We start from the raw sequence: 121,896 nt of genomic DNA, 5'->3' as shown, positions 1-121,896 counted from the left end.
GATTCATATATATTACTTTTTTCTTTTTTTTTTGAGATGGAGTCTCGCTCTGTTGTCCAGACTGGAGTGCAGTGGTGTGACCTTGGCTCACTGCAACCTCAGCCTCCAGGTTCAAGCAATTCTACTGCTTCAGCTTCCTGAGTAGCTGGGATTACAGGTGCCCGCCAGCTAATTTTGGTATTTTTAGCAGAGATGGGGTTTCACCATGTTGGTCAGGCAGGTCATGAACGCCTGACCTCAAGTCATCTGCCCATCTTGGCCTCCCAAAGTGCTGGGATTACAGGCGTGACCCACCGTGCCTGGCCTGATTCATATATATTACTAACTGAAATGCAGTATCCCTGCACTTCCCCAATTAGTAAATTCAATACATCCTGTATGTAAAAAAACCCACCAATCCCCACAAAAAACCAATCAAAACCCCCCAAAAATCACCAAACCATACTGTCAAGTGAAATAGTTTTAATTAGTAGGCTGATCATAAATAAATCCACATAAAAGATTTAACAGAATTACAAAGAGTTTTGTGTTCCTTTGTGGACTCAATTCATAATATGCATTAGTCAACCTCATTCTCTAACTGTGACAAAGAGTTGTCATCCAACAATGCAGCACAGTTTAAGCAATTCATATTCTATAGTTACATTTTTACATTTTCTTTACAAATGTAACATTTATGTACATTATATATAGATTTTTTTCTATAGTTCATGTACTGAAACTCTATTGTTTTTACAGAGAAAATGTTGAATTCATTTGATGAATAAGAAACATTCCTTGTTAAAAAGTAATTCATATAAACAAATAACACGGTACCACTGCCTTTTGGCATCTCTTGCCAGAGTTCAAGTCCAGAAATGTTATATTAATTATAAGAAAAAAGAATTTATCTAATTTTACAATATGACATATCATTCCACATAGCTACATAAATTTGCCAGCTTGCAATTAACAGAGCACTGTACTGCCATACTACTGGAAATGTGTAGAAACCAATTCAAAATATACTTGGTGAAACAGCATCGTCGTTACCATTAATTTGAGTTGAAAAAGATCTGTCAAGTTCTTTCTTCCCCTTTACTTTTTACCAAAGCCTCAGACAGAGTGCTGTGCGTTGCATCTTGTATTAACAAATGTCTTCATTTCAAGTTTCTCACGCGCTTCTCTGACAGGTTATGCTTTACCTAGGTTATAGATCTTTTTCTTATTCAATTTTATTTTAATTCACTTACAAATCTGCTGCTGAACATGAAGCAAAAATTCATAGTAAGAAAATGCAGCCTCTGTCCGGTCTTCAATCAAATGCTGAAAAAATTCTGCTTTGGCAGGACTCTCATCTCTGGAAGAAAGAAAAGGGCATTTGTGCTAAATGTATTTAAAAGCCCTGATTCACCACTTTGCAATCTAGCTCATAAAATTACACTTGTATCCTGTAAATTTATACAAATAAAATAAAAGTGCATATTTCTAAAAAAAGTATATATTTTAAAAATTACTGGGCTGCCGTCTGGGAAGTGAGGAGCGCCTCTGCCCAGCCGCCCTGTCTGGGAAGTGAGGAGCGCCTCTGCCCGGCCGCCCCGTCTGGGAAGCGAGGAGCACCTCTGCCCGGCCACCCATCGTCTGGGATGTGAGGAGCGCCTCTGCCCGGCCGCCCCGTCTGGGAAGTGAGGAGCGCCTCTGCCTGGCCGCCCCTTCTGGGATGTGAGGGGCGCCTCTGCCCGGCCGCCCCGTCTGGGAAGTGAGGAGCGCCTCTGCCCAGCCGCCACTCCGTCTAGGAAGTGAGGAGCGTCTCTGCCCGGCCGCCCCGTCTGGGAAGTGAGGAGCACCTCTGCCTGGCTGCCCTGTCTGGGATGTGGGGAGCGCCTCTGCCCGGCCGCCCCATCTGGGAGGTCTACCACAGAGGCCAGAAGCAATGTGGGGGCTGGACGTGGTGGCTCACGCCTGTAGTCCCAGTACTCTGGGAGGCTGAGGCGGGTTGATCACTTGAGGCTAGGAGCTTGAGACCAGCCTGGCCAACATGGCGAAACATATGAAAAATACAATTGTCAAACCAACCAACGAACCAAGCAACAACAAAACAGGTCTACCCTGGAGTCATACTCTAATTTTTTCTATTTTCCTCCCTTTCTGATCCTTTATCCCACTTTCTTTTTCTTCCTCTTCCTTCTCCTTCTTCTTTGTCAAATAGAGGATTGAGTTATTATCATGGATCCATACAAAGTCCCTCTCTCATTTATTTTCTTTAATTCCCACCCCCCATTTCTATTCCCCGTCTCCCCATGTGCAACCTTCCTAATATGTTTGATACGCATCTTTTTGTTCGTATGTACTTTTAGAAAATGTTTATTGTTTTGTGTGCAAAAAAAAAATAAAATTAAAAAAAAGCAAAAAAAAAAACAACATTACTGGGCTGGGTGGGGTAGCTCACACCTGTAATCTCAACACTTTAAGAGGCTAAGGTGGAAGGACTGCTTGAGCCCAGGAGTTCAAGACCAGCCTGGGCAAAATAGAAAGATCCCCATTGCTTAAAAAGAAAAAAAAAAAATTTAAAAATTGGCCAGGTGTGGTGGCTCATGCCTGTAATCCCAGCACTTTGAGAAGCCGAGGTGGGTGGATCACCTGAGGTGAGGAGTTCGAGACCACCCTGGCCAACATGGTGAAACACTGTCTCTACTAAAAATACAAAAATTAGCTGGGCGTGGTGGTGGGTGCCTGTAATCCCAGCTACTTGGGAGGCTGAGGCAGGCAAATCGCTTGAATCCAGGACGCAGAGGTTGCAGTGGGCTGAGATGACACCATTGCATTCCAACCCGGGTGACAAGAGCGAAACTTTGTCTCAAATAAATAAATAAATAAATAAAAATTAGCCAGGTGTGGAGGGAAGTGTCTGCAGTCCCAGCTACTCAGGACTCTGAGTTGGGAGGATTACTTGAGCATGGGAGGTCCAGGCTGCAGTGAACTGTGATGGTAGCACCCCTGCACTCCAGCCTGAGTGACAGAGTGAGACTCTATCTCAAATTAAATAAATAAATAAATAAATAAAATTAAAAATTACTAATATATGGAGATGTCAGAAAATGGAATATAGAGGATATAAATCAAGTAACCACATTTTACCATCAGAATATATTTTGATACTATTTAAAGTCTGTTTTGAAGACAAGCAATTCCACAGACTACATAGGAAAGACAACTTCATAATTAAGTTACAAAAGTACTTACTTTACTATGTGAAGGATTGGACTTAATGGTCTGCTGTCTCTAAGCCAAGTTATGAAGGATCTGGTTCTTTCTGATGAAAGTGTATCTAGCTCTGGAAGATGTGTCTGGTAAAACAAATACAATTAGGAAACTATTTCCTTTCTCACAGACTTCAGCAGTATTAGAACAAAACCATGATTCTTACTATCACCCCCAACTGCCAGCACTCTATTTCTTAGCCTCAACAGCAGCAACTACACAAATAAAATTTAAACTGTTGAAAAATCTGTTTATATTTTTCTGGATAAGTCAATAAAATATGTGCAATGACAAGTATGTGACTGACATTTTAACTGACTATATTTTTCTTGGTAAGTCAATAAAACATAAACAACGATTAGCATGTCACCAGTATTGTGAGGTGCCTTTATGTTTCTTCTAGAGGAAATGTTCAAATGAAGGGGGACACCATTAAATTCCAAATTCCCTTAGCAATTATATATGATTATATCCTATTCTAAAAATAGCCATTCTGGGAGAATTTCATGTTTCCTTTAATTTAAAGGCAAAGAATTTTAAAGTACAGTGTGGATATGTAAATATATTTTAAAACTATATGCAAGACTATTTTAAAAGGACCTAAAAGTCTATTATTTTTTTATATACACATATACATAAAAAGGTAAGATTTACTTTCCTTTTTCAAAGCCAACTGTAAATTAAATAGTAAATTAGCAGTAAATTAAATAATTCAAAAATGTAGTATATAACAAAATTTAAATAGACAAGTTTGGAATAATTATCTTTGTAATTCCTGTCAATATTAAAAACCATTTCCATTTTGATGTGAATTTTTTCAGATGTTTTCTAAATTATTACTAAGTATACAAACACATTTTTGAAAATACAAATGGGGATCATATCATGCATAATTCACTTCAGGCTGTATTCTTCTTTTTTTTCTTTTTAAGAGATGGGGTCTTGCTAGGTTGCCCAGACTGGAGTACACAAGTGCAGTCATAGTACACTACAGCTTTGAACTCCTGGGCTCAAGCTATCCTCCTGCCTCAGCCTCCTAGCCTCCCAAGTAGCTGGGACCACAGGTGCATGGCACAGTGCCCCAGACTGTATTCTTTTTAATAAATACACAGCTATTATTTAATACTATAAGCATGTGTGTACATATGCCTACTTCTATGAATACATCTACAGGATATATTCTTTGCAGAATAATTTACCGTGTCATAAAGAACATGATTTTAACAGACATTGTCAAATGGCCCTCTAAAAAGGTTATATAAGTACTATATATTCCAGTCAATAATGCTCAACAGTGTCCATTGCCCTATACTGTCTACATGATTGCCTATTATCAAATTTTAAAATTTCTGACAATCTGGTAAATGAAAGAAATGCTATATTACTATTTTCTTCCTAATTATGAGTGAGGTTAAATATTGTTTCATATGACCTCTACTTTATTCTTCCTTCATGAATTGCCTATAAAATCCTTTACCCAGTTTTCTTTGGAGGAGGCAGAAAGTAAGGAAGGTCTTCTTAAAGATTTATAAGAGAACTTTTTATAGAGAAGTTAGCCCTTTTTCAGTCTTATGAGTTACAGATAATCTTAAGATTTTATTGTTTGTATTTTGGCTATATTTATTTATTATTACCAAATATAAATGTTTTATATTTGTGCTTTGAGATTTTTTTTTTTTTTTTGAGATGGAGTCTTGCTCTGTTGCCCAGGCTGGAGTGCAGTGGCGCAATCTCAGCTCACTGCAAGCTCCGCCTCCCGGGTTCACGCCATTCTCCTGCCTCAGCCTCTCCGAGTAGCTGGGACTACAGGTGGCCGCCACCACGCCTGGCTAATTTTTTTTTTTTTTTTGTATTTTTTTAGTAGAGCCGGGGTTTCACCGTGGTCTCGATCTCCTGACCTCGTGATCCACCCGCCTCAGACTCCCAAAGTGCTGGTATTACAAGCGTGAGCCACCGCGCCCGGCCTGTGCTTTCAGATTTATTGATCTTTTGAATCACCGACTTACAGAGGCCTTACCCATTCTAATATTATAAAAAAAAAAATCCGGCTGGGCACAGTGGCTCACACCTGTAATCCCAGCACTTTGGGAGGCCGAGGCGGGGGAATCACAAAGTCAGGGAGATCAAGACCATCCTGGCTAGCACAGTGAAACCCCGTCTCTACTAAAAATACAAACAATTAGCCGGGCGTAGTGGCAGGCGCCTGTAGTCCCAGCTACTCGGGAGGCTGAGGCAGGAGAATGGCGTGAACCCGGGAGGTGGAGCTTGCAGTGAGCCAAGATTGTGCCACTGCACTCCAGCCTGGGTGACAGAGTGAGACTCCGTCTCCAAAACAACAACAACAAAAAAACAAAAATATTCACAAATATTTCTTCTAGTGATCTGCATGGTTTCCTTTTTTACGTTTAAATGTTTGATCCATTTGAAAGTTATTTTGATATAAGGAGTAAGGTTACTACTGATTCCTACTCAGGAGGCTAAAGTGGGAGGACCACTTAAGTCTGGGAGGTCGAGCCTATAGTGAGCCATTACTGAGCCACCGCACTACAATCTGGGCGACAGAGTAAGACTCTGTCTAGAAAAAAAAAAAAAAAAAAAAAAAAAAAACTACTAATATAAGCTACAACATGAATGAATCTTAAAAACATTACGGAAAATGAAAGAAGCCAAATACAAAGGGCCACATGTTACCATTTATATAACATATCCAGACAGACAAATCCATAGATAGAAAGCAGATTAGTAGTTGCCTGGGGACAGGGATAGGGAAGAATTGGGAGATATGGGGTTCTTTTAGGGTGATAGAAATGTTCTGAAACTAAATAGTGGTAATGGTTGTAAAACACTGTGTAATACGAAAAACTACTGAATTGTACATTTTTAAATGGTGAATATTACATGAATTTTACATCAATAAAAAAAAGAGCAAACAAAAAGTTAAAGGTGTATAAAATCTACTGACCATTTTCTGTGGTATTGATGCAAAATCAGGATATCCAAGCACATCCTCTATGAAGTTATTGTCACAGCCTTTCCCAACCCAAATGTAAAAAACCTAAAAACAAAAAGAAAGAAAATATTAAAACTCCCGAATAGTTAATTCATTTTATCTAATGTTCTCAAAATTATCACCTCGAATAAGGTAGGAACAAACAGAAGAGTAAAAAGGAAATCTATAATTGTTACACTGTGAATCTATATGTAAGAATCCAGAGTGGTTCACATCTTTGATTAAATGTTAAGGCTTCCCATAAAATATATTTTACCTTTTGCACTTATTTTCCCAATAGAAATATAATCCTTTAATCAGTATAATTGACTCACTGTATTTCCCATCCACTATTTCATTACTGTCTGTGTATTTTCACTCATGCATTTCTCCCTCTTCTGTGGCTATCCAAATCCTTTTTCTGCTCATAAGGCATCGTTTTGAAGCCATCTTAACCATTCTAACACCCTTCAACAACTACCCCTGCCCAGTGATTTCTCTTGAACTCCTCATCATTAATGAGATTTCAAACGTAAGTTGAACTAGATAAACTCTCGAAATACTTTTAAATTCTAGACTCTAGATGGTAAAGTCCCTAAAGACAGGAATTTACCTCATTAGTTCTCTTCATCAAGTATATATAATTCATGACAGTAAATAATCCATATTAAAATGTATTACTCTATCAGTATTAACAATACAAATATCAATAACATCAATATAAAATGAAGTCCAAATAGAAAAGTTGAAAGTAAACTGACCTCCAGTGCCAGTTACCAATTTCAGCTCCTAATCCTAATTCACCTTTCACTGCCTGCTCTATGATAACAGCTGGACCCTATAAGTGTTTCTTTATTTTTGGTCAGCTCAAACAGTGTTAAGCTTTGCCAGTAAAGGGTGCTTACAGAGCCACAGTCCATAAGGAAAGCACCTTCTCTTGTCAGCTTCTCTGCAGACAATTTTTGAAGAGGTGGCTGTGGTACAACCCTGTCATTAACATGTACTGCACCCTGAAAAGAAAAAGAGAGAATGTGAATGAGATTACATTACTATCATCACAGTTTGGGAGCTAATGGTCACTAACCCTTTATGAAGCATTGGAAAATAATGCTTGGGAGTTTTGCATGATATAAAAAATACTGATTATATGCTACCACCTTGGCTGTAGAATCAACACACTCAAATGTATTCAAATTTAAAAAGTAAAAACATGAATACAAAAAATGATCTGTCACATTCGCTTCCCTTTTAGGGTGGGGTCAGAATATACTACAAGTGTGACTATTGGCTCTGTTGCATAGCCAGCTACTTTTTTACATTTCTTTGGCAACATTATGTTTGGAATTAATACTAATTCCAAAGAATATAGTTTTCACACAGGGAAGATAAAAGACACTACATATTTGCACATTATTATTGGATACCAGATTTGGTTTACTATGTAATCAAAATTGCAACTGATCTTAACAAAAGCAGTCAATATTGGCCAGGCGTGGTGGCTCATGCCTGTAAACCCAGCACTTTGGGAAGCCGAGATGGGCAGATCACTTGAGGTCAGGAGTTTGAGACCAGCCTGGCCAATATGGTGAAACCCTGTCTCCACTAAAAGTACAAAAATTAGCCAGGCTTGGTGGCATGTGCCTGTAATCTCAGCAACTCGGGACGCTGAAGCAGAATTGCTTGAACCTGGGAGGCAGAAGCTGCAGTGAGCCGAGATCGCACCACTGCACTCCAGCCTGGGCGACAGAGCAAGATTCTGTCTTTAAAACAAAATTTTAAAAAAAGAAAAAAAAGAGAAGCAGTCAATATATACAAAATATAAATGGAAATGTCCACGCTACAACTTAGCTTGGTAATGCATATTATAACTAAACCTACAAGACAAATTACTTCTGATATGAAACTATTTTTTAAAACTACTTAACCACTGATGGTATCTGAGAGTCCCGCCATCCAATCAGATCCACAGCCCGTGTCCTTATTTAATGTATTACTACCACAAGGGGGAGAAGGGTTAAAAAGAAAAACCAGTTGATAGTATATTATCGTCTTAGCTATAGAACAAGACACTCAAATATATTCAAATTTAAAAATTTCAAATGCACTAAAATGCATACCTCATCTGTCAATCTGTCTATCCTGTATAAGTTGGGATGAATCATTTTCATTAGATGAACAAGCGGCTGAGACTTTATCTGACACATGGCGTATACACGATCATCCAGCCGTGTGCTTGTACCCGTTCTAAATGCTTTCTACAAGGAAAAAGATAAACGTTTTCAAGTAAAATACAAATATGGTGGACAAATATTAAAACAAATACACACTATCGGCCGGGCGCAGTGGCTCAAGCCTGTAATCCTAGCACTTTGGGGGGCTGAGGTGGGCGGATTACGAGGTCAGGAGTTCGAGACCATCCTGGCCAACATAGTGAAACCCTGTCTCTACTAAAAATACAAAAAAATTAGCAGGGCGTGGTGGCGGGCGCCTGTAGTCCCAGCTACTCGGGAGGCTGAGGCAGGAGAATGGCGTGAACCTGGGAGGCGGAGCTTGCAGTGAGCCGAGATGGTGCCACTGCACTCCAGCCTGGGGGACAGAGCCAGACTCTGTCTCAAAAAAACAACAACAACAAAAAAAAACAAATACACACTATCAATCATGGAAAAAGCATGGCCTTTAAATCAGAAAGACCTCAATTCAATTCTCAGCTCTGACATTTAATAGGTATGTGATGCTGGAGCAAGTTACCTAGCTCCTCTGAGCTATATTGTCATCATGAGAAAAACAGGGAAAATAATACCTCTTTAGGTTGTTGAAAGGATTAAATAAAATGATGCACTGACACCTTTTATGGTGCCAGAGACATGGGAAGATGCTTAGTATTAGTTCCTGTCCTTAAAGAGTCTCTTTCCAGAAGGACATATTAAGAGTGAGCTATGACTGCACCATTATGCAAACTGCTCACACACGTTAAAGAAGAGAGAATATGGTTTCACTAAAGTCATCATGTATCGTATACCTTCATTTTCCACTGATCTTTTCTTTTCTTTCTTTTTTCTTTCTTTTTTTTTTTTTGAGAAGGAGTCTCGCTCTGTCGCCCAGGCTGGGGTGCAGTGGCACGATCTTGGCTCACTGCAACCTCCGCCTCCCAGGTTCAAGCAATTCTCCTGCCTCAGCCTCCAGAGTAGCTGGGATTACAGGCGTGCACCACCAGCTAATTTTTGTATTTTTGGTAGAGACAGGGTTTCACTATGTTGGCCAGGTTGGCTGCAAACTCCTGATGTCAGCTGATCCGCACACCTCGGCCTCCCAAAGTGCTGGGATTACAGGCGTGAGCCACCATGCACGGCCCCATTGATCCTTTTCTATTCTTCAAAACTCTTTCAGTGCTAAAGTGAATAATCCTCTAGTTAAGTATTAGAAAACAACAACCTAGATTTTCTTTCTTCATATACGTATCTGAGAATTTTAAAAACCAATATTAAATATAGCAATGTATAAAAAGCTACCTGTTTGAGAAGGGCCAAAACATAGAGAGGAAACAACTTGAGGGAGCTGGGCGCCATCAACGCAGAGTGCTGTAAATTTGAGACAGTTGAGCCATATGCAGACAATGAGTCCACTACAGCATTCACTAAGGCATCTCTTGCATCTGATAGACTTGATGAAACAGACCGATCCACAGCTAAAAAGCAACCAAAGTGAAAGGTATTTTAACCATTAGAATCCAATGGGCACTATAAGAGAGAAAATTTATATGCATTATTTAAGAAACAAAATTCAGCTAAGTTTTTAGGATGGAAAAATGCATTTCATCAGCTCCCTCATTTCAAGTGTCTTCTTATACATTTTTTTCTGAAATAAATCTGACAATCAGAACAAGTCTAGATTCTTTTGGACATTTTTGTTTTAATCTCTTAAGTCTAAAAACATTTAGCCAGGCTGGGGATGGTGGCTCATGCCTGTAATCCCAGCACTTTGGAAGGCCAAGGTGGGAGGATCACTTGATCCCAGGAGTTCAAGACCAGATTAGGCAACACAGTGAGACCTTGTCTCTACAAAAAATAAAAAAATTAGCTGGGCATGGTGGCATGTGCCTGTAGTCCCAGCTATTTGGGAGGCTGAAGTAGGAGGATTGCTTGAGCCTGGGAGGTTGAAGCTGCAGTAACCTGTGATTGTGCACTCCAGCATGGGTGACAGAGCAAGACCCTGTCTAAAAACAAACCCCAAAACATGTAGCCCCTATTGATATTAGTGAAATGCATATTTTTCCATTTACTTCTGAAAAAGCCTTAGGAAGGTTTCCATTACTCAAACGCCAAGTCACATGTATCATTTTTATCTGCTCAACCAGTGTAATTTCTGCAATCTGAATTATACCTTGTGATCCTCTACAATTTTTGTAAAGCATTCCAAGCCAAAAAATTTTTTGAAAGGGAAAAATAAACACAAGTTTTCATGCAGCCATTGAAGAGACAGGTAACATGAAACTTATTTTTCTACAATAATATATTCTATTAAAATAGGGATAACTTATAATATATATGCCCAAGCACTAAAAATAAAATTATATTAAAAAACAATTGGTTATGGCATAATTAATTCAAAATCTATATATAAAATTATACTTAAAAAATCTGGATCCTGAGGTTTGGGGTACAATTGATCCCATCATAACAAACCTGCATATGTACTCCCTGAATCAAAAACAAAAGTTAAAATTAAGAAATAAATCTGATATACAAGCTTTTGATTTTAGTTAAATATTTAAGAGAATCTGATTAAATCCTTCTTCTTTATTCCCCCCACCCCCGAGACAGAGTCTCCCTGTTTCCCAGGCTGGAGTGCAGTGGTGCGATCTCGGCTCATTGCAACCTCTGCCTCCTGGGTTCAACAGATTCTCCTGCCTCAGCCTCCTGAGTAGCTGGGACCACATCTGTGTACCACCACACCCAGCTAATTTTTGTATTTTTAGTAGAGACAGGGTCTCACTCCATTGACCAGTCTGGTCTTGAACTCCTGAAGTCAAGTGATCCACTTGCTTCAGCCTCCCAAAGTACTGGGATTACAGGCATGGGCCACCACACCAGGCCTGATTAAATGCTTCTGTTATTTAAAAAAATTTGGATCCTTTAGTAAATGCTATTATAATTTTTCCCAAATTAGTATTAATGACTCTCTCTAGGACTACATGGGAAATAGCAAGGCTTGTTTCATGTCTAAGTTCATCTACAAGGCAGATTCATTGAAAACATTTTAAGTGCTATGTTAATTCTCAAAAGGATTTTTTTAGACTTACATATAATTAAGTACAGTTCTATAGTGGTTATGTGTCAAATGCATAGCCATATAATCTCTACCACAATCAGGATACACAATAGTTCCATCACTCCAAAATTATCCCCCTATACTTGCCCCTTTGCAGTAAAACCCTCCCTCGGCCTCAACTCCAATTATTCGCCATTTGATAATTTTCCCTTGTCCTGAATGTCATATGTATGGAATCATTTGTATGCAGCTTTTTTTTTTTTGAGATGCAGTCTCACTCTGTCACTCAGGCAGGAGTACAGTGGCGTGACCTTGGCTCGGCTCACTGCAACCTCTGCCTCCTGGGTTCTAGGAGATTTTCCTGCCTCAGCCTCCCAAGTAGTTGGGATTACAGGGGTGCAGCACCACGCCCAGCTAATTTTTTTCTTGTATTTTTAGTAGAGACAGGGTTTCACCATGTTGGCCAGGTTGGTCTTGAACTCCTACCCTCAAGTGATCCGCCCACTTCAGCTTCCCAAAGTGTTGGGATTACAGGCATGAGCCACCACACCTGGCCTATGCAGCTTTTTGAGTCTAGCTTCTTTCATTCAGCACAATGTCTTTGAGAGGCATCCATGTTTGTTTAAGTATTGAGAGTTCATTCCTTTTTATTGCTGAATTATATTCTATTGTATGAGTGTACCATGGTTTGTGCATACATTATTTGAAGGACGTTCAGTTTTTACCACATTTTTAGAGATTATGAATTCCCTCAAAGATTCTGAAAGTAAGATTAAGGAAGAAATGTGAGGACAGTCTGATTCACAATGCAGTAAATAAAAATGTAAAACATACGCTTTTTAAATAAGAGAAAACCCTAGCTTCAGTTTCTTTTTTTTTTGTTTTGTTTTTGTTTTTGTTTTCGAGACACAGTCTCGCTCTGTTGCCCAGGCTGGAGTGGAGTGATGGGGTCTCAGCTCACTGCAACCTCCGCCTCCCAGGTTCAAGCGATTCTCCTGTCTCAGTCTCCTGAGAAGCTGCGATTACAAGCGCTTGCCACACGCTCGGCTATTTTTCCATATAGTAGAGACGGGGTTTCACCATGTTGGCCAGCCTGGTCTCAAACTCCTGACCTCATGATCTGCCTGCCTTGGCCTCCCAAAATACTGGGATTACAGGCGTGACCCACCGCCACCAGCCAAGCTTCAGTTTTTAAGATAGAAACATACATTTCACAAGTTCCTTCAATTTTTACTCACCCATGTTTGCCAGAAGGCAGATGGCAGCTTGTACATCCACTCCCGCATATACATCTGCTAGTGAACTTACCACTGGCAAACAAAGTGTATGTACTCTAATTCTCCGCTCACCTAAAAAAAAAGTCATTGAAAATACATTAGATCAAAAAGGAAATAAAGCAAAGCAAACAAGTTGAATACTTTTTTTTTCTTTTTTTTTTTTGAGATGGAGTCTTGCTCTGTCTCTTAGGCTGGAGTGCAATGGTGCGATCACAGCTCACTGCAACCTCTGTCTCCAAGGTTCAAGTGATTCTCCTGCCTCAGCCTCCCAAGTAGCTGGGATTACAGGTGCCTGCCACCATGCCCAGCTAATTTTTGTATTTTTAGTAGAGATGGGGTTTCACCAGGTTGGCCAGGCTGGTCTTGAACTCCTGACCTCAGGCGATCCACCCACTTCGGCCTCCCAAAGTGCTGGGATTACAGGCGTGAGCCACTGCCACGGCCAGCCACAAGTCAAATTTTTATTCAAGTTATGGTTTTGGCTAGATTACATCACCAACAGGATTTTGAGATGTAAAAACCAAGTTTTACAATGAACATTTTTAAAAGAAAATTAAACACTCTCCAAATCTGCAGAGTATGAACATACGCTATATCACTCATTCTAAATTATATCCCATAGAGTAAAATACCAGAAAACTTAACTGTCAAGTAACAAATGAAGGCCTTAACTGCTAAGCAGTTTTTTACTTTTTGGGGCAAGAAATAATACAAAGAATGGCATAGCTGGGTTTAGCATGAATTGTTTTGAAACAAGATTCTAAGAATACAAGTCTTCCACAAATTAAAAAAGTGTACTATTTAAAGATTCAAAAGTGAGAGTTAAAAAAAGAAAGAAAATAACAGCATATATTTGATTAACTAATAAAAATTCCATTACTTCCCACTGTGTATTCATTCTTCTTCCCCACTCCACTAAAGGCCATGTGAAAGGAGGGGAGAATTACTGCTGCAGACTATATTTCATTTCTGTTAACATTACCTTTGCTTGATGTATATAATAGGGCTGTTTGAAAACATACTAAGGAAGTATCTGTTAAACTTTCTTCAATTGACAACTGCACCGCAAATCCAGCATCAGGATTGATGTTGGCAAGGGATAACAAATCAGTAGAACGAACAAAGAAGTTACCATGAAAAGTGTGCATTGAAAGACCTAAAAAGGAGAAAATCATATAAAAAATGAAGTTAACAATAGTATCTTCACCTCAAGCTAAAGTTACTTTTTAAAGTCAAAGATGTTTATGATTTTGAATCAAAAGGATAACTGGGGAGTAAGGTTCAAGCATAGGCAGAGTTTCTAAAATACTAATTCAAAAAAACCAGTGGACGTTACATAAAAGGGAGACTATACATTTCACTTGTACTGACACCTAACCTTATTTACATTTTCTCACATGTGACTTGAAGTCAGACGTAATCTGAGTAAACATTTGTTTAATTTGCAAAATTAAACAAATGAGGGTTATTATATAACTCATCCTAAATTTAAAATAAAGGTAAAATAAAGGATTAAAACAAATATTCACATAAAACCAAGGAAGTGTACATTAAATGATTATGAAGGCAAAGACCCTTAATTTGACGATTCTTATTTAAGATCTTCCCTATTCCTCTAATTCTCCTTCTAAAATCATTTCTAATATAGGCTTTCTCTTAGATTCTTCTGAGTAAACCAAACATTACTTTTGTCTACTTATTCAAGTTATTTCTAAAAATTGGGGCAAAGATTATTCAATAACTATTATCTATTTAAAACATTGTATGGCCGACCAGATCAAACAGTCTTTCATAATGAACAGTCAGAGGTAGTCAATACATGGAATGCTCACTGACTTTGATACAAGTATTTGATATAAAACATAACTTTTACAACTTCATACCTTTAGTACACCTTATTCTCATAACAGCTTCAAACCCAATTTTTCTTGTGAGATACCGTTTTAGGTCTTTTTGTAACTTTTCTGCTTGTGAAGGATTGTGAGTATAGTGGAATGATGGATAATAATAGATGCACCCTGCAGAATACTTGGACATGCAAGCTTTAGAGAGAAATACAAAAAGTATTAGCTACAGAAATAATAATATTCTACTTGTCCAACAGTAGTACAGATTCTACATTATGAAGGAATCTAAGTCATGAGAAAACCTAAGCCATCAAAATAAGAACATACAAATCTGAGAAAACAGTAATATCTATAAAATATATGATAAAGTTTACTGTTGAGCAGAATGGTAAGGGAATCATGCTATATAAACAAAATACTAGTGACATTTTATATTTGTATAGTGCTTTAAACTTTACTGGTAGTTTTCATAGATATTGTCTACCTAATGCACATGCCTTTCTCCCTAAAATATTGAGAATGCTTACTGAAGAGTTTAGATTTTTTTATTTTATTTTATTTTTTTTTGAGACGGAGTCTCGCTGCTGTCGCCCAGGCTGGAGTGCAGTGGCGTGATCTCGGCTCACTGCAAGCTCCACCTCCCGGGTTCACGCCATTCTCCTGCCTCAGCCTCCCGAGTAGCTGGGACTACAGGCGCTCGCCACCGCGCCCAGCTAATTTTTTGTATTTTTAGTAGAGACGGGGTTTCACCATGGTCTCGATCTCCTGACCTCATGATCCACCCGCCTCGGCCTCCCAAAGTGCTGGGATTACAGGCGTGAGCCACCGCGCCTGGCCTAGATTTAACTATGCATTAAAAATGTTTAATTAAACAAATGTACACATGATGTCTTTCCTTACCTAGAGAGGCAAGATCAGAATACTGTGAACTTAAAAGGAACAAATCCACTGCAGTTTGCTGTCCCGAGCAATCTAATGCAAGTTTCTTATAAAAATCAGTTGCAGGGCCAAGATGTTGTACCACCTAAGTCAACAAATCATAAAGTAAGAGCTGGAAATCTTTATGCTCATGTTTTCATGTCGTTTTTATAACAAAAAGGATGTCCTTTGTCTCCCTGCCAAACTAAGGAGTTTTTTAAATGTCTAGGCATTTGGTGCAGATTTCCTATGATAATAATAATAATAGATAATCTTTATAAAAAAACACTTATGTGCCAGCACTGTTTCACACAATTAATTTAATTTTCATAACACATCTCATATGGTTTTTATCAACTACATTTTCAGACGAAGAAACTGAGGCAATAACTGATTAAGTAACTTGACCAAGATTACATAGATATTGAGAGGTGTATTGGAATATAAACCCAAGAAATCTGGCTGCAGAATGAGTGCTGTTAACCATTATTAAATATTGTTACATAACTTAAGAGAGTAAAAGATTAAGGAAGGTGTTTCTTTTGGTATGAGAAGACTTGAGCTGAGAAGGTGACACTGGAGAGTCTCCAAGTTCTTAATCACCATACAATATTTCCTAAAAAAATGTTTCTAGGGTGGGGGGGAGGGGGGAGGGACAGCATTAGGAGATATACCTAGTGCTAAATGACGAGTTAATGGGTGCAGCAAAACAACATGGCACATGGATACATATGTAACAAACCTGCACATTGTGCACATGTACCCTAAAACCTAAAGTATGTAAAAAAAAGATTAAAAAAAAAGGCTTAATAAAAAAAAAAGTTTCAATCCTCTTAATTACACTGCATGATGATTATATTAGAGCTTACTCTAATATAAGGAATTAAGGATATGAAGGAATAGGTAAACCACAACAGATACTGAAACTTTAGAGTCCCAGGCAGACAGAGAATATTTTTGAAAGTTAAATGAGAAAACAAAACAAAACTCTATCAAAGGATTCAGTAAATATGTAACAGCTTCCTGTGTTCAAAACACCACAGTAATTCATAATGGATTGTAATGGGTCAACGAACTAAATGCCAGCTACACTTGTTGATGAGTTTAAAATACATACTTATTTTAAAATTAGCTTCCTTCTCAAATGCAATTTTAAAATACAATTTCTATAAAGAGTGAAATATGGTGTCTTTTTTTCTCTAGCATATTGGTGAAGAATAAAAAAAGCAACACTACTTAATGGTGGTTACAGGATGAGAGTCCTTAAGAAGAGAAGTTGATTAAAAAACCCAAATAAATAAAACATTCTTTATTTAAAAACTTAAAGATTATGCCCTTTAACCCAATAATTTCACTTCTAGGAATCTATCCTAAGGCAAAACTGGATATGTGGCTAAAGATTTATGACACTATTAAAACTGTTTAATTCATACTCATAACTACTTATAATGACATTTTCTCAAATATATGTTGAGGCCAGACAGAACATGTGCAAAAGAAAAATGAATATTTTAGTTCATTTATTATTTGAAATAAGGGCTTAAAAATGCCCTGACCAAATCTTCACATAAAACCCAAGTAATGTTCAGCTTCGTATATTCCTTTCATTATTATTATTATTGTTTTATTTTTTTTGAGCCCAGGTCTTGCTCTGTTGCCCAGGCTGGAGTGCAGTGGCAGTGATCACAGCTCGCTGCAAACTCTGCCTCCCTGGTTCAAGTGATTCTCCTGCCTCAGCCATCTGAGTAGCTGGGATTACAGGCTTGCACCACCGCACTCAGCTAATTTTTGTATTTTTAGGAGAGATGGGGTTTTGCAATGTTGACCAGACTGGTCTCAAACTCCTGGACTCAAGTGATCCACCCTCCTTTGCCTCCCAAAATGCTGGGATTATAGGTGTGAGCCACTGCACCCGGCCATTATTGTTATTTTTTAAGATGGGGTCTCATTACATTGCCCAAGCTGGTTTAGAACTCCTAAGATCAAATGATCCTCTAACCTCAGCCTCTTGAGTAGCTAAGGTTACAGGCAGGTGCTACCACACCCAGCCCTTTTTTAAAAAAATAGTGCAAATACAGGTCTGGCTCACATCTGCAATCCCAGCACTTTGGGGGGCTGAGGCAGGGGTATTGCTTGATTTCGGCAGTTTGAGGCCAGCCTGGGCAACACAGCAAGATGTTGTCTCTACTTTTAAAAAACAAAACAAAAAAAATACTGAAGACAACTATTTAATAGCTGAAAAGCAATCAACTGATTACTTTCACATTTACTTTCTCTGTGACTTCAGAGAATGCTCACAATATATTCTCCAATGAAAAAGGTCAGTTACACACACACACACACATACATATACACACACACACGTATGATGCCCAATTATGCTTATTTCTATGTTTGTATAACTAAATGCTAGTATCATTAGATTATTGGTGATTTATGGTTTTCTCCACTTTCCAAGTGTTATACAATGATCTGTGTTATCTTCACAATTAAAAAGTTTATTAGTATGAGCACGTTGAATTACAATAGATACATTTAGTAAGTTTTACCACTTACGTAATAGAAAAGAACACTGGAGTCATAAGTCGCACTTTTACCATTAAATAGTTATTTAACCTTTACCTAGATACTCTACTTCCTCATCTATAAAATGAAAGGGTTAGACCAAATGATTTCTAAATTTCTATGACTTACAAAGTAATAAAAAGAACACACTGTGACACAAAACCAAAAAGATAATTTGAGTTAAAAACTCTCGCCGGGCACGGTGGCTCAAGCCTGTAATCCCAGCACTTTGGGAGGCTGAAGTGGACAGATCACGAGGTCAGGAGATTGAGACCATCCTGGTTAACACTGTGAAACCCTGTCTCTACTAAGAACACAAAAAAAATTAGCCGAGCATGGTGGCAGGCGCCTGTAGTCCCAGCTACTAGGGAGGCTGAGGCAGAATGGTGTGAACCCAGGAGGCAGAGCTTGCAGTGAGCCGAGATTGCGCCACTGCACTCCAGCCTGGGCGACAGAGCAAGACTCCGTCTCAAAAAAACAAGAACAAAACAAAAAACTCCCTGGAAGCCGGGCGCAGTGGCTCACGCCTGTAATCCCAGCACTTTGGGAAGCTGAGGCAGGCGGATCACCAGGCCAGGAGTTTGAGACCAGCCTGACCAACATGGTGAAACCCCCATCTCTACTAAAAATACAAAAATTAGCTGGGTGTGGTGGCACATGCCTGTAATCCCAGCTACTCAGGAGGCTGAAGCAGGAGAATCGCTTGAACCCGGGAAGCAGAGGTTGCAGTGAGACAAGATCGCGCCACTGCACTCCAGCCTGGGTGACAGTGTGAGACCACGTCTCAAAAAAGAAACAAAAAACAAACAAAAAAACCCAACTCTCTTGCCAGTATTTTATTATTAATGAAGTAGAATAAACAAATAATTACACAATCTTGAATATGACAAAAAAAAATATAAAATACCTTTGTACTTGATCTCTGATTAGGATCTTCTCTGGATTGCAGAAGTCCTGCACCCAAGGAAGGTAACTGTGTCTGAAATACAGACACACGGCCACCTGTTGGAGACATTAATTTAAAGGCAGCCTGAAGTGCAGGACCAAGGGCACTGTGTGTTTCTCTTGTATTGGTGAACATATTTGGTAATGCATTCAGTAAGTCTTTTATAAGCTGAGAAAACAAAGATCAAAAATTGAATTACTGAGAAGGCAAAGGAATAATCTTCTTTTAAAACATTCCATAGTATATCATGTGTCACCGTATTTCTGGGGACTGGAAACTGAGGAGTCAACAGATAGGCCATTTACACTGTCTATTATTTGTAATATTAATATATCAAGTAAACAAATGTTAAACATTTTAGTTACCAGTCACAATATAAATATTTTTATGCTTTAAGAAAATAAATCAACCTTACCTCTTTACTTTCATACAGATTCACAAGTAAACTATCCGGTGTAGGCAGAAAGACATCTATAGGGAAAACACATATTTTAATCAACAAATCAAACAAAAGAATACATTAGAAAATCTTAGTTTTTATCAGGTCATACATGTAATGTGTACTATAATTTTGCTTTATTTATTTTTTTGAGATGGAGTTTCGCTCTTGTTGCCCAGGCTGGAGTGCAATGGCGTGATCTCGGCTCACTGCAACCTCCACCTCCCGGGTTCAAGTGATTCTCCTGCCTCAGCCTCCTGAGTAGCTGGGATTACAGACATGCACCACAACGCCTAGCTAATTTTGCATTTTTAGCAGAGATGGGGTTTCTCCATGTTAGTCAGGCTGGTCTTGAACTTGAACTCCTGACCTCAGGTGATCCACCCACCTCGGCCTCCCAAAGTGCTGGCATTACAGGCGTGAGCCACTGTGCCCAGCTAATATTGCTTTATTAAATATACACACTCTGTATATATTATACATACATGTGTGTAATACATACATAGGCATAAATAACTTAGAATCAAGTATTTCCAGAAAAACAATTATTCTGAACAAATACTAAAGTGCATGACATTATCCTCACAGCATATAGCAAGATGTATATTAAAATAAAGTAGCCTCCATTTCAAAGTCCGTAGATAGAAAGGCTTTTATTTTACTGACTGCTTACCATCTATATCCGACACAATCAACATTTGAGGCTGTGATAATCCTTCTTGTAAATTGTAGAAATGAATAGTGCTATCAAAGGTCATGAATCCTATTCTTGTTCGTGAATCTCCAGGAAGCCTAAAGATAAAAATGACAATTTTAAATTCAGAGTGCTCAGTAACATACTTCATTTCAGAATATAATGAAATAGTAATTTAAGTCCAAGGATAATTACACATATGCTTTTCTACAGGGGACAGAAAAATTATCCCTATCTAAACAAATATATATCAGAGAAGACGACCAAGGTGAAAACTTACTTCCAGTTCCAATATTAGAACAATAGTATATCTTGCTTAAGCATTTTAAGGGCAGAACGACAAATGAGTACTTTCCAAGAAAAGATTGAATATACTCCAAATCAGATTTTAATGTGTAAAATTTTACACAAAAACCACATTTATGAACAGTGAAACATTTTATCTATCATTAATCTTTTAAAATGCTGTTAGAGCTGTTTTCAAAAGTCGATGCCACAGTATAAAAGAATAAATTACCATTTCACTGCCTGTCAAGCTTTATTAATAAGATAGACGCCTCATCTTACAGAAGCATATTACTAAGTACTACCAACCATCTTAACTTCAGTTATGTCATTTATTGTTTTAGCAATGCCTTTAAAATATCTTTGGATACTACAGGATGCCAAAATAGAATATGCATTGAAGCAAGAAGCATTATCACTGCTATGGATGACTGATCAGGGTATTCAGATACAGTCTGCAAGGTGGGTCAAGAGCATTTCAGAGAACAGAATGCTACAAGTTATGTGGACGTTCAGCTTACCAGTATGGTGAATATTTATGATGTTTCCACAGACTAATCTTCACTCCTGTGAGACTTCTAAGATCACTGAGGAGTGGGGTCATTTGTTACTGGTTAGAGGAGACTACTGACCTACTCCAAGCTAAAAGTACACAAAGTTGAGCTGAAACTGCTCCAGCATCAAACTCTTCTTTCTCAAAGAAGTTTCCAGAGCCCTTTCCAACAACATATTATACATTTGTTGCTATTCTATCACTTTTTTCTTTTACTTTCCCAATGCTTGTTTTCTGCTGTAATCAAATAGAAATATTTTTAAAACATTTTCCATTCCCAGTTTTACACTTTTTGTTTTGCACAGTCTATTTAATTTACAAGTTGTCAATCATCTCTCTCAGTGTGGCTCTTATATAATACTTTTCCATACAAGGCTAATAGAGTAAATGGATTTCTGGAGCACAGTGACGGAATAGGAGCTTGCTCCATCCACTCCATGCATCAACCTGGTATTTTAGTACCTCCAAGAATGGTGTACCCTCTTGGGGGATTAAAACTTGGTATTTAAAGACAAAAACAAGCCAGGTGCAGTGGCTGTAATCCCAGCACTTTGGGAGGCCGAGGTGGGTGGATTGCTTGAGCTCAGGAGTTCAAGATCAGCCTGGGCAACATGGCAAAACCCTGTCTCTACTAAATATACACAAATTAGCCAAGTGTGATGGTGTACGCTTGTAGTCCCAGCTACTAAGGAGGCTGAAGTGAGAGGATCACTTGAGCCTGGGAGGTCAAGGCTGCAGTGAGCAGAGATCACACCACTGTACTCCAGCTTGAACAGAGCAAGCCTCTGTCTCAAAAAAAAAAAAAAAAAAGACAGAAACATCAACAACAAACCAACGACAAGCCAAACCAATCATCTCTGTAGAGTAGTCTTCCGTTGCCACTCACTGTTAAAGCACTTGTGACTAAAGTAGGGGCAAATACTTCAAGGATTAAAACATGAAAACTCTTAGTAACAAACACTAAAAGCAAATCTCTCAATATCTCTCAATTTTTTAAATCCTGAACATCTTAATGTTATCAGTTTCCTTTCAGGCCAAGATCAGTGATATGAAGACTATGGTGACTAGAAGTAGCATTCAACAGGGCAAGGACTCTTCAAGCTCAAATGAAAGATAGAGGAGAACCTTTTGGAATCACCAAAGTACTTGGGACAAAGTATTCATATATAACAAGCCCCACACCTCAAAAGATGTTGAGAACCACTGCAGTAGTGAACCACTCTCACTAACAACCTGAAGTCACATCTCTTGTGGGTGTTGGAGTGAAACAGAAATGTGCAAGCAACTGTATTTTCCAGAGATTTGGACGGTTCATTTTTAAAGCCAGATGAGGGGCTCCTTCATGACTAATCTTGGTAGACACAGAGGAGGGAGTTAGAGCCAGGTATAAGCCACATAAACTATACTTGCTATTTCCATTTCCACAGTCCAGCTCATTACTAATGTGCCAAAATGCTTAGTTTCTTAGCCTAGTGTGGTGGTGGGTGCCTGTAATCCCAGCTACTCGGGAGGCTGAGGCAGAAGAATTGCTTGAACCCAGAAGGCGGAGGTTGCAGTGAGCCGAGATCATGCCACTGCACTCCAGCCTGGGCAACAGAGCGAGACTCTGTCTCAAAAAATAAAAAATAAAAATAAATAAATAAATAAACAAAATGCTCAGTTTCTGGCTTCCTAACATATTTAGCACAAAATTAGTTCCCTCCTTCCCTTTAAACCAGCTCATTCTGTCATCAGTGCAATTAAAACAAGTTTATGAAAAAAATTCCTTGCTCAGGCATAAATTACAGCCAGATTTCTCTCATCCAGATTCTTTTTTAAAAAATCCTTTTATCTTTTTAAATTTTATTTAAACTGACAGATAAAACTGTATGTATCTGTCATGTAAAACATGTTGTTTTGAAATATATATATCTACACTGTGAAATGGCTAAATCTAGCTAATGAATACATGCATTGCCTCACAAAGTTATAATTTTTGTAGTGAGAACACAATTCTAATCTCAGCATTTTTCCAAGAATACAATACATTGCTATTAACTATAGTCATCATGTTGTACAACAGACCTCTTGAACTTATTCCTCCTATTTGTTACACTTTGGGTAGCATCTCTTGAAACCTCCCACCCCACCCCTGGTAACAACCACTGTACTCTCTACTTTTATGAGATTTACCTTTTTAGTTCCCACAAATGACTGAGAACACGCAATATCTGTTCTGATTTCGCTTAATGTGATGACCTCCAGGTTTATCCATGGTATCACAAATGAGAAAAATTTTATTTTTAAAGGCTGGATAGTATTCCATTTGCACATATGCCAGTTTCTTTATCCATCCATCTGTTGATGGGTACTTAGTCTGATTATGTATCCTGACTCTTGTGAATAAACTACAAATGCTACAATAAACATGGGAGTGCAGATATATCTTCCACACACTGATTTTATGTTCTTTGGATATATTCCAAGTAGTGGGATTGCTGGATCATATGACAATTGTATTAAATTTTCTGAGGGACCTTTATATTGTTTACTATAATGGCTGTACTAATTTACATTCCCCAAAGTGTGCAATTTCCCTTTTCTCCACATCCTCACCAACATGTTATCTTTTGTCTTTTTGATAGTCTCATCCAGATTCCCGATATACTGGCTAACTCAACATTTCTGGCCCCTGTGTTCAGATTGGCTGAGTCAGACAGTTAGATGAGATCTAAATTCCTGACTAAATACTAGATTTTTATGATTTTATAATTCAGATACCAAGTCATAAATCATAACTCGAGTATCTGGATCCTTATTCTATGGTACATAAGTAGTACTCTTTTTAGTTGATAAATATAACCAAACCCAATCCCACAAACTGTGAACACTTCATATTTATATACATTTATATCTATAACATACACATATGTATAGTATGAATTAAAAATATTCTTACTTGTCTAGATTTTCTAAGAGTGACTGGCACAAAATTGTCAAATATCCAGCTTCCACTGCATTATGAGACACATCTAAAACAAACAAGTAAACTGCAGGTTGAGGAGGACGCAGCTGAAAGGAATAAAAATAAAGTAACTTATTTGGTAGGTACAATTTATTCTTTTTATATATTACTATTGCTACTGGATATTTACTGAATATATTAACACAAAAAATACACAAATAGGATTGCTATTTTGTAATATGTGCTCATGAAAATGATATGCTTTTCTTTAATTTTTTTTCTTTTTAGTTGGTTGTGGACTAAGCATGACAAGGCAGTTGATACACAGCCACAGTTAAATAGATGGGTTAAATGTTTTTCTGATAAGGAGTGTTGGCTAAAAGTTCGTTTTTAAAAAATTAGGCTTATGATTTAATACTAAGCTCTCTAGATGTACATCCCTTCCCCTTTCCTAAAAACAAATTTTAAACCTAACAATTTGCCATTAGTACCAGCTACTGGGTTATCTGGAGATGACTGAATCCTAATGTTTAAGTGCTATGTGTAAAGAAAGTCCTTGTGATGGTATTGTAAATACTTTTTTTTTTTTTTTTTGGAGACAGTGTCTCACTCTGTCATCCAGGCTGGAGTGCAGCAGCGCAATCTTGGCTCACTGCAATCTCTGCCTCCCAGGTTCAAGCGATTCTCCGGCCTCAGCCTCCTGAGTAGCTGTGACTACAGGCACATGCCTCCACGCACAGCTAATTTTTGTATTTGGTAGAGACGGGGGGCGGGGGGTTCACTATGTTGGCCAGGCTGGTTACAAACTCCTGATGTCAGTTGATCCGCCCGCCTCAGCCTCCCAAAGTGCTAGGATTACTGGTGTAAGCCACCGTGCCTGGCCTTTAAATACATTCTTTGAAAAGTCCTTATGGTTGAGAATTGTTGAAGCTTGGTGATGGGCAAAGGATGGTTCGTTATACTGTTTTCTTTGGAGTATGCGTGAAACTGCTGTTATATAAAGTTGAAATTGGCCAGGTGCAGTGGCTCATGCCTGTAATCCCAGCACTTTTGGGAAGCCAAGGTAGGTAGATTGCTTGGGCCCAGGAGTTTGAGACCAGCCTGGGCAACATGGTAAAACCCTGTCTCTAGCTTGGGTGACAGAGTGAAACTCTGTCTCAAGTAAAAATTATGTAAATATATAAGTTAAAAGAATACATGAAATCTTTTCTTAAAAATACGCTAACCGGGCCAGGAGCGGTAGCTCACGCCTGTAATCTCAGCACTTTGGGAGGCTGAGGCGGGTGGATTATGAGGTCAGGAGATCGAGACCAACCTGGCTAATATGGTGAAACCCCGTCTCTGCTTAAAATACAAAAAATTAGCTGGGGGTGGTGGCAGGAGCCTGTAGTCCTAGTTACTCGGGAGGCTGAGGCAGGAGAATGTCGTGAACCCAGGAGGCAGAGCTTGCAGTGGGCCGGGATGGCGCCACTGCACTCCAGCCTGGATGACAGAGCGTGACTCTGTCTCAAAAATAAATGAATAAAATAAAAAATAAAAATGTTCTAACCAAGGGCCATATGAATCATATGGCAAAACTTAAAAGATTATTTCTTGCTTTACCACTTCAATTAGATTAAGATTCCTAATGACCCAATATGGAGTGGGAAAATAATAAATCATAAAGAAGGTAGAGAGCTTGAGAGTAAAAGTGATCAAGATAAAGTTTATTACAGTTAATACAGAAACAAACATGAAAATGGTAGTTAGGTGGGCATATGCCAAATTAGACACAAAAGAACACAAAAATTACAAAAATAAAGATAAGCCAGGTGCCAAAAATTTAATGCACATCGCTTACTCCTTTTCACTAGCAGCAGTTTAAGTTTTGCAGACAACAAGGATTAGAGATGTAGCTACAGAAGACATAATTTTTTGGGTTTTTTGTTTGTTTGTTTCTGAGACGGAGTCTTGCCCTGTTGCCCAGGCTGGTGTGCCGTGGCACGATCTTGGCTCACTGCAACCTCCCCCTCCCACGTTCAAGCAATTCTCTGGCCTCAGCCTCCCTAGAAGCTGGGATTACAGGCGTGCACCACCACGCCCAGCTAATTTTTGTATTTTAAGTAGAGACAGGGTTTCACCATGTTGGCCAGGCTGGTCTTAAATTCTTGACCTCAGGTGATCCACTCACCTCAGCCTCCGAAAGTGTTGGGATTACAGGCATGAGCCACCATGCCCAGCCAATACAGTTTTTATAAATATGTTAAAAAGAGGAGATACGATAACGAAGATGAGCAAAACTTGGGGCCAATAATTCATTTTTGAAGTGAAAAGAAGAATGAGATCTTAGAGTTCGTATAATTAAAGAAGAGATAGAATTTTCTAATTGGAACAGAAGAAAAAATTAGAGAGAAGTCCATAACCACTTATCTTGATCTCTTGGTGAAAAAACTTGAGTTTTGGGCAAAAATGTGCATTTCTCTGTTTTGAGAGTCTTAAATGTTAAATGGTAAAAGGGTATCTATATCCATTCCATGCAAGGAAATCAAAATGGCAACAAATCATAGATGCTAGTGCCCATCATAAGACAGAACTAACATTTCTTATTCATAGAAAGCCTTCTAGGAAATCAAATAACCTTTAGAAAGATTTTCTCTTTGTTAAATATAAACTTTCAGCATTAATTTGTTTTTAAAAATTATTGAGTATAAACAACTTCAAAATCTCAATAAGAATTCACTTAACAGAAAATTACAAATGACCAACATAATTGTGTTCCATAACAAATCTTAACACTGAATAGTTACCATGTAATCTGAAGAAGCAATGAACTCCACAGTTGAATTCTGAACTTCTGGTCGTTTATGAGGCTCTCCATAAGATCGGGTAAGGGGGTTATACATAAATTCTTCAGGAACTAGATAAGAGGTCCCAGTACAAATTTAGAGACACAATTTTTAACTAAACACATATATACACACCTAAAAATAAATATCTATTATCAATATTTACATGAGGTTTAGCAACAGTTCTGCGAACATTTAATGGTAAAAATCAATCCCTTAAGCCCTCCTTAAAAAATAGAGCAGGACGGTGGCTCACGCCTGTAATGCCAGCACTTTGGGAGGCCACGCCAGGTGGATCACGAGGTCAGGAGTTTGAGACCAGCCTGACCAACGTGGTGAAACCCTGTCTCTGCTAAAAAAACAAAAATTAGCCAGGCGTAGTGGTGTGCGCCTGTTAATCCCAGCTACTCAGGAGGCTGAGGCAGGAGAATTGCTTGAACCTGGGAGGCGGAGGTTGCAGTGAGCTGAGACTGCACCAATGCACTCCAGCCTAGACGAGACTCTGTCTCCAAAAAAAAAAAAAATAATAATAATCAGGGGACCGGGCACAGTGGCTCACACCTGTACACCTGTAATCCCAGCATTTTGGGAGGCCGAGGCGGGGAAGATCACGAGGTCAGGAGTTCGAGACCAGCTTGGCCAATAGGGTAAAACCACATCTCTACTAAAAAATACAAAAATTAGCCAGACATGGTGGCAGACACCTGTAGTCCCAGCTACTCGGGAGGCTGAAGCAGAAGAATTGCTTGAACCCAGGAGGTGGAGGTTGCAGTCAGCCAAGATCACACCACTGTGCTCCAACCTGGGTGACAGAGTGAGACTTCATCTCCAAAAAAAAAAAAAAAAAAAGATCAGGGCTGGGCGCAGTGGCTCATGTCTATAATCCCATCTCTTGGGTTGGGAGGCTGAGGTGGATGGATCACTTGAGCCCAGGAGTTTAGGACTAGCCTGGCCAACATAGCGAGACCCCATTTCTACTAAAAATACAAAAATTAGCCAGGTGTGGTGGTGCAAGCCTGTAGTCTCAGCTACTTGGGAGGCTGAGGCATGAGAAGAACTTATAGCTTGCACCTGGAAAGCAGAGACTGCAGTGAGCCATATTGTGCAACTACACTCCAGCCTGGGTGACAGAGAGAGACCCTGCCTCAAAAAAGAATTAAAAAAAAAAAAAAAAATAGATCAGAAGCATAAAAAAAACGTATGTTCTGAAATCAGGTGAGAAAACCAGGATGCAAGTAACCTTCCTTCTTAGACTTGTATCCTATTTATTATATCAAATGATATGGAAAAAAAATCAGAGAAACATAAATTTGAAAGCAACTCTAGTAGGGGAACCCGAAGAAATGAATAAAGGGAATAAGAGACAGACACGTATACATGAATGCATCCAGATACACTGGCAAAGTTCTAATGAACCAAATATACAAATGTAAGACAATCTTACTGTCAGGGACAAGCATAACTAGCCTGTATAAGCTCACCTGCAAGAGTGTCACTGTTTCTATTTTTCTTACTTTGTCCTCACTGTTACTCTCCTCATTGTCAATTACCCCCTTGGTCAGCCAAAATGAAGAATCCTTAGTCCTAGCCTTAGCCTATATTCCCTCTACTAAAAATGGCATGAAAATTCTTTTGAAAGCAATGAAGAGAGAAATCAGGAGATGACAAAAATCTCAAAAAAAAATATTGAAAATAGGATTAAAACACAATTAAGAATCTAAAACTCACCATCATTAACTCTATAGCACAAATTGCATTTCCATCTACGTTGATCAATGAAGGATACAAAGGGGTTAATATATGTTCGACAAGATCGGCACCTCACAATGGTATTTGATGTTATCACTGGTAATTGCTAGGAAATAAAATAAAGAAGCTGTAGCAGAAAAAGGCACCCCAAGGAAAAACAGAACGTATACTGCTCTGCTCCAAATACAGAACATAAACCTTAACTGTTTTTATGTGGTTTTACATGGAAGCATATTAATAAAATCCAGGGACATGCTGAGCAACACACGTAGCCATCAAGTTTTCTCCCTCTTGTCACAAATCATAACACTAAAATAAAGTCATACCAAACATTGGCCAAGAAAATAATGTAAGTGAGATCTTATCAGCTGAACTTTAGAAATAACAGTGAGAGAGAAACATACCATATACAAATACCTTTGTCTTTGTTGACTGCACGTGGTACTAGACTATTAGGCACTGCTCATTAGACTGCCACAGCAACTTCTGACAGGAGCTGAGGCCAGAAGCAGTCAAACACGATGTGCCTTTTTAAAAAATTACATCTCTATGCTTAGTTTGGGAAAGGAATTTTATATTCAAGTAGAAACTTTAGAAAATATGAAAAAAGATTAAGAGATCACATATTATTCTATGTCTCTGAATTAACCTGCTATCATTTTAGTATATCATTCTGTTTTTATCTGCATATGAACATTTTGATCTTTGTATTTAATTTTTTCACATGTATGATTATTATTATGCAAGTAACCACATATCTATTGTAAAAAAAAAAAAATCAGGAAATACAGTTAACTGAGAATGAGAAAATAAAAAATTACAGAACTCTACATCACAGAGGATGTCACTGTAAACAATTTAGTATATATGCTTCCAGAAGGTATCATGTATGATATCTGTATTTAGAGAAAAACTCCCACATATATATATTATATACAATTTCATATATATATATATATGAAATTAACTGTCTTGGTTTATAGATAAGGTTTTAAGAGTATTATAGGTGATTAAAAATATTTACTCAATGAATACATTCATGGTACTTATTACATATTACAATTTTTTATTTTCTATTCATTTTGATCTTTTCTATACTTCCTGGTAGTAAAGTAAGCTTCACAAGGAAGCTTTTAATTTAACCTTTGTATCTCCAGCTTCCAACGTGACAGGTAGTCAATCAATACTTTTTGGATCAATGAGAGCAAAAGAAAACTCAGAACCAGTAAGAAGGGCAGTAAACAACAGTAGTAAAAAAAAGTTTGAGAGAGAAATGCAACTTACGAAGTACAAATAAAACAGCTCTGAATAAAATTATTTTTGAAGTTTTCAAAATTTAAAACTTTTAAAATATTAAAAGTTTAAAAATCCCTACTGTTACAAAGGTTATTTGTTGAATTAACAAATTTGTTTAATTTGTTAAGGAACAGACAGTTTTCCTCTCTAAGTGGACATCATTGTTGGTGTTTCCTTTGTGTTTAACAAAGAACTCCGAAAGTGTATCTACCTTCCATGGCCATTCCACCTTCCAAAACTACTAATCTTTCAAAATCCAGGACAGACTTCATCACTTATAGAAAACTTTTGCTATTGTATACACAGGGAATCACTTCTCATACTGTACTCACTACCTAAGTATGTCATAGAATTTGATTAATTACATGTATTAATTATCCTGCACTGTAATTATTTTTACATCTTTGTCCCCTGTTAGATAAGAACTTTTTGGAGGCAATTTCAGTGACTTGATCATCTCTGTACTACCAGTGCTTAGTTTAGAGCTTGTCACAAAGCAGGTGTTCAAAAAATGTTTGCCAAGTTGTTATGGAAATGATTATTTCTAACTTCAAATAAAAGAAGATATAGAAAATTCTAAGAAAATAAAAAATTTAGGTACCTTGTACATAAGCATACATGTCAGTACGCGTAAATATTATAAAATGTTACTTTACCGTTAGGTCTCTGAAGGGATGTAACAACAATCCTAAAGGAAGCTTAGCTTTATTCAGTAAAGCCTGTGTCTGTGGAATATTTGTCAAAGTACACCGAAATGAACTGCAAAGAACATAAACAACATGGAGGATATTAGCTATCAGAGAAAAATACACTGAAGTAGATAATTAAGAACATTTAAGGACATAAGTGAAAATCATATGGGCATGTTACTGTAACTATAAGCAAGAAGGTCCTGATTAATTAGGCATGTATGCAATATATGTCAAAATATCTAAATTAAAGAGTCAACACTTTCATGGTGGAAAAGTAGTACACATTCAGGGAAGACCAACTACTCCATTGTGACTAGCCTGGAGGAGATGAATAGGAGCACACAGAAAACATGAGTGAAAAGGCCTACTTCTTTTTTTTTTTTTTTCTGAGATGGAGTCTTGCTCTGTCGCCCAGGCTGGAGTGCAGTAGCCCAATCTCGGCTCACTGCAAGCTCCGCCTCCTGGGTTCACGCCATTCTCCTGCCTCAGCCTCCTGAGTAGCTGGGACTACAGGTGCCCACCACCACGCCCAGCTAATTTTTTGTATTTTTAGTAGAGACGGGGTTTCACCGTGTTAGCCAGGATGGTCTCGACCTCCTCACCTTGTGATCCACCTGCCTCGGCCTTCCAAAGTGCTAGGATTACAGGCGTGAGCCACTGTGCCCGGCCAAATAACTTACGAAGTTTTAAGGTCAATAAACAAAGACTGAATAAAGGAGATGCCAAATAAGTAAAAAGCAGAAGTACTGAAAGCCAGGCAATAAATTTTATGAAGAGTCATTAATATCATGTAGAGATATCTATTTATTCCAGCCTTAGTGTTGTTCCTTGAACACAAAAAGCTTGTTCCTGCTTCAGGACCTCCATATTTGCTATTCATGCAGCTTGGAACCCTTTTATTCCCAGAGAAGTCACGTGGCTTACTCTCTTACTTCACCCAGATCTCTACTCAAATGTTAAAAGTCTTTGGGTAAACCTGTCCAGACTCTTCTATTTACAAGAGTCACCCTCCACCCGCACTCCTTATTCTGATTTATTTTTCTTCATTGTAATACCCTGAACATTACGTTATATATTTACTAGTTTGACTGTTCATAGGAGAATATAAGTTCTGTGATTCCATAGAGATCAGGAACTGTGTTTTGTTCACAACTTTATCCCCAGCACATGGAAAACAGTGCTTTGCATTTAACTTCCAAGGCATTTGATAAATATTTATCGAATGATTTATCTTAGTATGTTGATACTATTATTATTATTCCTGTTTTACAGTTGACAAAATTGAGACTTTGAGAGGTTAAGTAAATTGCACAGTTTCATAGCTACTTAGGTCTGCTCAACTCTAAAGCCTGTACTCCTATTTGTTATTTTGATAAAAGAGACATTTTCACAAAACACATACAACTGGGTAGAAAAATGTATGCCTTCCCCTTACCTATGGGTTCTCTTATACATATGCAACATATATTTTTTTTTAATAATTTTTTTTTTTTAAGACAGGGTCTCGCTCTGTCACCCAGGCTGGAGTACAATGGTGTGATCTTGCATCGCCACAGCTTCCACCTCCTGGGCTCAAGGGAACCTCCCACCTCAGCCTACAGAGTAGCTGGGACCACAGGCGCATGGCACTATGCTCAGCTAATTTTTTTGTTTTTTTGGAGAAGGGGTTTCGCCATGTTGTCCAGGCTGGTCACAAACTCCTGGGCTCAAACGATCCACCCTTCTTGGCTTCCCAAAGTGCTGGGATTACAGGCGTGAGCTACTATGCATGGCCCATATACTACATTTACCTACGTAGGGGGTGCCTAACCTTTTATACTACAAGGTCATAATTTACAAATTTATCAACCTGATAGCAACTTATATTTGGAAGGATGGGCAGCTGTTTTCAACCTATAATCCATGATGCCTTATATTTTTATGGAAACAATCTTGGCAGTACCTGAGGCACTGATGGTGTGTGGATAGTACAGTGGAAGAAGAGGGGAAATTCTCAAAGCAGCTCCACTTCCTATTTTCTATATTGGAATTCTATATAATATTTTGCTTGAAAGAGTGGTTTGCAGCTTTTTTTTTAAAGCTGGAAAACTACTGCTTTAAGAAAAGGGAAATAGGCTGGGCACAGTGGCTCACGCCTGTAATCCCAGTGTCGGGAGTTGGAGACCAGCCTGACTAACATGGAGAAACCCTGTCTCTACTAAAAATATGAAATTAGCTGGGTGTGGTGGCACATGCCTGTAATCCCAGGTACTCGGGAGGCTAAAGCAGGAGAATTGCTTGAACCTGGGAGGTGGAGGTTGCGGTGAGCCGAGATGGCGTTATTGCACTCCAGCCTGGGCAACAACAGCAAAACTCCATCTCAAAAATAAAAAAAGAAAGAAAAAAAGAAAAGAAAAGGGAAATATTGGCTCTAAAGAATACTAATTCTCCTAATGCAAGGAAGAAGACAATGTTGGCCAAGTGTGGTGGATCACACCTATAATCCCAGCACTTTGGGAGGCCAAGGTGGGCAGGTTACCTGAAGTCAGGAGTTCGAGAACAGTCTGCCCAACATGGCGAAACCCCATCTCTAATAAAAACACAAAAATTAGGCAGGCATCATGGTGCACATCCGTAATCTCAGCTACTTGGTGGCTGAGGCACGAGAATCACTTGAACCTGGGAGGCGGAGGTTGCAGTCAGCCAAGATCGGGCCACTGCACTCCAGCCAGCCTGGGTGACAGAATGAGACCCCATCAAAAAAAAAAAAAAAAAAAAATAAGAATCAGTGTTTACTTTATGAGGAGGAGAAATTCCAGGAGCAGGAGGATGTCTTCTAAAAAAAAAAAAAAAGAAAGTAGGACCAGGGGGATATCCTATTCATAGGATACAGAAGAACTAAAAGCATGCAAGAACAAAGACATGAGGCACTGTGAAGTGAGTAACAGAGCTCATTCACATAGAAGTACACCAGGGCTTGGTGGTTGCCAGTGCAGTCTGCCAGCTAAACTTCTCTATCAAAGGAAATCCAGTCTAGATTCAGACTGGATTAATAACTCTGGGAGTCAATGGTCTTCATACTCTATATTAAGTGGGTAAAGAAAATTCTGAGATAAACCATTTATCTAAACCTGTTCTTGAGATTACATAAGTGAGGTCTATGTTCTTTTCAAGCAAAGCCTGAAATTTTAAATATCTGTCCTTATTTAAAAGATATCAGAAGTTATTATTATTGAAAAGTGAGGAAAAAGATTTAAGAAATATAAAATATAGTTAGATTTGGGTTCCTGAAACCCTTCATTCAAATAATTTCCCTAACATTAGGTGATAGGGGGAAGGGACTGGATTGAGACAGAGATGGGAACAAAAAAAGATGACCTAAGTCAAATTTTACATCTATACAAACTAGAATAGAAAAGTCAACATTGCCGGGCGTGGTGGCTCATGCCTGTAATCCCAGCACTTTGGGAGGCTGAGGCGGGCGGATCACGAGGTCAGGAGATCGAGACCATCCTGGCTAACATGGTGAAACCCCGTCTCTACTAAAAATACAAAAAATTAGCTGGGCATGGTGGTGGGCGCCTGTAGTCCCAGCCACTCGGGAGGCTGAGGCAGGAGAATGGCGTGAACCCAGGAGGCAGAGCTTGCAGTAAGCCAAGATCGTGCCACTGCACTCCGGCCTGGGCGACAGAGTGAGACTCCGTCTCAAAAAAAAAAAAAAAAAAAAAAAAAAGAAAAGTCAACATTAACGAAACTTCCAACCGAAGAAATAACATACTACTTTTACTATTTTTGAAAATCATACAATGTTTTCATCACTTAAGAAAGATTATAAAATAAATAAATACCTACTCTGGGCTACAGTTTAATTTTTTGAGGTCTGCATTCAAGTTAGGTACAGGGGCCCAAACAGGAGTCATGGGTAAAATATTCCTCTCCTGAGTGAGGTTTACAGGTCTCAGGCTTTCTGGTTGTGGAGAACTCTGAAGACTCAATCCTCCTATACTGGAGCATAGTTGGTTGACACCAGGATACTGCTGAAAGAGCAATTCAAAACAAAATAAAACAAAAGAACAATAAAACATAAATAAATTTTCTTATACTATATATACTACATATCTCAACATACAGAAAAAGCAAAAAGGTAAGAAAATTTAAATCTGGCTTGGTAATAGAATGACTTAGTATGCAGTCAATCTAAAGCACACTTGAAAAAAACTCAAAGCAAAAGTACTGAATAAATTTGAACCTTATTAGCAAGGTTAACCCTCGCAATGAAATTTCAGCAACAATGCTTTTCAGCATTAGCAATCTGGTTTCCCTGAATACAGTTTATACTTGAAAAACAGGATAAATGCCCCACTGTTCTCAAGGTTCCCCTCCCCCAATTATCAACTTTCACAATAATGAGTTGGTACCATAGAAATGTACAATGGTGTTCAATAGGTTTTGCCGTATTTTTTTGTTCCCTGTATTTTAATATTATCATGAATTAACGGCTTGCTATCTCAAATTGATGTAATGAATTAGTCATTATTCTTATGATGTTCAAACTACCCAATCTTTAGCCAGTGAAAGCCCTTTCAAGATGGCCCCAGTGTCCTTTTATATGAACCTAACTAGCCTTTGACAGTTTCCTTGCTTTCTTACACACTATTTTATACTCTTTTACTTCAAATCTAGAATTGTTTGTCTAAAAAGGAATCTTGGCTCCTTTTACGCAGAGATGATATCTAAAAACCATAATCTGGATGATAAAGGTGCTTATTGCTAGTACACTGTTATTACTTCCAGGTACTTGCAATAGGTAAAGATGGAAAATACACGTTAAAAGCAGAAGCAAATAATGAGTCCACGTTGACAGTTCCAATTCAAATTTAAGATGACGGGGTTTTTACTTAAGTTCTTTGATTTTATACCGGTATCTCTGTTCTCTTTTGCTACAAATCTTGATTTCTAATGGTAACAGCATTATCTTATCCTATAATATACATTTATAACACCACCAATATTATGTCAGATTATTAAATTTTTCATAGTTCTTTTTGTCCTTACATTATATCCCATTGAGACGTATAAAATACTAGGTTTTAAGATCAGCTTGAACAGTACTTTTCTTGGTATTAGAATGTATCCAACTTGATAAACAGGTTTTTTATTTTATATTATTTTTCATATTTAAGGATCATTTTTAATCTTTTTTTTTTTTTTTTTCCTTGAGATGGAGTCTTGCTCTGTCGCCCAGGCTGGAGTGCAGTGGCGCAATCTCGGCTCACTGCAAGCTCCGCCTCCCGGGTTCCCGCCATTCTCCTGCCTTAGCCTCCCGAGTAGCTGGGACAACAGGCGCCCGCCACCTCGCCCGGCTAATTTTTTGTATTTTTAGTAGAGACGGGGTTTCACTGTGTTAGCCAGGATGGTCTCGATCTCCTGACCTCGTGATCCGCCCACCTCGGCCTCCCAAAGTGCTGGGGTTACAGGCGTGAGCCACCGCGACCGGCCCCATTTTTAATCTTTTTGGTTTTTGAGTAAACATAACATTTATATAATTCTAATGTCAAAAAACATTACAATAAGGTACTAATAAGGTATTCAGAGATATCTTATTTCACTCTTGACACCTCCGTCTATAGTTAACTATTTTTATTAGCTTATGGTTTAATCCTTCCATTGTTTCTATTTATATAAGCTAAACATATATACTGTTGTAAATATAGCCCCTTTTTCAACCAAAAAAAATGTCCTGGCAATAACTCTATGTCTATACCTTCTGCATTTCTTTTTACAGCTACGGAGCACTCCATTATGTTAATGTGCTATAGAATTCCAGCTAATATATGGATAATGATAAATTCAGAAAAATCACTATTTAACAATCCATACTGAAATAAATGATTCAGGTAGTGGTCACTTGTAATGGAAGACCAATAGATATCAACAGATGATAAATCCACTAGGTGAAAGCTTAATGAGGAACGTCACAATTAAAGGATCAGGATGTCACTGTATGAGGCACTAATCAAGCCTAGCACTGGTATAAGTGAAATAAACAGCTATTATTTTGAAGTGTACATCACCAAAATATATGTTATGGCCTAACTAAATAAATAATTGAAATAATACACCTAAATATAATCAACCATTAGATCTAACTCCCAATCCATAGAAAATGAAACAGAAATAAGTTAAATGATACCACAAAGAAGCAAATAGCTAAATTCAGAATGTGGGACATTCTACAGAACAAAAGACTCAGTTATTTTACCAAATCAAAGGCATTAAAAAAAGGGGTGGGGCTTGTTTTAACTTAAAACAAGAATTAAGAGACATAAGCAAATACAATTAGTAAACTATTATTTGGGTTTTAATGTGAACAAAGTATACAAAGGCATTTTTGAAATAGCTTGGAAAATCTGAATATAGACTGAATTTTAAATGACATTTAGAAAATATCAATTTTGTTGGCTATGATAGTAGTATTGTGGTTATGTAAGAAATGCTGTCCACCTCCCTAATTTTAAAATCCTCAGCAAGAAAAGTGGTGGTGGGATGGAAGGCAGTGTGGGCCCATATGAAACAAATATAGCAAAATGTTGACAGTAACTGAAGGTGGTGATGTTAAGGAAAAAAACAACTGGATGATAAAAAGGATTCTCTTGTTTTCTGTAGAGCTGTAAAGAATCAGAAAAAATGATCACATGGATTAATAGTAGCATATAACAGAAAACCCTCCAAAAGACTCAAGTTTCTAAGAATTTAGGATATAAAATAAAGGTGGGATATTTAATCGGAGATAAAAGACACATTATCTAATAAATGATAGTGAACTAAGGGTAAACCATTCTGCAGGTGAAGGGGAGAGTATGAGACTTCTTATTTACATTATGTACCAAAATAAAACCTTAGATGGATTAATGATGCAAAACCAAAATCATCAAAGAACTAAAAAAAAAATATATAATATTTTCCTAATCTTAACACTGAAAAGACCTTTTAAAGGATACAAACAAAGGTAAAAACAATAAAAGAAATTATAAAATGAGGCCAGGCGCAGTGGCTCACGCCTGCAATCCCAGCACTTTGGGAGGCCGAGGTGGGCATGTCACTTGACTTCAGGAGTTCGAGGCCAGTTTGGCCAACATGTTGAAACCCTATCTCTACTAAAAATACAAAAATTAGGCGGGGCATGGTGGCTCATGCCTGTAACCCCAGCACTTTGGAAAGCCGAGGTGGGTGGATCACGAGGTCAGGAGTTCAAGACCAGCCTGGCCAACATGGTGAAACCTGGTCTCTACCAAAAATTGAAAAATGAGCTGGGCGCCTCATTGGTGTGGTGTGGCGGGCGCCTGTAATCCCAGCTACTCGGGAGCCTGAGGCAGGAGAATCGCTTGAACCTGGGAGGCAGAGGTTGCAGTGAGTCAAGATCGCACCACTGCAGTTCAGCCTGGGCTAAAGAGCAAGACTCCGTCTCAAAAAACAAAAGAAAGAAAGAAATTACAAAATAACTACATAAAATTTAAGTATTTCTCCAAGGTAAAAAATAAAAACACACTAAAATTAAAAACCGATGGCAACATGGCAGAAAATTACAATATACAAACACAAAAGGTTTACACTTATCGTAGACATACAGAACAATGGTGAAAAAATATAAACAGGGATTTCAGTAAAGAAATACATATGACCAATAATTATAAAAGATTTTTTGCTTATACAAAATAATTATTGGGGTACTTCACAATATAGAGAAAGGGGCAATTAAATACATTCTTGCTTGAAGTATAAATTGGTACATTATTTCTCCATATTTGACCAACAACCACTGATCAAATACTGTTTGACATCTCTATTAGGTATTTTAATTTAACATGGCCAACTCAATTCCCATTCCTAGACCTTTGTCTTCATTATCTCAGTAAATACGCTAACCTCTACTCAGGTGTTATGCCAAAAACCTAGGAGTTACTCTTGACACCTTCCTTTCTCTCACCCACCACATCCAATCCACTGGCATATAAAAAGTTATCTCTTATCTATTCACTTTTTACAGCCTCCATTATACTACCTTAGTACAAAGAACAACCATCAATTTCCTGAATTAGGGTAGAACTTCAATTTGTCTCCCTGCTTCCATTTTGTCTTTTCAAATACTCCTATCTCTAATCCATTCCTCACACAGCAGCCAAATGATTTTCTAAATATGTAAATTAGATGTCATCCCATTACATAAAATCTCTGATACCTCTCTTATGCACCTCAGGTAAAATCTCAGCTTCTGAATGTGGTCCTTTAGCTCTTTGATCTCATCCCTATTACTCTTCCCATGGCTGAATTCCCACAACACTGGGACTTTATTCCTCAAACATGTCAAACTTGTTGCTGCCTTAAGTCTTTGCATATCAGTTTACTCAGCCTGAAATGCTTTAACGACAGATCCTTCCATGCTTTTTCTTGTCTTCCATGTTAACTCAAACCTAACTTCTACAATGAAGGCTGCTTATCTGACCACCTACTCCACATTTTCACCCCAGAAACTACTTCAATTTGTCTTACTTCATAGCACTTGTAACTACTCGAAATTAATTCTTTATTTGTTTACTTATTTATTGTCTTATTAATCCTGACCTCCCATCAACCTTCTTAAGAGCAGGAACTGTTTTGTTCACTGAGCCTCCTCTCGTATTCTCAGTGCCTAGAATAGTACTACCATAGAGAAGGAATAAACTTCTATTGAGTAGACAGAAATTCTAAAGTCTTAAAGAATTAAATGCTGGCCGGATGCGGTGGCTTGAGCCTGTAATCCCAGCACTTCGGGAGGCCGAAGCGGGTAGATCATCTGAGGTGAGGAATTTGAGACCAGCCTGGCCAACATGGTAAAGCCCCATCTCTATTAAAAACACAAAAATTAAGCTGGACATGGTGGCACACGCCTATAATCCCAGTTACTTGGGAGGCTGAGGCAAGAGAATTGCTTGAACCTGGAAGGCAGAGGTTGCAGTGAGCCACGATCGTGCCACTGCATTCCAGCTTGGGACACAGAGTGAGACTTTATCTTACAAAAAAAGAAAAAACCAATTAAATGTTTTGATTCTGTAATTCCACTTAAGGAAATAGTTAAGATAAATGCACAAATGTGTGCGTGTAGTCACGTCGCTTAATGATGAGGACATGCTCTGACAAATGTGTCGTTAGGTGACTTTGTCCTTGTGCAAACATCACAAAGTGTACTCACAAACCTAGATGGTATAGCCTATTACACACCTGGGCGATACGATATAGCCTATTGCTCCTAGGCTACAAACCTGTACAGCACTGTTACTGTGTTGAATATTGTAGGCAACTGCACACAATGATATTTGTATATCTAAACACAGAAAAACTACAAGAACAATATAGTATAAAAGATACAAAATGGTATGCTTGCATACGACACCTAGTATGAATGGAGCTTACAGGACTGGAAGTTGCTCTGGGTGAGTCAGTGAGTGAGTGGTGAGTGAAGGTGAAAGCCCAGGACACTACTGTACCACAGACTTTATAAACACTGCACATTTAGGCTTTATCAAACCTATAAAAATATAGTTTTTGGCCAGGCATGGTGGCTCACATCTGTAATCCCAGCACTTTGGGAGACCTAGGCGGGTGGATCACTTGAGGTCCAGAGTTTGAGACCAGCCTGAACAACATGGTGAAACCCCATCTCACTAAAAATACAGAAATTAGCCGGGCGTGGTACTGGCAGGCGCCTGTAATCCTCCAGCTACTTGGGAGGCTGAGGCACGAAAATCGCTTGAGCCCAGGAGGTGGAGGTTGCAGTGAGAGCCAAGATTGTGCCACTGCACTCTAGCCTGGGTGACAGAAGGAGACTCTGAAGGAAAAAAAGTTTTTCTTTCTTCTGTGATACATTAGTTTACTGTAACTTCTTTACCTTATAAACTATTTATTTTAAGAGGTTGGTGCAAATGTAACTGTGGGTTTTGTCATTTTTTTTTTTTTTTTTTAAGATGGAGTCTTGCTCTTGTTGCCCAGGCTGGTGTGCACTGGTGTAATTTTGGCTCACTGCAACCTCTGCCTCCTGGGTTCAAGCGATTCTCCTGCTTCAGCCTCCCTAGTAGCTGGGATTACAGGCACCCGCCACTATGCCCAGCTAATTTTTGTATTTTTAGTAGAGACAGGGTTTCACCATGTTGGCCAGGCTGGTCTCAAACTCCTGACCTCAGGTGATCCACCCACCTCAGCCTCCCAAAGTGCTGGGATTACAGGTGTGAGCCAATGCGCCTGGCCTGTCATTACTTTCAATGGCAAGAACTGCAACGACTTTTGCACCAATCTAAATAACTTTTTGACCTTTGCAAAAACCATGTAAAACACCCATTGTACAGCTGTATAAAAAATGTTCTTCCTTTTACAGCCTTATTCTATAAGCTTTTTTCTATTTTAAATTTTTTTCTTTTTAAACTTTTTTGTTGAAAATGAATACACAAACACACACATTTGCTTAGTCCTACACAGGATTAGGATCAATATCACTGTCTTCCACCTCCACATCTTGTCTCACTGGAAGGTCTTAAGGTGTAATAACATGTAAGGAGCTGTCATCTCCTGTGATAACAATGCCTTCTTCTGGATACTTCCTGGAGGACCTGTGTGAGGCTGCTTTACAGTTAACTTTTGTTTTTTATAAATAGAAGGAGTACACTCTAAAATAAAGATAAAAAGTTTAGTATGAGTAAATATATAAACCAGTAGTCATTTATTTTCATTATCAAGTATTAGGTACTGTGCATAACATAACTGTATGTGTTATACTTTTATATGACTAGAAGTGCAGGTTTGTTTGATGCACAGCATCACCACAAACACGAGTAATGCACTGTGCTATGACATTAGCACAGCTACAAAGTCAATAGGTGACAGGAATTTTTCAGCTCCATTATAATCTTATGGGACCACCATCATACATGTGGTCCATCATTGACTAAAATGTCATTATGCAGCACATGACTGTATGCATGTGCGTTTATGTATGATAAAGTACGTGTGTGTATGTGTGTGTATATACACACACAAGGATTTTTTTTTCTTTTGTAACAGATTCTTGCTATATTGCCCAGGTTGGTCTCAAACTCTTCAACTCAAGTGATTCTCCTGTCTTAACTGGGATCACAGAAGCACATCAAGCTTAAAATAATGTTGATTTTGAAACTGCGTTATGCCCCACAAATGGGAGACTCATTATAAAACATACAAGTACCAAAATGATGAAAGATATAATAAGAAAGGTTTCTTCTTACACTGTTAAATAAATTTAAACATTTTCCAAAGTGATATTTGTATTTTTCAACTTCTTTTGTTTGTTTAAACAAGTCATCTAGACAATCAGCTTCTTTCCTGGCTTCCCTAGCAAGGTGTAGTGAAAGAAACCTGGAAGGACAGACTCCAAGCATTGCTGTTTACAACCTGGTAGAAATACTGGTTAATATTTATTAATATTTTTCCTTTTGTTTATCTGCATTTTCTCTAATTGATCTCACTAAATTTGTAATTTTAAAAAGCTATATAGTATCTATATCTGGTTTTTCATATATTCACCGAAAATGCTTTTCTAATTTTTATTTTTGTTTTTAAATAGCCTTTTTCCTGTTTTTCAACTCTAAAAAACAAATTTTAAGGTGTTTTTTTTTCCTTCAAAAACCAACTGTTAGGGTTTCCCACTACTTAATAAGTCATCTCAAATTAATCAATACAAAGAAAAGCCCTTACACAGAGCTCTTTCATTGCACTACATTAGGTACGACATTTAAAGGCATTTCAACTTTATTATGACTGTTAAGACTGTTTAAAGCTAAGCTAAGATATTATTACCCTACCTGGAACTTCAAAAATAAATGGGCCAGGCGTGGTGGCTCACACCTGTGATTCCAGCACTTTGGGAGGCCAAGGCGGGCAGATAACAAGGTCAGGAGATCCAGACCATCCTGGCTAACACAGTGAAACCCCATTTCCACTAAAAATACAAAAAATTATCTGGGCATGGTGGCACATGCCTGTACTTCCAGCTACTTGGGAGGCTGAGGCAGGAGAATCGCTTGAACCTGGAAGGTGGAGGAGGCAGTGAGCCGTGAGCGGACATTGCGCCAATGCACTCCATCCAGCCTGAGTGACAGAGCAAGACTCCGTCTCAAAATAAAAAAAGGCCTCTTTTAAAAAAGGTTGATAATTTTAATCTTCGATGAAAATTTATAATCTTTTTTTAGTAGATAGGTAAGAATTTAAATGTAGGTCCTAGCTGTATACCTAAATCATTAGTGTTCACTGCCCCTAAAACAGTAATGTTCAAAAAATGATTTTAAATTCAGATCAGACAAAAATAGCTGCTTATAATCTTCCTTGGAAAGATCCATCTATCAAGTCTGAGTATGATTTTTTACTGTACAAATCCTTACCAGTTAAAGAGAAAAAAAGTGCTTAATTCTGAACTGCAAGGTCTTTTGCATTCTTAGAACCAAGCCTGGTACTGGACAGGTGATTTCACTTATTTGAGTTTCTATTTCCTTACAAAATGAAAGGAAGGTGACTATTTAAAATTTAAAAAGTCAAAATTCCAAGTGTTGACAAGAATGTGAAGCAACTGAACTCTCACACACTGCTAATGAGGCATAAATCAGAATATCACTTTGGCAAACTGTCTAGCTTTAACTGCTAAAGTTGAAAAATGAATATTCAATGGCCCAGCAATTCCATTCCTAGATATATACACTCACTAAAAGACAGGGATAGAAATGCTCACAATAGCATCATTCATAATGGCCCCACACGGGAAAGTTACCCCAATGCCCATCAACAATAGAACAAATAAACAAACTGGTCTATTCACATGATTGAGTACCACATAACAATGCAAATGAATGAATTACAATCACACAATAAGCATAATGTTGAGCAAAAGAATCTAGACACGAGTACATATGGTATGCTTCCAATTATGTAAAAAAAAAAAAAAAGAAAGGTGGGAATGGTTGCTTTCTAACAGTCTACTTCTAAATATTTTGGCTTTATGATGCTCACTTAAGTGTGATTAATAACCCAGGTTACTTTTTAGTATATCTTTGTCCCCTTTATCCGAACTTTCCTAACACTGGTACTAGACCCAGAATATAAAAAGGATTGTGATTACAGAATAAAATGATGTTGTATTTTTAAATTCTGGTAGAATATTTATTTTTACTCTTATCCCAAAGGTAATTTTTTGATTTTCTAAAATAACCTCCCAAATAAAATACGAAATGAAAAATACTTCCTACACTCCTTTGTCATGGGTCAGCAAACTTTTTCTGTGGATAGTCAGAAGGTTATTATTTTAAAGCTTTGAGAGCCACATGATCTCTTTTGCAACTACTCAACTGTACTACTGTAGTGCAAAAGCAGCCATAGACAATAACATAAAAGAATGCGCAAGGCTGTATTCCAATAAAACTTTATTTACAAACAGGCAGTGGGCCCGATTTGGCCAGAGGGCCATGGTTTGCAGACTATTGTCCTAAGTCATTATGTAAGACCATTTACTATTTCAAAATAATTTTTTTTTCTCCTTGCTCAACACTTCCAAGAATCAATCCTTTCTTTGAACCTGGTTTTCCTGTCATAAAAATTCTAAGTAAATAATATGTTACAACCCCAAATAGGAATTTGCCTAAAAGTACAAGAGTCAAACAGGACAGACTTAAAAATTGTTTCACATGAAACAACAGAGCCATAAAGAAAATATAGCAAAATGGGAGGCAGAGAAATCTGTACTAACCAGCCATATTCCTCTAATGTCTCTCAGTTTTCTTTCTCCCTTTTTCCTCTGTACTTTCATTCTAAGGTTAAATTCCAGAAACAAATAATTTTCCTTTTTCTTTTGCCCTACCCCTGCTCAAGATGGGCTCTTGGTATGTCACCCAGGCTAGATTCAAACTCCTGAGCTCAAGCAATCCTTCTACTTTAGTCTTGAGTAGCTAGAACTACATGAGTAAGCCACTGCTCCTCACTGATGATCCTATTTCTCATTTTCATTCTTACTTCACCATAAAATTTCTGTAAGGTTAGTCAACTGAGAACAGTTTTCTGTAAGTAGCAATACTCTTGTCATTAAAACTGTTTCCTGGCCAGGCGCAGTGGCTCACACCTGTAATCCCAGCACATTTTGGGAGGCCGTGGCAGGCAGATCACTTGAGGTCAGGAGTTCAAGACCAGCCTGGCCAAAATGGTGAAACCCCATCTCTACTAAAAACACAAAAATTAGCCGGGCATGGTGGTGGGCACCTGTAATCACAGCTATTTGGAAGGCTGAGGCAGGAGAATTGCCTGAACCCGGGAGGCAGAGGTTGCAGTGAGCCGAGGCAGCACCACTGCACTCCAGCCTAGGCGGTAGAGTGAGACGCCATCTCAAAAAAAAAAAAAAAAAAAAAAAAAAAAAAATTTTGTTTCCCTATATTTTATTTTCTTCTCAAGAAATATAGATGTGAATGAAATACTGTCAAGTATTTAATTGTATAAATATCATATCAGTTGTTAAACTGCTAGGTTTATGCGGTGGCTCCAGAAAAGGTCATGTCAGAATGGGTCCTAGCAGCAGTGATATAGGAGTTAAAAAGAAATCACTTAGGCAGATACTGAGGGTATGGGAATCCTCACTAAGGCTTTCCTTTTTGTTTTTTGTTTTTTTTTTTTGAGACGGAGTCTCGCTCTGTCGCCCAGGCTGGAGTGCAGTGGCGCAATCTCGGCTCAGTGCAAGCTCCGCCTCCCGGGTTCACGCCATTCTCCTGCCTCAGCCTCTCCAAGTAGCTGGGACTACAGGCGCCCACCACAACGCCCGGCTAATTTTTTTGTATTTTTAGTAGAGACGGGGTTTCACCGTGGTGTCTATCTCCTGACCTCGTGATCCGCCCGCCTCGGCCTCCCAAAGTGCTGGGATTACAAGCGTGAGCTACCGTGCCCGGCCCAAGGCTTTTCTTTTTAATGAAAAGCAGCCCCAAACCATTCTCTAACGAAGAGCAGCCTGTAAAATCGAGCTGCAGACACAGACAAGCAAGCTGGGAGCCTGCAAGAGTGAATGCTGGCAGGAACTAGGGGTAGACTTGTTCAAGATGGCGGCTCCATCATCCCTTCTCTGCCAGTCACGTGTACAGTAAAGAGCAGACAAGATGGTGCTGGCCAAGGATAATTCATTTGCATAGTAAGATTAGGGTAGGGCAACCAGCCTTTCCCCCAACACCTTATGTAAACGTCACAACTAATCGAACCGATCTGTGAGCCCTAGGTAAATAAGACATTGCCTCCTCAAGATGGACTATAAAATTTGGTGCATCCACCTCCAGCCAGTGTTTTCCACTCAGAGGACCCTCTCTATGGAGAAAGCTGTTTCTCTTTCTCCTCCCTTCTGCCTATTAAACTTCCACCCATAAACTCCTCGTGTGTGTCCGCATCCTAAATTTTCCTGGCTGCAAGATGACGAACCACGGGTTTAGACCCCAGACAATGTAGCCACTTCAGCGGTAAATGAGCATGTGAGCCTATGAGCATATTTATGTGTGTGGAGGCTCTCATCAAGGTGAGTTATGTGTCATAAAGTTCTTTAAATGCAGTGTAGGGACCAAATCACATTTTACCTGTCATTTTCTAAGGAGAATGCCAGCTTGATAATATAAAATTTTTTTAAAAACTTAACATTTACTTAAATTTTCTGATTATAAAATTAATACTTGCAATTGTAGACTCTGAAAAATAAAGATACAATGAAGAAAAATAAAATCATAGCTAATATCTTGATCTAGATTTAACCTCTTTAAAAATGTGATATTTATATTTCATTTAATCTTTTTCTACATATATACACACAAAAAAGCTGAGATCAAATTCTATGTATGTTTGATATAGGCTGACATGTATTTGTACCTATGATCCAAGTGGTACAAATCATAGGTACAAATCCCACCAGGAATTTGTCAGAATTAAGTTTTATAACTGTTACAATGTGTGTATATGACTGAATACATACTTGAGGATACTGCTGGAATCCAGAATATACTGGGTTACTGGGCTGTACTCCAGAAGTAAGTGGTGCTGTAGCATTCTGATAACCAGGCTGAAGTGTTGGATAGCCATAGCCAAAAGGCTTAGCCATTTTTGAAGGCTGAGGGATGACAGGAGCTGGAGCTGAAGCTGGAGCTGGAGCAGAAGCAGGATCAGGTTCAGGGGCGGGATCAGGAGCAGGACTGCTTGCTGATGAAGAAAGCATATCTAAAAAATGGAAACACATGGTGTTAACAACTGAAAATCAAGACTCCACAAAGACTAGACTCCTGATCCAGTCCATAACCCTTGACATTTCCTTTTTTCTTTTTAAAGCTTTTTATTCTAAGAAATTTTGGACACACACAAAGTAGGGAGAATGATGAACCCCATATACTTATCACTAAGCTTCAATAATTATCAATATTTTGCTAATCTTGTTTTACATGTTGTCATACTACATCTTTTTTTTATTCGTTTTTACAGAAACTCCACCCTATATTTTACATCATTTCACCAACAGACACATTAGTTGGTATTTCTTTTTTTTTAAATAGAGATGGAGTCTCCCATGTTGCCTAGGCTGGCCTTGAACACCTGTGCTCAAGAGATTTTTCTACCTCGGCCTCCCAAAGTGCTGAGCATACAGGCGTGAGCCCCTTGAGTTGGTAATTCTAACAGATAAGAACAATATATTTATATAATACACACACACACACAAAGTTAATAAAGTTTTAAAAAATTCTCTCAGCAGAGACTAAGCACCACAAAACAAAGCAAGCAATTAAAAGGGTGCCAACTACTCTTTTCTCTAATTTGCTTTATCTAACCCTACCATCTATATAAAAACTAACTCTATGGAAGGAGTAGCATGTTTCCATAATCCCCTAAAAATATGCATTATTTGCAGTAGCAAAACTGTCAGTCAAGTATGAAAGATAGTGTCTAGAGGCTGGGCGTGGTGGCTCACTCCTGTAATCTCAGCACTTTAGGAGACTGAGGTAGGTGGATCATGAGGTCAGGAGTTTGAGACCAGCCTGGCCAACATGGTAAAACCCCGTCTCTACTAAAAATACAAAAATTAGGTGAGCGTGGTGGCAGGCACCTGTAGTTCCAGCTACTCAGGAGGCTGAGGTTGCAGTGAGCTGAGATTGCGCCATTGCACTGCAGCCTGGGCCACAGGGCAAGACTCTGTCTCAAAAAAAAAAAAAAAAAAGATAGTATCTAGAATAGTGTCCTGCTCCTAGAACAATGTTTAGTATGTAATAAATGTCAAATACAATGTATTTAATGAATGAATGCCCTTATTTAAATTTAAAACAGAAAGTGGAAAACAAAAAAACTGCAGAAAACTTAAATATCATATACAAAAACAATAACAACAAAAAGAAACTCTAAAAGTTACTCTACACATAACCATTATTAACAATTTGGCATATTGACTGTTTAGTCCTATTTTGAAGTCAACTCTACAATGTGCATTCATTTCAGTTCATAAGATATCCTTCACCAGCATTTGAGATTCTGCAAAAATATATTCTTAGAAACATTTAACTGAATCAATCTTTTTTTTTTTTTTCTTGAAGAATCACATCTCCTTATTGGGTCTAATTCTGAATATACATTCCTAGACATTCTGCTATCATCTTGTGCTGATTAGGCAAGGATCAGCTTACTGGCTTTCTGGTAACCTCCCAGACTTCTTAAAAGGATAAGACCTTCAACACGGTGTCATAATCCTTAGATCTCTTGCTTGTCCCTCTTCATGGTAATGGAAACATAGGCAGAAAGTTCTCTTAACATGACAAGTTATCAGCATAAGAAATAAAAAAAAAAAATGGGGCTGGGTGCAACGGCTCATGCCTATTATCCCAACACTTTGGAAGGCCGAGGTGGAAGGACTGTTTGAAGCCAGATGTTTGATACCAGCCTGGACAACAAAGTGATACCCCATCTTTATGAAAAGAAAAAAAAAAAAAAGCTGGATATGGTAGTGTGCACCTGTAGTCCCAGCTATTTGGGAGGCTGAGGAGGGAGGATGGCTTGAGCCCAGCAGTACCAGGCTGCAGTAAACCATGATCATGCCACTGCACTCCAGCCTGGGTGACAGACTGAGACCTTGTCTCAAAAAAAAAAAAAAAAAAAAAGGAGATGAGGAAAGAGGTAAGAAAATTGGAGTTATAAACATGAAGGTCTAAATCTTCTCCCCTTCTTCAGGAAAGAATAATATTTCTACGTTTCTATAGATCTATTCTAGTACCTGACATATAGTAGGCCTACAATTCATTTAACATTACTGCTACAGATGCTCACATAGTTCTTTAATTTTGGTATAGTATAAATAGGAAGAAAGCTTGTCCAAGGTTACTGAAATACTCTCAACACATAGTTCATTATAAGATTAGAATTTGTTGACTGAATGAATACAAAGAAACCAAAGTCTGACTGCAGGGCCAGAATCTTTCAACTATACTACACTAGACATTTCATTTCACATTAATCTAGAGCTCATGGGATACTATATGGTTGTTCATCTTTTAGTAAATGAAGCAACTCTTCTAGAATATCTTGATAAGAGATTGTTTTTGGAATGGTTTACAACTTCTTACACACACACACACACACACACACACACACACACACACACACACAATTCCTAGGGGAAAAATCCTTAACTACAAAAAACTGAGTTGTTTATTCAAGTATTTTAAAAATATTACAAGGGAATTCCACACTGAGCTGAAAAGATTAAAGTTTTCTACTGATTCATAGAATAGTGATAGCAAGATAGTATGGTTTTTTAAGTATAGCACATTCCAACTTCAATTAAACTTCATCCTGGATCATCAACAAGAGATAAGAAATAAAAAGAAGGGCAAAAGTGCTTTTTCATTAGGAAAAGAGAGACAGAGGTCAGGTACAGTTGTCAGGTTGTCAGTGATAGGAGACAGGAGGGCAAGAAAAATCATAGTATATTAAAATGAAATGATAGTTTTTTCTTTCAATACTATCCACTCCTGTACTTGAATGTAATGGCTAAAGTGATTTCCAGATATGGTTAAAAGTGATGTGTCCAAAACCTACCCCCAGGTTGAAGGTAGCATCTATTTACCTACTAGAAGCAGCCAGAAGCCACTGAGGGAGCAAAGAGTCAAAGACTATACTCAGAGGCTGGTTGAAAAGAATTCAAATTCAAAGACCTAGGCATGACAATAGAAATATAAAATTTTTTTAAGGAGTAGTTATTCTTGAAAAAGAAGGGGAAGAGAAAAGCTATTGAAAATCTTTTAGAAAAAGATAGAGTATGATAACAACAAAAAATAATAGCCCCAGAAACAACCTTCATAGTTGTTAGTGACAACGCTATTAAGTTGAGGCTGAGAAGTGCCAGAAAAAAGTCCTTTTTTTCTTGTTAAAAATATAGCCTGCTATTATGTGTAATACATGTTCACATTTGAAGGCAACTGATGGTCAATAACTTTCAAAATGAAGATCAAGCAAGCACAAAACAACAAATTACCTGGGTAACTGCCTCCTTCCAGGGCATCATAACTGTTGGGCATTGGAGAAGCACTGCTTGTGGTAGAAGAGCTGTCAACACCTAAAAGGAAAACCAAAATATCTACTAGGTTTAAAATGACAAAGTATCTTAAAGCAGCCTTTGGCAATTTTGAAAAAGATGTTTTTGCGGAACTAGGAAAATTCCTGATTCTAGTAAAAAAGTAAAATGATTGATGTCTAGAGACATTTTAAAAACCAATGAATTTCTGTTAAGAATAGAAGATGAGACTGGAGAGAATATGATGAAGCTGATGAGTGGGATAAAATTCAGTTAAACATGTAAAGCATCTTAGAGAAGAACAGATATTAAACTATTGAAAGTGGTCAAACACATAAAAACTTTAGGTTGATATAAATGTTAATATAGTCACATCTTAAGGATTACACCTACCAAATATACTACTAAATATATTTTTATCAATATTAGGGTATTTTAAGGTAATTAAATTTTAATGACTTTTATTTGTATCATAGCACACTGTTTGAGACATTCATAAATGAGAAGTCTGTGGCTTAGGTTGCTATCTGGCATGCTACTAAGCTTTTCTGTGTCTCAGTTTACATATCTGCAGAATAGAGATTAAATAACACCTGCCACATTTAATAAGGTAATATAAATGAAAGGCATACTAATTCATGTAAGTGTTAGACTATAAGAATTTTTATCATGTGTGCTCATTCAAAACCTGTTAAGATGAGAGTTCAGTGGCAATTTATGATAAAATCTGGTCACAGGTCACATGAATAGAACAAGCAATATACTTCTTCCATTCATTCAACAAATATTTTGAGACCTACAATTATCCTGAATACATATGCTAAAGTATATTATGATGAATAAAACCAAAAATCTGCATGATCCCTCTATTATGTTACAGATCTTACTTTGTTTCACAGTAAGACAAAATTCTGTGCTACAGAGGTTATCCCTTGCTCTTAATACCAGTATTATAAATGGGGTTTAAACTACATTTAGGTTAATTTTCAACTGTGATAGGAAAGGAACAGGTATGCATAATTATCTTTCATTGAATAATTTTAGATGAACATGAGAATCAGGTATACTGACTCAGGGCATAATAGCTAATGTTTTTTGTGTAGGAACATTTTCTTATCAGCAAAGAACATGATTTGGAGGCAAAGACTGCAGTTACATCAACTCCATCATTTACTTGCTATATAACTTTGTGGTTCTTTTCTCCTAAGACTAAGTGACGGTAACTTGCTACATAACTCTTCTGCAAAATGCTAACGATTTTTTAAATGTCCTATATGTGGTTTTTTATGTTCTTATAAGGTCTAAATGAGACAGTGGATATGAAGACACCCATAAAATAAGTAATAGGTAGAAGACACTAATATTTACGAAGTGCCTTCTTCGTGATAAGTAGAACAATTTTGCACATATATTTTTCCTCTTAATAAAGAACGGAAAGTAATGCCCTTTCCTTTTTGTTCCTTTTATTTGTGAATTTTAAACTAAAGCAGAATGCTGATATATCAGGTCAAAACTCTCCAAATATTCATCAACAGATGAATGAACGAAATATGGTATATCTATAAAATGGGATATTATTTAGCCATAAAAATGAAGTATGGATACATGCTACAATGTGAAAGAAACCTGAAAATTTGCTTAAGTGAAATAAATCAAACAGAAAAGACCATATATATTATCATATGTATATATCATATATACATCATATATGTTATAATATATATATATATATTATATAATTCTATTTATATGAAAGATCCAGGCTGAGGGGAGGGGAAAATGGAGAGTGACTGAGTAGTAGGATTTTCTTTTGGGATGATGAAAATGTCTAGTACTTCACAAAATTAGATAGAGCAAAATAGAAGTGGGAACTGCACAACACAGTACATGTACTAAATGCCACTGAATTATACAATTTAAAACAGTTAATTTTATGTTATGTATATTTTTCCTTAATAAAACTAAACAATTTACCATGACATTTCAATGGGGAAATAATATTCTTTTCAGCAAATGGTGCTGGAACAACTAGACATATCCACATGCAGAAGAACAAAGCTAGACCCCTTCCTTACACCACAACTAACTCAAAATGGATCATAGACATAAAATGTAAGTGCTAAAACTATAAAACTCTTAGAATACAGGAATAAATCTTCATGACTAAATGAAATTTTAGATATGACATCAAAGGTACAAGCAACAAAAGAAAAAAGATAATTTGGACTTCATAAAAATTAAGAACTTTTGTGCTCTAAAGGTTACCATATCATCAAGAAGTAAAAAGACAACCCACAGAATGACAATAAATATGTGCAAATCATATATCTGATAAGGGGTTAATATCCAGAATATGTAACAAACTCTTACAACTCAATAAAACAACAAATAACCAAATTTAAAATGGGCAAAAGATTTGAACAGATATTTATCCAAAGAAGATAAACAAATGACCAATAAACACATGAAAAGATGCTCAACATCATAATCCCATTAGGAAAATGAAAATCAAAACAATGAGATACCATTTCACATCCCCTAGGATGGTTATAACCAATCGAATGAGGATTCCAGTTTTTCCACATCTTTGCCAAAACTTATTACCAAAGATGTGAAGAAATTAGAATCCTCATTGGATTGTAAAATGGTGCAGTTACTTTGGAAAACAGTTTGGCAGTTTCTCAAAAGTTAAATACAGAGTTCTGACCCAGCAATTCTACTCAAGAGAAATGAAAACATAAACCCACATAAAAACTTGTCGACAAATGTTCACAGGAGGAGTATTCATAACAGCCAAAAAGCAGAAACAACCCAAATGTCCATCAACTCATGAATGGATAAATAAAATGTGATACATTCACATATGGAATATTTTTTGGCAACAAAAAATAATAAAGTACTGACATATGCCATAACGTGGATGAACCTTGAAAACATTACGTTAAAAGAAAGATGCAAGTAACAACCACATATTATATGATCTCTACATAGAAAATGTTCAAAACAGACAAATCTATAGAGACAGAGGATTAATGGTTGCCTAGAGCTGTGTGTGGTTGTGCGGGAGGGTAGAATGCTAAAACATATGAAGTTTCTATTATGGGGTGAAGAAAATGTTCTGGAATTACATAGTAGTGATGGTTGCCACTTTGTGAATATGCTAAAAACTGCAGAACAGCACAACTTAAATAGGTGAATTTTATGGCATGTGAATTGTTTCTCAAAACTGCTATTAAAAATATCATGAGCATTCTAAGAAAAACTTTTAAACGTATATATCAAGAAATAACTACTCTTGAAAAAAAGTCCAAAGATAAAAGATGACTCATATATCAACTTATTCCAAAGAACATACTACTACTCAATTAAGATGTTTAGTTTCTTTCATGTCAAATCAACTGTTAATATTTTAAAGATTGTTCATTTTAATAATGCTATAAGTTTTAAAGTATTAATTTTTTTATTCTATTTTGTTTACTGAATAGTTTGAAATCTGCTAGTTTACTTTAAATTCACTTTCAGGAGAAAAAATAACTGCAAATCTCTATTTTTGAACCTGTCAAAATATCAAAGCAATGATAATTGTTATAAACCCAAATAAATCAGTAAGCTAAACAGACTCATGATATTTTGCTATTTAGATTAATGCATTCTAATTAATGCATTAATTAGAGGTCATGCCATTACTGGCAAATAAATCAAAAAGGTATTTTTATAAAACAGTACCTTATTGAAAACTTATGTGCTAACATTCTGAACATGCTTAAAAACAACCTTCACTAATTTCCCCACCATCTTAGTGAATAAGGTCTAAATGCCTTCACACTGTCATAAAACAAACTTCAAAATGTGGCTTCTACTTGTCCTTTCCACCTGCATCTCTCACATGTCCCTTTACCATCCTCCCTTTTACCTTATTTTGCAGCTACACCGAACTTCTGACTCTTGACCCAATACTGTATTTTTTTCTTCTGTTTATGCATTATGCATGTTGGTCTGTTAGCCATAATTTCCTTTCTTCACATGGCAAATTACTACTCATCCTTCAAATTTCAAATCCTTTGTCAAACTTTCTCTGTATGCCCACAGAAAATCATTTCCTCTCCTAAGTAGGAGCACATTCTCAACCCTGAAATAATACACTTCTCTTTTCTCTCTCTCTCTCTTTTTTTTTTTAGACAGTCTCACTCTTGTCACTCAGGCTGGAGTGCAGTGGCATGATCTCAGCTCACTGCAACCTCTGTCTCCTGGGTTCAAGTGATTCTCCTGCCTCAGCCTCCAAAGCAGCTGGGATTACAGACGCTAGCCACCACACCGGCCTAATCTTTGTATTTTTAGTAGATACGGGGTTTTGCTATGTTAGCCAGGCTGGTCTCAAACTCCTGACCTCAGGTGATCCGCCCATCTCAGCCTTCCAAAGTGCTGGGATTACAGGCGTGAGCCACCGCGCCCACTTACACTTTTCAAGTTGTACTGTAATCACCCGGTATCTGTTTCCCTATCATATTATAAGTATTTGATGGCCAGAGCTATGCTAATATATTGATCTTTGGAATCCTGATACCAAGCAAAATACTGCTTTTAGCATACAAGCTGGTTTCCACTGAATCAATAACTTTGGTACTTGTCCCATGCTTAATCCTTGGATAGCATCGATTTGCCTCAGTCACTTCACACTACAATTACTGAAAATAAGTATTCTGAGATCAAATGGGGGTCAAGTATGAAATGCAGTACTTGGAAATAATTTTCTCTCATTCTTTTACTGGCTCTATGTTACAGCTTGAAAGAAGAAAAAAGGAAAGAGAAAAAGAGAGGGAGCTGAAATCTAAAGAAGTAACTAGGAGAACAGACCAGAAGAATAGCTCAGAATCCTTTAAGCTAGGGAAGAGTATCAGAAAGCAATTAAGCCTTTAAAAAAAGGCTTAAGCTGTTTTCTGTCTCTAAAAGACAAGCAATATGGGTCAACAAAGGCAATATACTTACTAGTATTGCTAAACTTGAAATTAGCCAGATAATTTGAGATTTCCTCATAACATGCACAAAACATGAAAAGGCTATAACTCAAACTCCATGTCCACTCCCTACCAGTTGAGGGAAAATGGACACCTGACATCTGTGAGCTGCTCCTCATTAGTAACAACAGATTTCATAATAACACCTACTCCACAGAGCTACTATTACAACTTAACAGATATCACAGGTATAACAGATATTAGCAAGAGACTCAGGAAATGTTCTTAGTGTTCTCTCTTCCCTCTATCTCCAAACAGCGCTACAGAGGGGGAAAAAACAAAACAAGACAGACACCTCCTGATAGATTTTCCAATTGTTTTTTTTCCTCAGCTTTCAGCCAAACTTTCCTCAACACTTAACACTGCTAACCCAATAACTTCTGATTCTCCAACCTGCTGGTTGATTTTTCATCACTGTTCAGTAAATTTTTTTCAAAGTTGGAGAACAATCCCACATAAACACACAAAAATCTCACAAATAAAGGGAATAAATGCCACTGAAATGCTTAGAGCACTCCAAATCACTACTTTATTAGACACTTACATGTAATCCACACCAATTTCAGCCACTTTTTTACCTCTGTACATATGAAAAAAATTATTGTAACTGGGCAAGGTTTAAAAAATAAAATTCCATTTAAAGCTAGACTTTCTTCCCATCCCACCACTGAGAATGCTTCTTTAATTTGCAACCAACAAAGATATTATTTTAAAAAACCATGAATAGACAACACCAAGATTACAGTAAAAATGTCAATAATATAGTCTTATTTTGTGGAGTAGAAAAAAACCCAGGAGTAAGACAACATGTAAGTTTAATACTGTAATGACTACCGTCATGTGCCCTTTACTTCCCACCTACTCTGGCGGTTTATGTTCTCTCACTAGACAGGAAGACACCTTCTTTTTCATACTTTTCTGCAGAAAGACCTCAGTTTGAATCTCTACTCTGCCTACTGAGCAGCTGTGTGACCACAGACAAATGTTACTTAACATGTTCAGGCTGCAGTTAATTCATCTGTAAAACAGAGTTGATTATTTCTGCCTTGCAGAATTGTTGAGAAGAACAGACAATAACACAATCTCAATGCTGGTAATGACAGCTAATCTTTCTGAGTGTTTACCATTTGCCACACACTATTCTAAGCTCTTTACAAACAATATCTTCAATCCTTAAAACAACTATATGTAATTGTTACTATCATTATCACAAAGCTAGAAAGTGACAAAGTCGGGATGTGAGTCTAGAAAAACTGACACAAAAACCGAGGGAGACATACTAGCTCTGTATTGCTATGACTGGCATTCAGTAAGTGCTAAAAATGTTAGCTATTATTAAAATCCAAATGCCATAAAAACTCAGGAATTTTAAATCTATAATACACTCAAGAAAAATAATAAACAAAGACATTAGAAAAAAGCCATAAATGCTAAATCTTTTTTTTTTTTTTTTTTTGAGACAGAGTCTTGCTCTGCCACCCAGGCTGGAAAGGCAGTGGCGTGACCTTGGCTCACTGAAACCTCTGCCTCCCAGGTTCAAGCAATTCTCCTGCCTCAGCCTCCAGAGTAGCTGGGACTATGGGTGTGTGCCACCACACCCGGCTAATTTTTGTAAAATTTTTAGTAGAGATAGAGTTTCACCATGTTAGCCAGGCTGGTCTCAAAATCCTGACCCCAGGTGATCTGCCTGCCTCGGACTTCCAAAGTGCTGGGATTACAGGCATGAACCACTGCACCCAGCCACCAAATCTTTCTGATCTCTCTTTTTTTTTTTTTCTTTTTTGGAGAACAGAACATTTACATAGTCTCAAACAATCTCCCCACAAATTACTTATTAATTTTAACAGGGAAAAATAGTAACTTTATAGTGGAGAAACCTGGCAGATACCACCTTATTCAAATAATAAAAGTTAACCTCATCAATATGAGAGCAAATTGACATCATATGCCTCAAATAGGATGCACTGAGGACACAACACTGCTTTAGTGGTAATCCTCCGAAAAATGCATGGTCTGAATCTAATCATGAGGAAACCTCAGATACACCCACATTGGGGAACATTTTACAAAATAACTGGTCTGTACTCTTTGAAAATGTTAAGGCAAGGAAAGAGGCTAACGAACTGTTGGAGACTGAAGAACTCTAACATGACAACTAAATTCAATGCATGACCCAAATTGGATCCTGGACCATGAAAACAGCTTTATAGCTGATCTACTTCAGACAACTGATATTTGACAATGAACTGTGTTATCAGATATTATTGCATCAATGCTCAATTTCTTGATAACTGTATTTTGGTTATGTAAGACACTGACCTTATGATTAGGAAACAAAGTATTGGGGTAAAGTTCATGATGTCTCCAATTTACTTGCAAATGTATAGCAAAAATATGTTGATAGAGAATTATAAAGCAAATGTGGCAAAAATGGTTTATCTGGGTAAAGTGTACATGCAGGTTTCTTTTACACTTCTGTGAGTTTGAAATTTTGTTAAAATTTAAAATTACAAAAAAAATTTCAGAAACATAGATGGGTACTTACATATTTAGAGTAAGAAAAATTATTTCCCACCTGCCACCCCCAATTTTTATCCCCTCCAGTCGCATATAATGATTTAAATATTTTTAAATGCACAGGAAATATAAATTTTTGGTTAAAATGATTGTTTGTAGAACAGATCTTCCCATTTAGAACAGGAGAATTATGGTCACATATAATAACTTGAAAGATCACTTATTGGTTCAGTCTTAAACTATAGGTTGAGCGTCGCTAATGTGAAAATCCAAAACCTTAAATGCTCCAAAATCCAAAATTTTATGAGGGCTGCCATGTCACCACAAGTGGAAAATTCCACACCTGACCTCATATGACAAGTCACAAGCAAAACTCTGTATCATGTACAAAATTATTAAAAATATTGTACAAGGCAGGGCACTGTGGCTCACGCCTGTAATCCCAGCACTTTGGGAGGCCGAGGCAGGCGGATCATGAGGTCAGGAGATCAAGACCACCCTGGCTAACACAGTGAAACCCCATCTCTACTAAAAACACAAAAAATTAGCTGGGCGTGGTGGCAGGCGCCTGTAGTCCCAGCTACTCGGGAGGCTAAGGCAGGAGAATGGTGTGAACCCAGAAGGTGCGGCTTGCAGTGAGCCGAGATCGCTCCACTGCACTCTAGCCTGGGCAACAGAGCAAGACTCCATCTCAAAAGAAAAATATATATATATATATATACACACACACATACATATATATACATATATATATACACATACATATATATATATATACACATATATATATATATAGTACAAGCCTGGTGAGGTAGCTCATGCCTGTAATCCCAGCACTTTGGGAGGTTGAGGTGGGCGGATTCCCCGAGTGCAGGAGTTCAAGACCAGCTTGGGCAACATTGCAAAACCCCATCTCTACAAAAAATACAAACATGTATTTGTAACTGTGCAGGGTAGCCTGTAGTCCCAGCTACGTGAGAGTTGAGACAGGAGGACGGCTTGAGCCTGGGGGGCGGAGGTTGGCATGAGCCATGATTGTGCCACTGCACTCCAGCCTGGGTGACAGTGAGATCCTGTCTCAAAAAACAAAACAAAATAAAAATATATATATAGTACAAAATTATCTTTAGTTTATGTGTATAGGTGTATATGAAACATAAATGAATTTAGTATTCAAACTTGAGTCCCATCCTCAAACTATCTCACTATGTATATGCAGCAAATATTCTGAAATCTGAAAAAATCTGAAATTTGAAACACTCTGGCCCCAAGCATTTCAGATAAGGGATATTCAACCTGTATTAGAATTAATGGAGGAACTGAACTGCTTAATTTTTAGCAGTGTTCTACCTATCAAAGGCAGAAAAAGATATTAAACAGTTTGCAACACATAACCATATGCACAACTTCTTCAACTAGCAAGATATGTACTACTTCATGAAGCAGGAAAATAACTACAAATTCTGGGCCTTCTAAATACATGACAAGAAAAGCCAAAAGGACCTCACTGAAACACTGCCCTATTTCTCTATCCCTATTATAAAATCCGCATGGCTTATTTTGATTAGACTAAAGTAGCATGCAAAGCAGAAAATGAAGCATTATTCCTAAAACGATACTAGAGCAATCATCAGCCAAAAGCTTCAGTCAGTACTCATTATTTTGCATGTGACATGGGAGGAAATGCATTTCTGAAAGAAGAATGCACTCTACTATCATGAAAGAGGTATTCTGATTCTATTATTTACAATATGGCAAAGATGCCTAAAGGAGGAAAAACAAAACAAACACCTCATTTTATGTGACACATCTTCTATAAAGCAAACCTCATAAGTTCATCATGCTAAATCTTCAAAGACTCTTTTTTAAAAGGCTAAGTAAGACTGTGGAAATAAAAAGAAAACTTGAGCAGGAAAAGATCAAGAACTGGTGTAAAGCTAAAGCAGACCTGCTTCCTCATCCTCCTCCTCCTCTTCCTCATCATCGGAAGTTGATGACAAGGGAGTTGGTGCGGAGCTAGCTTGGTTATTAACATATTCACCATACTGCATGCCTGTAAAGTGGAAAGCACAAACATAAGAGTCAAACCAACAGGAAAGATGAGAAATAAAAATTTGACATTGCATTAAAAGTGAGAAAGAACTCTGACATTCCAAAGAACATCCCAACATGCATATTAATATTAGCAAATTCATTATCAAAACTAGAACCATTAGAAAATCGCTGCAAAGCAGTTTAGTAAAAGCAGCTTTAATATGGACTGGCTTAAGTGTGAAAAGGTATCTATCATGTACTGTCCAATACAGTTAGTATTTAGGAAGCTGCAATAATATTCTCTGAAAAGTTTACTGAGCTCTACACATGTTTATCTTCTTTGACCTTATGGCCCTGTGGTATATTTCCTTTGGGATTGTGCATTTTTGGTGGGCAGTGATCATTTATAGTGAGCTGATTTTGCACAGCATACAAAACACATGCTTGGTACCCCTTCCTTCTGCTAATGTTACCTTGATGGTAAACTCAGTTCCCATAACGGAAGAAGAATGACAGTTAAAGAAAAAAACTATATTCAGCATAGTTCTCTGCTAACAGTAGATACTCTGGGAGTGGGGGACAGGGGGGCTGGGGGACTTATTAACTGTGACCCTACAAGTGTGAGAATTACAGAAAACTGAATTTTCTGAGACATCCAGTCATGTCAGTGTCATCCTATTGCCTACATGTGAGTCTGAAGCAGATGAATAAGACTGGTCCTGTGTGAAATATACCAACAGAAGGCAGATTCTGTAGAAAAGGGCACAATAATCTGGTATTGGTAACTGTATACTACTTCCCTTTAAAAAATGTAATTGGGTATTTCTATTATTTGATCTGGTAGAATTGGGACTTTAAAAATTAACATCTATACAGTTTTTAAGAGGGAAAATAAAAATTATCTTAATTGAAAATGAAGGCCGGGCACAGTGGCTCATGCCTGTAATCCCAGGACTTTGGGAGGCCGAGGTGGGAGGATCATGAGGTTAAGAGATCGAGACCATCCTGGCCAACATAGTGAAATCCTGTCTCTACTAAAAATGCAAAAATTAGCTGGGCATGGTGGTGCATGCCTGTAGTCCCAGCTACTTGGGAGGCTGAGGCAGGAGAATCGCCTCTGCCGGGAGGCAGAGGTTGCAGTGAGCAGGGATTGTGCCATTGCACTCCAGCCTGGTGACAGAGCGAGACTCCATCTCAGAAAAAGAAAAAGAAAAAGAAAAAAGAACATGAAAACACTTCTTAAATAAGAATAAACATCCTTGTATGGAAAATCTCATGGCTGTACTTTGAAAAAAAAAGAAAACAGAAAGCGAGAAACATAGTGGGGATTTTTAAGAACATTTCCTAATATTGGGGGTACAATGAAGCCCTGCCTCACCAAAATCACACGATAGTGCTTTAATGCGCTCTTTATTTTTTTTTTCAGGTGACTATCATACTTGATTAGCATGGATAAACAACTCATCTCTAGAGTAAAAAAAAAAAAAAGAGAATAAAATTTGAGTTTAGAAGCAAAGGTTAAACTGTAGATGAATGAAGCTTTGATCTTTCAACAATGACTAAAAAAAGTCATGGAAAAATCTGCTAGCTTTGCTGAAACATCTTTTAATATCGGTAAAATAGCAGTATCCCAAATTCAAATCAATGTAAATAAAATAAAAATCAATAAAATCAATAAAATAAAAATCAATGTAAATAAAATAAAATAAATGTAAAATAGGTTCAGGTAATACAAGAAACAAACTTAATACCAAAAACAAATTCAGAGTGGCACATTCTTCTGACAAAAAGCCCAATTAAAACGAAAATTTGAGCCAAGCACAACTGCTCATGTCTATAATCCAAGCACTTCGGGAGGCTCAGGCAGGAGTATCACTTGAAGCCAGGAGTTCAAGACCAGCCTGGGCAACATAGTGAGACCCCATCTCTGTAAAAAGTAAAAAAAAATTAGCCAAGCATGGCGCCCTGCTCTAGGTTGGGTATAGCACATACAAACTACAACAAATGGGGAGCTACAGCCGGCAAGGGGTTGATAGCCAAGTCATCTATTCTAGGATATGTGAATGCTTCCTGAAGTGCCTCTAATTCAGATTCTCTTTAAGAGCCAAAATCTATGTATGAGATACACAGATCAAATATATAAGGTGGTAAAATATGACATCCTTTCCCAGAGCTCAGCCTGAAACCCACTGTAGAAACGTATGTACATGGAGTAGCTACCTCTACCACCACCACCACCGAATGGAGAAGGAATGTTATATCACAATTTATTCTATCTTAACCAGAGCTTCCAAGATATAAATCTACTAAACCAAGAAACATGAAACACTTTATAGAATCTAACATGACACAGCACTCTGTTATTTAAAGGGCCCCAATATTTTCGAAAGGACATTTAGTTTAAATTACCAACCATTAAAGTACCCTCAGGCAAACCTTTCCAGGAGAACACATCCTTGGTGCTGCTTAATATTCCTCAGTGTTCCCTAGATACAGCTATACCAGGAATAAATCAAACTAATCTTAAGAGAACAAATCTCTTGTGGAGATTAGCTTTTTTAAATTCAGGAGTTCAGACTTTTGAGTAACTGCTCTCTTTCCTAAACTGGAAACTAGGTGTACACACTAGAAGACTTTTCAAGGGTCCCCACAAAAGAATGGTTTTAAGGAAATCAATTTTCAGATGTCGATTCCTGTAAGTACTCTCTTTCTCAAACTTACCCACCTAAAAAAGTGCCTGTGTTAATGACAGCCTTTCTTTTATTTTACAAAGGAAACACATGACCTTAGTTTATCCTAATTCTTACTATGACACACTGCTGTAATGTATACAAGTCTCTTATTATACAGTACACAGTAGGAAATACTGAACAGAGAAGGAGCATGACATTGTGGATAAAGATGGGGACTCTGGGTTCAACTCCAGGTTCTATCACTTACTGCTGGTATGTCCTTGAGCAAGTTACTAACCTCTGTTCTTCACTTACATTATCTATAAAATAGGGTAATACTTCAAATGGTTGTGGTAAGGATTAAATCAGTTAATATATTTCAAATGCTTACAATGGTGCATGACGCGTACTAAATACGAAATAAATGTGAGCTATATCACTAACTTTAAAAACATGTTTTTGGGTATATTCAATTAAAATTATTTTCAGCTGTTCTTTTTAGGGCACATCATTAGAAAAAAAGAACCCCCTACCAACCTGACTAGCAGACTCAGTCCTGCTATTTTATTTTATTAATTTTTATTTATTTTTTAAGACAGTCTCACTCTGTCACCCAGGCTGGAGTGCAGTGGCACGATCTCAGCTCACTGCAACCTCTGCCTCCCCAGTTCAAGTGATTCTCCTGCCTCAGCCTCCCGAGTAGCTGGGATTACAGGTTTATGCCACCTCGCCCAGCTAATTTTTTAATATTTTAAGTAGAGACGGCGTTTCATCATGTTGGCCAGGCTGGTCTCGAAGTCCTGACCTCAAATGATCCACCCACCTTCGCCTCCCAAAGTGCTGGTATTACAAGCGTGAGCCACCATGCCCAGCTGTAATTATTTTAAAAACAAATGGAGTATTTTCTAGGACTACCAAGTGTTTTTAAGACATACTCACTAAAACTCAGATAAAAATTCTGTGATTTCAGAGTCAATGTGACATGTGCAATAAAATATTTTACAACCTTTTCATGATAAAATATAGTCAATTCTTAATTTTTATATTTTACAAAATATTTAACACTTTCTACATCTTTTTAACAAAAAAATATTTACCAACAAGTGAATCTGTTAGTACTTAGTAGTATATGCTTTGATATGTTTTGAGGACTGCTTTTGCCAATTAGGTCATATGGAGATATCATCCATAAAATAAATGGCCTATATCATAGCTTGTTTTTGATAAAAACACACTTACAGGGTATGGTAGCCAGGCACAGTGGCTCACACCTGTAATCTAAGCACTTTGGGAGGCCAATGCGGGAGAATCACTTGAGCCTGGGAGTTCAAGACCAGCCTGGGCAACACTGTAAGATCTCATCTCTACAAATAAGTTTTTAAAAAATTAGTCGGATATGGTGGTGTGTGCCTGTGGCCTTAGCTCCTCAGGAGGCTGAGGTGGGTATATCGCTTGAGCCCCAGTGGGCTCAAGGGTCAAGGCTGCAGTGAGCTGAGCCACTGCACTCCAGCCCAGGCAACAAAACAAGACCCTGTCTCAAAATAAATAAATAAATAAATGAAAATAATAAAAGGTATGGTAAGCTATACTGGCCATGGTAGAAGGAAATTCAAAATATTTTGAATAACTGCTGATAGAGTAAAACAAATACTGAGTTTGAAGGCAAAAGGTGTGCAATGGGCCTGGGTACCTCTCCTACCAACTCTGTAGGTCTTAAGGTAAGACATGTAGCCTTTCTAAACTTAAATTTCCTCACTTACAAAAGAAAGATAACATATGATATGCTTGTTCCATGTGCTGAGAAAGTAAGACAGATAGAAAAAGTTAAAGGGATTTGCAAATTACAAACTGTTACATGAAATAATAATGTTAACAACTACCACCTGGAAAATAAAATCTAACAAACAATAATTTCTGACATGTAACTCAGAAGGTTAAAAAGAGTAAAAGCAAAATAAAGCAAAACAGAATGATATTGCTTTAGCAGAACTCTTCCAAATAATTCTAATCTACTTTATGTGAACAACGTTTCTCAGCAATTATATGTATAAAAATAAAAACTAAGAATGAAATTTATCTGAACATTATCATATTCTAACAGTGAATCATATTCAACTCAGATACAAAGCTATAGTGGGGAGAGGAGACAGCCCATTCATTTCACTGAAAGATGTATTTCCAATAAAAACGTACTTGACATAAATATCAAAATTCATGATGATTATGTTGTTTTGACCAATTTTATACCAACAATAAAAGTTGTAGTGATTGGCCAGGCACAATGGTCACGCCTGTAATCCCAACACTTTGGGAGGCCTAGGCAGGCAGACCACTTGAGGCCAGGAGTTTGAGATCAGCTTGGTCAAAACGGTGAAATCCCATCTCCCCTAAAAATACAAAAATTAGCTGGGCATGTTGGCGCATGCATGTAATCCCAGCTACTCAGAAGGCTGAGACATGAGAATCGCTTGCATCTGGGAGGCAGAGGCTGCAGTGACCCAAGATCATGCCACTGCACTCCAGCCTGGGTGACAGAGTGAGTCTGTCTCAAAAAAAAAAAAAAAAAAAAAAAAGAGAGAGAGAGAAAAAGTTGTAATGATTGATGATGAAGAAAATATACTATTTAGAGACTTAAAGTTATAGATAATAAAACAAATTTTAACATTTCAATTTATATATTATGGTCATGGAAAAGCACAATAGAGTGATAAAACAGTTTCTAGTATAAGAATATATTTTATTATTACATTAAGGAAAGGGGATATGCCATCAAATAGGAAAATGAAAAATGTAAACTTCCCAAACGTTAAAGAAGGGGTATTTGTGTTTTTTGCAAAAGGTTGATGGCAGGTATCATTCCAAAGGGTACATTTGAAAGAATAATGTAACATCTCTGTTTTAAAAGTCAGCCAGCATATATGTTAAAAATTACATAACTACAAGTATTTAAATTTTTGATGAAAAATTTTAGATATCAATCTAAAAAATGTTCAAGTAGGTAGTTTATAAAAGAAATTTTAGGGGCTACTCAAACACAAATTTGATGTCCCCCCTAAAAACAGAAAAAAAATGCTTAGTCTTGGGAGAACAACTAAGCAACGGTGTCTTTGCATTTGGAAGAAAAAAGCTAATCTCTTTTTAAGTATAATCACTTTAGTAGGTCATATCAGGCCCACAGTAAACCCTATGCAGATGATACACTGCACAATTCGAAGAAGCTCCATTCATGTAGATGACAATCCGCACCACCAAATGTGGTAGCCCTGACTCAATTAGGTTGTGTAGCCCAGATCTCTCCAAAGACAAAGAAGTCACTAAGAGGCCATTCTCCTACTTATGAAAAAGGAACAATAAAAACTACAATTCAGATGTCCCCAGTATGATATTTTCTGTTACTTAAGCAAGAAATCTTAGGTAAACCAAGAGTTAGTTTGTCAACAGCCAATGACAACAAAAATTCAGCCTTATTTTATAGAAAGAATACAAGACAGAGACATCTGAGTTAAAAAATCTTTTGCTTTGCTACTTATTAACTTGTAGTCTTGGGCAAGTTACCTAACCTCTGTCAATCTCACTTTTCTCATCTGTAAAAAAGGAAGAATATCTATGTCACAAGATTAATATGTGAATTAACGAGATATAAAGTATCTGATATATTGTATGTGCTCAATAAATGGCAGCTTCTACTTTCAAAATATATTTTAATAGAAAAAAGAAGAAACATAATTGTAATTGTTTAGTGGGCAAACTGTTTACAAAATAATATTTATAAAAAGATGGTAGGATGGTATTTACAGTAAGATGGTCAAAAAGAAAATATGATAGGGGCCGGGCGTGGTGGCGCCTGCCTGTAATCCCAGCACTTTGGGAGGCCAAGGTGGGCGGATCACCTGAGGTCAAAAGTTCGAGGCCAGCCTGGCCAACATGGTAAAACCCCGTCTCCACTAAAAATACAAAAATTAGCAGGGCGTGGTGGTGTGCGCCTGTAATCCCAGCTACTCAGGAGGCTGAGACAGGAGAATCACTGGATCCCAGGAGGTAGAGGCTGCAGTGAGCCAAGATTGTGCCACTGCACTCAACCGCTGGGTGACAGAGCAAGACTCCATCTCCAAAAAAAAAATAGGAAGAAATAAATCAGCAGGGGCAATGTAACAGGTCAAAAAAAGCAAAACATTTAAGAAATAGAAGGCAGTCATCAATGTAGAGGAAAAACAAGAAAAGACACCATTCATTTAGTTAGGGCTTTGATCTATCCTAAAAGCTTTTTTTGATTTGTGATAAACAAAACTACTACTGGACCTTCACTTTGAAGACAAATACTTTTAAGAACTAAATTCAATTTCCAGTATACCCACTGGTTTGTTGAGAATCAACAGACACTCTTTGGTGCTCCTAAAAAACCAAGTAAGAAAATGTGTAATGTATCATCTGATCAATTGACAGAAAGGTCTCTGTTGATCACATAGACACTCAACAGATACAAGCAATGAGATTACCCTAGGAATTTATCATGCTTTTTTCCTTTTCTCAGTTTCAGACCTATAAGAAGGTTCTTCACACTCAAGGTTAGGAGCTGTCATTACAGTGAGTACAGCCCCTAAAATAATACAATGGTTGCTCTGGAAATACAAACTATAGATTCTTGAAAACAGTTCAATCATCTCTGATCAAACAAAAAGTGCCAATATATTAACCTGAAACATCGATACATTGGAATTTTAGCCAGAGGGAAAAACAAAAACAAAAAACTGCCAAAAGAAACAATGTGGGGAAGCAGGGTCAAAACAACACATTTTATTACCTTTTACTTACTTAACACATGGAGAATATTAAACAATAAATCATATAGTTCTTCAATGACACAAGAGTATGGGTTACAATTTCATTTTCACCCCCTTTCATTTGCAAAATTCTGTCAAAGCTTACTTTCTATTATCAATACCAAAAAGCACAGAAATAATCAAATAGGATATGGAGAGTCACTAAGTAATAAAGTTTTGGCTTCTCTATCCTAAAAGAAACTATAATAACCTTTAAAAATAGGAAATAAATGTCCCATGACAGAAGAATGAAATAAACCATTATACATTGACACAATGAATAATTAGCCATAAAAAGAGCAATAAAGACACAATATATATGAAGAACTATGTGTAATAAACAGAAAAGCAAAATACAAAATGGTATGTAATTATGTAAAACATATATGAGACACTGTAAGTTAATATTCCACAAGTTGTGTTTGGATTGAGATTATAAATAACTTGTTTTCATATCTTCTATAAATTAGGATCCTACAGTTTAACTTTTTGAAATCAGCTATTCAAATACGTATGTGCGTCTGTGTGTGTATACCGATAATAAATATCTCAAATACCTTTTTGTTGTAATAGCTCTGATGGCTGTGTAACTGAGGTCACAGGCTCAACTGGGTGATTTGCAGTGGGAGGTGTTCTTGTTGATGAGGATCCTGATAAAACAGTGGATACCACTGGGCTGGACTTGGGAGGCTGAACATTTTGCATAACAGGACAGGATAAAGAATCTGCAATTGAAGAGAAGAAACTATTTCATCCACAGAAACTTGAAATATATTAATATATAATATAGTACTACATATAATACTATATATAATATATATAATTATATAATATATAATAATATATATCACTAACAAAATACAGTTTATCTGAAGTTCTTGTAGAAACTTCAATAGCATCACATTTACCTAGTATATCTAGAAAAGAAGGTGGTACAAATGATTTTTAAAAGCTGAAAAATTACTCATCAAATGTTTTAATAAACTTTAATGACAATTTTCCTAAAATATTTCACAATCTTCCTTACCTTCTTAAACAAAATGAACTCAGAAAACTTTTATTTACTAATGATCTCTATGAATACTAATTATCGTACAGATTATTGTACTATGCAATGGTGACTCAGGTAAGGAGATGAATAAGAGGTTTTTGACTCTGCAATAATGTGGTCTCTGAATTCCATAAACACTTCTAGTATCAGTTCAGATCTCATTCTGCACTGTAAACTGCTACTTCTCATTTGCTGTTTCTAACCAGATGCCTTATTTCACATGTAACTAAGTAAGGGCCTAACCATAACACGAGGTTGAACTTCTGGAATAAAGTGCACATGACAAAGATCATGGGTCTTTGTGATTGCTCAAAATACCAAATGTCTCCTAGAAGGCAAAATCGTCCCTGGTTGAGAAATACTGGATAAGTTATTGAAGATAATCTTCAAGATTATCCAACCAAGAGATAACTGAAAAACCTATGGCAAAAGACTACTGGTGAACAGTCACGATATACTGAATAAATCTACATATATATACCTGCACATATATGTACGTGTGTCTATGTATAGTGTGTGTGTATATATGTAAACAACCTTAGTTCTGGAACTGAAACAAATAGGAATACGGTGACAAAACAAAACGTGTTATATGTCCTAACAGTGTAAAAACAACATAAGCACATATCAGGAATGGGGAAAGAAGGTAGTCTAAATATGCTGACTGTTTCATCATTTTTAGTAGGAAGATAAACTATCATTGTGGAAGATTAAAAACATCATCACAATATTTTACAGTTCCCTTCATCAATATGGAGTCTATTTTACCACCCTTTGAATCAGAGCAAACCTGTGACTGGCTTTAATCAACAGTATGTGGCAGAAATAAGAGTGTACAAGTCCCAGACCTCAAGTCTCGAGGGACACGCAGCTTACACCTTTCCACTCTGAAATGCTGCATGGATCATCATGTAGGGAAGCTGGTCTAGCCACGTACAGAAAAACAGAAACCCTAGTGAAGAGTCTGCACCAACTGCTAGACATGTGAGTGAAGCCATCTTAGAATCTTCTAGTCCCGCAAACCTCCAGCAAAATGAATTCACATGAGTGAATTCAAGAAAAACCTACAGAAGAACTACCCAGCAAACCCGCAGAACCAAGAAAAATAATACATCATTGTTATTTTAAACCAGCAATAGATAACTGACATTATCATTAAAAGTGCCAACATAAAACAGTGATTAAGAATATTTAACAGTATCCAAGTAAAAACTGAGAAAGATGTAATTGTCTAAAATTAGGGTCGGGTGTGGTTGCTCATACCTATAATCTCAGCAGTTTAGGAGGCCAAGGTGGGCAGATTGCTTGAGCCCAGGAGTTTGAGACCAGCCTGGGCAATACGGCAAAATCCCATCTCTACTGAAAAATACAAAAATTAGTCGGGCATGGTGGTACGCATCTGTGGTCCTCAGCTACTGGTGAGGCTGAGGTGGAAGGATAGCTTGAGCCCAGGAGGAGGAGGTTGCAGTGAGCCAAGATCTTGCCACTGCACTCCAGCCTGGGTGAAAGCAGGAGACCCTGTCTCAAAAACATAAAATGAAATCATATCAGGTATATGTGTACATACACATATATATTGATACACACGTATGTATGTGTGTATATATATATATATATATGCATAAAATAAATACCCATGAATTCAGCATCCAATTTTGAAAATAAAACATTTCCAATATTGTTGAAGCTCTCAATATGCTCCTCACAGAAGGCATTCCCCTGCCCCCTCCTGAATCATGTTTATTATTCTTTTGCTTTTGTTTTCAAATAGTTTACCACACATGTAAGTATCCCTAGACATTATTTTTGCTCGTTTTGTAAACTTTGTAACAATAACATACTGCAGGTATTCTTCCATATTTCCTGTGCTACATTCCTGGGATTCAGTCATGTTAATGAGTGCAGCTCTACTTCATTTTCACTGCTGTTCAGAAGTCCAATGGAAGAATATAATTTATTTATTCATTCTGCTATTAATGGACTTTTAGGTTATTTCCAATTTTTTGTTTTCACAAACAGTGCAGCTGTGAATACTCACGCACTTGTCCCTGGTATAGATGTGCAAGTTTCCCTAGGGCAGAGCTTCTATACATAGGTGCCACAGCTCAAATATGTGGATGTGTGCAGCAAGGGATATCGAATCCCTCAGCCCCGGGCACAGCTCTGTAGGAAATGAGGTCTTTGGCCTAGAAAGCAGACTAGTCTCTTTGTCCAGTATCTCAAACAACAATCATTTGCCATAGACACATCCATCTAAAACAAGAAGTGGTGCTTTATGGCCCTCATATTCAAAGTGTAGTCTACAGACTAGCAATACCTCATGTGGAAGCTTGTTAGAAAGTAGAATCTTAGGCCAAGCCATAAAAGATCTGGTGAATTAGAACCTACATTTTCAACAAGATACCAGGTGACACAGATGTATAGTTTGAGGAGAACTTCTCTAGAGTATATGGAAGACAGATAGCTGTGTTGTGCAGTGTGGTTATTTTCAATCCACTAATGCCAAATTTTCCTAAAATATGAATGAATATACCCTCTTACCAAGAGTGTCTAAGAGTTTTCTGTTACTCCACGTCCTCACCATTCCTTGGTATTGTTAGACTTTCTAATTTTTACCCATCTGTTACTAGGTATAAGATGATATCCCATTCTAGTTTTAATTTGCTTTTCATTGTTTATTAATGAGATTATGTTTTCATTTCATCTTCTGTGCAATGCCTATTCAAGGATTTTTCTTTTGGTTGTTGGTCTTTTCCTTATTAATTTCTATGCAGCACTTGTATATTCTGGGTAAATACTGTAAGTATACACATTTTTCCCCAGTTCGCAGCTTGTGTTTTTCTTTTCTTCATGTTGTCTTTCAATAAGGAAAAGTTTTAAATTAGAAATGAGCTGAGTTTATCCTTTACGGCTAGCATTATGTGCATTGTCCTTAAAAAATTCCTTCCCTACCCCAAGGTTCTAGAGACAGTCTCCTATATTTTCTCTGAGAAGTTTCAAAGTTTTGCCTTTTTGCATTTACACATTTACTTCACCTGCAATTAATTTTATACATGGAGACTTTATCCTTCAGATTACAGCTGAAGTATTACTTTCTTAGGGAAGACTTCCCTAGGCTTCATGACTAACAGGCTAAATGCACCTAAAGTAATGCTCCGAAGTACCATATACGGTTGCTTCATGATGCTTAAATAATAATAGGAATTTTACATTCATTTGTGTTTATCTGGATATTTGCTTCTCTAAGTGAATTGCAAACTTTATGAGAATAGCACTAAGTGTTTTTACTCACTATTTTATCTCCCAACATTAGAACAACTCATGGAACATAGTTAGCTTTCAAGTATTTGTTGGATGAATGGAGACAAGGTCTACTAACATTAAGGACCAGGGAAGCATGCCAACCAAGAAGCTGCTCCTTTCACAAAGGGAATTTGACAAAACAAACAACACGTAAAACTGGACTATGCAAAATGCATTGCTGCACTGTTTAGTTTCTGTGGTGTGATTTCTGAGAGAAGGAAATCATGATTCAAGAATAAATATTTTCTTTTTTTTGATAATTATGGCAGTTCCTCAGTTAATTTTTTACTTTTACTCCTGGGCTCAAGTGATCCTTCTGCCTCAGCCTCCCAAAGTGCTGGAATTACAGGCTGAGCTACCATGCCGGGCCTTTACTTCTTAGTAGCTCCTTAGTTCCCTGATAGTTACTTAGAATTCACTTCTTCATGCATAACACATATGAGGATTAGGTATGTAGAATGGCCTCTGAAAAGAATACTCCTTTATTAATATAATCCTGTAAAAGTAAGCGCTATCTTAAGTAATTGTGCAAAAAATTCTTTAGAAACTAGGGAGAGATTAGTACCACTACCCATTCAAGCTGTTCAAGCTAGAAATTTGAAGTCATCTTGTATTCTTCTTTTTCCTTCATAAACTATATCAACAAATCCTTGAAGTCATCTCTATCATTTGTCTTCTGCATAAATAAATCCAGCCCAAGTTATCATCCTTCACCGAGATAACTGTAGTAATTCCTTTCCAGCTGGTTTTCCTGATCTAGGTTCTTCCTCCTCCAGTTATCTACTACACTGTTCACAGAAGAAAGTTCTGAAACACAAATCTGATAGTGCCAATACCTTGCTTATAAACTTTTAATGGCTGCTGATTACATATAGGACAAGGCATATGTTTTTCTTTCATTAATTCCTCTCACCTATCCAAATGCCACAGTCCAGCAGAAATTGAGGCTGATACTCTGGAGAGGGGATAACAGCTAAAGCCAGAATCTGAAGTAAGTGAACACAAAGATGCACATCTCATCTTCTCAGCTTGGAGAGGGAGAACATGTAGAAAAATTTACAAGTAGTGGGCACAAAGTTGAAAAAAGATGAAAAAAGGTTCAACAGTATCTTTAGAAAAACTGAAGGAGTAAGTATGTGAGGGAGTAAAATTACGCTATTCCCATAATTCTGCAATCACACAAGTTTCCAAAACTAAAAATAGTCTCTTGTACTGCACTACTTGTATTTCGTATGAGCATTTTATTTTTCCAATGTGGTTGTCTAATTTATTTCTTACTTATATTTCTATGTCCAAATAATCATGTCCTACAAGGTATTTGCTTTTGCTTTTCCTCAGGCACATTACCAACCAGGGATGACAGATAAAGTATTAACTTATCAGTGACTATATCTTAGTGTCATGTGTGTAGTGGACTTTTATTCAAGAATTATATACCGCTTCTCGGCCTTCTGGCTAAGATCAACTGTGAAGAATTATATAAATGCTTATTATTTTTACTCAAGTAGCTTTTTAAATGCTTTTGTATAAAACTGTGCATCAGAAAACAGCATTAATCAGACACTACTGTTTTATAATATGCTATCAAGATGTGGTTATTATTAAGCAAGAAATTTTCAAAATAATTTTAATCAAAACAATTTTTCTGGCAAAATTCTACATCTTGGCAGCAAGACTTATCTTGCTAATTTTTAAAAGTATATGCTTTGTAAAACAAAGAGATACTAAAGACAAATTAAGAAAATTATTTTAGCCAGGCGCGGTGGCTCACGCCTGTAATCCCAGCACTTTGGGAGGCCGAGGTGGGCAGATCACGAGGTCAGGAGATCGAGACCACCCTAGCTAACACGGTGAAACCCCGTCTCCACTAAAAATACAAAAAATTAGCCACGCGAGGTGGCGGGCGCCTGTAGTCCCAGCTACTCGGGAGGCTGAGGCAGGAGAATGGTGTGAACCCCGGGGGGTGGAGCCTGCAGTGAGCTGAGATCGTGCCACTGCACTCCAGCCTGGGCGACAGCGAGACTCTGTCTCAAAAAAAAAAAAAAAAAAGAAAATTATTTTAAATGAATCTACAGAGCTTTGGTACTCATCTTGCTGTCAAAAATGGGCATCTTTACATCCCCAAGTCACACTCAGGCAACTTCACCACAAACTAAAAAAGAGCTTCTGTACTTACTATTACAATTCTATACTAGGTTACTTGACTATACTAGAGATTCACCTACAGTGACAGTTTTAAAATTTTTAAATGGCCTAATGAAATGACACCTTTTAAACATTAGCCAAAAGTGCAACCAACTTTAATAACTAATGTAACGCTCAAAACATACATACTTGGAGTGGACTTTTTAATAAAATAATTGAAGTTCTAGTACTGAATTATAATGTACTAATAGGCTTTTCTAAAATAAAGCAAATGAGATAATAAAGGTCCCCTTTAATCTATGTTTTGAATATGAATTCATTAGCTGCCTAAAAATAACAGTATGTATCCATCTATCATATTTTTGATATTTGCTTAACTCGGGTTTATGCTTTTGCATCTCCAACTCTATAAAATGACTGAGGACTTTTAGTGTATCTGAAATGAAGACGTATAATCAAGTAGTAAAGAAGGTAATCATTTTTGTCAATTATTCAAAGGTTGAATTTAACACAAAACTATTGGCCGGACGCGGTGGCTCACGCCTGTAATCCCAGCACTTTGGGAGGCCTAGGCGGGCGGATCACGAGGTCAGGAGATCGAGACCATTCTGGCCAACATGGTGAAACCCTGTCTCTACTAAAAATACAAAAAATTAGCCGGGCGTGGTGGCGGGTGCCTCTAGTCCCAGCTACTCAGCAGGCTGAGGCAGGAGAATGGTGTGAACCTGGGAGGTGGAGCTTGCAGTGAGCCGAGATCGCACCACTGCACTCCAGCCTGGGCGACAGAGCAAGACTCCGTCTCAAAAAAAAAACAAAAACAAAACACAAAACTATATTTAATACCTAAGATTTTCATTTTAATGTGAAAATATAATTTGAGTATTGAAAGCAATTATGTTGCCAGACTTTCTAGAACATTAAACTCAGTATTTCCATACCCTGTACCTAGTACAAGGTACTTTTTACCTAGGCTCCCCAAGGCACTGCAACAAATTCGCAGGTTTCCAAGGAATATTTTAAATTGTCAAGAAAAACAGTGATATGTGTCAAATACCTTATGAACTACTACTAAGTTACATGGGGCACTTGAAAAATATTGAAATATATCAACTGAGAAAGTTTGGGAACTTTGGCAATATTTAATTTTAAAGTAGATTTTTAAAATAACCTCTATTTTTTTGAAATGAAGTATGTTTGTCATATTAACCTGAGATAATATTTAATTTGTCAACCTCTGAACTTCAATTAAAAAGCAATTTACCAATCCAAATGCAGGAAAAAAAAAAACCCACTTCTGAACACAAATTAAATTCTAAAATATATTCATTATGGCATTCACAGTAGAGTACTAAGATTAAAAGAATGAAAATATATCCTGCCTCTCTGCCTACAGGACCCATTAGAGCAGTTATTCAAACAGAGAATCGTTTTGTAACTATTCTCCCCCTTTATTTAATCTTTTCTTAATGATAGGCCTTTCCCAATTACTTGTTATGTTCATTAGCCAAGTGACCCCATATTTCCCTGACACATCTCAATATAAATTAGTTCCATATAGGATGCTATTCCCACCTCAGAACTAAGATAGGAATTACTTGTATTTCTTTTGTCATGAAAGTCACAAAATCCTTAAGTTGGAAGGACTTTAGGATAAGTGGATCTGTAAATGGAATGTTGAAAGAAGAGAGAGGAAAACAATTTCTAGAGGACAGAAAGCCCTGGTTCTGAGGGAGACAGAAGAAACTGACCTCTAGGCCAAGCTCTGTTTCCAGCATTAATGACCACAGCCAATTCAACTTGGATAACTTTCTTCATTTGTAAAACAAAAGGACTACAGTAAAATTTAGATCTGTTTCACAGCATCACTGAAGATCCAGTTAGATTCTCAAGAGTACCCTGGAGATTCTATTCTAGTTCAGTAAATTGTAGTTGAATATCACAATCTGTGCAAGTGATTCTGGTAGACAGCCAGATTTTGGAACTGTGACAGACACTCTGAGTTGACTCACCCAAGTCAGTGCTAACTCCCTTTTTTCTTGCTTGCCTCTACTATGGATGCTAAAAAAAGGCTCAATATTCATTTTCCAGCCTTCCCTGAAGCTAGGAATGGTCTTTTAAACAGCGATGGCAAATGATCTGTAAAATGAAGTCTGTCAATGCCACTAACCAGTCCCCTTTCCTCTCCCTTCTTGCTGCTTTTAATTCTGACTTAATGTCAATAGATACAGAAGTATCTTGTTTCTATAACCTACATGCTACAGGTGGCAGAGTGGAAAGAGAAAAAAGGATATCAAGAACAGCTGGATCCACTGCATCCACCTAGACTTATGATGTGAGGAACATACGCCCTTTTTGTTTAAACTACTATTAGCTGCTTGTAGCTGAAAGCATTTCTAAACGACATAGCAATGAAAGAGTAGATGATCTCAAATGTACAGCTCAGGTCTAATATTAAAGTTCTAATTTTAAATAATCTAATTGTCCAGAGAAGGATATCTTTCCACAGCATCTTTGACACATGGCCATCCAAATAATGATACACAATCTAAAGACATCATTCCAAAAGTTACCACAGCTTTACCAATTCCCATTTTTTACATACATTTTCATTCGGTTCAACAGTAGATTCTGTTAAATTCAAGTTCGCAAATTGAATTAAAATGAATATATCCTATGGAAACACTGCACTTAAAAAGCCACATTGGGCCAGGCACGGTAGCTTACATGTTCGAGACCAGCTTGGGCAATGTGGCAAAACCCCATCTCTACGAAATTGGCTGGGTGTGGTGGCGTATGCCTGGTAGTCCCAGCTACTTGTGGGGCTGAGATGGGAGGATCGCTTGAGCCCAGGAGGTCAAGGCTGCCGTGAGCCAAGATCATGCCCAGCCTGGGTGATAAAGTGAGACCTTGTGTCAAAAAAAAAAAAAAAAAAAAAGGCAAGCCACGTCTTACATACATAATTTTTAAATGAATAAGTTTAACAACACCTTGGTTTAGGAAGATCAGAAGGGCTAAATACCAGGGTATTCTTCATGCATCTTCCTTTCCCTTCCCCATCTTTCAGCCTAACTTACTAATCTGAAAATGAGAAACACTGTTTATGTGCAGGAAAGATGTCTTCTGCAAAAGTCACTAATAGGGGCTAACTTGGGGAAACCAGTGCACTGGTGCAAACCATCCTTTTTTCTAAGTAAGTGGGGCTCTGGCTAAAAAAACAACTGTCCCAAGGTTGAACTAGTATAAAAGAGAAAATAGTGGCCAACATATCCTCGAAACAGGCCCTTCCATTTTGCCCTGTATCTAATTCACATTAAAGACAACTATTGCAGATGTACAAAATATATCAATAAATGTTGACTGATCATGGCAAGGAACCAAGCTAGACAAGGCAGATGGTTGGGTGGCTAATTGGGAATGGATGAGAACAAAGGCTTCAAAGAGGTGCTGCAAAAAACCACAATAAATTAGCAAACTTCCAGTTTTTCTATTAGGCAATATCACCTCTAACCTTCATGTAAATAATAACTTAAATGAGAATGCACTGATTTTCAAACATGTTTTGGTGAACTTTTCATTCAACCTACCAGTAATGGTTGGGTTGTTGTTCGCTACAGCCAGGGATCCTGTGTGGTTTGGGATGAGATTGTCTTGAGTCGATGGAAGGCCTGGAGCTGACCACGTTAGAGTATTGTATCCTGAAAGACTTTGCTGCTGGTGGTGCTGTTGTGATGGTGGAGGTGGAAGTGGCGATGGATGGCTGATAGCTGTATTTTGACCAGAGAATGAATTATCTTTAACTGGCCTAACAGTCGGAGCATTCTGTGAGGTAAACATTTGCCCATATGTATCACCAGCAGGCAGAGAGGGGTATGAAACACTAGGATACGCGGCATTAGAAACAGTTGACATAGCATAATGACCACAAGTAGAGGGAAATCCCTGAGACGCAACAGAAGAGTTGGCAGAGTACATGGCTGGACTATTGTAGTGATTCACAAAAGAGGAGTATGGTTGGGAGGCACTCGTATGCAAATGGGATGCTGATGATGCAGCACCTTGGAAAGATCCTAGAGTGGATCCCACAATATGAGGGGCAGGAGGACCCCTGCTGTACATCTGCTGTGCTCCTGGTTGCTGGTTCACTGTGTTAGGAGTCACATTTTGTGTTGGTACTGTATAGAGAGCAGAGTAGTAATCACCACGCTGGGTATCCAATGGCAACGAGGTCATTTTCCCAGGTCCTTGAGAGTAATGTCCTGAGGGAGCAATATAGTTTTGATGATGCAATCCATATCCAGATGGAACCTGCATTTGATTCTGGGCTGGACCTGAAAGAGAAAAGCAAGTATTTACAGGTATTGGTAAAGAGATAACTAATTTTTAAAAATAGCCCCCATTTAAATATTGACCCAATTAACTTTCTTTTCCATAATCCCAACTTATTACAAAAGGTATACACTGTTATAGACTCATTATGGTAGCCAGCCTCCAACACGGCCTCCAATGATCCCCACCTCCTGTTATTCACACCCTTGTGCAGTCCTCCCTCACAATGTACCAGGACTGGTCTGTATGAACAATAGCATATGGCTGAGGTGATGATATGTCACTTTAGGCCAGTCTTGAGCTCTGGCTCTCTTTCTCTCAGATATCCCAGTCTGAAAGAAGCTAAGCTGCCAAGCCGTGAACAGCCCTGTGAAGAAGCCCATGCAAGGAGGAACATAACTCTCTGGCCAACAGCCAAAGAGAAACTAAGATCTGCCAACAACCACGACTGAGCTTTCAGGCAGATCCTCCAAACTCAGTAGAATCTTGAGATAACTATAGCCCAGCCAACAGCTTATCTCATGAGAGACCCTGAGCCAGAACCACCTAGCTAGGCTGCTCCAAGTTTATGTTCCTGAGAAACTGTGAAATAAATAGTTGTTGTTTTAAGTTGTTAAGCTTGGGGGGTATTTTGTTATGCAGCTATCAGTAACTAATATACCCAGCCTGGAAGAAGTTTAAACTTTGAGACAGGGTCTCACTCTGACTCCAGGCTCTACAGAGCGCGATGGCATGATCACGGTTCACTACAGCCTTGTTCTCCTGGGCTCAAGCAATCTTCTCACCTCAGCCTCTCGAGTAGCTGGGACCACAGGCGTGCACCATGGTGATCAGCTAAGTTTTACTTATTTATTTTTTACAGAGACGGGCTCTCACTGTGTTGCCCAGGCTGGTCTCCCATACACCACTGCCCAGCTAATGTTTCTAAATTTATTTTCTTGTAGAGACAGGGTCTCACTGTGTGCCTAGGCTGGTCTTAAACTCCTAGACTCAAGTGACTCTCCTCTCTCAACCTCCCAAAATGCTGGGATTATAGGCATGAGCCACGGCACATAGCTAAAACTTTTTTCTCAGTTTTTATTTTTCCTAACTATAAAAGTAACAATATACCCATGTAGAAAAAAATTCAAACAATAAAGAGTATGAATTAAAAATCTCTGCCTAGTAGCTTATATCCTATTTCCCAGATATAGTTACAGTTAATGGTTATGCATCCTCTATATATCCATGTATCTACGTAATGCATATGTAATCATGTATATAATTTACTTGATTTTTAAACACAAAAAGGATCACATTACAGTTCTGCAACTTGCTTTTACTTAATATATGCTGAATATCCTTCTGTATTAGCATATATAAATCCTTATTATTCTTTTAAAAATTTACATATAGTACTTCATTGTAGAGATATAACATTATTTACCAAATCTCCATTGATGAATATCTTGGGGTTGAACTAATCTATATTTATGAGGTCAACTTTTGTGATGAAGCTGTAAGACAAATTTCTAGAAGTCAAACTGGAAGTTCAAAAGGTTTATGTTTTTAAAATTGACACTATTGGCAAATATCTCTTAAAAGGTCTATCAATTTATACCTCTCATCAATAATGCTTCAGATTGCCTCATCGTCCCAATACTGACTATATTTTAATCTTTGCCAATCTGAAAAGTGAGAAACACTTTAGTTTGCAGTAGTTAACTTTGAATGATGCTGAGACTCTCATTTGGGTGTCTTTCTCTGCTGTTTGCTTTTTCTATAGCATTGCGATTTCCTTAATGATTTCTAACTGTTCTCACACAGTTGAAAATTAGCCTGATGTTATGTGCTGTAAGTATTTCCCCCAGGTTACTGTTATGTTTTGGCTTTGTTCATGGTATCTTTTCCTATAGCTTCTTGATTATGTAGTAAAATTCTTTTTTTATGCTTGACAGATTTTTAAATCATAGTAGATGTTTCTTCATTTCAAGATTATAAAACTATAAAACCATGTTTTACTCTGTTTTATACTTTCATTTTTATATATCTTTGATAAGTACAGCATATATTTTATTAATACCAACAAAAAATTAATCCTATTAATATTATTAATATTAATATATTAAATATATTACATTATATGCCATTCACTGTTCTAAATGCTTTACATATTTTAACTTATTTAATCCTCTAAAGTAAATAGTATTATTATACCCATTTATCAATAAATGAGCCACAAAAGTTAAGATGTTTAACACAGTTACATGCTTAGGAACTAACTGGGCTGGAATTTGAATCAGGCAATCTGGCTCAAGTTCATGCTCTTAACCAATGATCTGCTGTCCTTTGCTACAAATGGCCAATTGTCCCAACAACAGAATTCTATTTTAGTTCCAATTACTTTTCTTTGGGTTTTGGGCAAATCTTAATTATCTTGGAATCTAGTTTTTCTGTCTTGTGGAAGGAAACAGGTATCTGTGCCATATCTCAAATCAAAGGATAATTTAACAGAAAATTGACAAGACGTTTCAGCTCTACTGACACAAGCACACAAAGGAAGTACCACTACACTCCTTGCCATAATAATGTATTAAAATACTTGTTTATAAAAAAGATAAGAATAAAGTACACATTTTCTAATTGTTTTCAATTTGTACTAAGTAATGTAATGGACTCTTCATTTCTGGTCATGTAATATATATTCTACGGCCAGCATAAAAATAACTTACACGGTCAAACTGTAAGGGAAAAATATCATCTACATTCCTCCTATAATTCCAAGAAGTATACAGAGAACCAAAATACTGATAACACTATTTTACTAGGTGCATAATTTACTTTTCTTACAGATTATTTTAGATGGTAATAATTCATCTGCAAGAATTTATTTACTTAAGGAAATAAAGTCTGTCAGGAATCTTTCATTAACATGACAAAAGTAAAATGTTGTCCTCCTTTCTCCTAAATATATTAAAAGATGGATCTGCTACCTTTCACTGTAGTGTCAGAAAACTCTACACTAGTAGAATTTATCAATGAAGACCCAAGTCAGATTTAGAGAAATCTGTTCAAATATCTACCCACTTAGTGACTGATCTGGCATATCCATGCTACATGATCTGAAAAGAGAAATAATCATTATGTCCCAACTATTCAAATGTCATTCTTTTAAAAGTAACAGGAATGTTCTAGCTGCTGAAATTTAACAGAAGTGAGTTGCCCACCAGAATAAGTCTATTTACTTTCTAGCCTATCAAAGAAAGGTACTTACCCTGTGAAAACATGGGGGTGGGAATATCTAATATATCATATGTGGATGCTTACCATTCCATACTTTATATCAAGATCTAAATGTTCCCAATGTATAAAAAAGTATCTGAAAGTAATTAAAGTAATAAAAAAGAGAAACGTAAATCATTTGTAACATGTATTCAGTATTTTTAAATTACTGAGATATTTTGCTTTTTTGTACTATTTCTTCAAAAATCATTATGTATTTTACACTTACAGCACTTCTCGATCTGATCAACCATATGTCAAGTACTCAGTAGCCATGTACAGCTAGTGGTCACCACACTGGATGGTGAAAGTCTACAGCATATGTCTATGATTCCAGTTGTTTCTGCCTCTCATGACAGATTAAATTTTCAGCCCTCAGTGTTTTTCCCCCATTCTTTTCTCATGTACCTGATTCAATTTTTTTCCATATTTATTTAAGCTCTATGGCCTCCAAATATTGTATTCCAAGAAAGAACTATTTTTTCTAAGAGTAGAGCAACACGGTGCATTATGTACACATATACATATATTATGTTTAACTTTTCTGAATACAAAACTCTTGTAATAATTATTCATCTGTGATCTTTCTTGGGATTCAAAATGATTCTGCAGCATGTATGAAAAGACTGCTGGTATTTTAATACTTCTAAAATAGACATAAAAGTTGTAGAGGAGAAAAGAAATGTGTTATGTATATAGTCAAATTTCTGAAAAATAACTTCAGAAGTACTTTTCTTATCACAAATGTGATATAGTCATTGTAAAAAAAAATACAGAAAGTGATCAAATAAAAATCATCTGTAATCTTCCCGAGATAACCTGCTAACATTCTGATGTATACCCACCCAGTATTTTCTTTTTGCATATATATGTATAATTTAGTTAAGCAAAAGTGGGATTATAATGTATCTTTTAAATGATTCCTTCATTTAGCATGATTTGAATATCTTTCCATCATTATTTTTAATATCTGAATAGTATTCCATTACATGAATTTACCATATTTTAATCAATTTTCTATTTGCCATTTAGGTTTTCATTTTTTTAACATAAACCACCTAATAAATAGATCTGTAGGTAAATTTTTGTGTTCATTCACTTTACTAAAAATAACTTCCTACCAGTTGCAATTGTTGGGTCAAGTCTCCAGTTGGCAGCTTAACTGTGCAGAAACGGGAGATGTCAGGATGCCCAGCAATAAGGGAGGTAGAGACCAGAATCAAAGTGGGCCCAGAAGCTAAATTTGGCAGAGACTTCAAAGTCTTTATAAATCTATTCCAAAAACGAAAAGAAAATATATTCTAAAAATTGGGGGAAAATGTTTGAAAAAATATTCAAAATAAAACAAATAAATATGCTAAATGGTCTCTACAGCATGGCAGAAGACTTAATGAACCTTGATTAAGTTGACCAACCTTGAAGATTGGTCAAGAAAATGATCTAAGAAACATAGAGGAAAAAAAAAAAGACTGAAGAAAAATGAACAAAATTTGAGAGACCTGTGGGACAACACATAGCAGTCTAACACTTGTAATAATCAGTAAAGTGTGTAGTGGGCTAAAGAGCGGCCTGCTAAAAGATTATGTACACATCCTAATTCCCCCAATTCTGTGAAAATTATACGGAAAAGTGTGATTATTGCCTTAAATGACAAAAGACATGCTTAGGTTAAAGATCTGGAGAAGAGGAGCCTCTCCTGGATTATTTGAGTGGGTTCTAAATGCAATCACATGTATCCTTACAAAATATACATACAGAAGAGAAGACATACACATAAACAGAGAGAAGGCAATGTGAAGTTGGAGCACAGAGTGATGTAGCCACAAGCCAAGGAATGCCAACAGTCAAAGACAAGTAAGAAGAGTCAATGAACATATTACTCCTCTAGGAGCCTACAGAAGGAGCATGACTGCTATGGTTTAAATGTTTGCTCCTCCAAAACTCATCTTGAAATTTCATTGCCATTGTAACGGTATTAAGAGGCTGTGCCCTTATGAATGCATTAATGCCACTATCACAGAAGTGAGATTGGTATAAAAGGGCAAGTTTGGTCTCCTTTTCTCTGCCCTCACCTTTGCCCTTCTGCCACGTGATGTTTTCTGCCATGTTATGACACAGCAAGAAGGCCCTAGCCAGGTGCTGGCACCTTGATCTTGGATTTCCCAGCCTCCAGAATTGTGAGAAGTAAATTTTTGTTCATTATAAACTAGCCAGTCTCAGGCATTCTGTCATAGTAGCACAAAAGGGACTAAGAAGTAGTCCTGCCAACATCCTAATTTCAGACTTCTGGACTTCATAACTGCAGAAAAACACATTTAGGTTGTTTTAAGCCACCTACTTTGTGGCCATTTGTTTCAGCAGTCCTAAGACATTAATAAAGATATAGAAGAGAAATTCTCAAAGTGTAGTATACAAAATCCAGCAGTGCCAGAAACTCTTTGGGGAAAATCCATGAGTAAAAACTATTTTCATAATAGCACTAAGATGATATTTGCCTTTTTCACTGTGTTGACAATTATACTAATGATACAAAAGCAATGATGGCTGCAATGTGAACCCTGAGGCACAAACTGAAGCAATGGCACCAAGCAATACTAGCAGTTACTATATTCTTCACCACCATGCACTCACATATAATTTTATTAGATTAAAAACAATGGTCTCTGTGAAATATAAAGCATTTTTATTGCACACTGAAGTATAAATGTTATCTTCAGGAAAAGTACTTGTTTAACTTAGCTGTGAACTCTATCATTGAAAAAACTTCAGCAAATAGAATACAACAATATATTAAAAGTAAAATACATCATGACCAAATGGGGTTCATATTAGGAATACAAGGCTGACTGACCATTTGAAATACATTCAATGTGATTCAACATATTAACAGACTTAAGAAAAAGCCATATAATCACATAAATAGATACAGAAAATGCATTAGATAAAACTTGGCATCCATTCATGATAAAAACTCTCAATTAACTAGGAAGAGAAAGAAACTTTCTTAACCTGATAAGGACTATCTACTAAAAACCTACAGCAAACCATACTTAATGGTAAGGAACAAACAGACCGCTTTCATCCTAACATTAACTACATGGAAGGCAAGATGTCCTCTCTCATCATTCCTATTCAATAATGTACAAGATGTAACAGCCCCTTCAGTGAGGCAAGAAAAATAAATAAATAGTAGATAGACTGGAAAGGAGTAAAAACAAAAACAAAAACAAAAAAAAAACTGTCTTTATTTGCAGAATGACATGACTGTCTAAGTAGAAAATCCCAAAAAAATCTTCCAAAAAATGCCTGGAATTAATAAGTGAGCTTATCAAGGTCATAGAATATAAGGTCAATATACAAGAATCAATTACATCTCTAAAGATCAGTAATAAACAAGGGGAATTAAAATTTTAAAAACAGTGTCATTTATAATAGGACAAAAAAGAAGTACTTAGATGTAAACCTAATGAAATATGTTCAGAACCTATATAAAGAAAACTACAAAACACTGATGAAAGGAATCAAGGATTTAAAGAAAGGGAATGACATACTGTGTTCATGGATTAGAATACTTGATATTATGATGTAACTTATCTCGATTTTGATCTTTAGATTCAATGCAATCATAATAAACAACGCCAGCAGGTTTTTTTTGTAGATATCAACAAGCTGATCCTAAAATTTCTACAGAAACGCAAAGTTACTAAAAACAAACAAAAACTGAAAAGGAACAAAGTTGGAAGACTCACATTACCCAATTTTAAGGCTCACTTTATAGGTTACACCAATTTAAAAAGTGGTATTGGTGAAAGGACAGATACACAGAATGCAACAGAGTCTAGAAACAGACCCACAAAAACACAGTCAACTCATTTCTAACAAAGGTGCCAAGGCAATGCAATTGAGGAAAGAGAGTTCTTTCAACAAATGGTGCTGGAATAACTAGATATCCACATGTGAAAAAAAGAAAAGAACCTCAACATATACCTCTGGTCTTAAACAAAAATTAAGTCAAAATGAATCATAGGCCAGGTGTGGTGGCTCATGCCTGTAATCCCAGCATTTTGGGAGGCCGAGGTGGGCGGATTACCTGAGGTCAGGGGTTGGAGACCAGCCTAGCCAACATGGTGAAACCCTGTCTCTACAAAATTAGCCGGGCATGGTGGTGCATGCCTGAAATCCCAGCTACTTGGGAGGGCTTAGGCAGAAGACTCACTTGAACCTGGGAGGTGGAGGTTGGAGTAAGCCAAGATCCCACCACCACACGCCAGCCTGGGCGACAAAAGTGAAACTCTATCTCCGAAAAAAAAAAAAAAAAAAGAATCCTAAATCTCATTGTAAATTAAACACTTAAGAGAAAATATAGATTTTTGAAGGGAATCTGGGATTGACAATGAATTCTTACTATAGAGGCCAAAGGGGCAGCTCCCCTTAGCCCTCTGAAGGTGTGCTGAAAAATCAACTTGCAAAAGGCAGATTAACAGGATAAAAGACATACAAATTTATTTAACGTGTAGACCCAAAGATAGAGGAAACTGTCCATTTTTATCCTTAGGTTCAACAAAGTATGGACAGCCATGCAGAAGTATAACTGGATAAAAGGGCTATAATCTAATGTGAACAGACTGAATGGGGAAACCCAGGAAGGCCTATCTGTTTAGATTCTTCTTGGCCTAAGCACACATTCTTTCCTTCTGCTTATGGGGCAGGACCCTCTCTGGAATGGGGGTCTTATGACCTACAGTCAAACAATGTAGGTGAGATAATTTCTTTAAGGCCAGTTTTTACAGATAGGACAGAGGGAAAGTTAGAATAATATTTTTAGGTTTTATGGCTTGCTTTGGGGAAAAAAAGTTCCAGTTTCTACGACCTGCCTTGGGGAAGAGGGAATTTGGTTTCTAAGGCTAGCCTCAGGGGAGAACGGGACTGAGAGACAGGCAAGCAACAGAAAATCAGAGAAAAACTTTTGCTTCTGAGGCCTTCATTTTGGAGTTTTCTTTTTTTTCTCCTTTTTTTTTTTTTGGAGACAGAGTCTTGCTCTGTCACCCAGGCTGGAGTGCAGTGGTGCAATCTCAGCTCACCCCAATCTCCACCTGAGGGTTCAAGTGATTCTCCTGCCTTAATTTCCCTAGTAGCTGGGAATACAGGCATCCACCACCATACCTGGCTAATTTTTGCATGTTTAGTAGAGACAGTGTTTCATCACGTTGGCCAGGCTGGTCTTGAACTCCTGGGCTCAGGCAATCCTCCTGCCTCAGCCTCCCAAAGTGCTGGGATTATAGGCGAGAGCTACTGCACCCAGACTGAAGTTTTGTTTTCTGAGCCTCAACATTACTTACCTATGATACTCAAAGCATAGTCAGCAACATAAAATATTTATAAACTTGACTTTACCAAAATGAAAAAAAATTCTGCTCTGTGAAAGCAGCTAAGGGGATTAAAGACAGATAAGACACAGTTGGCCAGGTGTGCCTGAGGTCAGGAATTTGAGACCAGCCTGGGCAACATGGAGAAACCCCGTCTCTACTAAAAATACAAAAATAACCGGGTGTGGTGGTGCACGCCTGTAATCCCAGCTATTCGGGAGGCTGAGGCAGGAGAATCACTTGAACCCGGGAGGCGGAGGTTGCAGTGAGCTGAGATCACACCACTGCACTCCAGCCTGGGGGATAAGAGCGAAACTCGGTCTGTTGCGGGAAGCCAGGGATCCCGAACGGAGGGACCTGCTGAAGCCGTGACATAAGAACATAAATTGTAAAGATTTCATAGACATTTATCACTTCCCCAATCAATACTCTTATAATTTCCTATGCCTGTCTTTAATCTCTTAATCCCATCATCTTCGTAAGCTGAGGATGTATGTTGCCTCAGGATCCTGTGATGACTACGTTAACTGCACAAATTGTTTGTAGAGCATATGTGTTTAAACAATATGAAATCTGGGCACCTTAAGAACAGGATAACAGCGATTTTCAGGGAACAAGGGAGATAACCTTAAAGTCTGACTGCCTGTGGGCCGGGCAGGACAGAGCCATATTTCTCTTATTACCGAACACGGGTAAGAGAAATATCGCTGAATTCTTTCCCCAGTAAGGAATATTAGTAATTAACAGCCCTGGGAAAAGAATGTATTCAGGGGGTGGGGTGGGGTGGGAGGGGTCTAAAATGGCCGCCCTAGGAATGTGTGCCTTATGCAGTTGCAGATAAGGGACGAAATTGCCCTGGCCTCCTGCAGCACCCCCAGGCTTGCTAGGATTAGGAAATTCCAGCCTGGTGAATTCTAGTCAGACCGGTTCTCTGCTCTTGAATGCTGTTAAGATGTTTATTTTATTTTATTTTATTTTTTTATGATATATTTTTTTTATTATTACTATACTTTCAGTTTTAGGGTAAGATGTTTATAAATGACAATGCGTGCACAGCGGGACATGGAAGTTCATTAGTGACTCTAGTTTTGCCCTGACCTTGTGCCTTGTGATCTTTTGTTGCCCTTAAAGCATGTGATCTCTGTGACCCACACCCTATTCGTACACTCCCTCCCCTTTGAAAAATGCTAACAAAAACTTGCTGGTTTTAGGGCTCAGGGGGCATCACAGAACCTGCTGACATGTGATGTTTCCCCTGGACATCCAGCTTTAAAATTTCTCTCTTTTGTACTCTTTCCCTTTATTTCTCAGACCGGCTGACACTTAGGGAAACAGAAAAGAACCTACGTGAAATAACGTTGAATTACTGGAGGTGGGTTCCTCCAATATCTGTCTAAAAAAAAAAAAAATAATAAAATAAAAATAAAAAGACACAGTCATGAAAATGTTCAGGAAAATTAAAAGAATCACACAGAAAGAAAATGTTTGCAAATCAGATACTCAATAAAAAACTTGTATCCAGAATACACTAAGAACTCTTAAAACTCAACTACTAAACAGACACCCCAACCAAAAATTGGTAAAACATCTGAAAAGATAATCACCACAAAAGATATAAGAATGTAAAATATACACGAGAAGATGCTCATCATTGGTTATTATGAAAATACAAATTAAATTACAACAAGACACTATCAAAAACCAAAAATATCAAATGCTGGCAAAGATATAGTGCAAGAGAAACATTCACTCATTGTTGGAGGGAATACATACTAGTATAGCCACCCCGAAAAACAATTTGGCAATTTGTTATAAACTTAAGTATATATTTACTATGTGACCCAACAGTCCCACTGCAGTTATTTACCTAAGTGAGCTGCAAACTTGCGTTCACACAAAAGCCAGTACATGAATGTTTATGGTAGCTTTTTTTTATAACTACCAAACACTGGAAACAACCAAGAAGTCTAACAGAGGAAGGGACAAATAATCATGGTACACACATACAACAGAATACTACTTAGCAATAACAAGGAACAGAATATCAATTTGTGCAGTAGCATGGATGAATGTAGCTAAGCAAAAGGAGCCAGACCCAAAGGGCTACATATTATATGGTTCCGTTTACATGACATAAAGAATAACAAGGTTAGAGAACAGAGCAATGGCTGCCAGGGGCTGGTGAGAGGCACTGACTACAAGAACTTTTTTTTCGTGGTGATGGAACTGTTCCAGATAGTACTGCAGTGGCATAATAGATACATGATTACATATGTTTATGTAAACCTATACAGCTGTACTCTACAAAGAATGAAATGAAATATACTATAGGTAAATTTTCTTTAAAAAATCAACCAGGATATCAAGAAAACCTAGGCTAGAATACAGACTGTGACAGATCAGTCTAATTGTATTACAAATGTATGATAACCTAACTGAATGATGTTTAGGTAATACAGATACAGATAGACACAAAAATAATTATAGATGGGTTAGCATATACATATACATACTCACATTTCATAGCTCTGTCCACTTTCAGAGCCTGAAGCAGTGACACCCCCGTAGTAATAAGCATATCAACACCTAGTTCTTGGTTTCTAAATATCATCCTCCAATAAAAGAAACCAGAGTCCCTTGGACACAGGGCTGATTTTGGTACTGGGATAAAGCAAGTACAAGATAGAGTAACTTGTAGTGTTAGAAAGTAAGGAAGTGGCCAAACAACAAAAAGATTGGGGGAAAAGGATACAGAAGCCAACCTGAAAGAGCTCTTAATGGCCACAGCTGGAATAATCTGAGCAACAAAAGTATCAATAGTATTGGCACTTTGGGAGTCAAGGTAGGAGGACTGCTTGAGGGCAGGAGTTTGAGACCAGCCTGGGCAACACAGCAAGACCCCCTTTAAAAAAAAAAATTAGCTAGGCAGATGACACCAGCTACTTGAGAGGATTGCTTGAGCCCAGGAGGTTAGGGCTGCGGCAAGCCATGACTATACCAATGCACTCCAGCCTAGGCAATGGAGCAAGACCCTGTCTCCCTCTCTATATACAGCATTGGATTATACCCCAAAGAACAAAATAAATATTTGTGAGTTTATAATAACATAAACAAATGACTGAATAAATTTTAAAATGGGATTAAATGGGCACATCTCCCTTATAAGAAACAGGGAAAGAGAAAATTACCATTAGAAATCCACAGTAGCTGGTGCTGTGGCAAGTATCTGTAGTTCTAGCTACTGGGAAGGCTGAAGTGAGAGGATCCCTTAAGCCCAGGAGTTCTGGGCTGTAACGTGTTATGCTGACTGGGTGTTTACACTAAGTTTGACATCAATATGGTGACCTTCCAGGAGCAGGGGACCACCAGGTTATCTAAGGAGGGGTGAACTGGCAGAAGTAGGAAATTAAGGAAATCAAAATTCCCATGCTGATCAATAGTGGGACTACAACTGTGAATAGCCAGTGTACTCCAGCCTGAGCAACAGGAAGACTCTGACTCTTTAAAAAAAAAAAAAAAAAAAAAAAAAAGAATTGCACAGTAATAATTGATGCCGGCGAGAGTAAGCAAAATTCACGAGTGAAATGCTAAAATTAGTAAATTTTTTTTTTTTTTTTGAGACGAGTCTCACTCTGTCACCCAGGTTGCAGTGCAGTGGCATGATCTTGGCTCACTGCAACCTCCACCCCCTGGGTTCAAGCGATTCTCCTGCCTCAGCCTCCCAAGTAGCTGGGATTACAGGTGCCTGCCACCGCATCCAGCTAATTTTTGTATTTTTAGTAGAGATGGGGGTTTCACCATCCTGGCCAGGGTGGTCTTGAACTCCTGAACTCGTGATCCATCTGCCTCGGCCTCCCAAAGTGTTGGGATTATAGGTGTGAGCCACCGCGCCTGGCTGTGAGTGAAATTTTGAGAAGAAAGAGAATGGTAGAATAACTTCAAAGTATCTCCCAAAGAATATTTATTAATTACTGTGGTGATTTGAACATAAGCCCACAAATCATTTGGTACACCTCATTGCAGCAGGTAGAGTTTAATTCCCTATTTTTCCTACATTTTTAAGAGACAGGGTCTTGCTCTGTCACCCAGTCTGGACTACAAAGGTATGATCATAGCTCACTGTAACCTTGAAGCCCTGGGCTCAAGTGAACCTCCCATCTCAGCCTCTAGAGCAGCTGGGACTACAGGCGAGTGCAACCACACCCTGGTAATAATTTTACTTTGTTTGTAGAAACAAGGTCTATGTTAGCCAGGCTGGTCTCGAACTCCTGGCCTCAAGTAATCTTCCTGTTTCAGCCTCCCAAAGTGCTGAGATTACAGGTGTGAGCCACTACATCCAGCCTCTCTTTCTTTTGAAAGAGAGGCTGGAGTTAAGTGAATCACTCCTAATAAACAGACCATAAAAAGGAAAAAATAACTTTACAGAGGAAGAACCTCATAGACATCCCTCTATTATGGACTCAATGTTTATGTCCCTCCAAAACTATGCTGAGGCCCAATGTGATGGTGTTAGGAGGTGGGGCCTTTGGGAGGTAATCAGGTTTACATTAGGTCATGAAGGCAGGACCACCATGAGAGAAGGAGTGCCCTTATAAAAAGAAGAGAGAGATCTCTCTATGTGCACATACCAAGAAAAGGCCATGTGAGCACAAAGTGACAAGGTGGATAGAGGGCCCTCACTAGAATATGATCATGCTGACACTCTCTCAAACTTCCAGCCTCCAGAACTGTTGTGAAAATAAATGTCTGGGCGCAGTAGAACACGCCTGTAATCCCGGCAATTTGGGAGGCTGAGGCGGGCAGATTGCTTGGGTCCAGGAGTTCAAGACTAGCTTGGGCAACATGGTGAAACCCCGTCTCTACAAAAAAAAAAAAAGAAAGAAAAATTAGCCGGGCATGGTGGCACACGCCTGTAGTCCCAGCTACTTGGGAGGCTGAGATGGGAGGATTGCTTGAGCCTGGGAGGTCAAGGCTTCAGTGAACCGTGATTGAGCCACTATACTCCAACCCAGGTGACAGTGAGACACTGCCTCAAAGAAAGAAAAGAAAGGTCTATTGTTTAAGCCTCAGTCAATGGTGTTTCAATATAGCAGCCTAGCTAAGACAACCCTCTTAACCAAGTGCCCAAGGTTAACATGATCAGTAATAAAACAAGCTGGTATCACGTAAATCCTCAATGAAAAGCATACTTCACCTGTGTGGTATTCTTATGAAAAATCCATACACACAATCTAATCATGAGAAAGTATCAGCAAACTCAAAGTGAGGAACTGTCTACAAAATATCCAATCAGTACTCTTCAAAAATGAGGAAGTCATTGAAAACAAAACAAAACAAAAGACAAGACTAAGAAACTGTCAGACTACAGGCTAAGGAGACATGACAACTAAATGCAACATGATATCCTGAATTAAATCCTGAAACAGAAAAAAAGACATTCATGTAAAAACTGGTGAAACATCAATAAAATCTGCAGTGAATTTTATTTCACCAATGTTAATTTCCTGGTTTTGATAAATGTACCAAAGTCTCGGAAGACAGGCTGGGCACAGTGGCTCGTGCCTGTAATCCCAGCACTTTGGGAGGCTGAGGTGGGCAGGTCAGGAGTTCGAGAACAGCCTGGCCAACATGGCGAAACCTCGTCTCTACTAAAAATACAAAAACACAAAAATTAGCCAGGCGTAGTGGCAAGTGCCTGTAGTCTCTCTACTTGGGAGGCTGAGGCAGGAGAATCGCTTGAACCTGGGAGGCTCAAAAAAAAAGTTTCATAAGTTATTGTTAGAGGAAGCTGACTGAACGGTACTGCACTTTCTGTACTATCTTTGCAACACTTCTGTAAGTCTAAAATTATTGCAAAATAAAGTTTTTAATACATCAGTAGAAAAGGGACCTGGAAATGACCTGTTAAATTGTATGACACACAAAACATAGCCAGAGTGATTTTCCTAAAAAGCAGATTTGATATTGTTACTCCCTGGTTTGATGCTTTCTAATGGTTTATCTTGCCATAAAAAAAAAAATTCAAATTATTTAACATGACCAATAAAACATATGTCCATATCCTAATCTCTGAAACTTGTGAATATGTTAGATTACCTGGCAAAGAGGAATTAAGGTTGCACATGGTATTAAGAATGTTAATCAACTGACCTTAAAACAGAGTCTTGATTACCCAGGTGAGACCAATATAATCACAAACATCCTTAAGAGCAGAACAGGAGAGGTAGAAGAGAGTCAGAGGGAGATGTGACTACAGAAGAATTCTCAGAGAGATGCAATGTTGCTGGCTTTGAACATGGAGAAAGTGGGCCATGGACCAAGGAATGTGGGCAGCATCTAGAAGCTAGCTGACAAAGGCAAGAAATTAATTCTCCCTTAGATTCTCTAGAAGGGAATGCAGCCCTGTAGATGCCTTGATTTTAGCTCAGGTGGACTTCTAACCTATAGGTGATAAATTCATGTTGTTTGAAGCCACCAATTTGTGGTGATTTGTTACAGCAGTAAATAGAAAACAATGCAAAGACTCTCCATCATCTGACCTCTGCTTACCACTCCTGCTTTATCACTCACCACCTCTTAATACAATAATTTTCAAGAGGTATGCCTTAATATACTAGTATACTGCAAGCCTTCCACATGCCTTGGCCAACATTTCATCAATAAATAAAATTTAATTTTGCTACACTTAAGATGCTTACTGATATGGTGAAGTCAAATAGAATGCTGAGCTGGTGGGAAAAAATACCGTTTGCCACAAAAAAGCAAAGAAGCCACAGTACAGCATAAGTAAGATTGTATGCTTGAGTTTTGCCTCAAGAGGCCCTAAAAGAGGTTCATCAGGGCAGAAGACAGTTTTACTCTAAGCTGTCTTTTAGAGGCTTCTGAAGGGGATCAAGTGAGTATGTGATACTTTTTTTGAAACTTTTTTTTAATGCAAGTGTTCAAAGTGTAATTCCTTTAAGAATGCCACCAAAAATTTTAGCACTAAAGTAGCCATGTGTATGAAAAGGCTGAGAATCACTGTTCTACACACATCCTTTCCTTATCATGCTAAACTTTTTTCAAGCCATGCTTCTTCACCTCTCAATCTTCAGATAGGCTTTTCCCTCTACATGGAACCTTCCAAAATACCCTCTTCTGCTTCACCTGACCAATTCTTAACTTATTCTTCAGATCTCAGCTCAGCTCTTCTCTAGGAAAACATTCTCTAATCCTACAAGTGAATGCATGCCATTATATAATATTGCTTCCACAGTATCTTGGACCCTTATGACAGAACTTTACACACGGAACTGTAATTGTCCAATTGTAAATTCTGCAAGTGAAAAAAATTGAGTCCAGTTTGCTCTTAGCTCTATCCTATCCCCCAAAGCTTAGTGTAATGGCTGGCTGATGGAAACTATTACTGTATTTTTATAAAAGGAAGCCTAGTAAATAATCATCAAGTATTTCTGTATCAGGCACTTAATACCATATGCTACTTAGAGACAAAGAACATGAAACTTTAAAAGCTTTCACTATGTAAAATAATTTATACCATAATACAAAAACAGGTCTTTTTTCTACTTTGGCATTTTATACTTTTTACTCTGTTCAGGTATAAGAAAAGTGTTTGTAACAAAAAGAAATGAAAATCTATCGTATTTCATTGTATCTAAGGTGTGTTTTGATACTGCCACTATTTATCTTAACAGGTGTATTAGGTTCCTACTGCTACTATAACAAACTACAACTAAGTCAGTGTTTACAACAACACAAATTTATTCTCTTACAGTTCTGGAGGTCAGAGGTCCAAAATCAGTTTCACTGGGCTACAAAGTGTCAAGGGACAGGGCTGGTTCCCTTTGGACGCTCTGAAGAGACAATCCATTTCCTTGCCTTTTCCAGCTTCTAGTGGCCACTGATATTCCTTGGTTTGTGGCCCCTTCCATCTCCAAAGCACATCACTCTAACTTCTGCTTCTGTCTTCACATTTCCTTCGCTGCTGGCTCTGACTTGTCCTGTGTCTCTCTAACAAAAACCGCTGTGATTCTATCAGGCCTACCAAGTTCCAGGAAAACCCCATCTCGAGATCCTTAACTTAATCACTGCTGCAAAGGTTTCAGGGATTAGGACATGGACATAGCCGGGGGACCCATTATTCAGCCTACCACATCAGGTATCAATGGCAGATTCTTATGATTTCACTTTATGGAAAGCAAGTTTAGAATTCCACTGATTCTAAAATGCACCCCAATTTCAGAGGTAAAAAATGTAAAAAAAAAAAAAAGGCATCTTAGAATAAATTAATTTGATTATTGCACCCACCAAATTGCCCAATACAGTGCCTTACAAATAAGCATCAAATAATCATTGAAAAACTAAAAAAACAGGCTGGGTGCGGTGGATCACGCCTGTGATCCCAGCACTTTGGGAGGCTGAGGCAGGGGGATTGCTTGAGTCCAGGAGTTTGAGACCAGCCCAGGCAACATAGTAAGACTTCATCTCTACAAACATGGAAAAAAAATTACGCAGGTGTGGTAGTTTGTGCCTGTAGTCCCAGTAACTTGGGAGGCTGAGGTGCTAGGCTTGCTTCAGCCCAAGAGATCGAGGCTGCAGTGAGCCAAGATTGCACCACTGCACTCCAGCCTGGGTGACAGAGTGAGACCCTGTCTCAAAAAAATAAATTAATTAAATAAAATAATAAAAATAACAGGCTGGGCGCAGTGGCTCACGCCTGTAATCCCAGCACTTTGGGAGGCTGAGACGGGCAGATCACGAGGTCAGGAGATCGAGACCATTCTGTCTAACACGGTAAAACCCCATCTCTACTAAAAATACAAAAAAAAAAAAAAAAAAAATTAGCTGGGCGTGGTGGCGGGCGCCTGTTGTCCCAGCTGCTCGGGAGGCTGAGGCAGGAGAATGGCATGAAGCTGGGAGGCAGAGCTTGCAGTGAGCTGAGATTGCACCACTGCACTCCAGCCTGGGTGACAGAACAAGACTCCGTCTCAAAAAAAAAAAAAAGAAAGAAAGAAAGAAAAAACTAAAAAATGGCCAGATGTGCTTGTAATCCCAGCAGTTTGAGAGGCTGAGGCAGCAGATTGCTTGAGTCCAGGAGTTCAAGACCAGCCTGGACAACAGAGTGAAACTCCTTCTCTACAAAAATTACATAAAATCAGGTAGGTGTAGTGGTGCACACCTGTAGACCCAGCTACTCAAGAGGCTGAGGTGGGAGGATGACCTGACCCTGGGAGATCAAGGTTGCAGTGAGCACTGATTGCTCCAGCTTGGGTGACAGAGTGAGACCCTGTGTCGAAATAAAAACAAACAAACAAAAAAATTCAGTTTTTATATAATCTCTGAAAGAATTTTATATTCTTAGCTTCAAGTGAACTATGTCAAATAAAAGAGGGAAACAGATGATTCTAACACATTATCTACTCACTGGTACCAATCTGAATGAAGAAATAAAATATGTTTAACAAATGGTCTATAATCTTCTCAATGGAGCTGCTCAGCTGGTCAGCCTGACTGATATATCATGTACCAGCAAGATATAGCCTATGATTTTCTTTAAGCATGTATACCCTCCTTAGCAAGACTAAATTATCACAAGATCTACCCCCAGGACATAGCTGTCTCAGTAGCATAATCTCCTTTCAGACACTAGATTCTCACCAAAGGAAAACTGATTCTCTTGCTTTAAGAAAACCTAACATGAAAATTAAAATTTATAAAACAAATATTTCATGCAAGTCTAGTCCTTGTACCAAAAAAAAAAAAAAAAAAAATCACAGGATCTCTTTAGGGCATATGAAATAGGATTTGGTTTGAAAAATTCTCTGACTTTCCTTTATTCTGCTTTCACTTCCCTCTAATTCATTACTAATGCCACCAGAGTACTTTTTAACATTCCTTACCACACAATCTTTAGTGGCTCTTCTTTGATCCAAATGAAGTCTAAACTTCTTAGGACAATTTCCAGGAACCTCCATTAACAGCCCCAACATAATTGCAAAAACTATTCTTTTTTTTTTTTTTGAGATGGAGTTTAGCTCTTGTTGCCCAGGCTGGAGTGCAATGGCATGATCACGGTTCACTGCAACCTCCACTTCCCGGGTTCCAACGATTCTCCTGCCACAGCCTCCCAAGTAGCTGGGATTACAGGCACTCGCCACTACACTCAGCTAGTTTTGTATTTTTAGTAGAGATGGGTTTTTACCATATTGGCCAGGCTGGTCTTGAACTCCTGACCTCAGGTGATCCACCCACCTCAGCCTCCCAAAGTGCTGGGATTACACGCATGAGCCACCACGCCGGGCCCAAACTATTCTTTCATTACTCTCTCTCCCTTGTATCCCTGCACTGCTCAGAGTACATTTTTTAAATTCCTTACCTTTGATTCACGCATTTTTACCTGACAATTCAAAATGTGTCCATCATTTTAGATACAGCTGAAGTTCTATCTAACTTCTTCCCTTAAGATTCCCTATTACTTTAACCAAAAAGAATTGTTTCCTCTTCAGAACTCTGGGCACTCTTCTCACAGGCCTTATGAAAGAAACACATGTTCAGTGCTGACAGTCCTTTCCTCTTTTACTGAGGGGTAGAGAACTCCTGGAGTGCAGAGAACATTCACATTTGTATGCCCAGAGTATCTAGCACAAAATGTTATGTAAAGAGGAGCTAAATAAATATTTGCTAGGAATTGTGAATTAAATTTATAGGCCAGGCCTATAATTCATGCCTGTAATCCCAGCACTCTGAGAGGCAGAGGTTGGAGGGTCACTTGAGCCCAGGAGTTCGAGACCATCCCAGGCAACACAGTGAGATCTCGTCTCTAAAATAAAAGTTATACATAACTGTTAGGATTACATATGCATTGCATAAAATAAGGTTCAGGTGTTTAAGATCAAAATTGATGGTAAATGAGATAATCAGAGGGACAAAGTTCTTAAGGGAACAGAATTCCGTACCCAAATAATCTGAATTTGTCTCAGATAATGCAAGAATAATAATATGTGATAAGACTGATAGATTTGGTGGGAGAAGATTAATACTTTATCTTCAGATTGTCAGACTGCTTTCAGTTTCTTAGTAAAATAAGTAAGGTCATCATTGGAAAGGGAGGCAGAGAAAGAGGATATTGAGAATTTGAGGGAAAAGGGGAGCATGTGACACTGGGAATGGAGCAGGGAAATACCACAGGACTAACTGGTACTGAGAGCTCACTTAAGAGATATTATCATAAATATAAAGTTAGGGAAACTTCAAGGAAAATAAAGCATCAACATTGGATTATTCCAACATTACAGTACAGCCATTTTATAGGAAAAAAAAATTTGACATAAAAAGGTTACAACCCTATTAAAAATGTACAAAATTGATAAATGAGTAATATAAACATACAGGAAAACACAAAAATAAAGCAAGTTACCTGAATAAGATTGTAACAGTCATGATTTCCACCATACTACAATTATTGTTTAAAAAGAAAGAAATGAAGAGAGAAAACAAAAACCACGTCTCCAATTTGACTACTCCTAAGATTTCCATAATAGCATGATCATTCCCCCTCCCCAAGAGACACACTTTAATATTAAAAATAGATGTTTCATTAATATTTTCCTGAATTGAATTCCAACTTTTTTTTTCAGTCAGATTTCAGTTTCCATTATCTGAACACAAACATCAAGGTCAGCAAAGTACAAGCTCCTCTATCCTACTAAGATAAATTCATACTAACTTTGAGGTAGAATCAGATCCAAGAATGTAATCACTGAATTCATTCATCACTTAATTACAAAGAAATAGGCCAATTTTCAGTCAGTATGCACCCAGGTATGCATTTTAATAATTATCTTTGTTAAAATATTAAAATAGCTCTGAATCAGTTGGTAATGAGTCATAGCCGTGGTCCTATTCCCCTGCTTTACCCCACCATGCTAGCCCAAACCTTCTCATAATCTGGCAGCTGAAGAAGTAATGCCTGGCACAGCTGAAAGCTTATAGGATCCTGCTCTGGTATGAAGGATGGTATCCATTTAGTGGTCAGTATACGCAGTACTGATTACTGAATATTTTAATATACTCTCCCTGCCAATAAGGTATCACTAACAATGCCAAAATACGGATTTTTAATGAGCATAAATGCACACTTGCACACCCACACACCCCTAAGGAAACAGGCAATTAGAAACCTTGGTGATTTCAAAAATGAGGAGTCTCAGATTACATCTGGATATCCTAGATTATTATAATGCAAGGCTAACAGTTATAGAGCTTCCCAAGCTCTGAGAGAAATGTTTTCTTGTATTCTTTCTCTCCTACATTCCATAAACTGCAAATATACCTGAAGACGAAGGTAACTGTTCCAGTCACCGCTGGCGGACAGAGCCTACAGACATAGGCTATGTAAACAACTGGATTAAATCTCACTGCATTAGGTACAGATTATTCCTGCTACAACATCAATTATCCTCCTTGGATACCACGACAATGAGTGCTACAAGTGAGGGGCCAAAAGAAAACCAAGGCCAAACACGGTGGCTCAGGCCTGTAATCCCAGCACTCTGGGAGGCTGAGGAAGGAGAATCACTTGAGCCTGGGCAACGTGGTGAAACCCCGTCTCTACAAAAAATACAAAAATTAGCTGGGCATAGTGGCATGCCCCTGTGGTCCTAGCTACTCAGGAGGCTGAAGTGAGAGAATCACCTTAACCCGGGGAGGTCAAGACTGCAGTCAGCTGTGATCATATCACTACACTCCAGCCTGAGTGACAAAGTGAGGCCCTGTCTCAAAAAAAAAAGAAAGAAAAGAAAACCAATATTGGTTCAGAATCTACTACATGCCAGATACCTTGCTTTTCTATATATAATCTGATATGCTTCTCAAACAATTCTGTGAAGTATCACTATCATCTTTTATATACAAATAAACAGGGCCATGAAAGCCCACTAATTCATATGAATTCAAATCGTTGGTAAGTAGTAAAGAAGCCAGGCATTGCTGGTTCCAAAGCCAGGCTTATAGCTCATTTCACAATATCCATTAATCAGAAATCCTAAGGAAAACAAGTTAAGACTTGGCCATTGGCTAGGCAAGACATGACTTTACCACTCCCTCTCGCTACTTCATCCTGCTTTTCCTCAGTTCCTGTTACAAATGACTTCTGGCACACAATTTTAGAAAACTTAAAACCCATTAAACTTACCTTTCCATAAGCAAACTAGCTAAAGTAGACGGCCTATTACCAGAAACCTTCCAAGAATGCATTTGTGGACATAAGGGACGGAGGACTGGAAAGCAGAAGAAAATAAAGAGAAGACTAAAATAGTGATTGAGCCTTATAAATACAAAAAAGGGGAGAGGGAGCTGGCACACAGACTCCTGTCAGTGGCCAGTCTTCAAAAGCAATAATGAATAGGAAACCAAGTTCACTTAATTGAGTGCCTATTACAAGCTACTACTGGGCATATGATGAAGAAAACCCATATGGTTTCTGCCACCTGAAGAATTTATAAACTGGTGTTCTGAAGAAAATGGAAGGGAGGCACTCTAATTGCTAAGCCCCTTCTAGGGCTAAGTACTTTAAAAATAGTACTTCATTAAATGTAATTCTCTCAACAATTCTGTAAGAAAGGTATTATTATACCCTGAAGCATGTTAACTAAGTTTCTCCACAAAAATTTGGGCTGTATCGCTGGGCGCGGTGGCTCAAGCCTGTAATTCCAGCACTTTGGGAGGCCGAGGCGGGCAGATCACGAGGTCAGGAGACAGACCATCCTGGCTAACACGGTGAAACCTCGTCTCTACTAAAAATACAAAAAATTAGCCGGGCGAGGTGGCGGGTGCCTGTAGTCCCAGCTACTCGGGAGGCTGAGGCAGGAGAATGGCATGAACCCGGGAGGCGGAGCTTGCAGTGAGCCGAGATCGCGCCACTGCACTCCAGCCTGGGAGACAGAGAAAGACTCCGTCTCAAAAAAAAAATAAAATAAAATTTGGGCTGTATCAAAGCCTACAACCTTTTCACTAGTCCACACTTTCTGGACAATTCTGAGTATGCTCAGCCTACTGAAAATAGTGGCTTCTCCAGGGCTGAATATATATAACATGATCTTTTCTAACAATGCTGACAATGAAGATGCCTCATTTCTAGGAAAGAAAATTATTCTATTTTAATACCTTTAGCATAAAATACTTCAGGAATTACAGATGAATTGGAAAGATAAAGTAACATGAAATACTAGTGGTGGCAATGAATATGGCTTACAAAATTAATTACTGCTACAATCCCAGAAACCTGGGGGGAGGGGGAGGGAGTGAAAAGATACTGCAAACAACTAAAGCAACATATATAGCAATAAAAAATAAAAATTAAACCCAGATATAAGACACTTGTTTACATATGGAGTGAATACTTTAAGATCTTTTTTTTTTTTGCGATGAAGTCTCGCTCTTGTCCCCCAGGCTGGAATGTGATGGCACAATCTCGGCTCACCACGACCTCCACCTCCCAGGTTCAAGTGATTCTCCTGCTCAGCCTCCCGAGTAGCTGGGATTACAGGCACCCGCCACCACGCCTGGCTAATTTTTGTATTTTTAGTAGAGACGGGTTTCATCATGTTGGCCAGGCTGATCTCAAACTCCTGACCTCAAGTGATCCGCCTGCCTCAGCCTCCCAAAGTGCTGGGATTACAGGCGTAAGCCACCACGCCCGGCCTACTTTAAGATCTTTGAGATATCTATTAATCAGCTTACAGCCAGGCTCAGTGGCTCATGCCTGTAATCCCAGTACTTTGGGAGGCTAAGGCAGGTGGATCATTTGAGGTCGGGAGTTTGAGACCAACCTGACCAACATGGAGAAACCCTGTCTCTACTAAAAATACAAAATTAGCCAGGCATGGTGGCGCATGCCTGTAATCCCAGCTACTCAGGAGGCTGAGGCAGGAGAATCGCTTGAACCCAGGAGGCGGAGGTTGCAGTGAGCTGAGATTGTGCCATTGCACTCCAGCCTGGTCAACAAGACTGAAACACAGCCTCAAAAAAAAAAAAAAAAAAAATCAGCTTAGGAGGAAATTATATATTCAGATACAGTTACTTTAATACCACAGAGGTATATTCATGAGAGGACCTGATGCTTCCGGTTAGCTATAAATGAAGACTAGAAACCTGAGACACTGATGTGGCTCTGATCAAAAGGAACTTATTTGAGATACACTAGGGAGATTTATATCATTTTAAATGTTGCATGTGCCCTCAAAGTTTAAGGGTGTCCGGTGACTGACCTGATAGTACTGCTGTATGAATGGTATGTTTATTTACATCTTCCATAGTGAGTTCTAGTAATTCCTATTACTATCTCATCTTTCTTGCATTATTGACAATTAAAGTGATAAAACTGTAGTTTCATTCTGGAAAAGGGCATATGGAAGGATTAAAATACTTTCATTTAAAAATGAGCACCATTTGCTTCCTAAAAGTAAAATTAAAAAGCAGCAGCTTATTATTAAATCTGACTGCCCCACCCACCCCCACCTCCCAACAAGATCATTACCAGGCTATTACTTTAGTCAGTCTTCCTATGTTTGAGGACTCAGCTTTGGAAGGAATCCCAAAAGGCAGAGTAAAGGGTAAGAAATATTCAATTAATGCTTGGTATGGAAATACAAATAGTTCTAAAAATCCATATATTGCTCAATGAAAAATGAATGATAGAAATACACCACCAAGGAAGGAAGCTTAAGAGAAAGATTTCAGAGTTGAAATCAAGTCAAGCTGTATCTTCGAATAAGTGGAGGAAACATGCTAGCAGTCACACCTAGAAAACAAGTAAAAGTGATCATGAAGACTAGGTTTTCTGCTTCTCTATTCCTTACTCTTCTCAAACATCAAGTTTCTAAAAAGAATTTTCTTAGAGTCTGTTAATAGAAAGAGATCTTTAGGCTGGGCATGGTGGCTCATGCCTGTAATCCCAGCACTTCAGGAAGTCAAGACGGGAGGATCACCTGAAGCCAGGAGTTTGAGATCAGTCTGTACAAATTTTTTTTAAAAGTTAGTTGGGTATGGTGGCACACACCTATAGTCCCAGCTACTCAGGAAGCCATGGTGGGAAGACTGCTTGAGCCCAGGAGTTCAAGGCTGCAGTGAGCTATGATGGCAACACTGTACTCCAGCCTGGGTGACAGAGTGAGATTCTGTCTCTAAAATAAATAAATAAACAAACAAAAAGTTTTAAGAAGAGATCTGGAGTTGGAATTAGCAGAAATAAAATGGACTTCATTTAATACATGTCTAATGAATACCTGTAACTTGCCTATGCTGTTCTAGGCTCTCATTATACAACGTGAACAAGAGACAGAAAAAACTGCCACCCTCACAAAGCTTTCACAGAATTGGTAGAAAATGTACCTACTTAACCTTTCTGAATCTTCATTTCATCTGTAAAGTTAGGGAACTGAACTATGTGTTTTTCAAACTGTGCTTAAAAACAACTGAACCTCTACTTCTATTTTAACTGCAACCACTTTGCTTTTCTGATTTCTCTATCAGGGATCTATATACAATATCCTTTGGAAAAACAAATCTTAAAAAACGTTTGTGGGCCAGCTCACGTCTGTAATCCGAGCACTTTGGGAGGCCGAGGCGGGTGGATCACAAGGTCAGGAGATGGAGACCATCCTGGCCAACATGGTGAAACTCTATCTCTACTAAAAATACAAAAATTACCCAAGAGTGGTGGTGTGCGCCTGTAGTCCCAGCTACTCAGGAGGCTGAGGCAGGAGAATCGCTTGAACCCAGGAGGCGGAGGTTGCAGTGAGCCGAGATCGTGCCACTGCACTCCAGCCTGGGCGACAGAGCAAGACTCCCTCTCAAATAAACAAAAAAAGTTTGCCATTTGCTAACCACTTGTAAAAGAAAAAACGGCCCAGCCCAGTGGCTCACGCCTATAATCCCAAGACTTTGGTAGGTCTAGGCAGGAGGATCGCTTGAGGCCAGGAGTTTGAGAACAGCCTGGGCAATATGGTGAGACTCAGTCTCTACAAAAATAAAAACAAAAATAATTAGCCAGGAGTGGTAGTGCATGCCTATAGTCCTAGCTACTTGGGAAGCTGAGGCAGGAGGATCACTTGAGCCCAGGAGGTTGAGGCTGCAGTTAGCTAGGATGGAGCCACTGACTCCAGCCTGGGTGGCAGAGTAACACCCTGTCTCTAAACAAACAATAAAAAACAAACAACTTTTTTCACTCTACTCTCATTCTGCACAGACCACTTTTGTGACCAGATGTGTGAATTTTTGTTTTTATTTTTCCCCAACAGACACCAACTGGGTGTCCTTCAATTCAATTCAATTCTGACACTACCTACCTGAAGTTAGACTCAGATCCCACAGATTAAGGGTTCAGTCCCACAAGACTGCTCCCCACTTCAGATGCCTATCGTAAGTATCATAAGTAGCAGGTTGCCATCTGTACTTCTGAGGAACCAGTTACAAACTGGAGTTTCTACTACCCCCTCCTTAGGTTCAATTACTTTGGTAGAAGGGCTTGTGGAACTCAGGAAAACACTTAAATTTATTGTTTATTATACAGGATATTACAAAGGATACAGATGAACAGCCAAATGAAAGAGATGAAAGGATGGGGGCAGGTGCCGCCACCCTCCCAGCATCTCCACATGTTCAGCAACCCAGAAGGTCACCAAATCTTACTGTTCCAGAGTTTTTGTAAAGCTTCATCTCCAGCCTATACACTCCCCTTCAAAGGGGATGATGGGTGGGGACTGAAAGTCCCAACTCTCTAATTACTTGGTCTTTCTGGTGACCAGCTCCAGCCTGAGGCTGTCTAGAAGACCCACCCTAAGTCATCTCATTAGCATAAATTCAAATATAATCAAAAGGCTCCTTATGAGTAACAAGCGACACTCCTATCATTCAGGAAATTACAAGGGTTTTAGGAGCTGTTACAGGAACCCAGGACAAAGGCCAGACGTATTTCATATTACACCACAACACTGAAGTAAGTGATCTCTAGGTACCATTCCAGTTTTACAATTCTGTCTGTTTTATGCTCATATTTCTGACCTATTTCTTTTTCACCATGTCTGGAATTCCATAGAGATATATTAAAAGGCTAACTACTTTTGAAGGACTGAAAAATAAATGAGAAACCCAAATGACTGCTTACTAGATGCTGATACCACGTAGCAAACATTTTTTTTTTTTTTTGAGATTAGCAAACAAAACAAAAAGAGATTTAATCTTGTTTCTCTACTTAAACTAATCCCTTCCACAAAAACAAAAATCCTTCTGGAGGATGAGGTGTGAGGATCACTTGAGCCCAGCAGACCAGTCTGGGCAACACAGGGAGACCTTGTCTCTACCTGACCCTAGTTCTTACACTTTACCATAACTTTCAAATTTCCTAGCATAACATTTAAGGCCTTTCTGCAACCTGACCCCTTCTAACCTGTTCCTTTCGGCTTCGATGCCTTGGCTTCCCATGCCACCCAGCACCCTCTGCACCTCTTGACTCCTTCCACTTTCCAAGCATGCCCTGCACTTTCATATTTCCAAACTTTAGTTCACGCTGTAACCTCTGCCTAGAGGTTACAACCTTTCCCTCCCACCCCAACCTGTCCAGTCTCTCAAGGCTAGCCAGAACCAATTCAAACATTACCAAATACACGGCAAGTTAGGAGAGAGGCAGGGACTCTGTCTCATCTGCTACCCTAACCTTGAGTCCCCAACTGGTAAGCAGGCAATAAATGTTGAAATGATTATTGCAACATTAAAGGAAAGTAGTGATTATAAACAGGAGAACTCAAGCATCATCTATATTTGGCATCAAAATATTGATTTGTTCTTATAGATTTTAACATCCTGATTGCACTTGGCTGAGTACATATCCTGGCATTCTTGAGTGTTCACAAAATTTATAAGGCTGTAATAAACATTTGCCACTTTAAAAACTGTTCACTAAGATGATAATGCATATTCAGAAAATCAAGGAAAGACACAATCCTTGAATCACTGGTAAATATGAGTCTACGATGTTCTAAAAGACTTGGGCTCTTTTACTAAATTATCGTGTTTTAGTTCCTTCATAAAGCTATTTTAAAAACAAGCAAAAACAAGAACTTATATTAAGGTTACAAGAACAAATCACTGCTCACAAACAGTATTTTTACATTTGCTCGGAACAGGTGTACAACACCAATAACACTGGTCATATCCAAAAGCCATTATAGTAAACAATGACTACTGAGAGTACAGCATGTAATACTGATAGGTAAGGCTGATCCAAAGAATATTAAGGCTAAAGTATCACTCAACCTCTGATCCTCAGGACAAACGATACACTTCATGTTTGAAAAGCATCAGTTGTAAAACTTAGATGTTGGTTAAACTAATTCATAAAGTCCAGCAGATTTTCATTAGGAAATTAGATAAAACAGGTCAATCATCTGGAGAGTACTAACGTAGTTTGGTTCTCGTACCAGACAGAGGTATTTTTCTAAATTCAGTCAATTACTTTCCAAGGTTCTCACCTGACATAATATCAAGTCTATAAGGAGAATTCCCCCACTCTTGGCCCCTATCCGCGAACATTCCAAATCTCAGCATTAGGGAATGCATATCCTAGAGACGATCATTTTGCAGCCTACTAAAAGCCCACGACCTTAATACGAAAGCGGCTTTCGTGTTGCATTTGGCTGCTGCCTGTATGAAGGCCCTGCCGCAAAGCAGGGCCAACTCTGGCACGTTTTTCCATCTCTGAAAGTGGAGCTAGGAAAAACACCCAGATCTAAAGATGTTCGTTTAAATCCGTTTACACCTGCTCCCTTTCAAACACTACAAGCAAACTCCAAAAGCTTGAGCAGCAGCCGCACCGGCAATAACAGATCTTGAGGCCGAACTGGGTCAGGGTTAGTTACACTTATATAGCATATTTACACCCTTTTGTCTACAAACTTGAGTGCAAACTTAAGTTTCCTCAAGGCAGCGTGTTCGCTGGGCCTCAGGAACCGAAGCAATTTTCCTGAGACAGGAAGGGCACAATCCACCCTGCTGGGTGGCTGCACCAGCCTTCCCCAGACCACGCACTCAGCGGCCTCGGCTTCTGGCCAGCTCTCGCAGCCAAGGGGTCGCTCGGGGCAACTCGCCCGCGTCCAGGCTGGGTAGCTGGGTTTTACTACGTGGGCTCCCAGCTTTTCAGTCGCTCCTACTCGCCCCCGGCGGTTTCGGGCCTGGGGTCGCATTACATAAACAGCCCCGGCCCCAGCTTTCCCGGGCCGCCCCCCCCCCCCGGCCCAACGCCAGGGGCGTCCCACCCCCGCGCGCCCCGCGCCGCGCCTTCCCTGTCCGCTCCCCGCGCCCAGCCCGGACCCCGCGGCCTCCGCACCGCGCCCGCTCCCCTCCCTCGGGCCAGGCCTGGCCCCGAACGCCCTTCCCGGCCCGCCCCGCCCCGATGTGGCCGCGCAGGCCGCCAAGCCGGTGCTAGGCCCCGCGCTCCGCCCGGGCCGTCCGCCTCACCGTTCTGCTGGTGCGGCGCGGGGCCCGGGCCCGCGGGCGCTGCGGCTCCTGAGGCGACCGCTCCGCCGAACTTGGGCGGGATTCGGGCGCTGGCGGCCGGGTGAGGGGACCCGGCGGGGGCCGACATGACGGCGCTGGTGGCGACGGCGGCTCCGCTTCGGGGAGGTGGGCGGAGGGAAGAGAAGGCGGGGCCGGAGAGGAGAGAGGAAGAGGAAGGAACGCGCCTGGCGTCACTAAGGGTGTCACCCGGGACCGCGGCTCAGGTGCCCAAGCTCCTCCGCGAGCCCAGCGCTGCCGCTCGGCGGCTGCTGCGGGCGCGGGGATCGTAGGTCGCTCCGCCTTGCCCCACGCGCCCCACGCCGCGGGACTTACACCTGGGGTCGCTTCCCGCACGCGCGGGCCTCACGCCGGTGCCGCCGCAGCGCCCCCTGCAGGCCGGAGCCGAGCTGGCCCAGGCCTGAGGCTGGCCCGGGGTTCCGCGGCCCCAGTGCCGGCCCGGCGACTGCTGCTCCGGCCTGGCCAGGCTGCCTTCGTGTTGAGGCGAGAGGCCTGGGCCTCAGTGGGTGAAGGGACCGGGTGGCCCGCTCCCACCTTGGGCAGAGGCTCGATCGGCCGCGGCGAGGCTGGGCCCAGCATTACTGGGAGGGGAGCTTGAGAGCCGCGGGTTGATGTACGGAGCTCAGGCAACGACCGACCACCCACCCTTCCTCGAATAGGAACAATGGCTTGGATTTGGTTTTTAATTTTTGATTCCCCCACCTCCCTTTCTTACTTCCAAAGGAAATATAGCATTCAAGCTCCATGTCTTTTGGGAATATATAATTCCTTGGCAAAGAAAGAGGAAACATTTCTCTGATAAACACAAGAATCTCAGTAAGAATTGCATTATTGAGAACTTTTCCCACTGATAAAGTAGAGAAGAGGAAGGGGAACATAGGGTAAGGGAGTGCTGGAAGACAAACTTTATCTTTTTTGTATGTGTGTGTGAAGTGTTGGTGCATCCTGTTGGTGTTCGGAGAAGTTGTGACTCAGCTTGCTTTGTCTACATTAGTGGAATCTTTAAGTCTTTCTGGTCTGTCTCAGCACACTCACTGGCAGGCCCTAGACTACATTACCCAAGTCATTTTGCCATCTTGGAATCCTGAGTATGTCATCATTCTGTATTGGAGATGAGATTGCTCAGAAACACTGAATTCAGAATGGGATCTAGGAAGATGGTATTTCTGGAGAAATAAGTCATTTGCTGAATGATTATGCAAAGCATAAATTGCATTGTAGTCCTAGAATAATACAAAGCTTCCCTTTAGTTGTTGCCATAAATTAATAACTGGCATTTTAATGCACTAAATGAATCACAAATAGGATTTTAGTAGTTAGATTTATACCTTTGACTTCCAGGAATTTCAACTACATTAGAGTCCATATACACAAAAGGGGCAAGCCCTTTTCCACAGCGTTTCCAGCTTCTCCACAGAAACCTAGCCCCACATGAGCAAAAGATCACACTCTGTGCTTCATCAAAGAGATTACACAATTATAGATTCCAGCATCTCCCAGGAGTCCTTTGAATTTGGATTAAGGTCTGTAGTTACGTGGGTAAGGGAATAACTAGGTAATTGGCTTTCTGCACCTGGAATGTATTCTCCTGGGTATAAGAGGCTCATTTTAATCAGAAGTATATGGGATGAAAGTGAACCCTGTCTCTTAAGGGGAGACTCCTTAAGAGGAGGATTGGGGCCCTATGTTTTAATAGATCATCTCCACAATCTTTAATACCTAAGCTGCTTCCCCTTGTCCACTAATTTGCTGTAGAATTTTTGTAGCATGTTTATGATGGTGTTCAGGGCACACTACCCCAAAATATAACACCTTGGCATATTGAATATTTTAAGCTGATGGAATTTGAGAAACGGCAGGTGTGAGGACTCTGATCTTCCCGTGAAGCAGGTCATAAGACCTTCATGTGAGAGATGCCTTCCCTATACCTGGTTAAAAGAAGCAATCTTATCTGTGAAGACAGACGCCAAGAGGAATCTAAATTAATAGGCCTTGGTAGGTTTCCCCCAGTTTACTGCCTTTAGCTCACCTTTTTGTCTTATCACATTTTTCCGTAACAGTCTACTCTTCATCAAGGCTGGTATAAAACGCTCAGGTTTCTTCAGGTCTTCATTGCCTTATGAAGGCTCCAGTGCCATGTAAAACTTACGTTAAATATAATACATTCATATGCCTTTCTTTTGTTACAGGGACCCCACACGCACCGGCCTTGTGCTGTTGCTGCCCTGGCACCCCTTCTAGAAGGTAGATATTTTTCCTCCTGACAAGCCCTACAACCTTTATGAAAATATTTAACTCTTTTGCTTTAATTTCCATTACTGCTATAAGTGAAAAAAGGATGAAGGATTGAATGAATAGGATTGAACCATCTACTAGGCATTGTAACTTTAGATATGTATTTTTTTCTATTTAATCCTAACAATAACTCCATGGAATATTTTTCTTATCCCTATTTTATCTGTGAAGAAACTAATGTTTATAGAGCTCAAGTAATCTTAGTAAAAATCACGAACCTGGAATTAGCAGAACCAACGATCAAACCAAGGTTTATTTAGCTCCAGACCATTGCTTTACTATAAACTATAGTATGTAGTATAAACTATAGACTAGGTTAATTTACATTTTTCTTCATAAAGCTATGCTAGTTATGATTTACTATCTTGCTGTCAAAAGATTTTCAGTTTTTCATATTTAGGATTTGTTCCAGTATACTTTACAATGGTAGATCTCAGAGTTTTTGAAATGCAGATTTGTGGGCCCAAACCCTGGACCTACTGATTCAGAAGCAGTTGAGATAGGGCCCTACAGCAAGCTTTCCAGGCAATTCTGATGCTTGGGAACGTTTGAGGACCACTGCTTTTGAATAGCAGAGTTAAGCTGAATTGGTTCATTCTCTTACTTTGGAAGATGATGGTCCTTTCTTTCAGGACATCTCTTCAATCTTTTACAGACCAATAAAAGTGATATTTTGTAGATTTGTGATTACGGTGTCACAAATGCCGTGATGTTTCCTGTGTCAGCTCAGATTCTTTGAGGCGTAGTGTTGATGCAGATGCTGAGGCTAAGTCTGTGTTCAGTGAGAAAGAGTGGGTAATTGAATAAATCTCTGCTGCATATATGGAAGTGAAATAACACGTGTGTTACTATTTGTCATCCCAAACTTAGGACTCTATTCTCTATAACAGAAGTGGGAGCCTTGGACAACTGAACACCTATCTCTAGCTTAAGAAATGTCAGCTCTTTTTTTTTTTTTCTTTTTTGAGACTGTCACCCAGTCTGGAGTGCAGTGGCACCATCTTGGCTGTCTGTAACCTCCACTTCCTGGGTTCAAGCGATTCTCCTGCCTCAGCCTCCTGAGCTGGGGCTACAGGTATGCACCATCACTCCTGGCTAATTGTTGTATTTTTAGTAGATAATGGGGTTTCACCATGTTGGCCAGGGTGGTCTCAAACTCCTGACCTCAGGTGATCTGCCTGCCTTGGCCTCCCAAAGTGCTGGGATTACGGACGTGAGCCACCATGCCTGGCCAAGAAATGTCAATTCTTTATTATAGCCTGGCTTTCCATATTTCTCACCAGGCTTTTTATTCTCTAGTTTGTAAATCACATTTGGCGTTTGTAGATCACTCCTTCCCTTTTAGTGGCATTCTCTATTAGGTGTCTGTCTCCCGATACGAAGAAACAATTTTCTTCTTTTTCCTCCTTTATCTGATCCATTTACAGATTTATTACATTTGTAATAGGCTAGGTATTGGGGATACAAAAATGAATAAGATATGGTCTGTTCTCAAAGGTATGCAGAAACTTTTCTGTATATTCCTACTGACTTGTATTTATATTTCTTTAATTAAAAAAAATCCTGGCTGTGTTTTTTTTTGTTTTTTGCTCTTAGTGAATCTTTGTTTCTTCTTTTCATTATGGCATTCCAATTTGAGTTTCACCACTCATTATCATGAGAATAAATAATTTCACTGACTTTAATAATATTTGATCACTTATGTTGTTGTCATTTAACTCTCATTTACATTTCAGTGGTCTAAAACACAACTAAGATACTAAAAGAAAAATTAAAGATGAGATTATTAGGCAAATAATTACCACATAGTCAACTCATGAACAATAGTGCATGCACTTACAGGAAATTCTCTGATTGTCACATTATTTGGCTATTGTTTCAGACATGCTGTAATTTCTGTAGTTACACACTTATCTAGCCCACAGCAGATTAGAAACTATGAATCACAAGGCAAGGGAAGGAATTGCTGTTATTATAGGTAGTTTGAGAGGAGCAATCTCTATTGGCAGAATAAGCACAGGAAAAACAAGAAAATTAGAAAAATGGATTAAAAATGCACTGTATTCTGACACAGTTACATTGAACAACCCTATTTATTCCACTGGAAATATGATAAACATAGTCTACAAGTCTCTGCCATCTGAGAAATTTATAACCTAGTATTCTGAAGGAAATAAAGTGAAGGGAACTGTCATATACCAAACACCTGCTTTATAACTTGAAAGCGCTTTATGACATCACCACATGTCAGGACATAAACAGATATTCATATATTTGACCCTCAATTGCAAAGAAAAATTAAATTATGCTCTGTACTCTGTTTCAGAAGACCAGAGGAATATAGAACCCATTTTGGAACTTTAGAAACTCTTTTACATATGAACAGTTTAGGTTCCAAAATTTCCATTGTTCGTAAGTCCGAATACTCACAAGCTTGGAGTAAGCCATATATGCATTTCCAGAAAACAGAAAAGTGAGCCAGTCCTTTGAAACTTTAGAACAAAGCTTACTCTTCTCCTTTTTTACTGATATAAGTTGTATAGTGGTGCACCCCAAACTAAGGCGCGTATGAATCTCTTGATGATCATGTTAAAATGAAGATGCTTATTGGGTAGGGTTAGGATGACCTGAGAATCTGCATTTCTAGCAACTCCCAGGTGATGCTGATGCTGATGCTGATGCTGCTGATCCATGGACCACACTGAGTAGCAAGGTTCCAAAGGGCATTTTTTGTTGGATTTACGTTTGAAGTCCCTTAAGGAAGGAAATGCCCCTCCTTAATGATCCTAAAGGAACTTCTTAGCAGCTGCAGTATATTCACACCTGCTACTACTCATGTTGATGTTGTACAGATTAAAATGTGCCTAGCGCCCTTGCTTTCCATTACTTTCTTAGGCTTTTAAGATACTTAAACCATCTCCTAATGGGTTAATGGGTACCCACAGTTGACACTGATCCTCTCATCACATGCAACAGTGTGTACATTTTGTCAATTACTTTTCTTCTTACTGATTATTTTTTGTTATATAAAAATGGTGAATTAGTGTGCTTTGGCCGCCATAACAAAATACCTTAAACGAGGTGGCTTAAACAACAGTAATGTGTTTTCCCACAATTCTGGAAGCTGGAAGTCTGAGGTGAGAGTGCCAGCATGATCAGGTTCTGGTAAAGGTTCTCCTGGCTTGTAGATGGCCACCTTCTCACTGGTCCATACATGGCAGGCAGAGATGGGGAGAGAGCAAGTTGTCTGGTGTCTCTTGGTATGAGGGCACCAGTTCCATTGTACAAGGCTCTGCCTTTATGACTGCATTTAACTTTAATCACCTCCTTAAAGGCCCTCTCTTCAATATAGTTACATGGGGGCTTCAACATATGGATTTTGGAGGTACAGAATTTAGTCCGTAGCAAATAGCATTTTCATACAGCATGAGTCACTCTTTGCTTTTCAGAATTGTTCCCAATTTCAACTGGGTCATATCACTTTATTGTATATTTATTACTATGAATTTTCATTTTTATTTTATTTTATTTTATTTATTTATTTATTTTTTTTTTGAGACGGAGTCTTGCTCTGTACCCCAGGCTGGAGTGCAGTGGCGCATCTCGGCTCACTGCAAGCTCCGCCTCCCGGGTTCACGCCATTCTCCTGCCTCAGCCTCCCGAGTAGCTGGGACTACAGGCGTCCGCCAACATGCCCGGCTAATTTTTTTGTATTTTTAGTAGAGACGGGGTTTCACCATGTTAGCCAGGATGGTCTCGATCTCCTGACCTCGTGATCCGCCCGCCTCGGCCTCCCAAAGTGCTGGGATTACAGGCTTGAGCCACCGCGCCCGGCCAGAATTTTCATTTTTAAATCTCTGCTTTTTTAATCTTCACATCACTCTTACTACCACCTTCAAAATTCTCACTTCTTTCTCACTGACATCAATGTTGGGATTAATATTTATAAAGCACAGTTTTAAAATATAAACTCATAATAGGCCCCAAATTAATAAGATGACCTACATCAGGGCACCACTACACCAGGGCACACTGAATGAGTGCAATTCATTAAAAGATGTACTAAGGTATTAATCCTCTTCAGATGCTGGGATAGCTAAGGGGTACTCAAGTGATCCTCAGGCTAGTCTCCTTTGGCTGCAAGCATCCTTGTCTTTTACTCAACAAAAATATCCTTATTTTCTAGCTATGTTATGACATGAAGAGGCTGGGAAGCACTGCCCTAGACTAAAATTACTGTACACAATCTTCAGTGCCATCTGCTGGAAGGAGACAAAGTTACTATACTATGGTTCTAGAAGGTAGATTTATATATTCATTTATTCATTTGAGACAGGGTCTCACTCTGTTGCCCAGGCTAGAATGCAGTGGTGCAATCACAGCTCACTGCAGCCTCGACCTCCTAGGCCCAAGTGATCCTCCTGCCTCAGCCTCCCAAGCAGCTGGGATTACAGGAGTGTACCACCACACCGGGCTAATTTTTTAAAATTTTTAATAGAGATGAAGTCTCGCTGTGTTGCCCAGGTTGGTCTCTCAAGTGATCCTCCAGGCTTGGCCTCCCAAAGTGCTGGGATTACAGGTGTGAGCCACCATGCCCAGCCTAGATTTATTTTTATGTATAAAACTAAGTTAAAAGATCGTAAGAAGGGGTATTTTTATGTTACAAAGGATTGGTTTTAAAACTTTTTTTTACTAGTTGAAAGGATAAACTTCAATTACATGAAAAATGCAAAACACAGCTGTTTCTTTAAAAAAAAAAAAAAAGCCAGACAAAAAATGTTGTTGGGGCAGACACAGTGGCTCACGCCTGTAATCCCAACAGTTTTGGAGGCCAAGGTGGGAGGATCACTTAAGCCCAGGAATTTGAGACCAGTCTGGGCAACAGAGTGAGACCTTGTCTGTACAAAAAGTTAAAAAATCAGCCAGGTGTGGTGGCATGTGTCTGTGGTCCTAGCTACTCAGGAGGCTGAGGCAGGAGGATCACTTGAGCCTAGGAGGTCGAGCCTGCAGTGAGCCATAATTGTGCCACTTACACACTCCAGCCTGGGCAGCAGAGTGAGACTCTGTCTCAAAAATAAATAAATAAATAGTTGAACATACTAATTCAGTTAGAAAGGACACACTTTTAAAAAAGAATATTGATAAGTCAGAGCACCACTATGATGGCAGGGTGTTTACAAAGCTTGTGGTACACCATATACAAAAATCAACTCAAAATGGACTGAAGAGTTAAAAACCTGAAACTATAGAACTAATGGGAGAAAACATAGGGGAGAAGCTCCATGATATTTGTCTGGGCAAAGATTTCTTGAATATGAAAATCACAGGCAACAAAAGCAAAAATAAACAGATGAGATTGCATCAAACTAAAAACCTTTTGCACAAGAAAGGAAACAATAAAGAGACAACATACAGATTGAGACTAAAAAATATTTGCAAAGCATACATCTGAGAAGGGGATAATATCCAAAATATATAAGGAACTTAATTCAATAGCAAGAAAACATAACCCAATCAAAAAATGGGCAAAGAACCTAAATAGACATTTCTCAAAAGACATAAGAATGGCCAACAGGTACATGAAAAGATGCTCATTATCACCAATCATCAGGGAAATGCAAACTAAAACCACAATGAGATATCACCACGCACCTGTTAGAATGGCTTTTTTTTTTTTTTTTTTGAGACGGAGTCTGGCTCTGTTGCCCAGGCTGGAGTGCAGTGGCGCAATCTCGGCTCACTGCAAGCTCCGCCTCCCGGGTTCACGCCATTCTCCTGCCTCAGCCTCTCCGAGTAGCTGGGACTACAGGTGCCCGCCACCACGCCCGGCTAATTTTTTGTATTTTTAGTAGAGATGGGGTTTCACCGTGTTAGCCAAGATGGTCTCGATCTCCTGACCTCGTGATCCACCCGCCTCGGCCTCCCAAAGTGCTGGGATTACAAGCATGATCCACCGCTCCCGGCCTAGAATGGCTTTTATTAAAAAGACAAAATATGGTGTTGGTGAAGGTGTGGAGAAAAGGGAACTCATGCACTGTTGGTAGGAATCATGGAAAACTATGGAGTCTCTACAAAGAAAAAGTAGAATTGCTGTATGATCCAACAATCTCACTTCTGGGTATGTCTCCAAAGGAATGAAAATCAATTATGTCCAAGAGATATCTGCATTCCTATATTCATTGTAGCACTGTTCACAATAAATAACATATGGAACCAATCTTGGTGAATCAGATAAATAGATAAAGAAAATGTGGGCCAGGGAAAGGTGGCTCACACCTGTAATTCCAGCACTTTGGGAGGCTGAGGTGAGAGGATCCCTGGAGCACAGGAGTTCAAGGATGCAGTGAGCTAGGATTGCACAATTGCACTCCAGCATTGGCAACAGAGTGAGATTCTGTCTCTTAAAAAAAAAAAAAATACAAAAACAAAAAGAAAGAAAGAAAATGTGATATATACACACTTCCCAGTCTGGAGTGTGGTTGTGCTATCATAGCTGACTATAGCCTGGAACTCGTGGGGTCAAGTGATCTTCCCACCTCAGCCTCCAGAGTAGCTGGGACTACAGGTGCATGCCACCTCCCCTGACTAATTTTTAAGAATATTTTTGTAGAAATGGGATCTCGCTAAGTTGCCCGGGCTGGAATGGGAAGATGTTGATCAAAAAGTACAAAGTTTCAGTTAGGAGGAATAAGCTTTAGTGATCTATTGCACAGAATTATGACTATAATAATAACGTATTTTATATTTCAAAATTGTTAAAACAGTACATTTTAAATGTTTTCACCACACAAAAAAGCAAGTATCTGAAATAATGGATTTGTTCATTAATCATTCCAAAATGTAAACAGATATCAAAACATCATATTGTACCCCATAAATATATCCAATTATTATTTGTCTATTAAAAATAAATTTTGGTTAATTTTTAAGTTGATACATCATATTTGATCATACTTCAAATTGAGCAAACATATTTCTGGGTATGTGTACTATTTTGATATATGCATACAATGTGTAGTGATCAAATCAGAGTAATTGGGATATTAATCATCTCAAACATTTATTGTTCTTTGTGTTGGGAACATTCCAAATCTTTCTTCTAGCTTCTTGAAATATACAATAAATTATTTTTAACTACTTTGCACTCTGCTGTGCTATCAAACACTAGAACTTATTCCTATCTAACTGTATTTTTGTGCCCATTAAAAATACAATTAAAAAATGCTTGTGATATAAGAAATATTAAGGAATTGGGGTATCTGGGTTAGAGAAGAGAAGATCATGAAAAATGATAAATTTCTTAAAATATTTATAAAGTTATTTACTGAAGGTTGGTCAAATCTGTTGCTTCAGATGGCAGAACAAGGAAACATGAGTTGAATTTTGATACATGAGATATGTTCAACACAAGGTGGATGTACTTGTGCTGGGATTTCTGGAAAAGGTATTCCCACATTGGGGGGATAATTGCACTATATGCTCCCTAAGCTTTCGCCCCAACTCCAGATTCTATATCTAACCTGTGATTCTATTTGATACTTGGATCTCATGTAGTGTGATATGTTCCATAATTATAAAAACTTGTATTAATGTCCTTAAAGCTTTTAAAGCCATATCCAACTTTAACTCCGGTATAAGCACCCTTCCTGTGGGGTCCTTCCTTTTCTCTGTATTATATCCAATGATTGAAGTTTATTTTCTTTATTTTGTTGATTCATGATCTCATTCAAAAAGGTTTTTCCGGCCGGGTGTGGTGGCTCACGCCTGTAATCCCAGCACTTTGGGAGGCCGAGGCGGATGGATCATGAGGTCAAGAGATCGAGACCATCCTGGCCAACATGGTGAAACCCCGTCTCTACTAAAAATACAAAAATTAGCTGGGCGTGGTGGCACGCGCCTGTAGTCCCAGCTAGCGGGAAGCTGAGACAGGAGAATTGCTTGAACCCGGGAGGCAGAAGTTGCAGTGAGCCGAGATCGTGCCACTGCACTCTAGCATAGTGACAGAGTGAGAGTCCATCTCAAAAAATAAAAATAAATAAAAAAAGATTTTTCCTTATAACAACTTTCTTCTTCACTAATGAAAAGTAGAAATCTAGTATAGTCCTATAGACAGCTTCTATGTAATAGATTAAAACAAGTTAAAACAGGAATTTCTCCCATAAGATTCTCTCCTTCTGGATACAAGAGAGTAGAAGGGGCAGGTGTGGTGGCTCAGGCCTATAATCCCAAGACTTTGGGAGGCCAAAGCAGGAGGATCGTTTGAGACAGGAGTTTGAGATCAGCTTGGGTGCACAGAGAGACCCTATCTCTACAAAAAAAAATTAGAAATTAGCCCGACATGGTGACACAGCCTTGTAGTCCTAGCTGCTCAGGAAGCTGAGGTGGGAGGATTGCTTGAGCCCAGGTGGTTGAGGCTGCAATGAGTCAGATATATATATCTGGCTTTATATATACATCTTTGTTATATATATATATATATAATATACTTTGTTATATATACATAAAACAAAGTAGAGAATGTTAGTCCCCGGAATTTCTCTGTAAGAAAATGTCTCATGCAAAAATCATTCAGGAGGAGAGAAATATACTTTGTAGGGGATGCCACAAGCTTCTTGCCAAGAAGACAGAGAGAAATGGGAGGCCATTAGCCGCCTTCTATGTATGGTTGGTGGGCAGGGGTACAAGAGAAGCTTCTCACTTTCACACCATGTGAGAAGAAGGTAGTGAACAGGGTAGAAAGAAAACTGTGAGATAACAACGTGGAAGGATTGGGAGATTGAAAGAGGAGAAGGAGGATTTTAGCAGCTGTCATGAGTAGGGAACTTTGGAGGGAGGAGAGATATAGAGAAGTATTGTTGGAAGATTTACTTTCTATTTTTCTGGGAGAGACCCCTTTGTCACACCTTTAAGGGAACTCATAATAAAAATATCGATCATTTATCAACATTAGTCTCATTATCTTTGAATGAGAATCGCCACAGAAATGATATCACATGGCACCTGAGTTGTAAATTGCACAAACTGCATTCAGAAGCCATCACCAAGGCCTAGCTGTTCTTTTTCCTAAATCTAGGCCATTTATGTCATATGAGTGTCTACTTTCCAAAACTGAAAGCTCCTCCCTTGGTCTTCCACAAAACGCCAGTGGAGCTCTAAATTGTATAGCTGAAAACAGGTCATATAATTCATACACTTTCACCATAATTCAGGGCAGGGAGGGAAAGTCACTGGTTGTGGTATCTATTAGTTTTCCCTGTTAACTGACATTTGGAAAATATGTGCTCTGAGACGCTCACACTTTGGGTTTAGATAACATTTCTTCTCTCGGTGTCTGTGTTTCATGTTGTTGTTGTAATTGGCCAATAGCGCTGTAGTTGCTACCAATATATGAGTTTGTTGTAGATACAAAATATGGACATTTTGATAGTTAATGTGCACACACATACAATACACAATAGGCATAGTCATAATTTTGTTACATGATCATTTGGCACAAATAATAAAACTGTACACAAGTTACTATAATTAATGCCCTATACATTCTTTTTCTTTTTTCTTTTTTTTTGGAACAGAGTTTTGCTTTTGTAGCCCAGGCTGGAGAGCAATGGCTCGATCTCAGCTCACTGCAACCTCTGCCTCCCAGGTTCAAGCGATTCTCCTGCCTCAGCCTCCAATGTAGCTGGGATTACAAGCATGCACCATGCCCCGCTAATTTTGTATTTTTAGTAGTGTAGGGTCCAGCCCTACAGAGCCTGTGGGTTTTTTCTTTGTGTGCGGAGATGAGAGATTGTAGAAAAATAAAGACATGAGACAAAGAAATAGAAGGAAACACAGCTGGGCCCAGGGGACCACTACCACCAATGCGCGGAGTCTGGTAGTGGCCCTGAATGCCTGGACGCACTGCTATTTATTGTATACAAGGCAAGGGGGCAGGGTAAGGAGTGTGAGTCATCGCAAATGATTAATAAGGTCAAGCAAGTCACGTGTGCACATGACAGGGGGCCTTTCCCTTTGTGATAGCCGAAGCAGAGAGGGAGGACAGTATATGTCAGCATTTCTTCTGTGCACTTATCAGGAAGATCAAAGACTTCAACACTTTCACTAATTTTGTTACTGCTATCTTTTAAGAACTTAAAAGGAGGTGCCAGGTGTACAGGCAGAACATGAAAGTGGACAAGGAGCATGACCACTGAAGCACAGCACCACAGGGAGACGTTTAAGCCTCCAGATGACTGCGGGCAGGCCTGGCTAATGTCAGGACTCCCACAAGAGTTGGTGGAGCAGAGTGTTCTCTAACTCCCCCGGGGAAAGGGAGACTCCCTTTCCCGGCTAAGTAAGGGGTGCCTTCCCAGGCACTGGCCCTACCGCTAGACCAAGGTCTGCCAAGTAACGGGTGCCTTCCCAGGCACTGACATTACCGCTAGACCAAGGAGCCCTCAAGCGGCCCTTATCCGGGCGTGACAGAGGGCTCACACTCTTGTCCTTTGGTTACTTCTCACAATGTCCCCTCAGCTCCTGACTCTGTATGGTCTGGTGTTTTCTAGGTTATGATTATAAAACATATTATTATAATACTAAAAGAGCAACACTACCAACTAATGATTGATAATATTAATATATAATCATATCTATATCTTATTTTTAGTATAACTTTTTGCATTGTAATTATTTTCTTTTATTATACTGGAACAGCTTGTACCTTCAGTCTCTTGCCTTGGCACCTGGGTGGCTTTCCGCCCACAAGTAGAGAAGGGGTTTCTGCATGTTGGTCAGGCTGGTCTCGAACTCCTGACCTCAGGTGATCCACCTGCCTCGGCCTCCCAAAGTGCTGAGATTACAGGCATGAGCCACCGTGCCCAGCCTGCATACTTTCAAAATAAGGTAAAAGTCTGAGGAAAAAATAATAGTTCCCATTTTTGGAGCATTTAGCCTGTGCCAGGCATTGTTCTATGTATGTTCATATATTATTTCCTCAAAAAAGTACACACTTTAATTCTGCAGATGAGAAATCTGAAACTCAAAGAGATTGAGAATCTCCTCCACACACGATTATCCCAGTAATCTGGTGAGTTGAATGAGAAATAGAAGTCAAAGAGGAAGAAGGGAGGGTTGCCTGAAAGATTCCAGAATCTGGATATAAAGGTGCATTCTCCAGCAGCTGCTGATGGCCACTAACAGGATTTTCTCATATATCTTAGTTGGGCATGAAGGGTATGAGAGATTTCAAGCATACTGAGGAATGACGCTTTCAATTGCTTCCCCAGCCAAGTAGCTTCAATGGACAGATTACCCAGAATTTAAAACAAGAAAAAATAAAATCTAATTAGATCACTAAAATTACTTTGTCATTGCCATATCTTTCTAACAGTTAAAAAAAAAAATGGAACTTTAAAAAAAGCCCCGTATCTGAGGCTCTAAAATCCAACAGTCCTCTTCGTTTTAATGATTAATTTTGTTTTTGTTTTTGTTTTGAGACGGAGTCTTGCTCTGTCACCAGGCTGGAGTGCAGTGGCGCAAGCTCAGCTCACTGCAACCTCCGCCTCCCCAGTTCAAGCAATTCTCCTGCCTCAGCCTCCTGAAATCATTAGTTTTAAAAACAGACCAGAAGCGGGGCGCAGTGGCTCACGCCTGTAATCCCAGCACTTTGGGAGGCCGAGGTGGGCGGATCACAAGGTCAGGAGTTTGAGACCAACCTGGCCAATATGGTGAAACCCCGTCTCTACTACAAATACAAAAATTAGCCTGGAGTGGTGGCCTGCGCCTGTAGTCCCAGCTGCTTGGGAGGCTGAGGCAGGAGAATCGCTTGAACCCGGGAAGCGGAGGTTGCAGTGAGCCAGGATCGCGCTGCTGCACTCCAGCCTGGGCGACAGAGCGAGACTCCGTCTTAAAACAAACAAACAAACAAACACACACACACAAGCAAACAAAAAAACCCCAAAACAAAAAAACCAGACCAGAAAGCCCCAACCCGCTTTTCCATCTGGACGCTCTTCCTACGTAGTCTACAATGTCGGTGGGCTTCCACCGCCATCTGGTGGACGATGTGTAGATGTGCTCTGACTTGAGGAGACTTCGCTGGCGTGGAGAGGAGTGTGATTAATGAGAATAGTTTTCCATTCATGCAATTGATTTGAAAGCAATGCATAGGAATCTAAAAACTGAATAGATAAAAATGCTTACTTCTAGGCAATCAAAAAGGGGAACAATTTGTATGTGTTGACTTATTGACTAGGATGAAATGGAACCAAATAAATTAACATTTTCTTTAATGCTGCTAGAATCCTTCAACTCCGCACTCCATAACATGCAGCACGTTTTGAACAGTCCCAGCACCATGAACCTGCTAAAGTAAAACTGTTTATGCAGTCGTCTCATTTGAGAGTATAGGAAGCTCTGTATCTACAT

General features: G+C 38.6%; 1 protein-coding gene and 1 long non-coding RNA gene across 7 annotated transcripts; one reads left to right on the top strand and one right to left on the bottom strand.

Annotated features, from left to right (window-relative positions):
• Positions 1–445: 445 nt before the first annotated feature.
• Positions 446–107,518, bottom strand: SEC24B (SEC24 homolog B, COPII coat complex component). Of its 6 annotated transcripts, none has more exons than XM_058436630.1 (24): positions 107,512–107,518; positions 77,260–78,003; positions 67,734–67,901; positions 59,599–59,703; positions 50,080–50,160; positions 46,546–46,787; positions 34,359–34,543; positions 30,492–30,594; positions 28,519–28,645; positions 26,752–26,861; positions 23,960–24,072; positions 20,163–20,281; positions 19,466–19,521; positions 19,012–19,218; positions 15,522–15,645; positions 14,658–14,816; positions 13,757–13,930; positions 12,736–12,846; positions 9,739–9,914; positions 8,347–8,484; positions 7,135–7,239; positions 6,203–6,295; positions 3,223–3,326; positions 446–1,339 (listed from the first exon to the last, which is right to left on the bottom strand). In XM_058436630.1, the coding sequence occupies exons 2-24, from the start codon at positions 77,984–77,986 to the stop codon at positions 1,225–1,227; spliced, it is 3,642 nt and encodes a 1,213-aa protein (XP_058292613.1). In that variant the 5' UTR covers positions 77,987–78,003; positions 107,512–107,518; the 3' UTR covers positions 446–1,224. The 6 variants fall into 6 exon arrangements, with proteins under 6 accessions (XP_058292613.1, XP_032001131.1, XP_032001141.1 ...); XM_032145240.2 differs by lacking the exon at positions 107,512–107,518 and adding an exon at positions 107,140–107,485; XM_032145250.2 differs by lacking the exon at positions 107,512–107,518 and adding an exon at positions 107,140–107,485 and having other exon boundaries at positions 34,359–34,540.
• Positions 107,321–111,181, top strand: LOC116462625 (uncharacterized). Its single transcript, XR_004246413.1, has 3 exons — positions 107,321–107,402; positions 109,386–109,440; positions 110,362–111,181. It is a non-coding gene; the product is annotated as an uncharacterized LOC116462625 (long non-coding RNA).
• The last annotated feature ends 10,715 nt before the right edge of the window (positions 111,182–121,896 follow it).

The sequence above is a fragment of the Hylobates moloch genome, unplaced genomic scaffold, assembly GCF_009828535.3.
Source record: "Hylobates moloch isolate HMO894 unplaced genomic scaffold, HMol_V3 SCAFFOLD_3, whole genome shotgun sequence".
In the NCBI taxonomy this organism is placed as follows: domain Eukaryota; kingdom Metazoa; phylum Chordata; class Mammalia; order Primates; family Hylobatidae; genus Hylobates; species Hylobates moloch.
The sequence above is the reverse complement of the archived record's forward strand: the minus strand, read 5'-3'. Positions and strand labels throughout refer to the sequence as shown.

Bases quoted from the DNA above. Each gene is read 5' to 3' on its own strand.
- SEC24B (XM_032145240.2), bottom strand. From the start codon at position 107,266: ATGTCGGCCCCCGCCGGGTCCCCTCACCCGGCCGCCAGCGCCCGAATC. The intron at 19,522-20,162 runs GTAAGCAGTCAG...TTTTCCCTATAG, and splicing joins GATTGTGTCGGATATAGATG to ATGTCTTTCTGCCTACACCG. The intron at 15,646-19,011 runs GTATTTTATATT...TTGTTGACTTAG, and splicing joins ATCAGAGATCAAGTACAAAG to GTGGTACAACATCTTGGCCC.